The 144,179-nt window shown below is 37.9% G+C and overlaps 7 protein-coding genes, 1 long non-coding RNA gene and 1 other non-coding gene across 11 annotated transcripts in view; 4 read left to right on the forward strand and 5 right to left on the reverse strand.

The window, feature by feature from the left end:
• The first annotated feature begins 886 nt into the window (after nucleotides 1-886).
• On the forward strand, nucleotides 887-5,875 carry timm44 (translocase of inner mitochondrial membrane 44 homolog (yeast)). The gene is made up of 13 exons (XM_055218392.2): nucleotides 887-1,025; nucleotides 1,851-1,958; nucleotides 2,071-2,244; nucleotides 2,346-2,426; nucleotides 2,875-3,024; nucleotides 3,103-3,239; nucleotides 3,332-3,417; nucleotides 3,543-3,635; nucleotides 3,705-3,829; nucleotides 3,913-3,963; nucleotides 4,047-4,136; nucleotides 4,212-4,322; nucleotides 5,004-5,875. Exons 1-13 carry the CDS (start codon nucleotides 996-998, stop codon nucleotides 5,121-5,123), a joined length of 1,356 nt encoding a protein of 451 aa, XP_055074367.1. The 5' UTR covers nucleotides 887-995; the 3' UTR covers nucleotides 5,124-5,875.
• Nucleotides 5,876-18,818: 12,943 nt separating this feature from the next.
• On the forward strand, nucleotides 18,819-32,411 carry LOC129452836 (cortexin-1). The gene is made up of 2 exons (XM_055216878.2): nucleotides 18,819-18,964; nucleotides 30,401-32,411. The coding sequence occupies exon 2, from the start codon at nucleotides 31,285-31,287 to the stop codon at nucleotides 31,546-31,548; it is 264 nt and encodes an 87-aa protein (XP_055072853.1). The 5' UTR covers nucleotides 18,819-18,964; nucleotides 30,401-31,284; the 3' UTR covers nucleotides 31,549-32,411.
• Nucleotides 32,412-33,473: 1,062 nt separating this feature from the next.
• fbn2b (fibrillin 2b) lies at nucleotides 33,474-92,080 on the reverse strand. The gene is made up of 65 exons (XM_055216872.2): nucleotides 91,939-92,080; nucleotides 90,073-90,370; nucleotides 85,534-85,616; nucleotides 84,101-84,199; nucleotides 80,892-80,987; nucleotides 80,553-80,648; nucleotides 75,059-75,256; nucleotides 73,387-73,512; nucleotides 70,329-70,454; nucleotides 66,792-66,944; nucleotides 64,987-65,226; nucleotides 64,768-64,908; nucleotides 64,166-64,285; nucleotides 63,894-64,019; nucleotides 63,677-63,799; nucleotides 63,319-63,594; nucleotides 61,234-61,287; nucleotides 61,024-61,149; nucleotides 60,804-60,929; nucleotides 60,567-60,686; nucleotides 59,937-60,074; nucleotides 58,420-58,470; nucleotides 58,199-58,324; nucleotides 57,812-58,039; nucleotides 57,608-57,733; nucleotides 57,392-57,520; nucleotides 57,179-57,304; nucleotides 54,448-54,573; nucleotides 54,233-54,355; nucleotides 54,025-54,150; nucleotides 53,818-53,943; nucleotides 53,474-53,596; nucleotides 53,265-53,387; nucleotides 52,570-52,695; nucleotides 52,369-52,491; nucleotides 50,662-50,784; nucleotides 50,379-50,540; nucleotides 50,139-50,207; nucleotides 49,914-50,039; nucleotides 49,449-49,574; nucleotides 49,215-49,364; nucleotides 49,051-49,122; nucleotides 48,843-48,968; nucleotides 48,611-48,736; nucleotides 46,498-46,623; nucleotides 45,967-46,083; nucleotides 45,753-45,881; nucleotides 44,892-45,011; nucleotides 44,591-44,716; nucleotides 43,189-43,341; nucleotides 43,036-43,101; nucleotides 42,831-42,956; nucleotides 42,585-42,704; nucleotides 42,382-42,504; nucleotides 42,166-42,297; nucleotides 41,822-41,947; nucleotides 41,318-41,524; nucleotides 39,495-39,620; nucleotides 39,257-39,379; nucleotides 39,028-39,144; nucleotides 38,804-38,932; nucleotides 37,306-37,425; nucleotides 36,994-37,225; nucleotides 36,733-36,892; nucleotides 33,474-35,767 (listed from the first exon to the last, which is right to left on the reverse strand). The coding sequence occupies exons 2-65, from the start codon at nucleotides 90,246-90,248 to the stop codon at nucleotides 35,393-35,395; spliced, it is 8,658 nt and encodes a 2,885-aa protein (XP_055072847.2). The 5' UTR covers nucleotides 90,249-90,370; nucleotides 91,939-92,080; the 3' UTR covers nucleotides 33,474-35,392.
• Nucleotides 92,081-98,880: 6,800 nt separating this feature from the next.
• On the forward strand, nucleotides 98,881-126,363 carry cers4a (ceramide synthase 4a). 2 transcript variants are annotated; one of them, XM_073862226.1, is made up of 12 exons: nucleotides 98,881-99,105; nucleotides 104,713-104,933; nucleotides 118,873-119,052; nucleotides 119,847-119,964; nucleotides 120,044-120,162; nucleotides 120,236-120,293; nucleotides 121,498-121,548; nucleotides 122,059-122,151; nucleotides 122,296-122,424; nucleotides 124,497-124,603; nucleotides 124,704-124,860; nucleotides 124,937-126,363. In XM_073862226.1, the coding sequence occupies exons 1-12, from the start codon at nucleotides 99,097-99,099 to the stop codon at nucleotides 125,126-125,128; spliced, it is 1,434 nt and encodes a 477-aa protein (XP_073718327.1). In that variant the 5' UTR covers nucleotides 98,881-99,096; the 3' UTR covers nucleotides 125,129-126,363. The 2 variants fall into 2 exon arrangements, with proteins under 2 accessions (XP_073718327.1, XP_055072850.1); XM_055216875.2 differs by lacking the exons at nucleotides 98,881-99,105; nucleotides 104,713-104,933 and adding an exon at nucleotides 116,098-116,532 and having other exon boundaries at nucleotides 124,937-126,119.
• Nucleotides 126,364-126,640: 277 nt separating this feature from the next.
• Nucleotides 126,641-129,886, reverse strand: LOC129452833 (kelch-like protein 23). Its single transcript, XM_055216873.2, has 3 exons — nucleotides 128,950-129,886; nucleotides 127,088-127,496; nucleotides 126,641-127,014 (listed from the first exon to the last, which is right to left on the reverse strand). Exons 1-3 carry the CDS (start codon nucleotides 129,884-129,886, stop codon nucleotides 126,708-126,710), a joined length of 1,653 nt encoding a protein of 550 aa, XP_055072848.2. The 3' UTR covers nucleotides 126,641-126,707.
• Nucleotides 129,887-130,829: 943 nt separating this feature from the next.
• On the reverse strand, nucleotides 130,830-130,901 carry trnad-guc (transfer RNA aspartic acid (anticodon GUC)). The gene has a single exon. It is a non-coding gene; the product is annotated as a tRNA-Asp (tRNA).
• Nucleotides 130,902-132,459: 1,558 nt separating this feature from the next.
• rad23ab (RAD23 homolog A, nucleotide excision repair protein b) lies at nucleotides 132,460-140,845 on the reverse strand. 2 transcript variants are annotated; one of them, XR_008647276.2, is made up of 11 exons: nucleotides 140,628-140,845; nucleotides 139,225-139,306; nucleotides 138,985-139,064; nucleotides 137,700-138,022; nucleotides 137,029-137,075; nucleotides 136,802-136,929; nucleotides 136,563-136,710; nucleotides 135,812-135,969; nucleotides 135,592-135,729; nucleotides 134,183-135,063; nucleotides 132,460-133,649 (listed from the first exon to the last, which is right to left on the reverse strand). XR_008647276.2 is itself a non-coding variant. In XM_055216877.2 (10 exons), the coding sequence occupies exons 1-10, from the start codon at nucleotides 140,694-140,696 to the stop codon at nucleotides 134,950-134,952; spliced, it is 1,287 nt and encodes a 428-aa protein (XP_055072852.2). In that variant the 5' UTR covers nucleotides 140,697-140,845; the 3' UTR covers nucleotides 132,460-134,949. The 2 variants fall into 2 exon arrangements, 1 of the variants encoding a protein (XP_055072852.2); XM_055216877.2 differs by having other exon boundaries at nucleotides 132,460-135,063.
• LOC141359564 (uncharacterized) overlaps nucleotides 140,795-144,179 on the forward strand; it is a 7,138-nt gene continuing 3,753 nt past the window's right edge. Inside the window, exon 1 of the long non-coding RNA XR_012366076.1 lies at nucleotides 140,795-140,933. This is a non-coding gene — a long non-coding RNA (uncharacterized lncRNA). The remainder of the gene's footprint in view (nucleotides 140,934-144,179) is intronic.
• calr3a (calreticulin 3a) overlaps nucleotides 142,010-144,179 on the reverse strand; it is a 4,587-nt gene continuing 2,417 nt past the window's right edge. Inside the window, exons 7-9 of the mRNA XM_055216879.2 lie at nucleotides 143,135-143,278; nucleotides 142,636-142,728; nucleotides 142,010-142,518 (exon numbers count right to left, since the gene is read on the reverse strand). Of these exons, the coding sequence (XP_055072854.2) occupies nucleotides 142,312-142,518; nucleotides 142,636-142,728; nucleotides 143,135-143,278 (444 nt within the window). The 3' untranslated portion in view covers nucleotides 142,010-142,311. The remainder of the gene's footprint in view (nucleotides 142,519-142,635; nucleotides 142,729-143,134; nucleotides 143,279-144,179) is intronic.

The following is a 144,179-nucleotide window of genomic DNA, read 5'->3' on the forward strand; positions in this document are numbered from 1 at the left end:
TATTTTTCTGAGATGCTAAGGCAAAATAAATAGATATAGATTTATGTATTTGGCAAACACTTTAATTAATTCTATGCGTATTATAAAACGTGCAAAAGATACATTTTATACATTTCGCCCAATCTCAAATTTAGAATTTAAATTAAAACATTGGCCCTATTTTAAGTTTTAATTACAAAGAATTTATGATAAACTCATGTATTTTATAAAAACTGGGACCCCTGGCACCATCTCTCTTTTTTCCCCACATTTTTTTATTTATTTAACAATTTTAAGACAACAATGAACAGATAACGGGGGTAGACAGACATCACAATTTACAAAAACATACAATACAATCAAATATACTATACAACAGAATTAAGTATATTAAAAGTTTTTTGAGCTTTTGAATTTAAAGTCTTTGTCATACTGTCAAAAGTTTTGAAAAGGGACTTAATGTCTGTGGAAAACATCCTAAAATTAGGTTTAGAATGAATGGATCTGGCTTTATGAATATGAAATTTTCCTAGAAGAGAAATCAGAAAAATTGTGTTATCAAGATTAATGTCCTTAGAAAAATAACAGTCTCTGAAAATTCAATAATTTTTTTACATCATAGAAAAATAGATTAATCTTCTATATTACAAAATTAACATAAAGAAGATACATTTTTTAAAATTTACTCAAGAGTAAATTGCAAGGGTAATATCGGTGTACAATCTTGAAACCTGGAACCATCTCATGCCCCCCATTTTTAGAAACCACTCAGCAACAGGAACATATTAGAAAAATGTGACGCAATAAATTTTTATCTAAGACTTCTGCAAAGTACTCCATATACACATAATTATTTTAAAAAAGTATTTAAAAAAAGTTTAATTAAAAAGAGCCTGCAAGTTGCACACGTAGAGACAGAACAGCTGTTAGTTCATTGGCCGTTCCCGTCATCGCTCCTCCCCCGGAAGTGCGTCGCAAGGTCACCAGCCAAACAGGTCACTCGCATCGCTACCAAGATGGCGGCCTCCTTGTGTCAGTGTTACCAGGTGAGTTTGTCATTTAAACTGTTTTTCAATTAAATTTAACAGCGCCATTAACAATATGATTATGATCGTAATATTTGCGATTAAATCAACAACATCGCGTGTTTGATTCATCACATCTTTGCGTGTTTCATAAAGGAAACGTGATTGATTCATCAGTCATGCTCATGAAACATGTTGATGGCCTTGATGGAAGATAAACTATGAAATGTTATACTATGTTTATACTATGTTTACTATGTTACGTTTTTTATCAAACAACAAAGGATGTCGGAACAGTCTCTTGCAAAGAAATAAAATACCATGGTAATACCATGGTTTTATACAGACATGTGTCATGATTATCAACGCGATTTATGTATGTATGTACGTATATAATGTCGTGATAACTGTGATGTAAATCCTATTGTATAGAAATATAGTATATAGTCTGTTTTATATGTACCATGGTATTACCTCCTGATGTCATCATAACTGTAGTATTACCCCCTGATGTCATCATACCGTAACTATAGTATAACCACCTGATGTCATTATAACTATAGTAGTACAACCTGATTCCATAAATGTACCATGGTACCAGTGTTTAGGGACATGTTAGTCCTCTAACATAAAGTTTTCTGTGCTGTCACTGGTTGCAGTACCTTAACCACTATCACAAAGTTACCATGGTAATACCATGCTTTTGCATATATAGTGTTATGTATGTCTCGTATATAAAGACTTTTGTTGTATGTAAGTACCATGATGTTGTCATCTGATGTCATAACTGTATCGTGGTACAAGCAGTGTATTTTTACTTACAGATTTGTAATGTTTTCTTCGCAGGTGTGTCTCAGACGAGGTTGTGTCCTGTTATCCCCTCGTCACTATGTGTCATTATATGACAGAGCGAGTGTGTACAGGATATGTGGACCTGCCGTCACTACAGCACAGGTAAGTGTTAGTTGGGAATTAAATATTGGGGATGTATACTAACTACGTTTTTTTCTATGCTTACTACATAGTCTAAAAGTTGCAGTCTGAGTGTTAGAGGTTTGATTTGCAGACGAGGTTTATGTCTGGTGGTGGAGGTAGAAAAGGCTTCTTGGGAGAGTTTCTGGACAACTTGAAGCAAGAATTGAACAAGAACAAAGAAATGAAGGATAACATCAAGAAGTTTCGCGAAGAGGCCAGAAAGTTGGAGGAATCGGATGCCCTCAAGCAAGCCAGAAGGAAATACGTACGTCTATTGGTCACAGATGGGCCGCAGTATGATATTTAAATGATCGTATTGTGATAGTACACAGCTAAAGGGTGATGCTGTTTGTTGATTTTTTTTAGCAAACCATCGAGTCAGAAACAGTCAAAACCTCTGAAGTGTTAAAGAAAACGCTCGGTTCAATATCAGATACAGTAAAGGAGGTGAGTCACTTTTATTACTCATGTTTGAACATATGCAAATTATTCACAGTATTTCGTAGCATTTTGTTCTTTTTTATGTATTTTTAATATATGACCTATAACAAAAAGTAACAAAAACAACACAAGTTAGCCTATAACATATATATATTTTATATTTTAACATATATATATATATATATAATAGGTAAAATGAAAAAATAAATAAGAGCTAAATATAGAGGTAAAAGTTTGGCCTGCATCATATTTACATCTGCATTACAGTATTTTGATTTCCAACTTGATTTTTTTCCATATTTGATTTTTGTTCCTCGTATTTTAATGTATTTTAATTTGCATATGCCAAATTTTGCATTTCTGTGATTGATAGTAACTGCAAAGTACTACGCTGCTAGATATGCATTATTAATTATACTTGAATAGGTGTTAAAGTAAAAAAAAATTCCCACAGGGTCTGGAAGAGGTGGGTCGCACGGACATCGGGAAAAAAATTAAAGAAGGAATGGAGGAAGCTGCCAAAACGGCGAAACATTCTGCGGAGACCGTGTCCAAAAGCGGGGAGAAAATCGGAAAGACGGGAGCTTTTCGGGCAATCTCACAGGTAAGAGTCTGCAATGTTACAGAAAGGTTCAATGTAAGTTTGGTCTTAAAAATCATACCATAATCTGAATCTCTGAAGGGCGTTGAGAGCGTCAAGAAGGAGATCGGTGACTTCAGTCAGAGCGGCCCGTACCGACCGCCCAGCAGGCTGAGGAAGAGGAGTGACTTCTCATCAAAGGCGGGCAGCGGCGAAGACAAAGTCTTCGAAGCAAACGAGTGTGTAGCAATATGATCTTCAATGTCTAGTTGGACCTACAAATTATTTCACATTCGCTTCTTAACTACATTGTGTATTTCATTTTGTAAAGGGAGGCGATGGGTGTCGTGCTACACAAGGATTCAAAGTGGTATCAGCAATGGAAAGACTTCAAAGACAACAATGTGGTTTTTAACAGTGAGTATCTGATCAATAGATGGCGCTACACACCACGTTTCTTGTTATGTTTTAGATAGAGAAGGCATATCAGATTGGTATGTTTATTATTTAAGGAACTTTTATTATGTGGTTCCCTCCATCAGGATTCTTTGAGATGAAGATGAAATACGACGAGAGTGACAACGCTTTAATCCGGGCGTCCCGCGCCGTCACCGACAAAATGACAGACATCATCGGTAAAGCCATACACAAGCACCCGACACCAGCTAGTTTTGCTTTATTTATATGCATGTTTGATATTTAAGGTGGGCTGTTCTCTAAAACGGAGATGTCCGAGGTCCTGACTGAGATTTTGAAGGTGGATCCGAATTTCGACAAGGACTCTTTCCTGCAGCAATGCGAGAAGGACATCATTCCCAATGTCTTAGAGGTGAGACGCGACATCCCATTCGTTTGAAATATGAAGAGACGTCCGCAGAAATGCCAACGACTGAACTTTTGCTTTGTTTGTAGGCCATGATCCAAGGAGAACTGGATGTCCTGAAAGATTGGTGCTATGAGGCCGTAAGTGAATCTGAGGCTGTCAGATGTGTGAAACATTCACAGACTTTAGTGTTGAATGGCGAATGTGATTTTTTTTTTTTTAGACGTACAGTCAGCTCGCTCATCCCATCCAGCAGGCCAAAGCCATGGGTCTCCAGTTTCACTCCAAGATTCTGGACATTGATAATATCGATGTAAGTATGAGGGAATAAATATTTTAAACATGTTACTACTTTACAGACGAACCAATCTTGTCGTTTTTAATCTAGTTGGCGATGGGTAAGATGATGGAACAAGGTCCCGTTCTCATCATCACGTTCCAGGCTCAACTAGTGATGGTCATCCGCAACGTGAAGGGTGAGGTCGTGGAGGGAGATCCGGTAAGTAATCGATAACCATTGACATCTGGTTATGAATCAGTAGTGTGATTCACCTCTCCTCGCCCCTCGTATGAGATCACCCGAAACCCAGCCGGGCCCGGAGCCGCAGTGACTGGACAGCTTATATAACAGACTGGTTATAAATTTATTAAAAGGCCAAGTGTAATGACACACCGGGGATTATTTTTTGCTAGGTCATTGTGGTTCGACGCTTCATTCTGTGAGTTCGAAATTAAAAACGTGCTTTTATTTCATACGGCGCTGTGTGTTTGATTAAATGTCAGTTTGCTCGGACTGCATAGAGATTAAAATATAAAAGAAAAACAGAAAAGTAAAGCACATTTTAGGACCTAAACGATTAAATTTTTTTCAAAAAAATGTATTAAACGTAACAATAAAAGTGATATATATGCATGAACTATTTAAAGGTTTTATATTGATTTACACTGATTTAAAAAAATTTTCTCCATTATAAATGATAATTTCAACAAAGTATATTTATGCGTTTGTCTATACATGTCCTGTTATCACTGTGTTACTTGTTGTTCAAACCATTGCAAACCCCATCAGTTTAACTACAGGAACACGAAGTAACAATGCAATACAGACTGCTAAAATATCTTTCATTTGAATTATTAACATAAAAATGATATATCGCCCGTATTTGTGTGCCTTTCACAGGAGAAGGTTCTCAGGATGATGTACGTTTGGGCGTTGTGTCGAGATCAGGATGAGTTAAACCCTTACGCTGCCTGGAGACTATTAGACATCTCTGCTTCCAGCACAGAGCAGATCCTTTGAGAAAAGGCAATAGAGACCCCGGGACATGAGGGAGGGAGGGGTTGAGGGCGTGACTCTGCTAATGGGCGTGGTCACACATCATCTTGTTTTGCATCACCCGGCCCCTTGCAGGAACCTTGACTGGACCTCAGTGTGGTTCAGGGGGAGACACACCGGGCGACGTTTAGGACGACGTGGTGACGTGGCCGCAGGGTCGGGTGCTCACCATTGGACCCCTTCAGTCACGCTAAGAGACTTAGAGACTCATTTTTGTTTGTGTTTCGTCTGTCTAACTGTTCAGAATGAACTATGTAATGTCAATTGGATATCAGGTGTCAGTTGAATAGTTGCAAAACCCAAAAGTACTTAATTTGTATTGAATTTAATCCCTCCCTGTGCATCTCATATCTTATGTTTTTCAGTTCAACATCTTTGAATGGCATATACAATGTCTTTATTTATATACATCACATGTACGCAGAGATTTGGCTTTGTTTGCCATGTGGTGCCGTTTCATCAATTGCAGATCGTGCGTCTCAACAGTTTTTTGGAGTCTTTAAATATGAAGTCATCGTTTTTTTATAGTTCAGCCCCAATTCTATGGGGCTAAATGTTGGGGATTCACTTCAAAATGTCCAAATTCTTCTGACATGTATGTACAGGTATAATATCGTACTGTATCATTCCCTTTGTAATTATTATCTGGATTATGCGGTTTGCCTGATATATAAAAATGAAATGCAAATTAAAACTATTCCACGCTTACTCCAAAATTGTGTTATGATACTGGATTTGTTATCATTTAACAAATACGTTTAAGAAGCTGATGTGTGTCATTTTACTTAAATGATATCCTAGCTTATTATCCAAAGTCTACTGGAAGCAAAACGTTTTGCGTGTAAATCATAAACATTGTAATTATTATGGTTGTTTATGTGGTACGACAAGTCAACTAATGTTTATTATTTTTCGCAAATTCTGCTTGTAGAATCATGCTGACCTGTAGTTTAGCTAGACGGTATCATAAAATTATTCAAAAGTGGTTAACTTTTTCAACATTCGAACTTTTGTCTAATTTCTAAAAAATATTTTTTCTGCCAATTTTAAATTAATTAATTAAATGATAATTAAAACCAGATTTTTCATTTGATTATAAAAACGTAACTTAATTTTAAGTTTTTTTATTTAATAGTTTGTTTTAATTTTTAAAGTCAACTTATATGTAAATTCTATGTTAATTAGTGGGTGGGGTTTACTTGCTCGTATAACGTAGTGTGTCTAAGGCAGTGTTGCCAAGTTAGCAACTTTATTGCTAGATTTAGCAACTTTTAGACCCCTTTAACGATGTTTTTACAAAAAGTGACTCATGACTTAAGCTTCACATATGCACACATTTTGTGTCGCCTCTACCGGCTTGCTTTCCTTGTAAAATGCGCATCTCAAGTGTCACCCTTGTACCGAGCCCCTAAGGTGAAATTGGGGTAAAAAAAATCTAAAGTTTAGTTTTATGTGCTCACGCGAAACCTTCATGTGCAGATTTTTTTTTAAAAAAAGTTTAGTTTCTGTGAGCTGTGCAAACTGTGCCCCCTTAAAAAAAGGGGACATGGAGCAAAGTTTTTTTTAAAGTTTAGTTTCACGTGCGCACGTGAAACTATCACGTGTGCACGTGAAACTATTGCGTTAACTACTGCCAGGGTCGTCAAGCACCAATTTTTTTTTAAGGGGGCACAGTTTGCACAGCTCACAGAAATTTGTGCATACACAGACTTTAAAAGAAATAGAGCGTTCAATAGGTCTTTTACATTATACTTCCACTTACATTTCTCACCATCTGAGCTTCCCTGCCTTGATAAATAAAATAAATCTGTTGACTTTCTTTTATATCAAATACTTATACTATATCTTAATACTATATAAATTATTTCAATAAAAATAATGACGTATTGACATATAATAATGACATAATGCAGCAGCAAGGAGCCTGCAACACCTGCCACCTGAATAAAGTAGCATGTAACACAATCAAAAATCTCTGAAAAGTGACAAGAATTGATCATATTGTGCATATTAAACAGATAAAAAGACAAGTAACAGATTAATGGATGCTATTGCAATATATTTTTTACATTTGCCTTTTAATTTTAATATTGAACACTTAGATTGTAGTGAAAATTAACAGCAAATTATTTTAGTTTTCAATATGACAGGAAAGATGGATTATTTTTTAATTTTGGCACATACTTTGTGTACAATTTTCTATAATAAAATGGTAAATCTGGGTTTAATTTTGATCATCAATTTTATTTTAAATTGGCAGAAAAACCTTCCATAAATTTCCCTTGTGGCCCTTAAGAACACATAGATTTGTCGTAAAACATGCACTTCAGAAGCTAAGCCACACAATTTAGGTGGTTTATCTACACATTGGTTGAGAAGATGCGTTATGAAACCGATTTAGTGAATAATTTTGTGTACTGTGGGTAGATGCTGGCCAACATCTAATGCTCATCCACGCATATGTGGACCCAATGAATTTGACGTGGTCCCATTTATACTTGGGTTCTGAACAAATGATTTGATAAAGCCTTCCTATTGTTTCCAAGCATTCATGTGATTGTCAAGCCCGCCAGTTTCGTGATGAATCTCAGCTTTAAAAAAAGCGCTGAGTCGGCTGCTGGCTTCTTGGACTTTTCCAGCATTTGTCACGGTTTGTTCAGGACCTCCGGTTCTGTAAAACACTTGGAATAAAAAATAGTCAAATGCAGCCTTTGGAAATATGCTTTAATCTTATGCTAAATTATACGAAAGTGTATCTCTGAGTGCCTTCAGCTGAAGCCATGACAGGCCTGTAGGCAGTACACAGCGTTTAACATGCAGCATTCTGCAAGATATTAGATTTTTATGCATGCATGCATTTGGTAGATGGAAGTTTCTTTTCTAGACGCAGTTATTAAGTTTGAGGTTTGATATCTCATATGTGATCTGGTTGCAATGTGATCAAAGTATGCTGTGCAGTTTGGCAAATGCGGGTGATCATGCATACACTTCCCCTGCACACTATACATGCTGATACTGTTCACCTAGTATCTGATATCTCCTCACAGACCTGTCGGATGAACACAAACACATTTACATATGCAAATTAGATGCAATTAGTAGCTTTAAATGAGAAACCCCTGCATTTATTGGCTAGGCCTTTAGGGTAAGGCTGCATATTGCAAAAAGAAAATACTTGTCAAGAACACAGCAGGGTCATATTTAACCCCAGATCATTAAGATTTGAATATTAGAAAACCATCATGGTCGTAGTTTTGTGCTCCCTTTAAAAAGTCATTGTATTATAATAATGAGAGAGCCTAATGAGAATGACTTCTTTCGTATGAAATAAAAGTTAAAATGAAAGTCATAGACCAGAAACTCATAATGCATTTTAATTTATTTTTTTAAGCAAAATATCATTACTGCTGCTCAAATACCGTAAGATAAGTTACAAAATGACAAAAAAGTGGTTAGCATCAATGAACAATACTACAGTATAATTGTAGTTAATACATTTTTTACTAATACTAATACAACTAATATTCATCAACCTACCCAGTCTCATGTAGATGCGTATACACACAAAGTGTAAAAATCGTGAAATACAAACGCCAATTTCCAATTTGGCGTGCATATGATACGCCAGTCCTTCCCATTCACTTAAAAGGCGCATCTTTTTGTCATTTTATTTATTGGTTTCTCAATTTTGTCTGTTTTTTTAAACAATTTTCGCTTGTTTTTAGCGTTACATTTTAAATTTGCTTAAGGAGGTTATTTAATATAAAGGTTTCTCCATGTTTTTGTCTATTTTTAAGCCATGGTCGCTTGGAGTTGGGGTTAGAATTGGGGTTTGGGTTAAGATGTCATTTTTATGTAACAAAAAGTTGTTCTAACCCTAAACCCAAATGTAAATGGTTTAAAAAACAGAAAAGATTGGGAAATAAAATGACAAAAAAGATGCGCCGTTTAAGTGAATAGGAAGGACTGGCGCATGCCAAATTGGAAATTGGCGTGTATTGCACGATTTTCACACTTTGTGCTATTTATACACAACTACTTGAGACATGTTTAATTAAAATCAAAAGTTGTAAAACTTGCGCTAACACTTTACAATAAGGTTGTATTTGTTTACATTAGTAAATGCATTAGCTAACATGATCTAACAATAAACAATACCATTTTTATGTGCAGTGAACTAACATAAACAATTATATTAAAGGGGACATATCATGAAAATCTTACTTTTTCCATGTTTAAATGCTATAATTGGCTCCTCAGTACTTCTATCAAGCTAGAAAATGTGAAAAAGATCAAATTAGTAGCTTAGTTTTGGTAAACCATTCTTTGCAAGCATGTGAAAAAATGGGTAATCAAAATTTGGCTCCCCTTGTGATGTCACAAGGGGATAATACCGCCCCTTAATCTGCACTATCCAACCACGACACTGCCATTTACTGCAGAGATCAGCTCATTTGCATTCTAAAGGATACACCCAAAAACAGCAAATTTTTGCCACTGTAAAAAAATCGTAAAAAAACGGTCAAAAGACTGACAGCTACGGCTGCCAAACAAAAAACGTAAAATTAAAGTAAAATTTCTTAATTCCAATAAAGTAAAAAAATGTATACATTTCAACCCAATATCACGCAAATACGTGACTATTTCACGTATGGACCAACGTGAAAATGTCACGTTTTGCCGGGTTTGAACGTGAGCATGTCACGTTTTCTGTTTGTGTCACTTTCACGTTTTGGTTACTCAACTTTTTTGTCCTAATTTCTTACCATTGTGGCTTCGGTTTAGGGTTAGATTTACATAAAATGACATCCTTACCTAAACAAACTCTAACCCCAACGTCAGGCGACAATTGGTTAAAGTTTAGAAAATATACAAGAATTAGTCTTGTATCTTTTTTTTTGTATAAACCAATACTTAAAGTGACAAATACTTAAAGTGACATATAACACATGCACCAAATCTAACCCTAAACCGAAGCGACAATGGTTTGAAAATAGGACAAAAAAGTTGAGTAACCAATACGTGACAGTGACACAAACAGAAAACCTGACATGCTCACGTTCAAACCCGGCAAAACGTGACATTTTCACGTTGGTCCATATGTGAAATAGTCACGTATTTGCGTGATATAGGGTTGTAAATTTACAGATTTGTTCATTAAAAGTTTTAGGGGAAAAAACACTGTTATTTTACAGTTTTTTACTGGTTTGAATTAGTCATTTGACATCTTAAAAAAATCTTGTGAAATGTCCCCTTTGAAACTATATTATAACTGTAACGTTTTAACAAATGCAACCTTATTGTAAAGGGTTGTGCCCATACTTGTTTTTTTTAGTATATTACGTTGGTTTATATTAACATATCCTTGATCGAAATGAATTGACGATTCTTCGCTATAGACACGAGCGTTCGCCCCGCCCACATCTGTATGCACAGCCTTTATGAGAAATTGTGTCTGAGGATGAAAACAATGGCAAATACGCTTTCTATTGATCAGCACGTCTTCTGCCTGCGCTTTCCCTGTTAAAAGCTATTTGTCACCAGGTTTAAAGCAGAGGAGGACATGTTTGTGTCAGGACTGCGAGCATATCGGCTGTGGGCTGAACTTGATCCTGTTGTAAATTTAAACTATAGACTGCAAAGAGCTTAACATCAGGACGCTTTCTCTTGAGGATTGTAATAGGCGTCATACTTGTCCTTCTTGTACGTGTCGTAAATTTAAATTTGAAGGGTTCTGTTTTTGTAGTTTGGTTGGTTAAGCATTGTGAAGTGCGTTCGCATGGTTCGGCCAAGTGCATAAATGTAATTTCTTCTTAACGGTTATGGGTCTTTAACAATGATGTTTTCAATCCTGCACATATTTACGCTAAGCTAAGCTTCCTTCATTTTTGTACTTTCGTAAAACTCAACTATTAGTTTATCGATGATGTCATCTTATATAAGGTCAACCAGGCCGTTGTTGCATCTGGTTCAGTGTGTTCTTGAAAAACATCCCTCTGGAACTGCGTGATTGGATTGAAAGCTCTCCGAATCCGACTCTGATGCCGGAAACAGACAAGAAGCAGGAAATTATGCTTGAGATTCTGGAAAACAAGTCTAATGGGGTGGCAAACCTTGTGGGAAATGGGCGAGCGCGATTCGACTCCATATATCCTCAATGTCCAGCCATGACTAATGCCCCCAACATTTACCCTCGGGGTAGTTGCTTACACCTTCTCAAGCATTTGTTTGCTTTGCGGAGGTGACAGCTAATCCATAGGTGTAAATCAGAGAGGTGCTGGTTGGGAACGCTGTAACACAATAGTCTGTCTCTTTGCTTGGCTTTAGTTTGTTTTATAAATGCATTAAATCAGGAACCGCAAGGTTCATTTCAGGTATTTTATTGGTGTATATGGGAACACTGTGTGAACGTATAAAATGGCAATAAAATCGAGAGGTTTTCATTGCAATAATCTTACTTATGCCGCGGCCTGAAGTTTTCAGTGTGATGGGTAATTATTCGAATGGAAACAGTTCGGTGGGGACGCTGGGGAACTTGTGGACATAAACCCATGAATTCCTCTGGTGTGATAAATGTGTGCTTACTCATATTTTAATAATTCGCATAAGCAATACGGCGCTTTAATTAAAGTCGTTAAACTGCTAAATAACGTCTGGACATTTGGCCCCCGGTGACTAACGCTTGAAACAGGGCAATCCTTTACAAAAGTTTACCATGTTCTTTAATGGGTAATGTAATTTCCATCAACATTGGCTTAGTTATGACCTGCTTATTGCTTCAATACCGACAACAGCTCTATGAAGAAGGTTACTGTGAGTTTAATGGTTTTACTGGCATGCCTTCTTTTTGGAAATAAAAATAAATCAAGGGCACTGAAACTAGAAACATGCAAGAATATCTCCATAATGTACTAACTTCCATAACTTACTCTTAAACTTAAAGTGTACAAATCCATTAGAACTGTGCGTCTCTTAAAGGGCAGATGTAATATGAGTCTGTGATGTCCAAATGCTCCTATTTTTGTTGGAGCAAAAACACGCTGTTTTCGTGTCTGTACCTTTAAATGAAACTGTGGTAATGCAGGGCTGTCAGTCAGTGGGTGTGGGCGGGGCTTTATTAGTGTGATCTCACATTGATAAGAGAAACAAAGCGGACTGCTTTCGTTTCATGGGGATACGAAAAAAGAATGAGTGGAGGGTTGTTGTGTTCACACACTGCCAAAACACATTTATGTCCAAGTGCCCTGTAAAAGTAGATTTTGCATAATAAATATACTCAAAAGTGTTTTTCGCAGGGATGCCAAAGACCATTTTTCGTTTCCTTTGACAACCATTTTTTTTTACCTTTTCATAGGCTATAAAACTCTATTTAATACAAACCTTTAGGCATACGTATACACTTAAAGTCCAATCGCATGACAGAAAACAAAAAGGGAAGGAGGAATGGGATATACATCCTTAAAAATGAAGGTGCTTAAAAGGTTCTTCACAGCGATAGTATAGAAGAACCATTTTTGGTTCCTCAAAGAACCATTCAATAGTGCTGGGCAAAGATTAATCGCGATTCATCGCATACAAAATAAAAGTTGACAAATTTTTGGCATAATATATAAGTGTGTGCTGTGTGTAATTATTATGTATAAGTACACACACATTCATATATGTATTTAAGAAACATTTACATTTGTATATATATTTATTTATATTTTTATATATTCTCTATTATATATAAATTAAATATATATAAAAATAAAAAAAATCTGAAATTAATATATGTATGTGTGTGTGGTTAAATATACATAATAAGTACACACAGGACACACACATATATTATGCAAAAAATCACTTTTATTTTGCATGCGATTAATCGAGATTAATCTTTGCCAAGCACTAAATATTTTAAATAACATTTTCACTTCAAAGGTTCTTCTGATGTAAAAGGGACCATAAAGCCAAAAATGGTTCTTCTTTGGCAGGGGTGTCAAGCTCAAGGCCTGCGGGCCACATAAAATAAGGGTGCGGGCCGGATTTGGCCCTAACAAATTATTTCATCTTTGTGGCCCCCCAGAGCTTACAAATTATTTTGTTGCTATTATAAGTATTATTTTTGCAGGGTTTTTCCTGCATTTAATTTTTTTTTGCGGTCGTCAAAACGAAATGTTGTCCCACCAAAGTGGGATTTGATAATTTAATGTGATTTATAATTGATTATTTAAATTTTTTTTAATTTATAATTTATTTATTTTATTATTGAAATAATCTGTAAAATAGTTGCACACTTAAATATATTTTGTCATTATTTGTCCTGGGCTTCTACTTTCAAAGCTACACTATTAAAAAATTGGTGCTAAATAGCACTAAAAGCTTATAATCATAGTCCTATAGCACCCATAAAGCACCTATGAAGAACCATCCGGGGGTGATATATAGCACAATATGGTTCTACACAGGTGCTACACAGGTACTACATAGATGCTATATAGCACTTAAAACGGTTCCCCTATATGATTACGAGCAAGTGAACCACTTTTAGTGCTATTTAGCACCGTTTGTTTTTAGAGTGTAGGTATTAATTGAGTTAAAACCATATGTAAAAAATATACATTCGTATAGTCTTACAAATACAACTGGCCCTTTGAGAGCAACCGTAATGCTGCCTGGGACGAAATTGAGTTTGACACCCTTGTTCTCTGGCATCGTTCTTAAGAGTATGGCTTAGGAGAGTGTATAGGAAGTCCGGATAAAATATGAAACAAGAGGAAATTAAATCTCAGAAAAAAATATCAAAATCAACTCCTCCTCTTTTTAAATGACTGATGATCTAATTTTAATATTTAATGCTTTGTCTCCAGGTTGGTGCTAAATAAAGCTCCTAAAATCACTTAATTTTGTTACTCCATCTTTCATTGGGAGATCCCAATGTGTTCTTTAAAACCGAGAGATCCCGGGGTCACGTCGTTCTGAGGAAGTCAATGAATCTTCTTATGTAATCAAATTAGACTCGATCAATAAAGCCATAGCTGCATTCGCACGAAATCCTCTTGGCTGCGTGTAATTACACGGCCCTTGCAAGCTTCGCCTTTATGCATTATTGATAGTGTTCTCAAACTGATGGTAATTACCAAGAAAATGTCAATTTAATTATTTCACTGCAAGTATAATATAATAAATTGCCCTCAGCCAGTTTTAATCAGGCCCGGACACAGTCCATACTGTGTTTAGGGACACTTTAAACATCGCAAGTCTGTTTAAACCAATTTTTTTGAGTACCAAAACTAAAAATCAACATATGGGAAACTCAAGAGCTAAGCACAATGTATTAGCCGCCTAGCTGACAACCTGTATGGCAGCCAATTAATGCACCCAATATGATTTCATTATGCTATTCGTTTATTAATATGATCAATGACTGTAAACGTTTCCAGAATGAACCTGCTGGTTATGCTAATGAATGGGGCCGTTTTAGATTGGGTGCCATTATTCACTGAGAGAGCCGTCAACGATAATTTTCGTCTAATGTTAGCATACACGCACACAAGAAAAATACGGAAAACATTACCATGCATGCTATCTTGTCTCGTTTCCAATTATTTTGCCTTGCTAAACAGTTTTTGTGGAAATAGTGTTAAAAACAATTTCCACAAAACGAACTGATAAACAAATTTATTTTCTACATGTTACACTTAGTTGACTTAATTGACTTTTTACATCCATTTAAGCATTAATGCACTATTAACATCTTATGCATATTCAATGTATTTGGGCGGCTCTATGCCGACAGCCTTTCGTTTACGGTTTGGCTTTAGAAAACGCATAAATCCTCCAAACTCGATTCCCAAGGCCATTTAGAGACCAAATGAGTTTATCGCCCGTATTTTTCGCTCATAATAAAACCATTCCCATTGGAATATTGGGATTGATGAATGCCTATGGGATATTGATCAATACATGCTGGCCTTTGGCGAAAGGAAACGAGTGACCATTAGTACAACTCAATTCATGGAGCTCAGAGCCATTCGCTTTCAGAGCTCAGTGAGGATTGTTTACGTTCGACATCTGCAAAGATATCGAAGGGATGTCATTCGCCATATTGCTATTCAATTGTTGATGAACTTCATTTCAAACTTAAGAAACCAAGCTGCCCAGAGCCAACGTGACGGAGTATCTCCATGAAAAGGACAATTTGCTGATAACCGTAAAGGTTAATGAGGTGTGTTTTGCACTCGGCGAAGACAACGCTCTTTACGGAAGACGAGGCATGGGTGGCCGGAGGGGGTGGCGATAATGACGCCCCACGGATCTCATTATAAAGGTTATTGATTCGATCGGGCCACCTGCTTCCACCCTGACAGCCCTTCCAGTTTCTTGTTTCGATGGGCTGAAGGTGCCAGAACTGCCTCTGAGGGACAGCCCATCTAGCCGTGTCTCTTTTGACCCTCACACGTATTATTCATTGGAGTATTGTTTGCTAGAAAGTAGCTGCTTATATGGGAGGTCGACAGTAGGTCAAGTTTTGGGGTAGTGGAGAAGCTATGCACATGAACTCTAGCCGTCTCATGTTACTCTTACAGAAAAATACATCTATGGTGCTATCAGAATGGTATCAGATGATATACAACCATATAGAGCGTTTCATCGGACGCACGTGCTGTGACGCGATAAGCGTCTGGTCTGAAATTTACTTCCGGTTTCTATTTGTTTAAGGTCTGACTAGTTGCTGAAACTGAACTCTTGAACAAATACCTCAGCGAAAATAACAAATGTTTTGGTTTCCTAGGTAATCTACATGTTGTTGTTTTTTGCTTGTCATATAAATAAACTACTTTTAAATGACTTTGTTGTTATTTATTCTTAACGAAGTTTACCGGAAGTTACGTGTTGACCACGAAAGACGCTTTATGTTGTTACTGCTGAAACCGTCTATACTTCCTCTTGATACCGAAATTCATATGATGACCACATATGTATGATTTTTGTACACAATTTGCTTTCCCCTGTGATGTTGGATTTTAGGGGTGGGGTTTAATTATAGTTTTTTATAATAATCGTACATATTTGTACAATTCACTACTAAAAATGTATACGAATAAGCTGCATGCACACTGCCAGCGATTAGCAATGCAGAGCAATCTTATTCATTTCAAAGGAAGCTTGCCGATTTCCGGCGACACAAGTGATAGTAGCTAAGTTTCCATTACAGATTTGCGCAAAATGTATGCGATATTTTCTAAATGTCGAAAAGAAAAACTTTTGTGAAATGACAGCGTTTCGACGAAACAATAATATGCAACTAAAACATAGTTTTTAATCACGCAAAATTTCATTCCAAATATTACGTCACCGGAAGTTAGTTATTTTAAGCCATTATTTTAACCAAAGAAGATGAAGGACATTATTTGCAAGGAAAGCTCCCTTATACTTGGCAGCGGCAACATTTTTGTGTTTTTGGGAGGTTTTAGTACAAACCACGTCATCTTCAAATATTGATTATGTTATTTACATACATCGGTTGACCTGAAAACGCAGCTTTGCGAAATTAACATCTTCCGAAGTTTTTTTGCAATATATGGGAGTTTTTGCAAATTGACGTGTTTCCATTGGTCGTATTTTAATTTCGCAATTTCAATTTGCGCAATTTGAAGGGTAATGAAAATGCAGTTAGTGACAGGAAATGGGTGTGTCCAGCTGCGCGACAAAGTTGAGAATAGGGGGACGATCAAATTTAAACTGGTGTGCTACGATTTCCGGGTTGAACGACATGTTTCCTGGAAATGGTGTGCACTGGTGTGCAACGGAGTTTGAGATATGTTTCTATTGTTTGGTGGGTGTGTCAGAACTGCAGTCCAATCAGCAGCAATATGTAAATACCAAGCTGTACTAAAGAGACAGCTCGCACAATGGGCCCAAGATGGAATGTTGTCTTTCATTCTGGACGGCAAGGGCAGTGACTGTAACACTGAGCATATTTTACAGTATTAAAGACGTATTTATAATGATTTCATCAAAAATTGGCCTTCTCAGCTACCGTAGTTGGAACTCTTGCGTCATCAGTACAGGCTGTTTAATGCATCACTGTTTCTGTTTAAAAATACTTTGTGCAACGTTTTGTCAGGGCTGAACGCAGCCCAGTTCAGCTTTATGCAAATGACGAGTGACAACCAATGAGAGTTCACGTAATTCGTTTTCGACATTTAGAAATAAAAAATTAAAAGACTTATTTATCAAAAATGATTTAAGAATATTAGTTTTGATATAAGTTTTGCAGATTAGTTGAGATCTTCACAAGACAATCTGGAGATTACACGCAAGAATAATCGTGATGTTGGTGGACACTGTGGTCTGGCATCAACAGGCTTGGCATGATGTGGGCAGAATGTGGTGTGGATGGCAGCAGGAGGAACAGATTGTCAAGTCGTCTCCTTTAGTTGGATGATACTCTGTGCGGAGACAAAGTCCTAGAGGTTAAGAGTAGTCAAATTGGGAACCTTAGATATAAGATAAAACCACAATTCTGTATGCTATACACCACAGTAAATATATATATATATATATATTATTATATGATTCTTTGCTGCTTTACTATACTAAGCCTCCTTTTTTTTAACGTCCACTCTTAAATTGTTTTGTCTGTTTATTTAAATTAAGTATGATCATTGTTATGTAATTGGGTGGAGTCGGATACACGTTATTATTGTTGGCAACAGATTGCCTAAGCTGCCATGAACAGATGGACTGATCACAGAGGGGCATGTAATATTTTAAATCCTGAGCAGTGAAAACATAATTTTTATGACAGTTCACATGATACGGGTGCGTCTATGCTTCATGGCAGATTTATATGACTACATCAGTGCTTAATTGATAGAAATTAGGTTTAATGTGGGTTTAATTAATGTCCTTTCAACCCTTAAATCGTAAAAATGTCAGTAGGGCTGTATAACGATTAATCGCAACTAATCGTTTGCAGAATAAAAGTTTTTGTTTACATGATAAATGTGTGTGTACTATAATTATTTATACATAAATCACACACATGCATGTATAATTTTAAGAAAAAAATATAGGTATATATTAAGTATTTATATTAATATATAATATAAATTATATAAAAATATAAAAATGTATATACATATAAACTTTTATTCTGCAAACGATTAGTACGATTAATTAATTGTTATGCAGCCCTAAATTCCATATATACTGTAGTTTCTGAACTGAAGGATTGTGTTGTAATAGTCTTGGATTCGATCCCAGGGAACACATATACTAATCCAATGTAGCTTAAATGCACTACGTCTCCTTCAATAAAAGCCAAATGCGTAAATGTAAAGTCATCTTTATAATATAACATTTAGGTAAACAATTGAAGACAATAAAACTATACTGACGTGCATACATCTAGGCATAACTGCTTTAATGCTTTATCAGTTTAATAAACCTACACTAAAATATTTACTGACATAAAAAGTGTGACAACTAACCCTGGTCTCGCTGTTAGCCAGTTAAACAGTCACCTGTTAACCCCATACAGATGTTATCTTACTAGCCTGTTCAGGACCCAAAACAAACATCTGTAAATCCAGTGACATTTGTTTACAATATTACAAAAGTATTTAAAAGTCTGCTGTGATTGGTCGCTGTGCTGTTTACGGGCTCTTTAAGAGCAGTGAGTGCGCGTGCTCGCTCCCAGGAGAGGTTATAGCCGCTTGGCAGCGGGAGCGCGCGCTACCGAAACGCGCCCAACTTTGTAGGCGTCTGCCATACAGGAATGAGTGTGCACGCAGATGAAACAAAACACCAGAAATGTGAGTTTTTACAGATTATATTTAATATTCATGAATATTATTTAACTCGTAAAAGTGTTGTAGATCTATGCAGGGCGTTTTGGAGTACATTAATGAGCAAAAGCGAAATATCAGTTATTTTTAAAACGAGAAACGAACTTGGAAATAAGACGAAGTGTACTTTATAAGTATACTTCTTTAATTAATTGCGCTTACGTTTAAGTTTCGGTGTCGTTTTTACCTCAAGATATTCAAATTTGATATTTATTACGCAATGATGAGGAGGCTGCAGGCGCGAGCGATCGGCACTGACAGAAAAGTCCATCAAAAGTGCGCGGCATCATCATCATACTAATAATTATCCAAAATCATTGTATATATCAAAGCACCAAGGTTTTAACATATGGCACCATCACTGTACCATGATATATAGCCGTATCATAGTTTTTGTACCATTTGTGGAAGTAGTCGTCGTCACATCACATCCCAACAAGAAAAAATACTGTAGCTAGTATGTACTACAGTAAACGGTAGTACTTTGTAGTATACTGTGGCATAATAATAATTACTACCCTTTGTTAATGTATGCTAATATATTCTGTAGTACGCTTTATATTTACTAGTGAATGATAAACTGTAGTAAAATATTGTACTTTACTACAGTAAGCTGTAGTAAATGGTAGTATACTGCAGTAAATTATTGTAATAACAATATTTTGTCAATCTATACTGTATTCTGCATAGTGAATTGATAAAGTGTAGTAAATACTGTATTATAATTATAATATTTACTATGGTAAAGTTCAAAAACACCTAGAAATTTTACTGAAGTATACTATGGTATTTTCATGTGGACAGTTAAGTACTACCATGATGTTTTTTAAGCATTTGTAAATCTTAGATATGGAAATCATCCAGTGTCATGAAATATGTATGAATGTCGCTTACATGACAGAAGTGTCTGCAGTCTATATTTGATCATTTACCATTTCTGTTCCTTTATATGCTCATATGAAGTACATTACTACTGATATTACTTACAATATTCACCATAATGTCAGTATAAACTCTGATGTTGGGGTTATTTTTCATTTTCAGGGCATCTAGACCTAGTGTAGGGATAATATACTTCATTAAATATTCATCCGTCATCTCTCACAATACACATTATCCATTTATATTCAAATCTGTATACTTTGTAATTCAAACTACCCTCTTTTATTAAACCAATCTGTACCGAACCTCCATAATTGAGTATCATGAATTTTATATGGGTTAAAACCAAGTAAAACCAATAATTTATATGTAACCACTTATGAGGGTTACAATAATCACGATTAGTTTGGTAAAAATCATAATCGTGATTAATTTTTCCTCCTTGGCTTTGAAAACATGCATTTATTTACATTTTTTATTACATAAGTTTTACAATAGGCTACACGTGTCAAAGCAGAGGTGCCTTACAAAGTGCCGAAGTGCCGTACAAACACATTGGTCCAGCAGAACGCAATTTACGTTTTAATCGCACAATAATTGTTTTGCATCGATTATCCTGTTTTTGTAATTGTTTAAATCAATAAATTGAAAATCAAAAACGATTAATTGCACAGCCCTACCTACGCAGTTATATGTAACTAGTAATATCTATGAGACAAATCAGACTTTAAACTAATCTAAAACCAGATTTCTTCATCTGAGCTGTGATTGCAATTAATGAAAAGTAAATTTAAAAGGTGATTCCAGATCATAATGACTTGACATGAGAATTGACAAAAGCAAGTGTGCTGTAAAGTGAATTAATCTGAGTCATCAATTATGTGACAAAAACAATTCATGATGTTTTCTATGCCAAAAATAGTACCGTCAGTCACTTTTAATTACACCACCAGGCAATTACACTTAAATATGATCTAGATGTGACGTTTGAAGCGTATCCATCTGCATATTTCTGCAGGCTTGATCAAACTAGCAACTTGAATATAATTACATTTGAATTTCAGAACCTGACTATTTTTTGCAAGATGTCAACTCATGTGTGCAGTTTATTTATTAATTAATGCCCTTATATTTGCATTTGCAAAAATACATCTCCCGTTTTATACATTAAACAAATCTAATACATGATCACAGTAATATGAAGTTTTTTGGTCAGGATTACAGAGCTGGTCTTAGTTGGTTATCTCTGGAAGTTGTCTTATATTAAACTTAGTCATCTAGTAGTCCTCTCTCAGACATGGGTTTTAACTCATGAGATCTGGTGATCGTCATCTTGAACTGACATTCTCACCGGAAGTAAGCTATCAATTTAGTGAGAAATCACTTTATTTTAACCTCACCCTCGAGTACTGCTACCTGTTAAGTGATTTCTTTTGTTCACTGCTGAACAGTGACTTTAAGGTTTTAGGGCAGGATTTGGATGTTACCAAAGTAACTGTTGTGTGTCTGGAATCAGCCTTTATATTTCGCACCATTTTGATTTAATAATACGTAATTGCTCTCTATTATGTTTGCATGGGATTCTGACATAGGTTAAAGATATACCAAATACGAAAATTCATAATTTGTAAATCCCAGATGTATATACATGAACATAGATTTCGATATTCGCAGATCGGTTTCAGTTTTCATTCATATGTGGAAATGTCTGAAATGAATCGGATATATGCATTCGTATATGCATTTGTATCCGCAATGTAAGCAGACAGATTGGATATTCTCATATTAAGACGTGACGTAGTAAATGACTAACTTAGGTGGACATCATAGTGGACACCACTCATGATCACATGACTTTTTTAAGCAGCGCAATGGAAGATGACTGAAGTTTCATGTCTTGTTACATAAATAAAGCTGTATAATCTTGTATTTAAACAATGTAAAAAATTTTGTCTGTGTCCATTAGATTTCGCAACATTTACTTTGGTTTAAGCTGTTCCGGGTCAGTATGTCTACCTTGACTATGTCTACGTGTTTAGTGTAAATGCTTTTATTGGATAAGTCGCTTGATGATGTAAGCGGGTCATTAAAAAGAGAAAATCGGATACAGTCAACAAATCTGAATTGGGCATCAAGATCTGCAGTGTTAGCTTAAATTGAAGGATTACTGTTTTGAACTTATTTAGAGAACAATTATATTGTGTATCAGTGTAAACAAACAAATCTGAGCGCTAAATTCAAACACGAAAGCATGTTGAAAACATCAGACCTCATCTTGAGATGCGCAAAGGTCAGTGAGGTTTTACGTTATCGAAATGCCTCCATATTTTGAATTTAGTTGGTTTACATTGATATATGACATTGTTTGCTAAATAAGCTCAAACGTCTTGGATGGCATGAGGTTGAATAAATTATTAGACAATTATGATATTTGGGTTTACTGTTCATTTAAATCCTTTTCTCCATTTGCCAATAACAAACTAGTATTGTCTATTTAAAACCAGCTTGGACTCAATTAGTTTAACGATTTAGGAGTCGCCTCTTCCTGTCCTGGCTAACACCCCACAGTTATATTTACTCATTCAGACACATTGTTCTGCTGAGGCCGGTCCGCTAAGGACCAGTGCTGTCCAACTCGCTTATTCTCTGCCACTTATCCTGTCAATCAAACCCTTTCATGGCTTAATAATTCATGTTTTGATTTGGGATGTGAATTTAAGACGTCAGGAGTGCTGACAGATTGCTTCCTTGGTTTTGGGAAGCAACTCCCAAACTTACCAGTAAAAAACATTCACAAAGACTTTTCATTTTGAAATGAATCTTGTTTTAAGAATCTAAAGTACAGCGTAAGAAAATAATTGCAGTATAAGCAATAGTATTATTGATTTTTGCTTTACACTCTTTTTTCCACCATTATGCAGACAAAATGTTCTCCAAATAGATTATTTTCATTTAAATAAGCAATTATTATGAGGACCATATCTGCTTTTCTTGTATTCTTGGCACTTGAAAGCATTTGTGAGAGGAGAGACATTTGTCTTTGACAGGAAAAGTGGTAGGGCCCATAATCAGCACGCGGTCTTAATACAGGACCGTGGGGTTCCCCTCTCTGACAGATACTGTTGACATGGGCACTTAAGGGAAAATTGCACAGCCATTTTCATGAGCAGCCCGCTGGGTCTAAAATATCCGTCTCGTTACATCCTGCCGTTCAGAATCGTGCATTGCTGCGGTTATTGCTGCGTTGAATTATAGGGATAATCTATCTATGTTTAAGACCAAACCTTGCACAATCTAACATGAATAGTACTTAATAGTCCTTTAGTGCACTTAGTGTTTTATGAGATCAATTTTTTTAGATCTAATATTCCATGTGGGAATTCCTTTAGGGTTGGTTTCAAATTATGATAGATTTTTTTGACTATCACCACTTCGGACATAAATAACCTTGTCCTAAAAGACGGATTGTGCCCTCTGGACAAGCACCGTGTATCAGAATAATGCAGAGACATATGAGAGTCAGAAAGTTGACATACAATTTCTAAATGTTAATAGGCACTTTTTCTTTCGCCTGCAAACCCTCTCTGTCCCATTTTTCAAGTGTATGCCGTGCAAACAAGCCTATGGTACATTTCTACACCTGAGCGGGCAAATGACAGGAGCGTGAATATGAAACAAGCGTAACGTTTTCCCAGAGGTCAGCAGTTTGAAGATGTCTCGCATGTCGACAGTAGTTGCACGCTCAGCAAATGCACAGGCTGAGATTTTTGGAAGGGAGAGAATTTGTTGAGATGACAGCACATGAAATTAAAGAACCAAAACAAGAACAAAGTGTAATAAATTAAACGATTTCCAGCACTATGCTATTAGTTTGCATCAGTGATTCAGTCATTTGCCCTTTTTTTTTCATTTAGGGCGAATCCTCTTGTGACAAAGACTCTCATGAGCTTTGAAAAAGAATGGTCTAAGAAACACCAATGACATTTAGGTTGTCCTCAGCTCAAGGTGACCCGGATGTTAAACCTGCAGCTGTGGTGACAGTAATATGACGAATGTACCGATACGATTGGACATATAATGCAAGAAAAATCTAAGCATGTCATCAATAACTGCTATGATGGATTGCATCATATTCTGGGATCTTTCGAGGGTGCCCTACAATGTCCACGTTCGGAGGCATTTGTTTTGATCAAATTTAATGAGATCCATTTCGTCTAGTTGGCAGGGGTTATAACCAAATTTTAAGAGTTTCGTCCTCAAACTCTGTGATGTTAACCACCTGAATTTGTTATTCGATTGTGGTCCTAATTGGTTTTGGAGAGGGTTCTCGGACAAATAATGACAAATTCGGCCATTTAGCAGGTTACCATTTCGGCGTGGTCAGTGAATAATGGGATTTGCTTGGTCATTTTCGTATTTGGAGTTCCCAGAGGCCCTAATAAAAAAAGACCTGACGTTTCCTCCGGTGACTGTAGGCTGGCTGTCCCTCGAGGATCCTGTTAATAAAATTTTGCTTCTTCCTCTTTGCTGTCAGTGGCCATCCTAATGCAAGTAAATGAGGACCCAAAGGGTCTCGGGTGGATGGTGGATTTATTATAAATCATTAGAATGAGAAAACAGGAGGAATAGCGAAATTAAGCCGATGACTAAGGGCTGAGGAAAGCAAAGGCAGAATATTGCTGATTGACTTTTATTGCACAAAACACACACCAACTTACTACACAGCAAATTTGGAGTTAAAATTATGGTGATAATGGAAATATAAAGAGTTCAGAGTTCATTTAAAGAAATATTTCACTTTCATTAAAATCATCTGATAAATGATTTACCCCCATGTCATCAAAGATGTTTGTCGTTCTTTATTCAGTCAAAATAAAATTAAGTTTTTTGAGGAAAACATTACGGGGTGGTTGCCCGGAAAGGGATTATCTTAAACCTGGACTAGACCTTAGTTTAACTGAGAAATATAACTAGTTTGAACAAACATGCCGTACTAAAAACATTACTTGTGTGCATTTTAAGGCAAAACAAAGGACACTGATGTATTTTAAGATATGTCAGTGCAACTTGTTTTCAGTTTGTACAGCTCTTACATTTATTTTAGTTTAGGACTAGTCTAATCCCTGTCTGGGAAATCGTCCCTACAGGATTATTCTCCATATGGTGGACTTTAGTGGACCTCAACGGTTTGCAGTTTCAATGCAGCTTTAAAGGGCTCTAAATGATCCCAACATAAGGGTTCTTGAAATGATCATCATTTTTGCCAACAAATAAATACTTTTTAACTAAAACTTCTCGTGTTGCACTAGCCATGTGATGCGCAGCGTGACCTTACGTATTATTACATTATCATGTCGAAAGGTCACGCATGACGTATGCGAAACTACCGCTCCAGTGTTTACAAGTGTGGAGAAAAAGGATCCTTCCGACATTGTTGTATGTGGAATGATACCGTATTTTCCAGACTATAAACCGCACCGGAATATAAGCCACATCAATCAAAAATGAGTCATGAAGATGAAAAAACATATAAGTCGCAGTGGACTATACGTCGCATTTATTTCACAAAAGCCAAGCCGAAGAACAGATATTTAATCTGGAAAGGCAAGTTATTCAACAAAACAATAGCAGACAGTGCAGCTGGCTGAATAGATATCTGTACGTTAAAGTAATATTATCAGTTATTTAAATGATAAACCATAGCATACAGAACTTAACCTGGAAGGTTAAATAGTCTAAATTAACCGAACAAGCCAACTAACGTGAAATTCTTGTCATTCCGCATCACTGTATCCATTGAATTACATAAATACAGGAGCAGCATATGGCGGACTCTTGGGGTTGTAGACGGTAATGTTGTCTCTTGCCTCATAAATGTCAAAATTAATTTATACTGACTTACAAGGCGCACCTGACTATAAGACGCAGCACCAGCCAAGTTATGAAAAAAACGCAGCTTATAGTCCAAAAAATACGGTACTAATTAATGTTTATTGTCTAAAATGGTCCGCAAGTGTGCGTTTCACATATGTAACGTGTGACCTTTCGCCGTGATTACGTAATATGTAAGGTCGAGTTAGTGCGTCATAAGGCTTTAGCGCAAGACGAGAAGTTAGATATAAATGTAGTCTTATAGGTTTCTCCTAAAATCGCTGCGAGAAATGACCACAAACTGGACAATTGTTGACAAACAGTTTGTAGCTATACAATAAATGTAGAAATCATAGCTTATGTAATATTTCTTTTGTAATATGTTATATTTGATGAGAGCTATTTGAAATCATATTGAGACCTCAGACTTTTGCATACTGACAGTGAATCGTAGGACAATAATCATGTTTTGCAATCTTATCGAAAAGACATGATGTATTCACCGTGAATTCGTAGCATCCTTAAATAAGCATAGATTAAATGGACATTTTATGTAAGCAATACATGTTAATTAATCTTCTTGATGTCACTGAGGAGGATTTAGAAGGCTGAGGATGTGGCAACCGGCCATATAAGTGGCCTTGTTATTAGATCAAGGCTGTTAATTCTGCACTGATTAATATTAAAGTTGAAGTTGCCATTGTTTTCGTCTGTCAATTGCACGAAGGCTGTCAGGGCGAACTAGTGTGTGTGTCGATTTGTTAAACTTTAGTCCCTGAATGAGTTCAGTCATAGTGAAGGATTAATAGATCTGCTCTTTAAGGATTGTTAGCCCTCAGATGCTGTTGGATGTTATATTTGCTGTGGATTATTTGGACATATTTCTTTTATAATTTTATGAATTTATAATTTTTGCTGGTTTATGATCAGTTTGATACAAAACGATGATGTTTGTAGTATGTGTTATTTATCAGACACTTAGTTTTAAGTGCTACATTGGAATATATGCATTATTTGGTGGCATCTTTTTATGTAAATCATTCTTTAGATTATATCTCTGGCACTTTCATGTGCAATTAACGTTAGGAAATGATTAAGATTAAATCCTTCTCACATGTGACCTGTGAGTTTTTGAGCTCCTGCTGGGACGCCATCTGCCTTAAGCTATGGACCGCAACCCGGTGACTTTCTGACTGGCTGATATGACCCGAAAGCTAAATCCATCTTCAGCTCCTCATTTCTTTGGTTTTTCTCATTTTAGGTTAGGATAGCAAAAAATGATTTGAGTTTAGAGAAATTGTACCATTTACGCTTATAAAAGTCAATTTTTTTGCAATTCTATTTAGTATAGAAGCAATTTATAAAACAAAAATGCTAAAAAAAACCCAGCTTCTATGTCTTTTCTAAATGAGCCATTTTATATACATCACATGCATCTGGTGAAGGTTTTTTCTGATGTTAGCATAATCTTAAGGAAGACCTGATTGACTAAGTTCCCTTGATAAAGTGGCGTCGCTGGCAGCGAGCAGTTCAGGACGGAGAGAGATTGCCTGCACGCTATGTGCGAGATTGTTTGTCAGTGTCCTCGCGCCTGGCTTGAGCTCAACGTACCACACAGATCCTCACATCATATTCACATCTATCATGCCGCTGAGATCCATCCATTCTGCGCCTGCCATCCATCTTCACCCCGCGCTTTTCTACAATCACTTTAATTGCGTTGTGGCTGTCACGAGTTTAAGTTAATCGCCTGGTGACATTTCGTACTCTGTGATCCCAGACCGGCGGGACGCGGGATGTGTATTATTCACCAAAAGTTATTTGGCTCCCTCCAGCAGTCGGCTAATGATTCGTTAAAACAGCGCGACATTTGCAACATCGTGTACTGCTGGTATCTTATAATCGTAATCGTCTTCGAAACTTCGTCATTACGCAGAATGTCAGGGTAATTATTTGAGCTCTGCTTGGATTAATGGAAACAGTGTTTCGAATATTGACTCAAGAGAAGCAGAACTTTCACTTGATGCAGTTTTACATAGACATGTGAAAGGTGTGCTTTTAAAGACTTTATATTTCAAGCTGTCAAAAAAAGACATATTTAATATTAGGGATTCACCGAAATAAGGACTTGTATAAGCACTTGAAAATATTAAAATGGTAATACCCATTTAATCTCCTTATGTTTACATACGTTTTTTCCTCCTAGGACTTTTTTCCCTCCTGGCTATAAAGGTCAGGAGGTTTTTCTCCTAGGGGGTTTTTCAACCCGGGGAGTCAGCTGACATTGACTTAACTTAGCAACCTCTTATATACATTACATTATTAATACGCTTGCTTGTAAAGTTTATTCATAGGCGCTGTATTTTGCTACTTATGTTGTCTGCTGATTTTTTTGTGTTTTCCCCTGCTTCTATTAATGTAAAGCTACTTTGAAACAATTACCAATTGTGAAAAGCGCTATATAAATAAAATTAAATTGAAAAAATTTAATTGAATTAAATACACTTTTTTATTTCCTTTAAAATATCTTAAGGGTCGTTTACATTATAACTATAACGTTAACTATAGCGATAACTATATTGTCCTCCACACCGCCAGACGATAACGATAACTTTATTGTTACCACTTGCCTTGGCATTATCTAATATTGCATATTTCTTAATATTTCATATTTTTGCATTTAACCAGATGTCCTCAACACGCTGCATAATCTTCTATCTTACCTTTTAGCGAAGTCAATGTGGTAGGAAAAAAGAATTACGTAGTGAATTTCACAGCAACTGCATCAGTGCTGGATACCTGTGGTCATTTTATGTTATAGACCTCAGCAATGAGCTTCTCCACTGTCATTTTAAGTGTGCGTGCACTTCAAATATGAAATTTAATGGTTTATCGTTCACCAGGTGGGAAAAAATCGCCCAGAAAGTGATCCCAACGATATTGTTCATTGTTTGTTCTCTTTAATATAATTTTTTATTTATTTTATAAAATGTGAACGACCCTTTATTCTGGTACTTTACTTTAAACATGGTAACTATTTCAACTACATTTTTTCAAGCATGTGTTTCATAGCAAAGAAAAGACATTTCTTAAAATTTTATATAAACTTTTTATTGTAACATTTCAGTTTCAAAAGAGATGCACCGATATATCTGGCAATAATCGGTATTGTCGATTAAAGCAATTTTTCTTACTATGGGCTATTGGCAGATAGTTTAAAAACAGCCGATAATCATGGCTGATATATCATCTTAATCAACAAACAGTGAAGAATTTGAGCTCTGTGTATAGAAAATGTAAAGAAATATCACAAGGTTAGTGTTCAGTATTAAAGGTGCAGTGTGTAAATTTTAGCGGCATCTAGTGGTGGGGTTGCGAATTGCAACCAACGGCTCAGTCCACTGCTCACCCATCGCTTTTGAAACGCATAGAAAAGCTACGATAGCCGCCACCATAAAAATGTCATCTTCGGAGACAACTTAGTAAAAAAAGTTTATCGTTCACCAGGTGGGAAAAAATCGCCAGAAAGTGATCCCAACGATATTGTTCATTGTCTGTTCTCTTTAATATAATTTTTTATTTATTTTATAAAATGTGAACGACCCTTTATTCTGGTACTTTACTTTAAACATGGTAACTATTTCAACTAATTTTTTTCAAGCATGTGTTTCATAGCAAAGAAAAGACATTTCTTAAAATTATATATGAACTTTTTATTGTAACATTTCAGTTTCAAAAGAGATGCACCGATATATCTGGCAATAATCGGTATTGTCGATTAAAGCAATTTTTCTTACTATGGGCTATTGGCAGATAGTTTAAAAACAGCCGATAATCATGGCCGATATATCACCTTAATCAACAAAACAGGAAAATGTAATGAATTTGAGCTCTGTGTATAGAAAATGTAAAGAAATATCACAAGTTTAGTGTTCAATATTAAAGGTGCAGTGTGTAAATTTTAGCGGCATCTAGTGGTGAGGTTGTGAATTGCAACCAACGGCTCAGTCCACTGCTCACCCATCGCTTTTGAAACGCATAAAAAAGCTACGATAGCCACCAACTTAGTAAAAAAAGTTTAAGTTAAGGGCTTCTGTAGAAACATGGCGGCACAAAATGGCGACTTCTACGTAAGGGAAGTGTATGTAGATAAAAACGTCTCATTCTAAGGCAATACAAACTTAACGGTTCATTGTAAAAAAGTCTTTATCCACCTCTGAAAATATAGCTTTGTATATTATTTTGCATTTCTGTCAAGAGATCCTTTTAAAAATTACAAATTGCACCTTTAATGGTCATTATATGAATGTATAACATTTAGAAAATATAATCTTCAGAATTTATATCATGCACGTTAATATAACCACCAAATATTGGTACACTATAATATAAAAGTAATACGCTGGATTTACTTGAAATTTTAAGCAATTGCATAAATTGTTTAAAATACCATGTAATATTTACTTAAAAATACAGTGCATTATTTTTGCATCCATTTTTTAAGTAAATCCAGCCTTTATTTTTGTAGTGCATTTGCAAATATTAGTCTGTCGGTACCGGTGGAAAATATAATATTGGTGCATTTCTAGTTACTGATCATGCCACTAAACCAAATTAAATGTGGAATCTGGGTGTGCTTTGTGTTTACAGGGTAAGATGACCAGAGGCCGTCAACATTTCTAAAGTCGGTGAAACCCAAACCAAGATTTCTTTGACTCAACGCTGTCCGCCCACATCTTCTCCCGGGCCCTGAATCCACACTTTAGTCCCACTCGATCGATAGTACCAATCTTACGAGACATTTTCTCAACATTTCTGTCTGTGAAAACACATACGGAGCCAAGCAGAAAGAGCACATCTGACTCATCAAACTAATGTACAACTACTACCAGAGAAAAAGTCGCCCAGTAATTAAACTGCAGTTTTTTTTCTCTTGGATTATTTAACACTCATAGTGGCCAGTTTCACATATTGATCCATTGCTCTTCTGGTATGATTAGCCATTTCTCTTCTTTACTTCCTACGTACATGTTCTGCCACTAGCCAGAAATAGAAAAATGTGCCGTCAGGTCATTCGCGGCTTGAAGTTTGCTTTAGTGTGAAGTGATATCCAGCATGGACAGCAACAGTAAACTACTGTATATCCCATCTGGAGCCAATTAGCCACATCCCTACAGCATAGAGCAAGCAAAGCCATTGTGTGACTCGAGTCCCTGCACACATCGGCTGTTTTTATTCGCTAGGGCAGCCTGTTGTGTCATGTTCAATCTCCTCACGCCTTGTCGGTTGAGGACCGGATAAGATGTGACAGGTCTAAAATAAACAGGCCCATCATTTCAACCCCTCTAGGAGCAGCGAGACCCCGGCTGTGTCCGGATTGCTCCACTTGTGTCAATTTGCATCCAGGTGCGCGTCCGTCACGCGGTCGAGGGTTGCGACTTTGACCTTGAGGTCGCCGTCCCAATCTGGCCAATCTTTCCGTACACCCCACCCTCCAGACAGCCTGCAAGTTCTGTCGTCGCCATCCCTGGAGGATGAGCGATGTTTCCACGTTGGACTATGAGCTGTTTTCACCGGGGCCGTCTTTCTCAGGGGTCACCAGCGGCCCATCTCTTGGCGGAGATTCCGAACAGAGGACTGCTTTTGCTTTTGTCGGCCTCCTGATGTTGTTTTTGATTTTCCTGTTGGTGCGATGCTTTCGGATTTTGTTGGACCCTTACAGCCGCATGCCCGCTTCGTCTTGGACGGACCACAAGGATGGATTCGAGAGGGGCCAGTTTGACTACGCCCTGGTTTAGCATTGTGACCTAAAGTCATCTCAACGCTGCCTTAACCCAAACTGTGCCCTGTAGCTTAACTGGCTTTGTGGAAGCCACTTTCTCACCACATAAAAGGGTCGTACGCTGGTTCCTCAGGGCACAAAACCACCATCCAGATTATAGATTAGTAATTCAGAGGTCTATAAATTTAGGCTGCCCTGCATGAAACTCACTGTGAACTATACCTAGAGTTCTCAATGTAGATGTATTATCATTATGTATCCAGGATATTAAATCTCAGACAAAACGTAATCAGGGTCGAAGGCATATTTAATCTTTCGTTGTGTAACGTTTCGTCTGATTTCGAATACGTCTTTAAGAAAACCTTCAGCATTGTTGGATTTCTGCCATACGTCTGACATCTGCTGCCTTCCACAGACAATTTCTGAACTCTGTGATTTATATTCTTGAAGACGTCCCTGATTTGCGCTCTCAAGGTTGTTTACAGGAAAGAAATACCCTTTAATACTTTATTATAACGAAGTGTCGGTCCTTGTCTTGAATTACATGTATACATGCCATATGTTTTCTTGAAATTGTCACTGTTGTAGGATATTTGCTTTTCTGCCAACTAAGCTCTGTAAAACGTACAGTAAAAGCAACAGAAATGCTTTATTTTTGTATTCTGACTCGGGAGTTCCCTTTTGGTAACGTGCCGTCTCAGATTTGTAGCTCTGGTATTGAACGGATGTACAAAATGTGCTATATGTGATGTGCCAAGAATCTTGTACATCACGGAAATGAACGAATCTGCATTGCTTTGTAAGTAGATTGGATATTTTCCTAATTCGTTTTTGTTAAATTGGTGCAATTCTGCAAAATAAATTACTTGAGATTTCTGATATCCTCAAAGACACAGTGTACTGGGGTGGGGGCGTTCCTGTCCCTTACAATCAATAAACCTTTGCATCTTCAATAAAAGCCATTTAGTTTTCTTAAAGGGATATTTTTCCCCTCAAAAATTAAAATTTACCCCATGATTTTCTGATCCAATGTGTATATAATTATCTTTTTAGAAAATGTCCTGGGTGTTACAAGCTTTATAATGCTAGTAAAAAGTGCTTGTGATTTGAAGCAAAAACAGAAATAATCCACATGGCTTCAGGGGGTTAATAAGATGTAGCGTACGAGACGACATTGGTCGACTTAAATGCTTTTTTGCATAGTTGTGTTTGACACATGAAAATGTCTCGGGTTACGTATGTAACTGTTGTTTCCTGAGAAGGGAACGAGAAGCTGCGTCTCCTTGCCATACTTCCTGCGTCCCTGTTATGCCATCTTTGGCAATATTTCAGATAGCGATATACTTCCTGGCTCCCGCATCACCCTGTCTTTGTCGTTAAGCCTCACCATTGGTTGAATTTTTTATATACACATTCAGACGTACTTACCCCTGGAGGCGTCCCCAAAGTGTCACCGCAGTGACGCAGCGCTAGTTCCCTCGAAAGGGAACTGTAACAATATATCTTAAAAGGTAAAACGATGTAACCTTGCTCTCACTGGAAAAGTGTCCCCACATTTAGTCCTTTAATTTGAGGGTATTGGACCTGGAAAGTCCTTGAAAGGTCCTTAAAGTTAACTAAGGTGTGGGAACCCTGTAGTTTGTAAGGTTTTGATATTTTCTTCCAAAATCACACCGAGAAGGTCTTTGTGGACTCCCTGAAGCCATGTGGATTATTCTTTGAAGGATGGATGGAGTTTTTTGGGCTTCAAATCTAAGGCACAATTTACTACCATTATAAAGCTTGGAACAGTCAGGACATTTTCTAACACTGTGTTCCTCTGAAAAAAGATAATCATATACATCAAGGATAGTTTGAGGGTGAGTTAATCATGGGCGAGTTAATCTATGCCTTTTACACAGTAAAAATCGCATCTGAATTTAAAGAATGGAAACACAAATGTTTAAAAATATAACCCATGTTGTTTTATTGCCATTGTTGCTTCTTACAGATGTTTACAAAAACGGTGTGGCTCACTCGGTTCGGACGTGAACGCATTTTTACAAACTGGTATTGTTTGCGTTTCTCATAACAAAATGAATGCATTCGAAATTATTTGGTAACAAGGATGCTCAAGGACGTCTCGGTCATGGATCTTTATGGCTCGAAAAGATCCACGCGGACACCTTGTCAAGGCACATTTATCATTTCTCAGAAGTGACAACGCTATCCTAAACACCCAGAGTACAGTTGCTTTGGTATGAGAGTAATATTTCAAGTTTGTTGCTCGTTTTTGACAAAACAGTACAGTTACACACACATTTGTTTGTTTACATGTAGTGGCATCAACAAAAAATATGAAAGTATACAAAGATCTCATGTTAGACAAATGGTTATGCATAAATACAGTTCAGGCTGTTGTACAGTGCAGTTATGTTGATGTTCAAGAAGCAGTTTCGTCATTGTAGCACCACACATAAAACACGATAATGTGCCGCAATTTACTTGTTTAAAACAAAAGCCCTGAAGATTGAATTCAGGACACAGCTTTGGAAGACAGTCTGACGTTGTTGTCGTTGCAAAATGCAACATCTAAAAAAGCTCATGTAAACAGTGGCATGTTGTGCTTGTCGACAAACGCTTTTCTTTTAAGTAAAAAACCTAACAAACGACTTTTCGAGGATAATTATTTAAAGTTTACATGTATATATTTGGTTTGGTCTTGATGCTCAAGAATAAAAAAACAAAAACAAATGAACGAACAAAATCTACATATCACTTAAAATATACAATTTAGATTTCAACAAGCATTTTGATTGATATTGATTTTTCAGCATTGAGACAGAACACACAAACAAAATAAAACAAAAAAACGTCACGTTGTCAATCCACAAATCAAGCATTTTCGTTGTACAGCGTAAGTTGGAATTTTAGCACCTTGGTTTGTTGTTCTCATATTGAGGTTAAACGTGTGGTTTTGTGAAATGTATTTTGTAATACGGCTTGCCAAACAATCTTTATGTACCATCGGGTCTGCATGCAATCAGAAATGGCGTCCTGTTCTTCATTTCTATGTGCTATGTTTGCGCAACGCTACTTTGTCGAACGCGCTTCTAGCACAGAAGAAACTTGCCATGTATTTTTTTTGTTTATGCTAAGTTGCATGCATATGCTAAAACCCTTAGCGTCATTTTTGGAATGAAAATTCCCTGATTGAATACGCAGAGTAGTTCCAGTAAAAAAACTAAGCATTTAGCACCACTCCTATCTCAACTGATGCATGTTTATGTGTGTATATGAGTAGGCGTGTAAAATGAGGTAACACGTGTGGCAAACTCCAAAAGCGCCCGAAATATCGTTTCGAGGTTCGTAAGCTATCTTCCAACAAGAGTTTTCCAACACTCGACTGTTTAAACCTGAACATTTTGTGCTAGTTGATGTAGTCCTTATGTGATTTTCTTCAAAAATACTGGAATGACACAAATACAAATACTGAATGGAATACCCTTTGACCCCAGATATAACAGTGTGGCGAGTGAAATTTCATATTGTGTTTTTTCAATGCGACATTTTTATGTGCACTAAAGACTCGAATGATAAGCATTATTATTAATTAATGAAAAATATGACAGTTTTCAACTGTACAAAAAAAATATTTCTGATTGTCCCTCTAGTGAACGTGGGTGCTAATGCTAACGAATAATGCTAACACACGCCTGCCAGTTCAAAGCAGACTGTGTGTACGTTTCCACCCAATCTACTTTGATATATCGGTGGAATTAGTGGGGAAAAGAAAAAATGGCGGTAAAATGAACACAGTCTCTCAGAGCTAATGCCCTACGATGAAGGGCATGGGGTCAAGGGTTAGGGATCAAGCAGTCTCAGTGCAGGTGGATGTGCAGCTTGATACGCAGCGCATCACCGATCTCGCCCAGTAGGTAGTCGCTGTCGTGCTCGTCCTCCAGTTCTTGGAGTTTGCGCGGTCCGAACAGAGGCAAGCTGGCGATCTCCAGGCGGTACGATCCTGGAACCACTGGCCTGCGCCCCAAGCGCAGCACGGTCTTGCCGTCGCGGCGCTCAAGCAAGCGGAAATGCTCGCCGTGGTTTCCGTGCGTTATGATGTAACGCACGTGGTGTTCAAGTGGCTCCAAAGCAGGAAGCAACTCGAGAAGGGGTTCTTTGTTCTGCAGTTGTGATAGACTCAGATTCATGGGGATGGAATTCTGAACGTCCATGCTGGCCATGCTCACCGTCTCCTAGGAAAGTGTTAAACGGGAATATGAGTTAGGAATTTTATAAAACAACTTAAAGGTATTGTGGAGGATTTTCTTTTTCCGGGTGGATCATCAAGACTATTAGTCCTCCTAGTTGTCAATCAGGAGTGTTGCGCAATTGCATTTTTTTAAAAGTGGAAAAGGTGGTTCCTTTCTAAAATTCGAGAAAATCCTCCGCTATACCTTTAAGTCAGGTATTGTATGAGGAGTAGAGGTCTTCTTGGGTCCAAAAAGTGTATCCCATACGAAATTACCTGACTCACTTTTTACCCGAACCTGATATGCATAAATAATAAAAAAAAAGAATTTGAACCAAGTCCAAGTGGCAATTTTTTAACCCAACTGGACCCAAATGTAAATGGCACCGACTTGTGTGCAATCTACAGCCCTGCACGCACCAGTCAGAAACCCCAATGGCTTTGCAACCAATTTGGCAAATTTTATTTTCATTTGTTATCTGACAACAACACCATGGTAACAGCTAAAATGTGCATACAAAAATGATGGACAGGTCTTGCTCAACCAAAATGAACCTACCGCTTGCAACACAGTGTCGTTAGCGTTTTGTCAAATGGGGGGACGGGGTGGAAAAGGACTCGATGCACACATGCGAGATAGTTTGGGTCTTCCCAGGTCCATTCGGCAAGAACACATTCATTTTTAAATTACCCGAGGTCACTAATATTATACCTGACCTGTGTCTAAGACACACATGAAACTTTTTGACCTGAACCCTGCTCAAGTTGGACCTTGGGTTTTCGGATCTAAGGGGACTCATGAAGACCTCTTATGAGACGCTCAGATGCAAAAGCCGCCAAACGCCACCTCGTCAAAAATGAGATATGAACCAAACGTCTATATTATATGCCCTTAAAATTCGGCAATGTGTATATGGCCATAATGACAGTAACGTAACCCAAGCAGGAGAGACATGACACCAAAAGTACCTTGAGTTCATTGTCGCCAGCATTACGCCTGTGACGTCCTTTCTTTCCAAGGTCACCATTAATCTTGCATTCATAGCAGGCCTCTGGCGAGAGGGCGTCCTCGTCTTCCTCACCTTCTGAGCCAAACTGACCCTGGAAGCCCACTCCTGTGATGCAGTGACTACAAAAGAAATACCGAAATGTTATGATGTTACCTATTAAAAGGAACACTGTTAAACGGTTGTGTTTTATAAGCAGTGTTGGTCTAGAGCGGATACCCACCCTTGTCCTGCTCGGTAGAAGCCCCCGGGGCATCCACACAAGTACCCGCCATCTGTGTTAGAACAGCCGTAACTACAGGGGTTATTGCCCTGGCCACATTCATTAACATCCTGGCAACCACCGGCCATGGGTTCAAAGTCGAACCCTGACGGACAAACGCACTTAAAGCTGCCTAATGTGTTGTAGCAAGATGCAGAGCCGCAGACTTGATTCCCGGCGCATTCGTTCTCATCTAGAAGGAAGAGGAGAATTGAATTGAATATAATCTCCCATACACTTTCCCAGCTGAATCAAGCATGGACAGGCACTCACCCACACACTGGTTCCATTGGTAATGCTGAACGTAGCCTTGCGGGCAGCCACAGCGGAAACCACCCATCATGTTCTGGCAGCCGTGCTGACAGCGATGGTTTCCTCCACATTCATCGACATCTGTAGGAAAGCCAGGAAAACTAAACTTTAACAAACTGACCTTAACTCTTTCCCTGCCAGCATTTTTTAGGATTTTCACAAAAGTTAGTGTTTTATAAGTTGAGTAAGATCGCCCTTAGTGGATAAAGGGATAGTTCGGCCAAAAACGATATTAAACCCATGATTTACTCACCCCCAAGCTGTCCGAGTTGCATATGTCCATCGTTTTTCAGACAAACACATTTTCGGATATTTTAGAAAATATTTTAGATATTTCTGTTCATTAAATGTTATGTTACGGGGTCCAGCAATAGTCCACGACCTTCAAGTCCAAAAAAGTGCGTCCATCCTTCACAAATTAAATCCAAACGGCTCCAGGATGATAAACAAAGGTCTTCTGTGGGTAATCCGTGCGGTGTTTTTGTAGAAATATCCATATTTAAAATGTTATTAACTTTATAAACTAGCTTCCGGTAGTGCCGCCATCTTAGACTCAGGAGAGAGGATTAGCGTAGTGTACGCACTTTTCTTAGTGACGTATGACAAATTCGGAGGGCGGGGGCACCGAGCAGCAGCAGAGAAACTCTGTACGCTGCGTAAGCTCTCATCCTGAATGCGCATCACTCCAAAATGGCGGCGCTACCGGAAGCTAGTTTATAAAGTTAATAACCTTTTAAATATGGATATTTCTACAAAAACACCGCACGGATTACCCACAGAAGACCTTTGTTTATCATCCTGGAGCCGTTTGGATTTGATTTGTGGGGGATGGACGCACTTTTTTGGACTTGAAGGTCGTGGACTATTGCTGGACCCCGTAACATAACATTTAATGAACAGAAATATCTAAAATATTTTCTAAAATATCCGAAAATGTGTTTGTCTGAAAAACGATGGACATATGCAACTCGGACAGCTTGGGGGTGGGTGGATCATGGGTTTAATATCGTTTTTGGCCGAACTATCCCTATAATAGCAAAATATAGTTTGCCCTAAAAACTCGTCAATGGCAGGGAAGCGTTTTCTATTAATTGACGAGATAACTCGTCAGTGGCGGGGAAAGAGTTAAGTCGGCATGTGATTCTAATGTAATGTACTTTATATAAGATATATTATTTGGGCGGAGCTAAAAAAAATGGCTCGATGGCATCGTTTGAAAGCAGAGAATCCTACCTGCTTTCCCAAGATTTTGATAACTTAATTACCTGCAGTTTTTTTAATCATTCAAATTTGGTTGGGTGGCTAATAAATAAGTTCCTGTTTCTTTATGGTTGTGTTGTGGAAAAATGTTAAACGATCTATAAACGTTATAATTTTCGTTATTCTCCTTTGTGTGAATAGGGCTTTATGCCCTCTAGTGAATTAGATCTGGCTCAGAATGGTTATAATAGACACTGACCCTCGCAGTTAGCCCCCGTGGTGTCCAATGAGAAGCCCTTCTGACATTCGCAGCTGAAGCTGCCGGGCGTGTTGAGGCAGGAGGCTCGGGAACCGCACACATCCGACTTTCCGCTGCATTCGTTGTTGTCTATAAGATGAAGCCCAGGGGCAATTTTAGGACCAAATGACTTCTCAATTATTTAGACTCTGTGCCCAGTATGTTAGCGGACTCGCATCACTCACCTATGCATGCGGTCTGGTGCTGTGTGAAGCCTGTTGGGCATTTACAGGTGAAGCCTCCGATGGTGTTGACACAGAGGAACTGACAGTTGTGCTGTTTGGTTGAGCATTCGTCCAAATCTTTGCACAAAGACAAGTTAGTAAATGCATTCATGGGGGATTTAAAATAAAGCAACTAAATTAATTCAATAAGCAAAATGCAAAAAACATGATGAATTGACATCAGTCTGACCTTTGCAGGTCTTTCCATCAGGCTGAAGGATGTATCCTCTTGGACAGGAACATAGATAGCTGCCTTCTGTGTTTTTACACAGGAAGTTACAAGGTTTGGGCGACTGAGAGCATTCGTCCAGATCTAAACAAAAAATATCAATGAGATGGTCAAGACTTGGAGTAAGGTATTGCAATGATTTAAAAAAAAAAAGTAGATCAAACTTTGATGTCATAGAAGTTAAATGAGGAGAACGTACCGACACAAGAGGTGCCAGAGAAGTCATTGGTGTAGCCCACATTACAGTGACAACGGAAAGAACCGATGCTGTTGATACACTGGCCATTCTTACAAAGGTTGGGCATGACCTCGCATTCATTGATATCTGAAATACAGAAATTAACATGGTCAGTTTAACATGATAAATGAATACAGCCATTCACATAACATGAAATTACATTTAGTATTAGTAAGCTTATCATTTAAAGAATCTATAAAGATTAATAAAATATATAACATCAATATCAAATATCCATATCGTAATCTACCATGGTATTTAATATAATAACATTACTATATATATTGTGTGTATAAAATACACGTACATCATACATATTGATGCAATATACAATAATACAGTAATAAATACATTACAATTTTTAAGTAAACACAACTATAGATGTAGAAATAGGAGTAAAAGTACATGCAATTTGTCAAAATAATAACATAATAATAATATAATGTTACTATAAATATTGTGTATATAAAATACGCGTACATCATATATATTTACATAAACTACAATAGTAATAAATACATATTTTTTTTTAACTAAACAAATATATATGTAGAAATATTGGTAAAAGTAAATGCAATTTGTCAAAATAATAACGTAATAATAATAATGCTACTATATATATTGTGGATTTAAAATACACGTATGTCATACATATTTACGTAAACTACAATAATAATAAATACATAAAAAATTTTAACTAAACACAACTGTATATATGAAAATATGAGGAAAGGTAAATGCAATTTGTAAAAATAATAACGTTATAATAATAACGTTACTATTGTGTATATAAAATACACGCATGTCGTACATATTCACGTAAACTACAATAGTAATAAATACATAAAATTTTTTAACTAAACTGTATATTTTAAAATATGAGAAAAGGTAAATGCAATTTGTGAAAATAGTAATTGAATAATAATTACAACGTAATAATAATAATTTTACTATAAATATGGTTTATATACACATATTTCGTACATATTAATGTAATCTACAATGGTAATATGTAACAATTTTTAACTTAACATAACTGTATAGACGGTTTCATCGGACGCACAAGATACACGCCTGGATCCGAACTTTACTTCCGGTTTCGTTTTTTTAATGGTCTGACTAGTTGCTAAACTGATCTCTTGAACAAATGCCTCGTCGAAAATAACAAAAGTTTTGGTTTCCTATGTAATCTATGTGTTTTTTTTTGCTTGTTATATAAATAAACTATGTTAAAAGAACTTTGTTGTTATTTATTCTTAGCGGAGTTTACCAGAAGTTAAGTGCTGAACCGCGACAACCGCTTGTTTATGTTGTTACTGCTGAAATGGTCTATATGTTAAAATAATGAAGAAAGGTAACGTTACTTTAAATATAGTGTAAATAAAATACAGGTACGTCATACATATTTACAAAATCTATAATTGTATTAAATATTAACATTTTTAACTAAGCACAACTGTATATGTTAAAATATAAGTAAAAGTAAATGCGATTTGTAAAAAAAATTCTAAATAATAATAATAACGTAAATTAAAATATTGTGTATATAACATACACGTACGCCATGCATATTCATGCAGTCTACAATGGTAATAAATATATAACATTTTTTAACTAAACACAACTGTATATGTTAAAATATAAGTAAAAGTAAATGCAATTTGTGAAAATAATAATGTAATAATAATAAACCATGTATAAAAAAATGCATTTTGTATAACTGACCAAATTTGTCTTTAAAACAACTGCTCTATAAAATCAATATTCAATGTTAAATGCATCACCTCTGCCATCAGTGGTGTATCCGGGTCCGAGCGGGCACATCTTCTTATACTGTACGGTGCCTGGCAAAGGACAAAGCTCACACAGCGGGCCCCAGCCGCGTCCTGTGTTACAACAACACTCCGACTTGGTGACGGTGTTGCGATTGGTGGAGGACTGCTGACACATCGTCTGCAGGACCTCAGTGAAACAGAAGCCTTTCCTTATATCTATAAACAAAGATGAAGTTACAAGTTAATGACGGATGACATTACTGATAAGATGCTGTCAGATTGAAACAGTTTTATAGTTTCCGTCTTTCACATTTTATGCATACTGCATAGAGACAAGATGACTGCCGAGTGAACAGGACATAAAGGGACATGTTTGCATTAAAACGTGCATTTTAGTAATATGCAATTAAATTGTTATGTTTATATAAGGATGTTTGTGTTTTATATCAGTTTATAACTGAATATGAATGTGACACATCACGGTCCGTGCTCTGATTGGCTAATTGGTCTTACCCATGCATTCGGTCCCAGTGGAGATTGGTTCGAAACCCTCGTTACATTCACATTGGTAACTGCCAACAGTGTTGATACAGCGACCGTTCTTACAGATCCCAGGCTTAGCGCGACACTCATTAAGATCTGTGAAAAAAATATGAATCTAGGTCATTTTTCACCCAGAAAACCAAATGGAACATTCTTTGCATGCATCATTACATTTAAAAATGTTTATTTCAGTACTTTATACTCTTATTATCCCTCATCGAATGATGCACAGACGCTTTCTTCTATCTTTAGACCATCTCACAATTTCACACCTACACACAAATGCGCACACACACTTAAGATGTTTTTCTCACCCATACAGCCATCTCCATCAGGGCGACGGGTCATGCCGGGCGGGCAGAGGCACATAAAAGTGCCGATTTGGTTTTTGCAGAACATACCCCTGGACGCACAGTCATCGAGACCTTCAGTACACTCATCCTGGTCTAAAGAGAGATTAAATTACATGTAAAACATGTAAAGTTAAACGTTTATATGAAGGGATGGTCGTAGCAGAAAGATATTTTTACCTCGACACATTCTGTTGTCGTCGCGAAGCACGTATCCAGTCGGGCACATGCACTCGTACGAGCCGAAGGTGTTAACGCAACGGAAGGCGCAGAGCAGAGGATTTATGGAGCATTCGTTGATATCTAATAAAAAAAAGATGGATTAGATGCAAATTATTATTGTGAAAAGTCGCAAAAATACCGCATATGGATTTTAAACTCACCTTCACAGGTCATCATGGGCCCCGGTTCGAAACCTTCCTGACAGGAACACTCGAACCCACCCGGAACGTTCGTGCAAGTACCGTTTCCACAAGGGTTTCCAATGGAGCATTCGTCCGTATCTGCGACAAGAAATTGTACGAACGAAACGAAGAGCGATGCTTGTTACTTAATACGTAAGGTACCTTCTACGTATATGTGCAGATATTTACCGATTTACATTATAAAGTGTTTTAAGTTGCACTCACCGACGCAGTTGATGCCCGTGTAGTCCAGGTTGTAGCCGAATGGACACTCGCAGCGGAACGACCCGTCGGTGTTGATGCACAATCCGTTGCCGCATATACCCGGGTTTTCAATGCACTCGTTCATGTCTGTGCAGACAGAAAGCTTGTTAGTATCAGGACTGCTGGGGCGTATAACACAGATGAGCATATCCAAAATATTTCTCACCCTCACGGCCTTCTCCAGGTCTTAGTACAGCTTCATGACCGTAAGGACACAGGGTTTGAAATGCAGCTGTGGGTGAAGAGAGAAAAAACTTTTAGATGTATTCTTATTGTGTGTATGTTGAAACAAACGTTTAAATGTTTGCACTTGACTGACCTTCATTGACTCGTGGGCAAAGTTCACACGGGTCGCCCCATCCCTCGCCCGGATGCAGATTACAGCAGCATTTGGCTTTGGTGGTGTTGAGGGGTTTGGGCACCGAGCATTTACCAGCTTCAAATCGTGTAAAACAGAAGCTCTCGCGGGTATCTGAGGCCAAACATATCATTTATTAATGTAAACTGCTAATACAGATTTTACAAATGTACCTCTCACAGCGGTGCTTGTATTGATTTTAACGTTATACTGTACGTGTGTGAGGTCATATTTAATACAATTATCCACTTGGATCGTTCAATCATGTGGCAGACTTCATTGAAAGGAAATCAAAATCTTTCAGTGTGTTATTAAGGCGGTAGTTTCAGTATAATAATTTTACTATGGTAGGCAGCAAGGCAGCAATACAATAAACTGTAAACACACTTTAGTTAGGCATGAAATATATTGTAATACTTTGCCAAGTGTTTTATTAACGGTATGTTGTTTACAGTCACCATTAATATAGTGTTTAACAACTCTCTCTCATTGCAATTCGTACAGATACTAAGATACAAATTAGTACTAGTATTATACTAATCAGTGTTGGGGAAAGTTACTTTTAAAAGTAATGCATTACAATATTAAGTTACTCCCCCAAAAATTACGTTACTAATTACATTACTTAGTTACTTTTCATGGAAAGTAATGCTTACGTTACTTTTTAGTTACTTTTGCGTTATTTTTCTTGGCTGATGGTGCATTCACAACAACCGCGGTAGAGGCCGCAAAACATTTGAGTTTACTCGCTTCATTCGTGCGTGAAAGCCGCACATGAAATTCTAGTCATTCGAGACATTCATGTGGAAATTCGCATCATGTGAGGGGCTTCTGCGTCTCCACTGAGACTCTGCTCGCTTCCTGTAATCACGTCACTACTAAAGCAAGGTCCTGATTGGTTAACACGGCCCGGAAATCCATCGAAGTTCAGATTTTTGGATCTTGCGTGTTTCCCGTGGCTTGATCTCTTTCAGGCTTTTTTTTAAAGTAACTAAAATATTAATGTGTACATTTATAAAGTAATGCGTTACTACTCGTTACTTCAGAAAAGTAATATTATTACGTAACGCGCGTTACTTGTAATGCGTTACCCCCAACACTGATACCAATATAAAAATAATAAAAATATACTATTGGCACTAAAATATATCGAATCCTAATTCGTATGAATTCATATGACCACATTTGTACGATTTGCTTCTGCCCCCGTTTTTAATGATAATCGTATGTTTTTGTACAGTTCACTTTGTACGAAATCATACAAATTAGCCAACTCGTAAAATACGTACAAATTCTTGGCTGATGTGTGATCACAGATGTATGTATATCAGAAAATCCAAACTGGATTATTTAAGTGTCTTACCAAAGCAGCGTCGGCCATTATCGGACAGCACAAAACCAGGCTGGCAGATGCACTGGAAACTGCCCGGCGTGTTTTTACACGTGCCAAACTGACATATGTTGGGCTCCACGTTACACTCGTTGATGTCTGTGGAGAAAAAACAAAAGTGCTGTAGAAATATCAGTGGACGTAACCTGATTACGCCCACAGGACCCGGGTGACAGATGGACATGTTTTTGTAAACACAAATTCAATCCTGCTGTTGTATCGAATCTGACCATAAACCACTGAAATTGCTTCTGGGTAAAGCTTGAAATCTTACCGACGCATTTGTCGTTCTGAACTTCGTATCCGGGCGGACAGATGCAGCGGAAAGAGCCGTCCAAGTTCTGACAGGTTCCCGGTTGGCAAGCGCCAGGAATAGTTACACATTCATTGACATCTAAAGGGTTGGAAACATGGATATTATACAATATTAATCATATTATTACATATAGTATTGTGTTTGGAGAGGTTTAAAGTCATGTTTTATTTATATAGAAAAAGCATATATGTATACATAAATTATATTTATTACGTAAACATTTAAAGTAATAAAAAATGTGTATTTTAATTAGGGCTGCATAACAACTAATCGCAACTAATCATTTACAGAATCAAAGTTTTTGTTTACATCATATGTGTATTGTGTATAATAATTATGTATATATAAATACACACAGATGCAATTCTATATTTAAGAAATATTTTTGTGTGTATATACATTTTCATATTTATATAAACAAAAAAATTCTTAAAATTATAAAGTTATTATACACAATACAGACATTTATATGATGTAAACCAAAACTTTTATTCTGCAATCAATTAGTTGCGATTAGTTGTTAAAAACGTTGTTAGTAGCGTTGTTAAAAACAAAATCACATGGACCTGATGTTTACAAAATCTCTGGAGATCTCCGGAGGACATTGCTGATCAATTGTATGGACGTTTAGGTGTATAAATAAACACAGTTAGTGTGAATGCATAAAAGCGGGCTTTCTAGACAAATTAGGAAGGCTTGCTGATCGATGTAAAGGTTTAGGGATGTTTAAGTGTTTAAGAAAGTTAAGTGTGCGACTGTAAAAATCGATAGCATCGGTCAGCGTGTTTATTAGCACGGCTAATGACTCTTAAATCTTACCGACGCAGTTCTTTCCATCCGGCGTGAGGTTATATCCATCTGTACACAGACAATTGAAGGAACCCATGCTGTTGATACACTGCCCGTTTCTACAGACCTGACCGGAATGCACGATGCACTCGTCAATATCTGCGAAAAAACAGAAATGGTCAGATAAATGGTTTTAGGGTATATATATAAAAAAAGAAATCGCTCTGATTTCTTGTAAACTTACCCATGCAGTCATTATTATGAGTGAGCTCGAACCCGGGGAAACACAGACAGTTGTAGGAACCCACTGTGTTTTTACAGGTGCCGTTTCCACACGGCTGTCTGTCACACTCGTCGATATCTGCATCAATAGATTAAAATTTATAAGATCACTGCGAAAGCATATTTGTGACCCTGGACCACAAAATCAGTCATAAGAAATTTAAATTTATTCATCATCTGAAAGCTGAATAAATAAGCTTTGATGTATGGTTTCTTAGGATTGGACAATATTTGGCTGAGATACAACTGTTTAAAAATCTGGAATCTAAGGGTGCCAAAAATTGAAATATTGAGAAAAGTCCTTAGAAACGCGAAATAAATTTGTATATATTTATACAAATAAAAAACTATAATTTTGACCCATGCAATGTATTGTAGGCTATTGCTACAAATATACCCATGCAACTTATAACTGGTGTTGTGGTCTAGAGTCACATATGTTTAATTTTAAGGACTGAAAATTTGTGTTGTGTTGTTAGCGACAGATACTCACCCATGCACATGGTCAGGTCCGCCGTCGCCTTGAAGCCGTTGTGACACAGACAGCGATAGCTGCCTAGAGTATCAATACACTCACCATGGCTGCAAACGTTCGGGATCTCTAGACACTCGTTACGATCTGAGGAATTAAGACGAAATAATTAATTTTGTCTATTAAATAGAAAAGGCTATTTTTTAACTATCAGACATCAGGTGATTGATTAAAAACAGCTGATGATCAGGGCAGATTATACCCTGGCGATTACAAGAGGTCAGATATGAAGACGCAGATTTTTTGACCTGACGGGAGAGGTTGTAGTTGACCAATCACAGCGGTTATGATCCACGTAAAATGGATGCGTTGCTAAAATTTTGGCAAGTTGCAATCCAGGCTACGCACAGCCTACAGCGTAGAACCTAGGCCTACGCCTGACTATAGATTACACTTAAGACATATCAATATAAATTAAACTAGTGCTGGGTAAAGATTAATCGCGATTAATCGCATACAAAATAAAAGTGATTTTTGGCATAATATATGAGTGTGTGCTGTGTGTAATAATTATGTATATATAAATACATACACATTCATGTATGTATTTAAGAAACATTTACATGTGTATATATATTTCTTTTAGAGCTGGGCAAAGATTAATCGCATAAAAAAATAAAAGTGATTTTTGGTATAATATATGGGTGTGTGCTATGTGTAATTATTATGCATATATAAATACACACACATTAATGTATGTATTTAAGAAACATTTACATGCGTATATATATATATATATATATATTTATTTTTGAGCTGGGCAAAGATTAATCGCGATTAATCGTATAAAAAGAAAAGTGATTTTTGGTATAATATATGGGTGTGTGCTATGTGTAATTATTATGTATATATAAATACACACACATTCATGTAAGTATTTAAGAAACATTTACATGCGTATATATATTTATTTTTGAGCTGGGCAAAGATTAATCGCATACAAAATAAAAGTTATTTTTGCGTAATATATGTGTGTGTGTAATTATTGTGTATATTCAAAAACACACACACACACACACACACACACACACACACATACATAAACATTTAAATTTTTTATTTATATATAATTTTTTATTTATATATATATATATATATATATATATATATATATATATATATATATATATATATATATATATATATATATATATATATATATATATATATATATATATATACACACATACACACACACACACATGTTCTAGATTAATCTTTGTGCAACACTATTTTTTAAATACATACATGAATGAATGGGTGTACATATATACATAATAATTACGCACAGCACACACTTGTATATTAATCACTTTTATTTTGAATGTGATTGAATCTAGATTAATCTTTGTGCAACACTATTTTTTTAAAATAAAAAATTATATATAAATAAAACATTTCTGAAATGAATATATGTATGTGTGTGTGGTTATATATACATAAATTACACACAGTACACACACTTATATTATGCAAAAAATCACTTTTACTTTGTATGAGATTAATCGCGATTAATCTTGCCCAGCACTAAATTAAACTATTAAAGTAATGCCACAAACACCTGTAAAATCTGATCACGGATTACATAGTGACGTTGGAAATTTCACGCTTGGTGTAGGCAGAAGTACATGCAAAGATGAATAAATATAAAAGGTTAAAACGACAATGTCGTATGATTTTTACGATTCCAGTAAACAGTTCCGCCTACGCCAATCGAGACTTTTCCAACGTCACTGCGTAATAAATAAAATCGTGCATGCGCATAGCAAAGCCAGTGAAAGACGGATATTTGTGGTTAAAAATTATATATATATATATATATTTTATAAAATGGCCGACCGTTTCGCTAGATAAGACCATTATTCCTTTGAAAAGAAAACATTTGGACCGTTCAACAGTTATATCCCATTGAAGTGCACTAAATCCTGGAATGTTTTCCTCAAGAACCTTAATTTTTGTTTTTGACTGAGGAAAGTAAGACATGAACATCTTGGATGACGTGGGGGTGATCACGAAATTTAGTTAGAAAAAATAAACAACTCCTTTAAGCTTGGACATCAGGTGACGGACTTACCCAAACAAGCGCCGCTAGGTGACAGCTTGAACCCAGCCGAACATTCGCAGCGGTAGCTCCCGGGGATGTTGATGCATTTGGCATTACGCTGACACAGGTTGTCACCGCTGTTACACTCATCGATGTCTGAAAACAAACATCGGTTAAGCCAAGAATCAATAGACGTCCCTTGTAAACACAACATTTCAAGTATGCTGGTTAGAGACCTGTATGTGCACATGTGTGTGTGTACCTTCGCATATAAATAGGATGTTGTTGTAGCTAAAGCCCATGGGACATTCGCAGCGGAAACTTCCGATCTGATTGATGCACACTCCGTTAGCGCAGATGCCGGGTATTTCCCGACACTCGTCGATATCTGAGAGGACACACAGAGCAATCTTAATGTATATGAAACTGCTTATTTAATCGCTTTAATAAAATGTGTTACGTCTGCTCACCGATGGGTTTTCCAGTGTGAATGTCGATGATGAAGCCGGGAGCCTGGTTTCCACACAAGAGCTGGTAATCGGCTGAAGAGATCATGATGGAAATGCATAAAAAGATGTTTAGAAAGTGAACATTTTAGTAACGTAGATCATTATGCAAGTTAACAAAAACTCACAGGTAGCTGGGATTGGACACGCCTCACATGGTCGATTCCAGGCTTTACCGACATTATACGCACAACAACAGACTTTCTTCGTCATGTTAAAGGAGAGCTCGTTCTCGCACGTGTCGTTGTAGTTACGATAACACACGCTCTTTCTCATGTCTGCAAAACACAAATGGATTCACCCAATGAGACGTACCGTAGATGACCATAGTAAAATAGGTGGAAGGGTTATGAAAGTCTTACCCATGCAGTTATTTCCTCCATTGACTTGCATGTACTCTGGCGGACAGACGCATGTGTAGTTTCCAAGAGTGTTGTAACAGGTTCCCGGTCCGCAGATGCCGATATGAGCTGTGCATTCGTCGATATCTGTGTGCAAGAACAAAGTCAGTGAGCGGATGTGGGCGGGGCTTTGTTTTTGTGATGTCACATTAATAAGAAAATCAATCAGCATGTCTAATGAGACTGATTGATCAGACTGAGATTTTTCTTTGTAGGCCAAGACACATGTATGTCCAAAAGTGGATTTTGCATAATATGGGCCCTTTAATAGATTAAATAAAATCTTGCAATTAAGTAAAAGATGATATGAGTCTTTTCGAACCAACTCATCGGACATGGAAGAGAGTCCCAGCCATAAATATTTGCCTCATGTGCTTCAAAGCTAATTAAAATCGTATTAGTCACAGTATCTCGGTTGGCTCTGACCTTCACAGATGCGGGTCTCTTCGTTGAGGTAGTAGCCGTCTGGACATTCGCACTGGAAGCTGCCAAATGTATTGACACAGTTGCCACCTTGGCACAGACCCGGAAGCTCCTGGCATTCGTCGATGTCTGTGTGTCAGAGATAGAGCGAGACGATCATACCCCGTCCTTAAACTCGGGGGTGGGTCGGGCAACACGCACACAAACACACATGCTTTTCGTCCTTACCCTCTAGGATGACGGTGATGGGATTCGGCCGGAAGCCCTCTCCTCCGGGACAGAGAGTTTTGTATTCGGCTGAAAATAGACAAAATCGGAGCATCAGGAGAGTGCGACTCTAACCAATGACTTTGGGAGACACCCTAGAGTCCAAAGATTGTCTTTCACGGTGAAATGACTTTTCGTTTGGGTTTACTTAAGGCTGATAGTCTAGAGAGCATTTAGGAAGTTTCTAAAGAGGTTTCTTACTCGAGTTAACGGGAGGACAAAGTTCACATGGGTTGCCCCAGGCTCCGCCCAGCGAGCAGCAGCAGGACGCTCGGGTCACGCCCACACCGATCTCAGCGCTGCAAGAAATGCCCCCATCTCCACGGTCCAGTGTGTCCAGGAAACAGTTCCCGACACGTGTGTCTGCCGGACAATGCAAGACAAATTACAACCATCTGATTTAATATGACGCACACTGACACCTTCGCCACAATATGCAACAAATGTCGTTTAGTTCATGAAATCTTATTTTTAGCGTACGTACCGACGCAGCCCACTCCAGTGGGGTTGAGCTCAAAGTCTGTTGGGCAGTTACACAGGTAGCTACCAGGTAGATTGACACACAGCCCGTTGATGCAGTTTACTGGGTCGAAACACTCGTTGATGTCTGTGAGTGAAACAATGAGACAAAAGTGAAATGTAGACATTACTGTGCACATTTTCATACAGACTGGAGGCATAAATGGAACAGTTTTTTGCTCCCTAAAGCCCGAAGTGTAGTTTGTAGAAAACGTATGCGCATGGTCGCACGCAAAGCCTTGCAAAGTTAATTATAGTTAATTGCATAGTTAATTTGACTCGTACAGAGGCGTTCGACGTATACACATTGCGACAAAATGCAATGCATCTACTGGGCTACATACTACATTCTCCTAAACGCGCATACGTGTACAAAGTACACGCGGTTACAAATATTTGTCGGTGCACATACTATTCTAATAACGAAATTTTGCGACATGCGCACTATACGCGAACCCTTGCGTAAAACAGGACTCAATCCCCGCTATTGACCAGTTGTGTCGTCAATTAAGAGAAAACATTTGCATTAAAAAACGTGTTCCTGATGAGTTTTTATTCTGTAATACACGTCTTAACAAATTTTTTTAAAACTGAAAGAAAAAAATATTTATTAATTTTACACTCCATGTAAAAAACTCTTAAATATCTATATTTAAGAGTTTATGAACAGAGAAAAAAATTAAGATAGGATGAAACGTGTTTATATATTTATAGAAGAAAATTTTCCTGGAAGGCATTTTGTGAAACTTGTAAAAATGCTGGTGGGCAACTTTAAAAAAAAAGGCTGGCGGGGAATGAGTTAAACAACAACAAAAAAAATCGTTATCGGAATCGGACCATTTGCTTGCTTAGAATTGGCTTTGAAAAATCACAATTGGCACATCACTAGGTAAGCCATAAAAACCACGAAACATTATTGAGGAACAGAATTTCCACATTTTAGAAATATTTTTTAAATAAACCCTGCACATATTTTAAGTTTAGCTTCAGTGCCCAAAGTATAAACATATACACAGTGAAACAAGAACAAAATAGGTCAGTGGCTGTGGGCGGGGCTTTGTTTTTGGGATGTCACATTAATAAAAGAATCAAGAGGAACACCCACTGCAAAAATGATTTTTTAAGTAAAAATGTTCTTAGTATTTTTGTCTTGTTTTCAGTAAAAGTATCAAAAAATTCTTAAATTAAGATGCTTTTTCTTGATGAGCAAAACGACCCAAGAAAATAAAGTCTAGTTTTTAGACCAAAAATATCAAATTTAAGTGATTTTGTGCATAAAAAAAGCAAAAAAATCTTGAAAATTTTTCTTAAACACTAAATTCAAGAATTTTTTTTTAGAAAAATTAGCTTACCCCATTGCCAGATTTTTTTGCTTGTTTTATGCACAAAATCACTTAAATTAGATATTTTTTGTCTATAAACTAGACTTATTTATTTAGGTCATTTGCTCATCAAGAAAATACATCTTGATTTAAGAATTTTTTGAGATATTTCTACTGAAAACAAGACAGAAATACTAAGTAAGAAAGTAATTTTTTGCAGTACAGAATTCTCAAAGTTTAAAAATATTTTTTTAATAAAGACTGCAAATATTTGAAGTTTAGCTTCAGTGCCGAACGTTTATGTGACATGTAGTAAAAACATATACACAATGACAAAAGTGTGTACTCACCTGTGCAGTTTCCTCCGCTGCGGTCCAGCTCGTATCCGTAGTCGCACACGCAGCGGAACATTCCCGGCAAGTTCTGACACGATCCGAACACGCAGATGTTCTGGAAGTTGCACTCGTCGATGTCTGATGAATGACAGAGTGATGTCAGCGTGTGTGAGAGAAAATCTGTGTGTTTGTATTCGTGTGTCTGTGTGTCGTTACCTTGACAAGCTTTGCTGTCCTCAGTTGGCGTGAAGCCCATCTCACATTCACAACGGTATCCGCCGGGAGCGTTGAGACATTGACCGTTCTCACATAGATTCACATTGTCAGCGCACTCATCCATATCTGGAGACAAAATATATATGAAAAATCTCTTTAATATGTCATTTATATGTTTCCACACTGCAAAAAAAGATTTTCAAGAAAAAAATTCTTAGTCTTTTGTCTTTTTAGTAAAAATATCTAAAAATTCTTAGATTAACGACCCATGAAAATAAGTCTAGTTTTTAGACCAAAAATATCAAATTTTTGTTATTTTGTGCATAAAACAAGCAAAAAAATCTGTCAATGGGGTAAGCAAAAAATCTTAAAAATTTTCTTAAACACTAAATTCAAGAAAAAAGTGCTTACCCCATTGGTCGTTTTTTGCTTGTTTTATGCACAAAATCACTTAAATGTGATATTTTTGGTCTACAACTAGACTTATTTTCTTGGGTCGTTTTGCTCATCAAGAAAAAGCATCTTAATTTAAGAATTTTTAGATATTTTTACTGAAAACAAGACAAAAACAATAAAAACTTTTTTTCATGAAAATGTTTTTTTGCAGTGTATAGCTCAACAAAGTTGATACTTTAATGAAATATACTCAAGAACGTCTTTAAATCAATATTAATAAACGAAAACGATTTTCTCACCAGAGCAGGTAAATCCATCTCCGTTGAAGCCCTCCTTACACGAGCAGCGATACGACCCAGGCGTGTTCATGCACTCGGCGTTGGGGTTACAGTTGTGCTCCTCGGTGAGGCATTCATCAACATCTGATGTGACCGAAAAAACGAAACAATTAACAAATGCACCGCAGAATGAATCAAACTACAAGTTACGTTTACGATTTTTCACTTACCTACGCATTTGATTCCATCACCTTCCCATCCGTCACGGCAGCGACACTTGAAGCTGCCGGGAACATTGACGCAAGCGGCATGCATGTCGCAGTTATGGGCGCCAACCTCACATTCGTCAATATCTTTAAAAAAAATGGTTTAAATTTTTTTTTTTTGGTTTTTAAAAGGTAGCTGGTATGGTAGATGGTTTAACATTGTGTCCAGCTTGTCCAAACTTGGTTGCTTCTGCAGACGATCTCGGACCAGCAACAAATCAGTTACTATGTTCCAAACTTATTTTATTACAACATGTGAATTTTAGGTTGTTTCATAGATAAACGCACATATACATTCAAAGACTTACCTGTACAGCCCGTTGAGCCTTTCTTGACGAAATATCCCAGCTGACAGTGGCAAATGAAAGAACCCTTGGTGTTCTCACAGTCTCCATGTAGGCAGATGTTGGGGTTCAGGTCGCATTCGTTGACGTCTGGTCAAAAACAAACGTGTTAGTTCATTGCATATGAACGAATTTGATTTAGTACATATAAATTCGCTTTCAATTTCTTACCGATACACGTGCGCATATCCATGGAAGCCATAAACCCATCGTAGCAGAGGCAGCGATATTCTCCAGGGATGTTCGTGCATTGGCCGCCATCGCAGATGTCCGGTGTGTCTTCACACTCGTCGATGTCTATGAAGAGATACGAGCCGGATGGTGAGGAGATACTCGAGATGTATTGTGTTTAAGTTTAGTTTGTGCTCGTGTCTCTTACCGGCGCAGGTCCTCAGGTCAGGCATGAGAGCGTAACCTTCACTACAGCTGCATTCATAACTGCCCTCCGAGTTCGTACAGTGAGTGTCGCAACCTCCGTTCATGATAGTGCACTCGTCGATATCTGCGATACAAGAAAATATGTAGTCAAGAGAGTACATTATGATTTAAATGTTTATGCATTTAATGAATCTCTGTATATGGATGTTTTCTTACCAACGCAGCCCTGTCTGTCGGGTGTGACCTGGTAACCCGTGTCACAGGAACACTGGTACGTGCCCACCATGTTAACACACTGACCGTGCTTACACAGGGTGCTGCTTAACTGACACTCATTCACATCTGTAACAGAGATCAAAAACAGGGTTAAAGAAAAATGTAAAGAAAATAATTTTATCAATAAAATGTGTAGGGTTCCCTATAATTTATAAAGTTATGCATAACATATCTTAACTCTATATAAGATAAATATATAATATGTTAAGATTTTATGGCAATTCAAATATCTGCTATTATCCACTAGGTGGCACTCTTACCCAGCTTACCAAACACTAAAGCATCCACTGATCCAAAAACAGTATTCAGTGTATGTTTTGATCATCGCTTTGAATCTGATCTTTAACAAAAGCCCTTTACAACAAAAAATATCAAAATTTGGTATTTTTGAAGAAACCTACGCATACTTAAGGGGATAAAAAACAAATAAATATAGGATGTTTTTTTTGTATACTTTTTTTTAAATATAGTATAAGTTTTTTGAGAGTCTGTTCTTTCATTTGATATATTGTATATATATATATATAAATATTTAAAAATTCTTTCATTAAGATGCTTTTTCTTGATAAGGCAAAACGACCCAAGAAAATAAGTCTAGTTTTTAGACCAAAAATATTAAATGTAAGTGATTTTGTGCATAAAACAAGCAAAAAAATCTGCCAATGGGGTAAGCAAATTTTTCCTGCATTTTGCATTTTTCTGGAATTTAGTGTTTAAGAAAAATTTTCAAGATTTTTTTGCTTACCCCATTGGCAGATTTTTACTTGTTTTGTGCACAAAATTACCTTAATTTGATATTTTTGGTCTAAAAACTAGACTTATTTTCTTGGGTCGTTTTGCTCATAAAAAAGCATCTTAATTTAAGAATTTTTCAGATATTTTTACTGAAAAAAGACAAAAATACTAAGTAAGAAAGTCATTTTTTTGCAGTGTAAATGCAAATATATTTGCCAATTTTTGAAAAGAATTATTAAAGGCACAATATGTAAGATTTTTGCATTAAAATATCGAAAAACTATAAGCACAGTATATATTTTCATCATTGTATGGTTTGTTAAGACAATATTTTGCTGAGATACAACTATTTGAAAATCTGCATTGCAAAAATATATTTTCAATAAAAAAATTCTTAGTATTTTTGTCTTGTTTTCAGTAAAAATATCTAAATATTCTTAAATGAAGATGCTTTTTCTTGATGAGCAAAATGACCCAAGAAAGTAAGTCCTTTTATTACATTTTCTAGGTTAATAGAAGCACGGGGGAGCTAATTATAGCACTTAAACATGGAAAAAGTAAAATTTTCGTAATGTGTCCCCTTTAAAACAAACATTAATCGCCATAATGGTGGTTTGTTGAAATTAAAACTCAATTGTCCTGCCGTTTTTTTTCTCTCTGCATTAAATGACGGTGCCGTGGTTGGATGGAGCAAATTAAGGGGTGATATTATTATAATAAGAAACTAAGTCTAGTTTTTAGACCAAAAATATCAAATTTAAGTGATTTTGTGCATAAATTGAATTTTTCTTGAATTTAGTGCTTAAGAGAAATGTTCAATATTTTTTTGCTTAACCCATTGGCAGATGTTTTATGCACAAAATCACTTAAATTTGATATTTTTGGTCTAAAAACTAGACTTATTTTCTTGGCCACAAAAAAAGCATCTTAATTTAAGAATTTTTTTTCTTGAAAATCATTTTTTGCAGTGTGGAATCTGGAAAGTATTGAGAAAATACCATTTAAAGTTCTCCAAATGAAGTCCTTAGCAACACATATTACTAGGGATGCACCGATAGGATTTTTTTGGGCCGATACCGATTCCGATTTAAACAGACAACTTCTGGCCGATACCGATGCCGATACCGATATTAAACACTTGTATACAATATTATACAGTTGGTCTATTAGCTAGTTTATTTCTGCATCAAATTATTTGTACTGAACATGGATTGGATCTAATTAACATTCAACTGACCAACATAATAAGAGAGGCACAAATTAAGCTAAAACAAATATAATAAGACAGCATGACAACCTTCAAAGGTGGTTTTTGCTATTCAGCATTTATTTTATTAACATCATTAACTCATTTTTTACATTTAATGGATTTCTTTATGCAGTTAATTAATAAACAATCGGTATCGGCTTTTCTCGTGCTATTGCCGATATGCCGATGGTTTCAAATTCATCAAAAATCGGCCGATAAATATCGGTGGCCGATACATCGGTGCATCACTACATATTACTAATGATAAATACAGTTTTGATACATTTTGCATTAGGAAAATTACAAAATATCTTCATCTTATTTAATATCCTAATGATTATTTATTCTTAGCGGAGTTTACCGGAAGTTACGTGTTGACCACGAAAGCCGCTTGTTTATGTTGTTACTGCTGAAACCGTCTATACCTGTTCTACTTATGACTGAGTTTGTGGTTCAGGGTCGCATTTGCGAGTCCTGTTGGATCGATTCCTAAGGTAAAAACTACAACTCCCAACATGCCATGCTCTTTCACAGCGTCATCAATCAACAGCCGTTGTTGTTTGGCGACCTCTAGTGTGAAAATTACAAAAATGTGTGTAGTTAAGTCTTCAGGGTTAAAGATACATGATTACTTTTGACAACTGGTAAAGGATTCAGTAAAGGTCAGTGAGTGTGTGAGCTCTTTACCTTCACAAACAGATCCCTCTACATTCAGCTGATGTCCCGGAGGGCAATCGCACTCATAACTACCCTCTGTGTTCAGACATGTACCCCCGCGACACAGCAGAGGGTCTCGCTCGCACTCATCAATGTCTGAAAAAGAGAAAGAGAGAAATAATTATGACTGCAATTCTGATGAAATATCAATGGGCAGAGTGTATATTTGTTCAGGCGTCTCACCCATGCAATTCTTCATCATCATAAACCCGCTCTCATACCCATCGAAACATTCACACTCGAAACTGCCGGGCGTGTTGACGCATGTGCCGTGACCGCACAGGTCAGGAGAAATGGTGCACTCATCGATATCTGCAAGAGAGAAAGACGCAACATGATGTATATGTGTAAATTACAATTTGCATTTGTGTTGCATACGTTCGCAGATGAGCCGCTCACCCGTGCAGTTCCTCTCCTCCATAGTGAGTGCGAAACCGCTGTTGCAGCGACACTTGAAGCTTCCGATGGTGTTTCGGCACGTCCCGTGAGTACACAGACCTCTGAAGACCTTACATTCATTCACATCTACAGATATATAACATCAGTTATACGCTCATAACCACAGAGATAGATTTCCATCTGAATTACACATAAAAACCGAACCTTTATATAAGGGTCTTCCGGTAACAATGTCCCCACGGTTGGCGATTCCGGGTCCTCGCGGGCAGATGGTTTTATATTCGGGTGTGCCGGGTTTGGGACACTCCTCACAGTCGACGCCCCACGCCGCCCCCACCGTACAACAGCACAGATCCGCACGGTACCGACCCGGTAAGGGTTCGACACACTCGTCTTCGTCCCATTTCATGTAACACTGCTCGCTACGAATGTCTATAAGAAACAAACACACATACACAAATCAGCTGGGTATCAGTTATGCATTATTAGTTTTTGATCGGTGATAAATTAATTTCATTTTAAAACATGGTCATGATGTATTGCGCTGTTGAGATTAATAATTCAGTGGAAATAAAACAACCCCACTCATACCGACACAAGTTCGTCCGGCTCCGTCCAGCGACAGTCCCTCCGCACACTCGCATCGGAACGAACCTTGCGTGTTCACACAGCGACCGTTTGTACAAACACCGGGGAAGACTTCACACTCATTGATGTCTAAAGATACAAGAGATAACATCGGTTCATGTCCAGCACTGTATTTTGACTCTGGTAAGTAAATGATGCAATGCATTATGGGTAGGAGGATGTACCTTCACATACGAGTCCTTTCATTCTAGCGAAACCTTTCGAGCAAGCTGTGTCTGTATGGAGAGAAAACAGGTCATGTAAATCGACAGAAATCAACTAAAACGATGTTTATTTTGTGTATTAGGTCATTTCTGTCCTATTTTGCCATATTGTGGGGACAAAATCGTGGAAATATGTCACCACACTGAAACAAATGACTTTCTTAGTACTTTTGTCAAGTTACACTGCAAAAAATGATTTTCAAGAAAAAAAATCTTAGTATTTGTCGTGTTTTCAGTGAAAATATTTAAAAATTCTTAAATTAAAATGCTTTTTCTTGATGAGCAATCTGACCCAAGAAAATAAGTCTAGTTTTTAGACCAAAAATAATAAATTTAAGTGATTTTGTGCATAAAACAAAAAAAAAATTCAGCCAATGGGGAAAGCACATTTTTCTTGAATTTTTCTCTTGAATTTAGTGTTTAAGAAAATTTCACAAGATTTTTTTGCTTACTCCATTGACAGATTTTGTTGCTTGTTTTATGCACAAACTAACTTAAATTTAATATTTTTGGTTTAAAAACTAGACTTATTTTGCTCATCAAGAAAAAGCATCTTAATTTAAGAATTTTTAGATATTTTTACTGAAATCAAGACAAAAATACTAAGAATTTATTTTCCTTGAAAATCATTTTTTGCAGTGTAGGACAAATTTCTAAAAATTAAAAATCAAAATGACCTTTGAAAATAAGTCTAGTTTTTAGACAAAAATATCATATTTAAGAGAATTTGTGCTTAAAACAAAGAAAAAAATGTGCCAATGAGGTAAGACAATTTTTCTTAAATTAAGTGTTTACTAGAAATTAAAAAAACCTTACCCCATTGGCTGATTTTTTTGTTTATTTTAAGCATAAATTTGGTTAAAGGCGGGGTGCATGTTCTCTGAACGCCAATGTTAATATTTGAAATTACCTAAACAAACACGCCCTACCACAATAGAATCTGGACCTTCTTTTGATAGACCCGCCCCACAAATACGCAACCCAGGCAACAATGTCGTTACTAGACACGCCCCTTACTGCTGATTGGCTACAAGTGTGTTTTGGTAGTCGGCCCGACTCCCTTTTCCAAAGTTTTTTTTTCAAAATCATGCACCCGCCTTTAAATATGATATTTTTGTCTAAAAAATATAATTATTTTCTAGTTTTCTAGAAAATGCATCTTGATTTACATTTTTTTAGATATTTGTACTGAAAAAGAAAAAAAAACTAAGTAAGAAAGTCATAAGCAAACTGGTACGTAAAGTTAATAACATATTTAAAAATTATAATCTTAATTAAAAAACACAAACATTATACTATAAAAATATTTATTTGTTTATATTATGTCATAAATAAAGTTGCACATCTGATAAAAAATCTCTTTTTTAAAATTAAATAATAATATTAAATCTCTTCTTTTAATAAATCTTCATATAATATGCTTTTTGTGTGAATGTTTAAGATAAAATGAGTGTGTGTATGCGTATAGCTGAACTAACCAATTTCACAGCGTTCACATGGGCTTCCCCAGGCCGCCCCCAGAGTCGAACAGCACTCTGATTTCAGCGTACCCCCATTGATATTCACCTCACAGCGGCCGTCCTGGATATTTAGCCAGCAGGTTCCTTTCATGCTGTCTGCATTGAGAAAAGGCACAAAAACACAGAGGCAGAATGAAAAAATTTGGATCGACTCCCCCGCAGTGAATCGATGCATTCCTGCAGATGCGAACCCAACTGGGGACACCATCACAGCGGGCATTTATGCCGAACGCGTAAACGCCTGACCTATTGCCTTCACGGCCCATTAATTTCAATCAGATGGAGTTCAGCTTTAGACAAATGAAACACGCCTCCCTGGTCGGGCAACAAATAAGAGCAGCATGTAGGGGAAATAAACACGGAGATGCGCTGTGTTGATGTTTGGTAATATTTCCTGGGTTTTTTCGCTGAGGTGAGAAGACCAAGGAAAGCTAATGAAGCGCAAGATTGGGCGTTCTGGAAGTAAAAATCTTATTCATTTTCTTTATAGAGAAAATGCATGAACTTTTCATAAACAAATCATAGATACTCTGTGTTCATAAAGGCTAACGTACAAGCGGTTTTACGTTAAAAATGGTAAAAACTTACCGACACAGACGGTGTTGGTAGAGTCCAGTTTACTACCGTGGGAACATTCGCAGTTGAAGGAACCGGCCACATTGCGACATATGCCGTTGATGCAGGGATTCGAGTCACATTCATTAATGTCTGATAGACAAAACAAAACGTTAGAGTTAAAGACACTTTCGGTATTAAAAAATGAAATGTAATATGTAAATAATTTTATAATAAATAAAAATGTTAGTTTTATAATAAATAAATCACCTTCACAGGTCTCTGAGTCGGCTTTGAAAGAAAATCCTTTAGGACACGAGCACGTGTAACTTCCCGGCGTGTTTCTGCACATGCCGTTATCGCACAACAAGCGATTCACCACACATTCGTTAATGTCTGAAACATACGCAAAACATTAACATTAACGCAAAATATAAACCACAACAACCATTACACCAGTCAATTTGCTCAAAATACAGCGAATACTCACCGACGCAATGTTTGCCGCTAGCGTCGGACTCGTAGCCGATGTTACAGATGCAACGGTAGCTGCCGCGCAGGTTCTCGCAGATCCCATTCTGACAGATATCAGGATCCAAAGCGCATTCGTTGATGTCTGCGACAAAATAAAAAATGTTAGCAGCTCGATTGCAGTTACACGTATTTGTGATACAATAATCACTAATAAACAGTCGCTCACCTCGCCCATCTGTGGTGATTCCAGGCCCGCTACTGCACACCGCCTGAAACTCAGCTGTGAACAAACAAACCATCTTATTTGATAACTGCTAGCATAGATAATCAATCCGCATCCAACTTGTTGTACAAAACAATGTTTGCATCAGATCTAAAGATCAGATTGATGCAATGCAAAAAAATGACTTTCTTAGTATTTTTGTCTTGTTTTCAGTAAAAATATCAAAAAATTCTTAAATTAAGATGTATTTTCTTGATGAGCAAAATTTGTGCTTAAAACAAGCAAAAAAATCTGCCAATGGAATAAGAAAAGTTTTCTTGAAATAAGTTTACTTTTTCATAAACACTTAATTCAAGACATTTTTTGTTATTCCATTGGCAGATTTTTTGCTTGTTTGAAGCACAAATTTACTTAAACTTTATATTTTTTGTATAAAAACTACACTGCAAAAAATGATTTTCAAGAAATACAATTTTTTGTCTTGTTTTCAGTAAAAATATCTAAAAATTCTTAAATTAAGATCATTTTTCTTGAGGAGCAAAATGACCTAAGAAAATAAGTCTAGTTTTTAGACCAAAAGTGTCACATTTGGGTGATTTTGTGCATAAAACAAGCACAAAAAAAGGTCTGACAATGGGGTAAGCAAAATTTTCTAGATTTTTTTTATTTAGTGTTTAAGAAAAAAATTTCAATCTTTTTTCTTATCCCATTGGCAGATTTTTTCCCCAAAAAATACTACACTGCAAAAAATGATTTTCAAGAAAAAAAATCTTAAATTAAGATGCTTTAATTTAAAAAATTTGTTACTCTATTGGCAGATTTTTTGCTTGTTTTATGCACAAATTCACTCAAATTTGATATATTTTTAAAAATACTAAGAAAATAAATACTTTATTCTTAAAAATCATTTTTTGCAGTGTACACAAAAATTTTTTACTTATTATTTTTGTCTTGTTTTCAGTAAAAACATCTAAAAATTCTTAAATTAAGATGTATTTTCTTCATAAGCAAAATTAGCAAAGAAATTAAGTTTAGTTTTTAGACAAAAAATATAAAATTTAAGCAAATTTGTGCTTAAAACAAGCAACAAAATCTGCCAATGGAATAAGAAAAAGTTTCTTCAAATAAGTTACTTCATACTTTTTTCATAAACACTTAATTCAAGAAAATTGTCTTATTCCATTGGCAGATTTTTTGCTTGTTTTAAGCACAAATTCGCTTAAATTTTATATTTTTTTGTATAAAAACTACACTACAAAAAAAGATTTTTACACTGCAAAAAATTATTTCAAGAAAACATTTTCTTAGTATTTTTGTTTTGTTTTCAAGAAAAATATCAAAAAATTCTTAAATTAAGATTTTTTTGATGAGCAAAATGACCCAAGTTCAAGATTTTGTGCATAAAACAAGCAAAAAATCTGCCAATAGGGTATAAAAAATTTCTTGAATTTAGTGTTTAAGAAAAATGTTCAAGATTTTTTTGCTTAACCCATTGGCAGATTTTTTTTTGCTTGTTTTATGCACAAAATCACTTAAATTTGATATTTTTGGTTTAAAAATAGACTTATTTTCTTGGGTTGTTTTGCTCATCAAGAAAAAGCATCTTTTTAGATATTTTTACTGAAAACAAGACAAAAATACTAAGCTTTTTAAATACAATTTTTTTTCTTGAAAATATTTTTTTGCAGTGTAAGAATTTATTTTCTTTTTATCTTGTTTTAAGTAAAAATATCTAAAAATTCTTAAATTAAGATGCTTTTTCTTGATGAGCAAAATGACCCAAGAAAATAAGTCTAGTTTTTAGACCAAAAATATCAAATTTAAAAAGTGATTTTGTGCATAAAACAAGCAAAAAAATCTGCCAATGGGGTAAGCAAAAAATCTTTTTACTTAAATACTAAATTCAAGAAAAATTCATGAAATTAATGACATTTTTGGTCTAAAAAAGACTTATTTTCTTGGGTCGTTTTGCTCATCAAGAAAAAGCATCTTAATTTAAGACTTTTAAGATATTTTTACTGAAAACAAGACAAAAATACTTTTCTTTTGGCAGTGTAAAGTTTTGATTAAAATACTGTCGTGGTTTACCCGAGTTAAACACCGGGCAGGGATGACAGGGCTCTCCAAACCCATGTTCAGGGTTGGCACAGCAGCACTCTGATTTCGTCACCGCCCCAGGGAGCGGGCGAGAGCAGGTGCCCATCTTTATGGCCCCGTAGCAGGTGGTGCGCATGTGGGTGTCCACGCACACGCGTCCGTCCACGTCGATGGCCAGACCGGGCGGGCACTCGCAGCGGAACGATCCCTCGTTGTTAACACAGCGGCCGTTCATACAGATGCCTGACGTCTGGCATTCATCGATGTCTGTTAAATTTAAAACACATTGTATGAGGATTGCTTGGGTTGTGTCAGAAGAGTAAATGATGAAAGTTTTGTAGATGCTCACCTGTGCAGTAACGTCCATTGGGCGCCAGAGCGAATCCAGGTTTGCAGATGCACTTGAAACTTCCGTCTTCGTTTATACACATGCCGTTGAGACACATGTTGGTAGTGGCACATTCATCGTGGTCTGTGGATAAAGAGCAAATGTGTCATTTAAATAAAGACAGATAGATTGAGAGAGAGAGAGAGAGAGAGAGATACATTGAGAGAGAGAGCCTTACCGATGCAGTTTTTCCCATCAGGTGTGACCTCAAAACCAGCATTACAGATGCACTGGAAACTTCCATCTGTGTTCACGCAGCGGCCGTTACGACACATCACCCCGTTTACGATACATTCATCAATATCAATGCAGCAACATGAACGTTAAAGTTACAACTGACCAGCAGAGGGCAGTGTGGCGTCATACTATTCTTTTATTCATGCGTATGTAAAAAAAACCCTGAAAATCTTTTTGGTTCTGGATCATAATAAAAGCAGCAATGGATCATACCAATGCAAGCTTGTTTGGTGGGTGTGCTCTGGTATCCCTCGTGGCATTTGCAGTGGTAAGATCCCTGAGTATTAACACAGTCTCCGTTCACACAAGGGTTACTGGTACACTCGTCCACGTCTGGCGAACACAAATTTATGTGTCAAAATAACAATCGAACGTTCATGTCTGTGGTCTGATCATCATGCAATACTATGAGTCACCTACAGATGGTAGCAGAGGTCAACTTTTTACAGCTATACAGACTACAATATACACGGCAGGGGTCATGGATTCGATTCCCAATAGGGCTGCACGATATTGCATAAATTATATGCAATATATATTTAAAAGCTGGAAATTATATAACAAACATACTTTCACATTATTCACACGTCAAAACACACAAGCACTCATTTTCATTTTGCTAAAACTTTCGCTATACAAAACCTTTTTAAAATTCAAATGAATGCTTTACGCAAACTATTGCGATATGCATTATGCATATTTGCCATTTTGATGACTTAAAAATATTGTGCAGCATTAATTCCTAGGGAATGCACATCATTGCAACATGCATTGCAAAATGCACAAAAAGTTAAAATGTAACGTATAATATTTACCAATGCATTCTCCTCGCACGTCCTGCCTGTACCCCATGTTGCATTCACACCTGTAGCTGGTCGGTGTGGGAATACAGCGGCCGTTGAGACAAAGGTTGGTGAAATGCTTGCACACGTCGATTGTGGTCTCGTTTAATTGGCCTGCGAAGAATACAAGATACAATTAAATTTTTTCCTCAGAATTAAAAGGTAAAACTGCAGATAATTTGTTCAACTTACTGATCGGCGTCTTTATGCCCCCGTTGCCGTTTACAGTCGGGTCACCGCCGACGCCACCGTTAATGTAGGGGCCTCCGTTTCCGTTCTGGTTTGGATGTTTGATGCCGTAACCTGTGAAACCACCACCGTTGAAATCACCGCCGTTATAAACGCCACCGCCGTTAATAGTTCCACCGTGGATGCCCCCGCCGTTACCGTTGCCGAACGGAAGCCTCTGGATGCAAAGGCGCCTGTATTCATCTGCAAACAAAAACATTTATTTATGCATTAAAACACTGCTGCCAGGATCTAAAAAAATTTCAACCCAAAATTTTGTCTGTACTTCATTGCGGTTTCAACAGCGTGAGAGGTCAAAGGAACGAATAGCACATGGGTGTGAAGGGGAGGCAATGAAAGAAAGCGTTTTAAGCCGAGGAAGATCTGAAGCTCAGGCTCTGTTGACTTGAACCATATTTCTCCTGTGAGGTATGTCTGAAATAACTTTTCCTAGAGAGCTACATAAAGGTCACGCTCTTGTAGGTCTAAGAAATTCCTTGTCTGGATGTTGTTTGTCTTGTAATACAGTATGAATGTAATACAGGACTACAGGAAAGTCTCGGTTTTTAGAAATAATATCAAAATATAAGTTACTATACTGAACTAGAACAAAGTTATTGGATATAACAAGATTGAGCACTGTTAATACTATGAATAGAGGACAATGCAACGCTCAATATGGCCGCTCTGGCAGCAGAAGTTAAAAGAACCAATCATCAATCGATAAAGACTGGGGGAGGGGCTCTGGACGAAGTCGCATGAGGTCAGTCCTTCCAGAAAAAAAACTTTTTTTTGTGATTGTTGCGGGCAAAAATCCTTCATCTTGCAGCACGTTTTCTTAAAAAATGCAATGGAATATGCGGGATATTTATGCAATTTTATGCGCAAAAATTGCGGGAACTTGCAAAAACTGTTTGCAGCTTTTGAATAGTGTTCACATTACATAATCACGTCACTTCATAATGTTCCCATGGCAACAGGGGACATGGCTGCGTTTGTGTGAAGTAAATGCAACATTTTTCAACTTTCTGCTAAGATATATGTGATTTTTCCTAGGAAAATGCGGAGATTATGAAATCATGCAAGCCCCGCATATTTTGCAATTTATGCTGCGAAAGTACGGCATATTTGAAAAAAATGCGGCCCTCGCATAAATATGCGTACTTTGACTGATTATGTGTTGAATCATGCGATCGCATAAATGCGTTTTTCTGGAAAAACTGTGAGGTGCTTGCCAACCTTTGAGCATGCACGGTAGCTTAAAAGTCGCCATGAAATCAAAATTTACAATTCTTATTTTTATACGTAATATTGTTTATTATAAATTATTTATCGGTGCGCTTTGTTATTTTAAAAAAAATCACGCGCTCTCATAATCTTTCATCAAAAACGTTAAGACTTCTCTTTACTTCCTGTCATGAGGGTGGAGCTTTCGAAAACGTTCTGCCCGGGAAAAGATCAAGTCCCACTTTTTTTCTCATTTTAGAAGCCGTTTCACTCAGATATACGTTACGACAAATTTTCTGCTTTTGTTTAGTAGCGACTTTAAAAAACCAAATTGATGGTACAGTTGATGTCAGGTTTAATTGTGGTTAAAAATATATTTTAGAGATACCTCATTCAAATCTTGTATGACTGAAATAACTGCCCAGCGGCATTGCAAACATGGCTGCCTAGTAGCGCGATTTTGACTACAGTCTACGTTCGCCCTCGCACAACTCATCATCCCCTTTAGCAAAATTGGTCAGGTGTCTGTGACACACACTTACCCGATCCTCTGACAGGACACATCTCAGGAAGGTGTCCAAGAGCCCAGCAGCGGCCCGTCTCACAACAGCATTGCGGCTTCGTGTACTGTCCCGCCAACTCGGATGCACATCGCCCACTCGTCACAGTCGAAAAGCAAGTACCAACCCTTTGATCTGTGACGGAGAGAAACGTCAAACATTACAAACATACTTCTCATGCTCACACAAACAATATTAAAGGGAGAGTAAGTAGGATTTTCCCCCATCTAGTGGTGAAATTGTATTTTGCATTCAAACGAATTGTGCTCTCTAGCGCCTCGCTTTTCCAAATGCGTGTTGCAACTACGGTAGCCGTTATTTACTCACTGATCTCCTTATCCGTTTCAGCTGGTTCACGTGTTCTGAATGAAAACGTGTTGTGGAAACGCGTTGGTAGGTTAGTGCTTTTTGTCCCTCTCTGCTATTATAGTTTATCAATACGGTGGAACGATATGGAAGCATCCTTGGACTTACCCGTTCAATGAAATTCTAAGCTTACAAAGAAAAGTTAGATCATTGACAGAGGTCATTTGACACCAACATGGATTTTAATTAATAACACACCTAAAACCCTACTTACTGTAACTTTAATTTAATGCAAGTAAAAAAAATGACCCCGTCTGTGAAAACCCAGCTAAAGTTTTTTTTTGTGATTTACTGGTTTCTACATAAAATCATCATCTTGTAATAAAGAAAATTGTCAAAAAATAAACTTGATATCTTTAATATTATATATATAATACAGAGTAACATCAAACTCTAATGCTCCAAATCCTATTTTTAGATAAGGAGGCGGAGACTCATTTGCATATTCATGAATCCACATATACTGGATAAAGCAGAGGTTTAGAGTTACATTCAAGCAAATTTAGGGCATGAAAATTATTTTTACAGTAAAACATGTTTAAATGTGTTTGTTTAAAGATGAGATGTTTATCAACTACAGGGGGCCTTTAACTAAATACCTTGTCCTGCAGACAGATGTCCAAACATAACAGACGTTTTCAAATACCATAAATACTTTCTCTTGAGTACAGTTGCAGTCACAGGAAGCCAGTAAGATAATTTATGACGTGGCAACTGGAAAGGTTAAGAGAGCCGCTCGATGGTGCTCCAAAAGCCCTCTGGAATATATCCCTTATTGAAAGTTTCACCCGGTCAAGGTCAACGACGGAGCGGAGAGGGTAAGCTTGTTGAGATAGGGTATTCATTTGGGGGTAGTGTTTGTGAAGTATGCAAGAGGGGGCGAGATGGGGTGCAAGTCGATTAACTCAGCTAATGAGCCATAAATCAAGTCCATGTGGAGTAATCTAGGCCAATTACATTGAACATAAGAGGGCATTCGCTTGCAGGTTCCAGGCGAACAGTCCAAATCGCACCAACCCCCCCGGGATGGACCCCGGCTGGGGGCAGGGTGGGTTTCGCAACAGTCCCGCTAGCTTCAATTGGAACCAGACTTTCGATTTGAATGTGAGTCTTCACATGGTTGTAGATATCTCAGGACTCTTACACAGCGACGGCACATTAGCGGTGATTAACATCACCTTCGGTAATTCCCAACGTCCCGGTTTTGAAAGATACAAAGCACCAGCCGAGAGGCAAACACACACAATACGTTCAATAACCTCCCAAAATCTCGCAACTGCCCGCCAAGAATGCATTTGAAGTCACGGCACTAACCCGTCTTGTAATACAACCATGCACCGCTTTTGAGGAATCTATTTAAAATGTCCGAAATGCTGTAAAGCAACTGTTCATGTAGTTGAATTGGTGGAGAATTGCACAAAGGTCATGGGTTTGAATCCCATTAAACACATAAAAATGTATTGCTTAGAGGATAAGTCAATTTTCTTAAAAAAAATCCTGATAATTTACTCACCACTATGTCATCCAAAATGTTGATGTTTTTCTTTGTTCAGTCGAGAAGAAATTATGTTTTTTGAGGAAAACATTCCAGGATTTTTCTAATTTTAATGGACTTTAATGGACCCCAACACTTAACAGTTTTAATGCAGTTTAAAATTGCAGTTTCAAAGGACTCTAAACTATCTCAAACGAGGCATAGGGGTCTTCTCGTCTATCTCCGGTCATGTGACATGGCAGTGCGACCTCACGCAATACGTCATCACGTCAAGAGGTCACGGATGACGTATGCGAAACTACGACCCAGTGTTTACAAGTGTGGAGAAAGAGGACCGTTCCGATGTTGTTGTATGTCGAATGATACTAATTCATGTCTTTGTGTCAGTTTATTGTTTAAAATGGTCCGCAAATGTGCGTTTCATATATGTAACACGTGGATTACGCAATTACGTGAGGTCGCGATGGCACGTCGTTGTGGTTTAAAAGTGCATATTTTTTATTTTTCTTGTCAAAAATGACAATCGTTTCGCTAGATAAGACCCGTATGCCTCGTTTGAGATCGTTTAGAGTCCTTTGAAACTGCAATTAAACTGCATTAAAACTGTTAAGTGTTGGGGTCCATTAAAGTCCATTAAAATGAGAAAAATCCTGGAATGTTTTCCTCAAAAAATTTAATTTCTTCTCGACTGAACAAAAAAAGACATTTTGGATGACATGATGGTGAGTAAATTACCTGGATTTTTTTTAAAGAAAATAAACTAATCCTATAAATGAAATAAAAACATTTTCCAAATACATAAATGTTAAAAATTTAAGATTTGTTTTTAATTTTTTTAATGCAAACAAGGTAAAATTAGATTTTGTGTCGACGCCATTGCATTTTAAGATGATCTGTCAGAAAGAAAAGAAAAACAAGCCCTGACTGTGACTCAATCCATATGTCCAGTAAGACGTCGCTGTAAATCCAGACAGGTTTCTGGGAATATATGAAGGCCACGTCAATGCCTCATAAGGGGCCAACATCTCACGTTTCTTTATTCGCACCCGGGGACGCGACAGATTATGAAAAACAGATGAAAAAATTCAAGATGACATGTATAACGTAGTACGACATACAGTATGTACAGTACAGTACTGTATACATGCACACATATACAGTATATGTACATTATGAAAAGCCTCTCTGCCTCGCTGTTCTGGAATGTTAGTGAGAGGAAATAGCAAAGAACTGACTCCATTTGTCACGCTGAAAGGAGACGAGACTGACCCAAGTCCAGCCAATGAAACCTGTTCTCAGATCAGCAGAAAGAAAATGCTTTTTCAGGGAAGTAAACTTCATAAGAAACACATGAAAACTTGTTTAGACAAGGGGTAAAATGATTAAGCGTCAAGACTATGATATTAAGTAATATTTCTTTCTCACTCAATTTTGAAAGTTTTTTGCGCTTTGAGCTTCAACATCGATTTCCTGTTTGCAGGCAAAAATTCAAACGTGTATAAACAGGCCAGCGCACATAAACACATTTGCCCGGGGTTTGAAGCGGCTGACCACAGACCGACTCATCCTGTGACTCATGCAGGCAACGCGGGCCAGATGTGTCTCATGAGAGTAAGGTCAAGTGTGCGGTTACATGAGCGCGTGCATGCGAGTCTCACCGACACATCTGGATCCATCTGTGCTGGTGACGTAACCACGCGGACAGGTGCAGACGTAGCTGCCGGCCGTGTTCGTACACTCTCCACCGTCGCACACTCCGGGTATAGTCGCGCATTCGTCGATATCTGAAACGAAACACAAACAGTGGGTTTATTTGTTAGAATCAATAAAAAAAGAAAATTAAAGGTGCCAAAGAATGCATTGTAATAATTTGTTAAATTGTTCTCTGATTGAATTGAATTGAAATGAAGTGCAAAAATTATCCAGAGACATGTCCATTTACAACCCTAGGATTTCTCCCCAGAATTATTACCTTATTTAAAAAGGTCATGAATAATAATGTGGAGCTCTGCTCTGATTGGCTGTTTCACAGAGCAGCTCCTTCAGTAGCTCTGTGTGTGTGTAAACAGATCCTATGTTTGAGTCTGTTTTGGACAAAAATACAGAATTTGAGAAATAATTGTTTGGAGATTGTTAATGGATATTTCTGAGTGGTAAGTTTGTGTTTTTTTCAGTGTGGATCTACAAAACGTAATAATAGCATTAACTAGCATATAGCGCTAACTCAGCAGTCATAACTTTGTTTTTAGCATTGTAACAACACTGTAAGTAATTTAATGTTGGGGCGTACATTGCGACTTTAACGTCACAGTCGGTGTAACCGTGGGTTCACACCAGCCACGTTTGAGGCATCAAAATCGCATCTACATCGCATTTGCCGCTTGAGTAGTTTGAGCGTACTCGTTTCATTCGCGCGTGAAAGCCACGCGTGAAATTCTAGTCATCGAGACTTTCACGCGGAAATTCGCGTCATGGGAGGGGCTTCTGTGACTCTGCTCGCTTTCTGTAATCACGTCACTACTAGAGCAAGCTCCTGATTGGTTAATGCGGCGCTAAACGCCTCATTCGCGTCAACGCATCTTCACATTGACTTAACATTGAAATTATTCGTACTTGACGCCTCTACCGTGGCTGGTGTAAATGCAGCATAATGTTAAGATTGTTCTGTTTTCCAGTTTTTTTTTTTGCATGTACGAGGTTCACATAAGGAGGAGGAAACAATTGTGTTTGAGGCTCACGATATGTCGTTACCATGTATAGTATTCATTTATGCCTACGTAAATACAGTTTTACATTCTACGGCACATTTAATCGTTAAAATAAAACACACACTGATATAAACAAAGCTAATATAGACCTAAGACACTATGTTAAATAAATGCTTTGTCATTTGTAAATCTCTTTGGATAATAGTATATACTAAATGAATAAACATGACATAAATGCATAAAATTTATCTTGACTGCACAGCTCTGAAAATTTGGTTTTGGAAGAGTTCATAAGTTTGCGAAATCTCACAGTCATTTTGCACCGACAGTCTATAACACAACTACGAGCACAAACTCAAATAACAGATGGCAAACCGTTTAGTTGCCTTTCATTGCGTGCCGCTCTTATATTTATACACACATGCAATTAGATTTATTATAGTAAAATTATACGTAGCCGCTGTGTGCGAGGATGTGGGCAAAACATGGCGACGTTTGTTGAGCACATGTATGTGCGACCCGGCTGATGTCATACATTTATAACCTCTTCGAATTAATCCAGCCCTTCAGCGAGGACCGAGAACAACAGCCAGACGTTACACGAGAGGAAGTGATGTCACACGCCGAGTGAAACGTCCGCCACCTGGATAAACGAGTGAGCAGTTTGTGTAGACGCCACAGGGATGATTGTAGCCAGAAAAATTTTGCATGTGCTTGATCACATGTGTGGTTAGCCATTGTACGATACAAGAGCGCTTTCTGTGGCTTTTGCTTTCCAGATGGAGTCGTTTTTGTGAATAAATGTCAACGTCTGGTAGGGTACGCCGCATGAGGTTTGCGTGTGTATATATAAAAGGAGGTACATTTTTTATTTGAAACTTATTGCCATATTATTGCGTCTCCACGCACATCATTTGGGTTCCTCGACTAGAAAATGTGACTGGACTAAAAGGTGTCTCAGCATTAAAAATAGATGTACCAAAACAGTTATGCAACAATCTACTGAGCTATAGGACAACCTTTACATTTATATGATGCCATTTGGAGAATCTTACATCAGTAATACATCAACATTGGATTCCTAATATATATCATGTCAATAATCTCTTCAACAGCTCAAAAATCCTTTAAGCCAAAACTGCCCTGTAAGCACCTAAAGTTATGCCCTACCCTTGTTGCCCGGGGCAAAACTTTTTCCAGTACACCACCCTTAACATTGTAATTACCCCCTCCCCATCTAACAGACCAACCACCTGGGTTTTTCCACCCTCAGCATGGCTTCAAAGAACAGAGAAGCAGTTTTTCTGCCAAAATCCAGCCGTTCAGACTCACAGTTCAGCATGTTTAACGCTCGGCAGGTACCGCCGACAAAACCCGAGTGTCTAATTACAAAATTCTTCAAGTTCTCCATCCGTTTCTGACCTCGAGTAAATGTCTGCTTTCGGTGAGCCTTCAGACAAAAGTCCTGTTTCTCCAAACATTGGTCATTTGGGTTAAAATGTCATTAGGAGTTCAACCAGAGGAAGTCAGATCATCTCTGGGTGACTGGACGCATATCTAATCCTACTGGTTAATTTCCTTAACAAAATACAAACCCACATATTTTCCTTAATAAAATATTTTGGCCTATGGTTGTTTTGTGCACAATAAAGCACACTGATATGCAGTTTAAGTGGTAGATAAAGAACAGCTTTTAAATGTACCCAAAGGGCAGGCCTGAATCCAAAAACCACGGACCCCCGACTTGACAACACGCCTGCTTGTTTTCACTCCGCATTTTTAAAATTCCTCTCAAGCGGCACGATCTGATGTTAAAGACGACCGAGATGAACCCAAGTAGGACGGGGGACAAAAAATTAGGGTTAAGGCTTAAACTAGTAACCCAAAATAAAGATTTCAGCTGCATACTTGAACATGACTGCGTAGATTACAAAGCTTAAAATGTCATCATTTTGTATTTTTGTTAATCTGCTCATGACAGTTTTGTGTCTTGTCGTCAACGACATACCTTCACACTTCTGGTTGGTCTCACTCTGTCGATGGCCTGCGGGACATTTGCACTCGTAGGATCCGACGGTGTTGATACAGTTACCTCCGGCGCACAGCCCGGGAACAGCCTGACATTCATCCACATCTTGACAACACACAATAACACATCACTTCAATGTCAACACAATTTATATGGGAAGTTTTGTGTGCACTGAATACCAGATCAAAACGTGCAAAAACATGCATCACCACAAATTTTCCTGTTTACACATTTCTGGCTTTGTTAGCACACAAGCTGGGTTTCATCACCCTGATTTTATGCACATTTTGAAGTATCGCATCAGAAACGCAAAATTTCGATTAAAAATAGTAACGCCTGAGGTGGGTTTTGACTTATGCAAATAATAGGAGATAAAAAAGCATTTTGTTGAATAAATTCAGACGTAGCGAAAATTAAACCCATGTGACTGATCGTCTAGCTGTATCCGCTTAAGTTGTCTTTTCCATATATGGGACTTGACGTCGTCTTAAAGTCCTTGCTGGGCAAAAAGTCAGCATTGCTTCTTCTGTGCACAGCATTCAGTTTGACAATTACAAGCTGCACTGCTAATAAATTTATTACTTGCCAAGTCGTAACTAAATGCAGTCCTCTCTCAATTTTCTAAGCGTGCCTTGTTTTATTTACTGTTGGTTACTAGGTTACTAATATCACCATCATTCGCTCGAACAACTTGATGGATTCGCTTCACATTTGGATGGAAACCCCACTACAGTCTGAGCATCTAGACTTCATATGAACTTATAGCCCTTACATAAAGCTTTTGGGACGGTCCAGATATTTGGACAGACGTCTGGACGGGTTTAGACAGCAGTTATGTGTCTGGCTAGCGCACAGACACTGCAGACATCAAACCAGGTCCTTCATCTAGTGCCCTGTCTGATTTATCTTTATTTTTTATTGATATGCACGCACTTAGTTGCCAAAGCGAAAGCTGCAGAACCTCATCCTGCATCCAGTCGTGCCAGATCACGGTTCTGTACTCAAATGTATTCCTAAAATAACTTTTATCAATATACGGCATTGAGCACAAGGAGCCTCAACATGCAGCATAGGAATCCTCCATCTTAGATGCGCACATGTGAGTGCTTTGTACTTTAGCCAGACGGACTTATGCGAAAGCTTTTCAGACTTTGGGTAAATCTAGGCCAGGCTTGTGTTGGGAATTGAATAGAGTTAAAGAATATTTAAGTTAAAAGGAGCCACTTAGATTTGGAACTGCGGGCCATTTTAAAGATAAGGATGGTATTTGGCTCACAAAATGTTCCCTACGGCAAAGCAATTTGACTTTGTGAGTCACTATTTATTAAACAATATATACATATATGTACACAAAACAAAGCCCCCATAATTGTATACAATGGCATGCCATTTACGCTCTTAATGGAAGTCATCTAAATATTTGACACGGCTAAGCAATACAACAGAGAAGCTTCTTTATACTTGGACATGGACTGGGGGAGTGGTATAGTTTAGCTTACATAATCAGGACCTATGTTGCACTTATCTGCCCCATCAGGCCGGTCATTAGGGCAAGAATTTAACAAACAACTGCACAAGAAATTTAGAGGAAGAAGACTAAGCTATCTGTTTAGACACTGGCTGGAATTTTGAATGTTGCATTTGGTCTTACCTTGACAGGCACCGGTCCGGATGTTGGGAATGAAACCTCTTCGGCAAGGATGGGGCTGGGAGGGGCACATCTCGCATGGGTGACCCCAAGCTCGCCCAATGGTGGCGCAGCAAAGCGTCTTGGTGCACACAATCCCGCTCAGCTGACCCTGGCACATTTGGTTGTTGACCTGAGTGAAGCAAGGTCCTGTCCTGTAGTCTGAACGTTTGAGAGGGAGAGGAATCATATATTTTAAACTGTGAAACATTTTGACATGACTGTAAAAATAAGTGATCTTATGACAGCTGGATGAAGATTACACTAAGAATGATGACAGATTTATCTTCTCCGGCACGCAGCTGGTTCTCATGCTGGTGGTCAGTCTGGGAATGTTCTGACAATGGATGTCTTTCACAGTCTTAATGAGATAACTAGGTAATGGCTAAGAAATTGCTGGATTGTATCAATCCTGGCAAATTCCATGAGAAGACGTCTTGTTTTTGGCTGAAGTTGAAATCGTGGAGCACACATCGAGATGTAGATGGTACTGGGGCTGTTTTGACTTTAAGAGATTTTACCGTGACGTTCCTTTTTGCTGATGGCCAATCGAGACAACTTAATCTTTTCAAGAATGTTTTGCGCAACGAGTAAACCAACTTGATGCTAAAATAAACTAAGCATTTGAATTTCTGGTCATTTGCATTCAATGAAACCCTGAGGCTGAAACTTCAACAGATGTGCTGCTGTGTTACATTCTTTCTTCAAGAGTTTGCTAGTGATGTTTAAAGCTACATTAGTCATTGATTGGATATGACTGCACAAAGCAATTCTTGTAAGATGTGGTCAATTCTTTCAGCGTCCTTGGGATTTCCTCATGTGCAAAGAAAGATGGATCATAAATTCTTACTCAAGAGGGACTGTCATTATAAAAGTAGGTCAGGAAAAGGCAAATAAGAGCGAAGTGTGGATATTTCCACCTCGTATGTCTTCAAATCCCTTTATTGTCCCCTCAATCCCGTATGTAACCCCAGTGACCTGATTGTTCTTCCTGGACAATTTGAGTCCAGGAATGCAGGTCCGTGACCCACAGTGAGAATCCCATGCACATCTGGGATTGATTCATTGTGCCTGGTTGGGACTACAGATAAGACAAGACCCAGATGCACCCATCCATATCCAGTACCCTATCAGACTCTGTAGATTCTCACTGCGAGCAAGGATACTCACAAGAGCCATGGGAATACTCTCTTAGGCCTTATGTAAAGCCAAGACTTTGCTGATTTGCAGACTCATTTTCTCATGTTGGAAGGAATGAAATAAGTGCTTGGAAAAATTAGCTGGGGTCTTAAAGTTAACGAGTTGACACATTGCCTGTGTGTCGAGTAGTCACATATCAAGTTTTCACTTAACTGTGTATAACAATAACCAAATGAATTCAGTTATTAGTGCTTTCACAAAATATGCAGCTTTAAAGATTCTTTGAAGACAACATTTTAGTACAAAAAAAATACATATAAGTATGCAATAATATAATGTAATATCCATCTACCCAGGGTGTACCCTGCCTGTGGCCCAATATGCTGGGAAAGGCTCCAGACCCAAGCATCCCTACAGAGGACAAGTGGGTTTGGAAAATGGATGACTAATATAATATATATTGGAATTACAAAAAATAAAATGAAACTGATCTGAATTAACAAAGCACTGCACGACATCTGAAATGAGTTAATTTAAGAACGTTTACATACAAGCCAATAATTTAGAGTACCTCTCCCAAAACTAATCTAGTGTTTCCCACAAGCTGACAGAAACTTTAAGTGAGTTTGACACGGTGCTCCCACTGTTCATGACAACGCAAGCATTACAAATCTGTCAACACAAAGATGCAAGCTTTCATTTCTAAACCCCAGCATCTCTGTTCGCTCTATTAACACAGCGCCGGAGTGACCAGAACAAACGAAGAAGACGTTGCATGGTGGGTGGCAGATCACTTACGTAGGTAAACGTCCACTTTTCTGGAAGACTAGTCAACTAGTCAACACCAGTTATCGTGCACTGCTGAGCAACCCATGATTTTGATATCCAACCACCTCAAGAACATCTCTGTGAGGTCTGTCTGTTGGTCCTTTGATCTGCATGGAAGCTGGAGCCCTGAAGTCTGAAAACTCTAGCCAACATTGTTCAGAAGTTGCCCTGTTTGAGCGAGCCAAGTTCAGCACTGCTCCATCTGTATGTGCACACGGCCAAAGAATAACATGGCGTAATGTGGTAGGACCAATCTAAAGATTGGAGCACTCACAGCTAATTTCAAGAGGTCTCAGGTTTGCAAGATCAGGCTGGCAAACCTGCCGGCAATGTGCAGACCCTGTTTCCCAGAAACAAGCACACTCATATACCAGAGAAGCTGAGAAGGGGGAAAGTGTTGATGATGCAGGCAACATTCTGTAGTAATTCTGCCTTGATTGCAGTTTGAGCGATTCGTCAGATTGAAACCATTCCCTTTTACTTTGTTCCCGCCAACTGCTCACTCGCCTCTTCTTTCCGTTTAGTCACTACGATATTGTCCTGCCAACTATAACTTTTTTTCTGAGAAAAAATACGAATCATGTGGTGAAACTACAGGGAAACGCAACGCCCCAAAAGCGGACTAATATGAGATGCTTGTGCAAGGATTGGGACAACATTGTGTTCGGCGTCATTCATTGGAAAGCGTTCCAGACGTCTTCACACTCCAATGACTTGGCCTGCTTTTTTCATCTCTAATGTTAATGGACTAAAAAAAGACGGCATTTCATGAAAGACCTTCTTAAAAATGAAAATCAGCCCGGGTCTGAAATATAAAGACTCAGGAGACCAGCTGCACAATCAATGGCAGAGGTGGAAACTTGACGTTCTACCAAAAACGTGCTGAGGAATCAATGACTTGGAATATGTATGACCTAATCTGGTGTAATCAGAGTACAGATCAAGATAAGAAAATCACTAAGAAATATGCTTTGCTTCATGGGAAAACCATAAGTTTATGCACACGAAAAACGTTGAGGAGAACGGAAACATTAGAAGCTCAGGCTCTCCTGCGCTTAGCTTTGATGTTTTCTGGACTGACCAACAAACACTTTTACTGCTCAGTGATTTACAGTATGACAAAGCAGAGTCCTTAGATCTCCCTTATCTCTTCTCCACACGTACAGCAATGATTTCAACGATTTTATGACTCACAAATAGTACTGCAAAGCTCAGGAATTTTGGAAATATTCCAAGTTTGGAAAGTTAAGGAATTAAAGGAAAATATTTGGAGATTTTAGGTAATTTACACAAACATTGGCTTCCTCAACATCTAAATCAACTTTATCCATGTGCCACAAATCCCATATATTCCCATGTTATTTCCATAAAAAGTTTCCCAACCCTACTCACAAATAAGTCTACAGTACGGCCACAGTACAGTTCTTTCATTCATACATGTGTGGTTACAGGACGCTTGCTAATGTCTTAATGCTCTGAAAATTGTTTTTCTCCGTATCTGTTTCTGTGGTAAAACAGTCAGCAATTAAAGGGTTTCTAAAAGACTAATGGCTTTCGACATGAGGTCAACCCCCGGCTGCAGCATACATACTAGCTATGTAAGTACACATGCTTCAGGGAAAATGAATGGGGCTGACATCATTTCTCACATTATTTTGTTCATCTCTCTCTATAAATTACATTCAGCTTGCATCGAGCACCTCCACACGACTGTCTTTCCAAAAAACAAGCCAAATTTTGTCCTGCTTCCCCTGATCTAATTTAATCCCATTTAAACGTTAACCTTGGTACCATTTAATTTTTAGAAAAAAAAGAGTTTGACTTTAAGCTTGAAATTGTTCGATTTTTACGCATACGTGACGGTCCGTGTACAGTGTGCGTGACGCAAATGTCGCACTCAGAATAGTACGTGTGCACTGTACTCGCAGCGCCAGATTTTTGTAACCGCACATATTTTGGATGCGTAGGTTGTGCATGCGCGTACAGAAACATTTTGGATGTAGCCCAGGAGATGCATTGCATTTTGTCGCAATGCGCAAACATCAAACGTAAGTCAAATAAACTATAATTGCAAGGCTGTGGATTCGACAGTGTGTCTACATTCGCGAACGTGTAAAAGTCGTACTATACTCTGGGCTTTAGGGATCAAACAGAAATAAAGAAATTTGCATAATTATTATGTATCATTACAATTATGCAAATATTATTAATTGCATAAATTATTATTATTATTCAAAATTATAATATATTTGCTAAATTGTGGTGTAATAATGCGATTTACACATAGATGTGTTTATACATTGTTTTTAAGCATATGCTAAATGGCTAAATATAAATGTGACTCGGATAGGATAAAACCAGATGGACTGATTTCTGCATTTACTTCACTTCTAGTCTAGCTTTCTAGTCCAAAAACAGAATTAAAATTCCATTTTTGTCCCCTTTCATTCACTTTAACACAAATGAGTACGCCAAAGCCTCACATAACTTTGCTCCTGCTAACAAATGAACACTTGGCCCACACTATTTGGAGTTCAGCCGACGAAATGGGCCGAGACAGCAGACCTGGTCTTCTCTCTCTCTCTCTTTCTTTCCTTCTATCTGATGTAACTAATGGTTTAGTGAGGTTTAACAGCCTTCTCCAGCCTCGAGGGTGCGTCTGGAGGTCTGTGAGAGATAGCTGAAGGCTCAGAGCCGAATGGATCGAGTGGCCCAGGTCCGAATCGCCGGGGGGCAGCTGGTGTCTGGTGGACGACACTCCCAGTGTGAAGAGCAGATTGTTTGTGCTAGTTGAAGCCGTTTTGTGTATACACAGCTGGGGTCTCCATTGCTCTAGTCCTAGTAAGAAAACGTCTACGGCTCCACGCAGAAATGTTCCCTTGTCATTTACGCCCCACTTTATCTTCTGCCAGATGTCTCCAAACGTTTCCACCCCCCTGAGTTGTGTTTTCAAAGGGAACCAGCTCGTGATTGCACAAGGGGCTTCGTGACGGGGTGGGGTAGGACAGGAAGGCAGATGGAGGAGGGTGGAGTAACCAAAGAGGGGTCAGGTATTCGGTCCTGTGTGCCTGGGGTGTTTCTCTCACACATTTCGAATGGCATTATGGAAACTTTACAGTCAAGTCGGTCTGTCATTTTCTCCAGCCTCTATATTGTCTTGGCAGGCGTAAGGGAGTTTGTCATCCTTTCACCTCGATTTAGTCATTGTTCGAGCTCTGGGAGAGGCTTGGCCACAATTTAAACTGTACCATTAATTTCACACTGGCTACAGTGAATGCACATTTTTAACTCAGCATCAAACCCGTAGTGAGCAACAGTGTTCTGCTTAGTGATTCTGGGTCACAGCGTCACATCAACGCCTTGTGTGGCATTTTCCACATTTTTAAACCAGCTGCGAGACAGTAAACAAACCTCAAATACTTTACAGACATCTTTAAAATGTGCCACAACACAATTTAAAAAATGAGAGGAAAGGACTGTGGTATCTTACCTCTCTCGCATTGCGGCCCGGTAAACCCATAGACACATGCACATCTGTTGGGGCCGATGCAGCGTCCGCCATTTTGACATCCATTCTCACACACAGCTGCAGGAAACAAAATTGGCAAAATGTGAGCTTTTTTGTTATTTTTGGCCCATATTTATTTAATAGACAGTATGTCGGGAGAAGACAGGGTGAAGATGGGTAGGGGATCAGCAAAGGACCTCGAGCCAGTATTCGAACTCGGGTTGCACTACACCATCAGCTCCGACAAAATGTTAGCATTATTTTATTTGGGTTATATGTTTTTTATTTTTATTAAATCTTTAAAAAATGAAGTACACTTACGTTGTCCACAGTGAGTTCCTGTATAGCCCTTCTGGCACGCGCAGGAGTCGTCATTACAAACTCCTCCGTTCATACATCTAACACTGCAGGACTGGACTGTACCAGAATAAAGTAAAGATGAATGAAAAAAGTTACGTTAATTCTGCAAACAATGAACCTTCATTCAGTCAAACTCATAGTGTTAATGTTCCTGTAGCTCAGTTGGTCGAGCATCGTTTTAGCACACACCAAATATTTGCCAACTAAAACTGTTCAGCCGAAAATAGCAAAGAAATCGGTATTCGGTCCAATAAGTAAAAAGATTGAATACATTTTCTCTTACAAAAACATTTTTTGATTAAAAGCTAACAAATAGCAACCAGTGTAGAGTGAGAGTCGCACACAATTTATTAATGCAGCAAACATGTCGGCAGTGTGGAAGAAATTTAGAGATTTGAGATTTTTGGCCAAATGCAGTGGCGGCCCGTGACTTCTTTTGTGATGGATGCAAATTCATGTGTTGTTCCATGATCGTCATGTCAAAATATGTGTTTGTTGCGTCATGTGAACCATGTGCATCATGCATAATTTCAAAATACGGGCCTGCTGCACACGCGTCAAAGGGTTTATGATAAAAGATACTCTCACGTTTACGAAATACTCGCAAGACTCTTAACTTAACAATGCACATAAGTTTACATGACACGCCGAACACATATTTTGACATGACGAGCCACACACATGATGGGCTAAATACAGATTGTGACGAGCTTCGCAAACTGTCAGATTTCTACATTGCAAAAAATATATTTTAATTAGAGACTTGTAAAGCACAAAAAATACTACAAAAGTTTGGAGGAATTTCCCAAAAACTTTCAAAAACTAGGATTTTATTGGCACAGACAAAATCACTTAGCAAAGATTTCTATTTTTGAAGAATCATTTAGCAAGAGTTTGTTGTAGATAAACACACTGTAACATTTCCTCAGGGATAATTTCCAAGATGACAGAACCACAATAAATCATCTTTAAAGCTGCGCTTGCACCACAACATTTCCAAAGATTGACGTTTCCCATTGGTTGCATCAAAGCGATACTCGCCAAACTCTTGTTCTGTCTAAACACAGGCGTCGTGCCATATAGTTTCAGCCCAAATTATAATTCAAACTACTATTCTTTCTAGACCAAAGAAAAAAGAAAATGTACATAACAGTTCATCCTTTATGGTTTTGTTTCGTACTTTCCATGATCTAATCCCTAAAAAAACCCAAACTGAAACATAGTGGGAGGGTTGTTGTTTTTATAAACATTTTGCCTAAAACATTGTCATTTGTCTGATTTTACATTAAATATACTGCTGGAGAGAGATCAAACATGACGAATTCTGTTTTTCGCTGATGGCATGCTTTCAACAGCAAGGCCTGTGAGCATTTGAGTAGGGTCGTGTTTTCCTAGAGAAAAGGAAATGACTTCATTGGCTAGACCTGCTGGCGGTCCCCAACAGGTGGGGGCTGGGGGCGCTGTAGCTTGCCGTCCCATGCGAAGAAAGCTGCACGTGCTGAGCAGCGCACCCACACCAAAATGGGGTTCCCTGAGGTTCCAGCCCCACAATGCACCTCTGTATGCAGCAGTCACATCTGTCCGTTTTTTTTCACAAGCTAAGCTGAAGGCATGAAACATGAGCAAAGACGAGGAACAGAGGCCCTTTATGGACGTCCGTCCTCGGCGTGGCCTGTCAACATCAAGCTCAGCGTAGAGACGTCGTGGGGCTTGAGAAGAAATCTGATGGCTTGCATTACAACATAATGCACCATAAGTGCTGAGTGTTAACTCTTGTGCTGTTTTTTAATAAAAACCACTCATATAAATCCATGGATTCAAGAACTGCTGATTTTGTGGCTGAAAATGAATATGCATAGAAGTGAATCATTACATTTACATGTATGCGTTTGGCAGATCCTTTTTAAGTTTTGCATTCCCAATGCAATTCTCGACTTAGTGAACAACAAAATATCCATCAAAAAAACGCACTAATAAACAGAAAGCACCGAAGATCTTGTTAGAAACAGGACATGTGGCCACCTGCTAAACCAGCTAAAACCAGCTTGGACAGGGTAGAAGACTAGTTAACCACATGAGGATGGTTTAAGCAGTTTATTCCTAGCAGGGTTAAGAGCTCATTATAGGTCTGCGTAGGTCCTACGATGTAGCCTCGACCTCACCGTAGGGTTCACGTCTTTGCGTAAGCCGTACAATCGATGTGTTAGCATTATCTTCATTACAGTTGCATCATTTTGACGCTAACAGCTACGCTAACATCCATGTGCCGGGTTCTTATTTATGTAGTATTTGCAGATTCATGTCCGACTCATAAATGTGGCCACTCCCAACCTCTGCAGACGGCACGCGGTCTAGTGGGAGTAATGACAGTAATGCCAATCTCACAAATCCTTTAGTGTTTGCTTTCATACAGTCTGGCAACACGATTAGATGGTCAATTTCCCATCGCAGGATAAATTGACTTTTGGTTTATAGCTTACGAGACCAAACCCTATAGTTAGGTTTTTTTTTGGTTTATTGGTCTATGACCGCATGCATATTCCTGGCATTTGCTGTGATTCAGCGGGACACTGCTGGCAGAGAGCAGGTGTGGAAACAGAAAGCTGCATTAATGTTTATCCATGAATCATCAACGGTCATTACTTTTACCCCAGCTAGACAAAATCAATCAAAGCTTTTTCAATTTCTGTCAATTAAAAATGATGATTCCTAGGTGGCCAGATTTAACAAGAGTAGTCCATGATTCAAAGAAAGCAACACTATACACTGTTGGAGAAATTTCCTTGCAGTACCTCTGCTCAATTTACATTTAACTCAATAAATCTTTCAAAATATTCATGAATTGTTTAAATACATGACTAAGCCCTTAAACCAATTCAAAAACAGGCACATTTTATGCATTTGGCAGACGCTTTTATACAAAGTGACATACAGTGCATTACAAGGTATACATTTCATTAGTATGTGCCCCCTGAAGATCAAACCTATGAACATTTTGCCACTAATGCAGTGCTCTACTAATTGAACTACAAAGCTAATGTTGTAGCCATGGTGCTTAGCGACCCCATTAAAGTGAATCTACTTTCAAACTGATTACTGCAAATGTGGGAACACTATTGGATGATTGCAAGCGTCATGAGATCTAGGACGGCTAAAATGACTGAACTCACCTGCGGCCGCTCCACAGTTTGGGGAAAGATGACCACTGGAGCAGGTGCACATGTTGGGCCTTGAGCAGAAGCCATCCCCACATGTATTTCTACAGATTGCTGAAAAAAGAAAAATATTCATGAGAAGTGTTCGACAAAGGTGACACATGCAGTACACATCATGTCAACATGGACCAATAGCCTTGACCAAATACACTAGCTGCGTTTCCATTGCAGATCTGCGCAAAACTTTTGTGTTATTTTCTAAATGTCGACAAAAGACTATTGCAATATGACTGCGTTTCCATTAATCGGTGATATGCGACTGAAATGTAGATCATTCCCAACATCACGACGACTGATGTTGGTAGGTTTACTAATATCACATAAAACCGCAATAGACATTATTTTTAACTGAAGGAGACTTAAAAGTATTATCCACACATTAATGCCAAGGAAAGCCCCTTATACTTAGGAGCAGCAACGTATAGGTGTTTCTTGGAGGTAATAGCAGTGGCGGCTCGTGACTGCTCTTCCGAGTGGCGCAAATTCAAAATCATGTGTGTTGCTTGTGTTTTCAAAATATGTGTTTGTTGAGTCATGTGAACCATGTGCATCACATGTTTTGTCAAAATATTTGCCTGCTGCATACGCGTCAAAACCGTTTATGATAAAAGAGACACAAAATACACGCAAGACACTCCCTTAACAGTAAACTCTGATTACGCATGAGATTATGCTGGTAATACGTATCTGGCAAATGCAAGCTTCTCTTTTATCATAAACCCTTTAGACGTGTCTGCAGCAGGCACTTATTTTGACAAGACACGTGATTCACACAGGATCACTCAACGCGCAGAACACATATTTTGAAATTACGAACCACTCACATGGCGGGCTACATACATGTTGTGACGAACTTCGCATCGAGTGCACTCGAAAAAAGAAGTTACCGGCCGCACTGTGTAATAGTAATTTTTTTTTAAATCAAGAGAGATGTAGGAGAACGTTGTTGGCAGGGAAAGGTTCTTATACTTGGGGGCAGACTCGTATTGAGGTGTTTCTTGGAGGTTTTAGTACATACCGCATCATCTTCAAATAATAATTGTGATTTACTTGCATCAGGTGACGTGAAAATGGGAACTGTTTTCATTGTAGTTTTGCGAAATACACCGCATTGCCTAAACAAACCACCTCACGCGAGCGTAAATCCTTTTTTTTAATGGGAGTTTTTGTGAAATTGACGTGTTACCATTGGCCGTGTTTTCAATTCGCAATGTAATGTAATGGGTAATGGAAACGCAGTGTTTGTACTAAGGTTCATTTCCCCCGGAACCCATTGTACTTTAGGAGCACAGTTTGTCCCCCAACTTGAATGTAAGATACGCATATATACAATAAAATGTCAGCCCTGACTTTCAAAACAAAAACATCCTGATGGTGCAGATACTTACGAACGATACACTGGTTCCCTGCAGGAAGCGTTTTCCATCCTGGACAACAATAGGAGTGAAAGCGAGAACCACATACATTGGGCCTGAAACAGAGAAAACATGTTTCCCATGAAAGAAATGTCTATAGTCTCAAAAACCTTTTGACCTTTTATAAACGCAGCTCATTGAGTGACCCGAATGACTTTATACGTCTTTCCAGGAAACAACATGAAAATAGGCAGTTTGTTTTGAGCAGGATCCTAACCAAACATCCTGAGACAGAAATATTTACTAGCGCTTCTCTTAAGTTTCCAGATTTACTAACGCATGAGCGTTTTTTTGGCACAGACCTGACTTTCTTACAGTAATGGCCAGTCTAGGGAAATGAAGCCGATGTATGCAAGATTAATTACAAGGGCAAGTCCAAAGTTAAATTTCTCACAGCCCTGTACCACATTTTAGGAGGCCCGCGTTCAGGGTATGCAATCCAAGCATTAAGGATTGATTCCCAGACTGTAATGCACGCCTTCGGTTAATCTTTGCTGTTCTTTTCCATCAAACTCAGAGGAACTCCCTCAAACCTGGACCCTTGTTGCGAACAAGCTTTATTTCTATCAGCACCAAGTTAAGTCTGCCATAAACGGAGCTTTAAAAACACAAAGGTACATCTGTCTTTTTACATACACACAAATTCCTTTGCTCTACAAGGCAAGATGTTTACTGCTGTCAGTCATCTGGAGACGACCAGCTGACTCTTTTGATGGAGTTTAAACTGCAATACCAGACGACACGACTCCTTACAGCAGAGACGGAGACCTGAAGGGAGTCGGGGCAGATAGAGCACTAGATGTTGGAAAATGGAAACGGAAAATGCTGGTAAAAGGGCAAGAACCAGTGGGAGGTAAAGAAAACAAGTAGATTTTGGGGGGTTGGAAGGGTGGGATGTTGAAAACAAAAGCAGCAGCGGAAATTAAACCAGAAAATGACGGAGTATCACCAGTATGGAAGCAAAGAGTCGTATTTCTTAAAATCAAGGATTTGAGAGAGTTGATGACACCAAGATGAATCCCCCCAACTGCTTATGTTGCGTTTGGTGGTCGTCACTTTCATCGCTTTTAGTAATCCAAATGTGGAAGTATTCCTTATAAAATAGTTTTTGAGAAGAATCCTAGATATATAAAGCCGAAGAATAGAGCACAGACAAATGCAGTTCAAAAACGCAATCCATATGCAAAGAAATAAATGTATTAGTTGCAGCACTGTGTGTTTATCGCTCCTAAATGAAAAACATTTACCAACCCAGCGTCTCAAAGAGAAATATTAATGTGCAAAGGATTCTCAGCTACAAGAAAATGCCATGTGACTCCTCAACTGGAACCAATTTTTTCTTTTTTTCCCAAACTCCTACCTTCCCACAGGCAAAAATTTAAATCAATGCCAATGATTTCAGGATAATACAGGTTAACGTTACAATTCTTGAAGGGGGGACCCCTTATAAGCTGAATTCCAGCAAGGCAAAAGGTCAACAAGGCATCTGAGATAGGAAATCAGTACAAGCTTTGATGGCCTCTGGCCAACTTTCGGTAAGGTCACAAGAACTGAACAGCAGCTCTCGTAAGGGCTTGTCGGTTATCTTGGGAAGGTCACAAACAATGATAGCACAATTCTGACCCACAGGGTACCACTCCTAAAGAGGTTAAAGGTCAATTCAATGGCATTTTGTCCCAGCCCCCAGGACTGCTGGAAGTCCAGCTCAGAGCTAATGAGCTCACAGAACGTTATAAAGATCCCATGCTGGATGTCTGAGGCATATTTGTGTCCAACTTGGCCTGTTTCGAGCCCCTGACCCTGATGAACCCGAATCACGTTGCTGTCTAGACTACACAAACTTTTAAAGGGGTGGGGGGGTTTTACATATGATTTCATGCGATTGCATACACGCCTGTGGGAATGAGGCATTTTTGAATGGATTGTTTCATGAGTTTTCAAAGTTATTTGCATTGGACAACAGAAAGCAATTAGACGTAATGTGTTTTCTTGTGTGGAACAATACGACAATGAGTCCATTTGATAAGTTGATGAGAATTTCTGGGCACGGTATTGTGGACACATAAGGATACACTTATGAGACCTACATCCTCCTTTTCTTCGCCAAGATGTCAGAGTGAAAGTTGCAATAAGTTTTTCGCTTTTTAGTGGGGTCCGTCAAGTTAGCCCCATATCCGTGGATTTTTGTCTTGTAAGTTTTACACTGCACACCCTTGTCGGTTTTACACTCCCCATAAACTTGCGCATTTGACAGTCTTGAAAGTTTCACTCAATGCTTTTAATAATTACATGCTGCGGGGAAATGTGCATATACCAAACATACCATTGCAGAGCATTGCTTTTCTTTTCTTGAATCTAATGATGTATTTCCATGATGCACAAATTCAAAAAATGTTGCTGGCTTGTAAACTCTTTGATATTTGAGAACGCTTGTTTTCCTCAAGACTGACATGTGTTTTCAACTGTTAAAGGAACTGCATATACAAGACAAAGCTCATTCTCTCCGGGGACGCGAACATCAAGTGTTCTGCAATAACCAAAGCCCATCTTAGTCTAATCGAACTGACATTGCCTTTGAGACATGTTGAATGAATGAATACATTTTTATGCTTTGAGAAGCCTGACCAAGCCGGCCAAACATCTAATCTGAGTGATCTGCTGGCTTTGCTCTCTGCAGAACTTGTCAGGGTCTGCTTGGCATCAACAGCAGATCACTGCAATCTTCGATTTTACCTTTATTTAATGGGCCCCAAGATGCAATATAATTATGTGACGAAAAAATTATACTTAGCTCTGAGAGCCAATAAGCTTCAAATCACTCATTGTCGTTTTCTAAACCATGTGACAGTGGATCAAATGTTCTCATGTTGGTGATTACAATCAATGTCTTACTGATAAAGCATGGGGTCGTGTAAAGCGTAAAACAGTTTTATTTTATCGGGGAAAGCCCATAAATGGTGTAAGCAAAAATCGATCGGCACAGGTTGTTTTTTGCTCATTACCTCAATTTCACGTTGCATGTAAACACCTTAACCGGCTTTCTTGCAGTTTTGTTCATGTGCACATGTGAAGTAAGCGCAAAATAACACCTAAAAGTCTGCGCTTGACTCAAGCAGTTAGCAGAGAAACTGAAAATAAAAGCTTGTGTTACATTTACAGGTTTTGCAGACGTGAGAAGAGATACAACAGTATAGCTTAAGATTTCCTGTCGGCATTTTGAACGACTATACATACTATCGGTGGTGATGCCACTGCCTGCAAGAAACCTGACAGATCTCCAAATTCCATGTTAACGCACTCAATGTTCATATAGTAGATCTGTACTATAAAAATTCTGGTAGGATTACGAACAGCAATTGGTAGTTAAAGCACACAATAAAATCCTTCTTTAAGACACAATAGCTACAACATTTGTCAAAGGGGTTGTTAAGTTCATGGTCTTGCCTTGATGAAGAAATAATCTGGAATCAAGTCTTGAATCCCCCTAGGCAAGTTTTTGTTGGAGAAGTGGGCACTATGGCACACATCAGAGTTGAAATTCTGCCATGGTTTGGCTCCAATGACCGCATCACAAACCCGACTTCACAAAACACCAAATTAACTTACATCTCTGTGTAATGCAGGTCAACTATGACCGCTTCTACTTCTGGTGCCCAGTGTAGTGGTAAAGAATAGTCCTGTTGTTTCTGAAGAGACGTACCACTAACTACAGTGCTAATCCAAGTGTTTGTTTGACCTTGCTGGATTTGTTTCAGAATTTGTTTGGAGATACGTCTGCTTCTCACCTGCACCTTGGAAACAAATGTGCCTTGTTGGAGCCCCTGAGTAATCAGAATACCTCATTTCCTGATGTAGTTTGCAGGGGAGTTACATATAAGCAAGCGCAGATGAGAGGAATAACCGATTCAAACATACGAGCACGGCTCAGCACAAAACTGCCATTGTTTAAACAAAAATGAAATACACACTTCTGGCTTTCTGAACAAAAAAGCCCACCCTGAGTTTGAGAGGCACTGGAAGGTTTGGAAAGTATATCCATCATCCAATTTTTCTGTGTTCTCTTACAATGTGTTGACCTCAACCAAAACTTCACAGCTAAAAATATCATGCACTCTTCTCTACAGTAAAATTTATAATAATCAACCTGTAATGTTGTTCAACATGGACGCTCTTCTTGTGATTGCATTTGAGTACTTCAAATTCCTTCACAGCACACATTTGACAAACATTATCACAGCTGGCTCCACCACACATATTGCCTTTTTGAGGAACAGTGGCAGAAGTTTGGCTCCAGCCCAAACATCACAGCAGGTAACAGAAATCCACAGCAACGCATTTCGATTGCAGTAACCTCGATGTATAAAGAAGCTAATGCTAGCTTTTAATTGCGACTAGTCTTCAAATGAGTATACTGTACTTCTAAAATTTGAGTTCAAACCTCCTTAAGTCTCTTATGGTAACTTCATTAGTGAAGCTTACAGATACAGTGGCAAGACCATACAAAAGTCTTACCCCCTGAGGGTCTCCTGGCCTCTTCGACGGACCCTGAGTTGCGCCTCCCCCTCTGGTTTTCCAGAAAATCGGCTAGCCTGGATGTCTCCGTCACCTTGTGCCTGCACCGAATACGCTGCGGCCCACCAGACCGCGACCCATCCGAGCACCACCTTGGCCAACTTCCAAGCTCCCATTGGCCCCTGCTGAGCGACTCCTTAAACCTCCTGTAAACGTGCGTCACCCGTAATAAAACTCTTCTCTTTCGATGAGCTCCTCAGATGCGTCTTTCAAGTGTGTGAGGTAAGAGCACTCCAGGCTGAGATCGTTAACACAGACGAAAGACAGAATATTAATAATGTGCTTTCCATTTTTATCAATTTTTGTCAATTGTGCAATGCATTTACAGTATACAACTAACATTAGAACAAATGGGTTGCCTCATAAATTTAGCCATTTAATAACCCACAGTCGATGATGGATTTTTTATAAAGTGTAGTTTTATTCCATGCGAACACTATGGCTATTAATACGCCGCCCTACAATATTTTACAAGCTCACTTGGACTGCCATAGTGTGGAGAAATAGCCAACTGTTGGCAAAGACCAAACTTCTGGTTCTGTCTTCAACTGGCTCATTAAAAATAAGTTTTAGGGTAAATAATGGCTCTCATAAGATTTTGAACCATGGCAGAAATTGGTTTTGACTTCAGGAGGGTGGCAAAACAACACAGCTTAGCATACCGCATATCAAAAACAGCCACAAAGATGGCATGACGACTTTTACCCCTCAGGAAAATACAAGATTTTGTGGTTTTATTATAGTTCCAATGCTTTTTGGTGGATTAATTACCATTTGTATTAGTTTTCCAAATATCATTGCTAAACTATGATTACTGTGTTAAAACCATGGTTAATGTTCGTTAGGGTAGGACATTCTATAAAAAAGATATAACTATACCTGAAGATTATAATTGTACTTATACATATATAAATTTACTTGTAAGTAAATATTAAAGTATAATATAGTTTTTATAACAATCACTATAGTTAATACTACAATTTACTGTTTTAAATCCAAATTTGTTTATGTGGATTTCATACATTATTTTATGCATTTGCATATATTTACACATACCAAACATGTAAAAAAACTACGTTATGGTTAGTTAAGTCCGTTATTTTAAATGACAGCTCTGTTAAGGGAGGGAAAGTTTGAGGCGTGTCCAAGTGGGCGGGTCTAATAGCGGCGCGAACAATGAGAAGAAAAAAACATCAATGAGCGACATCATCTATCGAGTGTATCATCATGAATGACTTCCTCCGCTAAATGACGTCAGACACCGTGTCACTACTTAACTTCTTGAACGTTAAATAGTATGAAGTTGAAAAATGACGGCACGTGAGCGTTTCTTTCGTGAGAAGGAAAAAAAGCTGCGAGAGAAAAGTTTCCTGAGGTAAAAGTGTTCACGAGCGAGCACTTCACGACAGATTTTGCTATTAAAAGCCACTGCTTCCAATTTATAACCAAGGTATTTTAGTCTGTTTTTACGAACGTAAAAGTAATACATATGCAACACCTGATATATATAGCCTACACTGCAAAAAAGACATCTCATCAAACGTTACATTTTAAACGAGGTCTTTCAGTTTTTAAAACTTAATCTTTTCAGTCGTGCACCATAATTACAGTTCATTACAGTTTGCCGGTTAACCTGAAGCAAATAAACGCCGAATGACTTTTTTCCTCAGATTAACTTTTGCAATGTTTCCAACATCGTACTTGACGCAAATTACATATTTTTATATACAAACGCGTGTCAGCGACGCGTTGAAAGCTATGCAAATAAATGAAGCCCAAATAAGGAGGATATTGAATTCGAAATACCTCAGATGTGTCGGAATGCCTGAAGGAGTCCGTTATTGTCACGGGATATGATCCACTGAATGGAAAACTGCACTGTTGCCCCTGTGAGGGGGGAGAAACGTGAGTGAATTACCCTGATAGGACGAGGGGAGGTGCTTGCTTTGAAATGGGAGGTGGTTTGCACCTCCTCACTGTCCCTCAAACCCCTGCTGCAAATCTGCCATCATTTACAGTAAACCAGAGTCTATGAAAAAGTGTAGTGTATGTGACAAATATATGAGGTATAGTTTATTAAACTCTTTATTGAGTATGTTTACCTGACATAAATAACAGTAATAATTGTAAGTATTGTTCTATAACTACCTACCTATCTATCTGATTAATCAAGATGACAAGTTTGTTTTCTCACTTTGAATCTTTACTGCTCACAGTCTACCCCTAATATTAATTGGCTGTTAGGAGAGAGGCGCTAACTGGGTGGTCAGACAGCTGAGTGAGACCCAAATGCTACTTAACTACCCAACTGAGTCAGCAAGTTTAAAAAACATAGATGCCTTTGTTGTCTGAGTAATTCAGGAACACCCCATCATTCTTGATTGTATTGATTATGCTTATTTTATCCTTCAAAATTGAGGAGTTTTTGCGGTTTTGTAAATTGGTGTTTAAGTGTGTCTGTTACATTATGTATAGTCCCCAAAGTCATAAACTAAATTGAACAATACATGTCATATGAGTTCATTCTCTATGCCATGTAAAATATGGTTGAGGAATCTTCTGTCTTGCACGGTCGTAGAAATGATTTGCTGCGTTTCCAACCCCACCTCTCGTCCTTGAAGTGAACGCAGCGAAATTCAATGTAAGCCGAGTCCGCCTCCAAAGACCCACTCCTCACCCTTAAACAGAACCATATTGTCCGTTGAGCACAGGAAAATGCTTTCCCTTTCCTTTTGACTCCTCCTCAACATCTGACCGGTCATGTTAAACAGTATGCAGGCTTTCCAGACGAATGGCAAAAATTAGAAATTTTTATGACTTATCTCATCAGAGCTAGATAATATGTTTAAAGACTGTTAATGTTTGATGAGAACAAACACTGCCTCCTTTAGATAAATAAAATACTTTTCTTTTTAGTTAGTGGTGTTACTACATTTACTATTGCTCATACTTACGGGTACTTCAGGAAATCCTTTACCGTATGTATTTAACAAATCATGTTCATAGCACAACCTGTCTTGTGTTACATGATACCGTGAAGCCCTTGAATCATGTGGCTTGTTGACTGCACATGTGCTATCATTTTTCTTTTTAGGTTAGTTTTGGGTCATTTTTGCCTTTATTTGACAGTATGTGAGGAAATCTGCTCAAACGTGTGTTATAATTTTTCCAAAAAAGTATTGGACAAAAATGTGTCACCCACCTACAGCATTGTTGTGTCAGTGAAATATAAATCTAGTTTGTTTGTATTTGTCAACTACTTATAAAAGCTTTTCTGTGATAAAATTTGTTTGCTTGAAATTAGTCAGGGATGAGATATAATCACGAACATTTGAGATGTGACAAGCTTTTTCTGGAGATACTTCAGGGTCCGACATAAACCAGATGAAGATTCATTTGTTTTGAATATGACTCTGATGTCACTATAGTCTCGGTTTCACCCCTTCGTAAGTTGTGTGAATGCCGATTTTATCTTCTGCTTTGGAAAATCAACACCATGGTTGGTTGAGATTCACAAACCAAAAAATGTTTCATGAATCAAGTTATGTCTCTATAATTTCTCAATTGTTTCTTATAGACAAATGGGGAACCAACTAAGACTTTCGCTTAACCAGGTTCTTCTCTAATAGCCGAAAAGCCTTGATGTCTCAGGTATGTTTCTTTGTAACGTTGATTTTGTCTCGCATGTTGCTCCTTTTGAGAATCAAAACATGCAGGAATGAGGCAATTGTTGGCATGTAGTAAAAACAATGTGAAGAGCAAAATTCACATAAATCTGTTTCCAGTTAGCATGTATTTGATGAGACATATTTAAAGGTCACGTTCTTTCTGATCCCATTTTTTTAAACCCTAGTTAGTATGTATATGTTGCTATAATAGCATAAATAATACCTGTTAAATGATAAAGCTCAAAATTCACTACCAGGCGATATATTTTCTCTAACAGAATTCGTCTTTCAAAGCCTACAGCGAACGACCGGTTTAGACTACAGCCCTCTACTTCCTGTTTTAATGATGTCAGTAGAGTTTTTGACTAAACTCCGCCCACAGGAATACGTCAGTCGCCAGCTAAGCTAACGGCAAGCTAAGCTGCTATCGAATCACAACACACTAAACCAACTACACAATCAGAACTCGTTACGTATTTCTGAAGAAGGGACTTCGTAGAAAAAGGAAGACATCAGCTTGTTTTTAGGACAGTGAAAACAGCGCTATATATATATAAAAATAATGCGTTTTTTACACGTGAAACATGAACACATGTTATATTGCACACTGTAAACACAATAAAAGCTTCAAAAACATAGTAAGAACGGGACCTTTACAAGCTTTAACCTTGGCGACTTATTTAAAACTTTAACGCAGGCACACGTGAGCAAAAAAGCAAACGACATGATAATTTCTTAAGAGAAAGAATTGGAATTTTGAAAGGTATTTCATTTGTAATTGTTCTATAATATTTTTTCATGATATTGTCAAGTCAATTTTTATTTATATAGCGCTTTTCACAATTGTTTCAAAGCAGCTTTACATAAATAAAAGCAGGAGAAAACACAAAAAATTGGTGTTACAATGGTACAGTTGCTAAGATAAATCGTTCTAGCAAGCGTAGAAATAATTTAATGTACCAATAGACCAATAATCTCACATGCAACCCTTAGGATATCAACAGTGTTCATTTTTATTTTGTTTTACTTTGATTTTTGAGTCACTCGACCATCACTAAGAAAGAAAGTGATAAAGTATCAAAGAGAAACCTCTGAGCAATAAAATGGTTCCTCTGGATACAGATGGTTTATCTTTTTATCCGGTCAGGACACAGCAGGAAAATAAACTTTAATCTAAATCCATGCTTATATAGATGCTCTATCACTGTCGCATAGGAACAAGAATGTTTGATGTGGTTTTTGGCATGTTGTGAGCTTTAGATATCAAATAACTGCATGAACCTCCTTGAGCAAAAAGGGGTTCCTTCAATCCAGATACTTTCTCGTAATACACTTGTGTCGAATTCATAGCTGAAATCTGTTATCAGTGTTTGACTCCAAAGCAAAGAGTCCCTGTTATTTATCTTAAAAGAAGAAAAACATTTGATTCCAGACACATGGATAAGGTTATATACATTAGTTCTGCGGAAAAGCATGCACACATGTTTGGATTCTTGTTGACAGACGCTATATACTATATAGTATATGAATACTCGGACATACAACATCCGCCATGTTGATACATTACGAGACAACAAGTTAGTTGTTACCTAAATGACGTTAAACAAGTGCAATTTAACCACAAGGGATAATATATATATTTGCATTTGAATAGAGCCACGTTACGACTTTTGGGCATTTTTGAATAAAAAAACGCCCCTCCGTCTACTGAGGGATCAAGGGATAGCAAATTGTCCATTGAATGAACACTTTGGGATCTTGCCAGAAGCAGTATAGGTCATCCGGGTACTTTTCGCCTACTGTTTTTTGAATGCTATGAATTCGGACATACTACTCGCCTCGCCTACTGATTTTCGCCTACTACATAGTACTGTATGAAAGTAGGCGGTTTCAGACGCAACCAAAGAGTTTCTTTTTGGCTGTCATGTGTTAAAAAAGCATAAACATTCTTTATCTTTCGAGTAATGAAATCCTTGAAATTTAATTATAACTCTGACGCATAGAACAGATGAGCAATATTCCTGGTCTGGGGAGAGCGTTAGTAAAGTTGTAATGCATTAAGTCAGAATTTGGACTGAATTCAGATTAGGGTTTGTGGTGTTGACCGTAGGATGCGGTCGGACTGATCAAGGCCTTCGAAGAACAAATCCAATCTTGTACTCGTGAAGAACACATCTCATGTCATTTAGAAGTTATATGAGAACTTTGTGTGAGAAACAGATTGAAAGAGAGTATTCATTAGTATCTTGCACCTTTCAGGTATCTGTTTGGTCACAACTTTTAGGAAGATTATGTATAAATACCAAGTAATGTGGCTTTAAAAAACTTGGAAAACGTTCCCAGTACATTTGTAGTGCTTTTGAAGTCATCCTGGTAATTGTATTCTGATGTATAAAGCTGTTACAAAAAGTTTTGTGTGATTTCAGATCAAAATAAATTCACATGAGGGTGAGCAAAGACGCAGGAATTTTCATTTTTGTGTGAACAACTCCTTTAGTAAACTTTACCCCATCTGTACGAAGCCTGTGCTGTGAAAAACAGAAGAACTTTGTGGTCGTCTGTTAAAATTATCCGTCATTAATTCTCCCATAAAATCCGTTGGAACAGACCTCTTTTATTTTCTTTTATTTCGTCCATTTCCCTAAACATCAAAAAGCACGGAAAGATATTTTGGGAAGGAGCTCTTACATCATTTATTTCTGCCCTTTTGTCTCACAAGCTCTTTGTTCAGAAGTCAAAAACCTTTTGTTCTCCCATTTTTTATCATTTGGAGTCTGTATTGCCAACCTCACCTTCCTGCAAGGCAGATGTAGACCTCCAGTGATGTAGTGAGGGAAGAATGCGCGACTTCAAAGGCGACAGTAGGACAAACTCAAGATGTTTATATTTTACCAGACAGTGTCATTCCATTAAAAACAGAAAATAAAAACAATCGCCCTTAGCGTGTTCCATGAGTTCAGAATGAGAAAAGTACAGCATGTGCTTTAATATGACTAGTCATATGTGATCTGCGAGGTTTGCTTTATTGGGATCTGAAACACCAAGGGAAGATGAGTGACGGTGAGATAATGAACCTAGTGTGAGACGACAACGAGTGTTTGTGGAATTTCGAAATTAGTGGGACATGCAGAGAGTTTCCAGAAGGTAACTTGAGGAATTCAATGGGGTTCCTAACTAAAAAAAAGACAGAGATGTTGGGTTTAGGAAGAATTGGCAATGAGGTGGAATTCCAATTGAGCTGCAAGCATGGTCCGCTTTCAAACTGCACCCCGTACTAATGGATTTCAGATGTATTGTGTCTTTGAATCGCAAACATGCATAACACATTCTGTCGTATGGAAATCTAAGAATTTGCAGGAATGTTACGGCACATCGTTGTACCAAGCACCAAAAACTGCACACAAAACAGTTTTTAAAGAAATTAAGTATAGTTCATTTGTTGCGTGTACGTGAGGTTCCACGTAGGGTGCGATGGACACAATTTTCGTCATTAGAAGAGTGACCGCATACTGTACACGCACTGCCCAATTTTTTAAAATTTGCGTACATGCGCGTATGTCGCGCATGCACCTAAAGGTGAATGTAGTATGTAGCCTAGGAGATGCGTTGCATTTTGTCGCGGTGTGCGTGCGTTGGGCGTCTGTGTACACGTACGAGTCAAACTATGCTTTGAAAGGTTTGACCGTGCGGACAGACTATAAACAGAGTATGGTTTGTGTGTTTTACGTGTAGGCGAACGTATATGCACGGTCGAACGCTCAAGCCTTTCAAAGCATATTTTCGTGCGTGTACACAGACGTTGGACGCATGCGCATTGCGACGGGGTGCAGTGCATTACCTGGGCTACGTACTACATTCTTCTACGCATTTACGCAACCTATGCGTACAAAGTCGGTAAACTTTAAAGCTTTCGTCAGCATTTAGGAACCCGTCCACATTCTCAGCTTGCTCCGTATGCAATACGTGCAGTTACAAAAATCTGACAGTGCAAGTATAGTACACGGACCCTTACGTATGCGTAAAACTAAACTACACTTCTAGCTTACGTTTTTTTGCTTTAAATGCTTTTTTAAAAGTCTTTTCCGTGTGATGTGTGAAGCTCATTTGTGTTTCTCTTTGAATTGACATATGTGAAGTACACCTGAAGTTAAAGATTGATTTCCGAGATACCTCCAAAATCCGCTAAGCCGGCGGTTCAGCTGCCCCCTCTTTCTGACACTGTGTGGAAAGGTGGCGGTAAGGTTATTAAATTTCCGCTCTTGATTAGAAATCCTCTGCATGAGAAGATTTGCACAGACCATCTCATGTCCAAACGTATCCTTTATCATCCCACACGCCCCAAAACTATTCAACCTAAGGTATTTATTGCCATTTTTCCAGGGACTTAAAACAACTTTGACTCCATATTTAATTTGGTCATTAATCTTATAAAGATCATATGAAAACTTTCGTATTAAAACTTTGTCTGCAGTTAATTCTGTTAGTCTCTTAACGGCTTTGTATTGTTAATGCTAATATTTGCATATATGCCCTGTCCAAGACCATGCTTGCATAATAATTTGCTTTCCAGGGAACCAAAAATAAATGTAAGTGGCCTTTATACGCCCCAAATGCTTTTGCTTTCACCTGATTGTAAACTTGTCATATAAGTTTACTCCAGTCATAATTTTACAATTTTGTTTGAATATTTTTGTCTTTGAAGCACCAGGTTCCATTTGCGAAAGCATTTTGTCAGCATGCGTCCTGGTGTGGATTTCAGAAGTACCATTGGTGGTGTACATTCCCCAAAACCTGGCCAAAGTGGGTCAAGGGTGTATGCGAAAGTGGATATCAAGTTCCAGGTAAGGATTTGGAGATCCATTTTTAGTTTAAGTAGGAAAACAATGATATACATTTGACCTGTTTGACCACTTTTCCAAGCACTACAACCTGCTGTGAACTTAATCCTCACTCATTTCCTCTTCCAAGTCGGTGAACATAAAAGCTTTTGTCAGCATTTAGGAACCCACATTCTCACCTTGCACTGTATGCAGTAAATGTCCCAGAATTGCCCATCAATGATGTCTGCTTAACACTTTCTTGAAGTATAGAGGGAGGCGCTCAGACTTTCGAAGAGGAAGTAAGAAAGACAGAGCCAGACAGTCATACAGTCCAGCAATAGCAAACTTGGACCCGGACCAGATTTCTGATTATTTGCACAGCAGTTCCTCATCTCGCTCACTCCAGTGCCTGTTGTTTACATTGAAACTGACCCAGAAAAGATGGCTCAGCCAATGCTTCGCCACCAGACCTCCTTATGACAGAGGTGAGAATGCCATCACAATTTAGGCAAAGGTCCTTTAAAAGCAAACAGTGAGATGTTTCTTGAAATATTAAAGTAAGGCTTTTAAAATAAATACTTTTAGTAAATACAAAGCGGTGAAATCTGCAAACTAGTACAAGCTAAGTGGGTTGTATATGCCACCAGAGAAATCTTTGGAACAGTGAAAGTGTCTAGAAAAGATAATCATACGGTTTCTTTGATTTCTTAGTTGAACTTAAATGAAGCGTTTAAGATTGAGACTTGATTAATTATCCTGCTTCCCTTAGAAAAAATACACTCAGATTTGTCTCCTTTTCAGATTTCAAAAGATCTCAGCAGTGTTTCGAAACTGTGCCAAGATTCCCAAAAACTATCAAGTTCCTTATCAACATTAACATTTTTCAAGATGAAATTATTTTAGCTGTTATTCACATTAACTGTATTGATATGTTCAATGCTTTTTGTGTCTGGCTACTTTCACATGACAAACAACAGAGGCTGCGTTCGAAAGCTTTAGAAAATATTAATAATTTTTTATAACTCTTTATTCCAAAGCATGAAGGCATCAAGGCCCAAATCCAATGTTTGGTTTACTTCCAGTCTCCTGAGATATCTGCATTGGCCCTGTCCCAAATGGCGCACTTCATATGGATTTTCGGTCTCGTGGCCTTAAATTGCGCGTACACGCTTAGTCTACGAGTCCGTAGGGTGTCCCATCTGTCATTTTTACACTCCAAATTGGGCTCATTAGTGCCCCCTTTGCACCCTTGATGTGGTCTTCGGCGAACGCGCACCAGCCAACCCAGAAGTCTTTGCGAAAGAGCAATCAGATGACGGATTGGAGGAGTTCACACTGATGGGCAACTTTTCTTCCTATTTCCGGCATGACGCTCGAGTCTGTCCCAAAATACGACTCTGATGCGCCCGCGAGGACTCGCGTCAAGAGTCCCTAAGGTCTGCACTTCATGATGTCATCAAAGTGTGGACTCTGAGGAGGTCCACAAGCCCTGAGTGTTTGCACAATTTTATGCGTGGCTGTGCTTGGTGATTGGTCAAACCTGACCAAGTTCGAAAAATAAAATGGCGGCCAAAATGCACAAATGTAGTGTAAATTAAGTTATATTTTCACTTTTTACACCTTTAAATTGCATTTCTAGCGAGAAATGACTGCATTTATGCCTCTGAAGTCATTGCCTTATGAGGCAACGAGACAAAAAGTCAACTGCCTAAAGCGTTGTTTATACTCGATGCGTCCGCATGAGCGTGCTTGTACGTGCGTCAAAAATGACTTCAACGCGTCGCCCCCTGTCGTTTCCAAAAATAGTGCAACAGTGAGTGCGTCAACTATAAACGCCTAGTTCGTTTGTTGAGATGCGCACGATCAGCAGAGGCTCGCTTTACGGACCAAAGTGCGTGTATAAACAAAACTTAAGCTTTCGGACGCCGCCATAGTAAAAAACAGAAATTTTGAAAGAAAATTTTATTAGCATTTTTGAAAATCTTACGCAACAACACTTTAAAAAAGATACGCGTTTATATTGATCCGCAATAATGACTAAATCAATGGAAACACCGCAATTTTGCATAAACTACCATATACTGTATTGCAAAACAGTTTTTACACTCTGGTATGGTGTTTTTTTCTGGCAATTCGAAAAAGAAATAGATCCCAAAATTGCAATGGAAATGTTTTTTTACTCGCATTTACAGGTCACCATACATGCGTTAAAGTCGATAAATCTTTAAATATGGTATGTTTGGTTGGAGGACAAGACAGAAGAGGTTTGTTCAACTTCATGTGACGTCATAAGAACCGACTAGCGTGTGACATCAAAATACCTTGAGTCGACTGCTCTGTATGCTTTCGAGTGACTCACATGGAAAATACATGGTTTTTGGAATGACTTGCGAGACCACAAAATTAAGTTTTAGTCACCTAACATCGGTTTCGCAAATGTTTTTTTTTTTTTTGTCGACATTCAGAAAATAGCGCTACAGTTTTGGGCGTAAATCTTAAATGGAAGCTAGTGTTGCATAAATGGCCTGTAAGGAGAAAATGATTCTCTCCAAACAAAAGAGCCATATGAATAAAACCACAAGATCTGATGTATGTCCCAGGCTTTCTCTGGGTTGATGTCTCCCCGTGAGCTCGCTTTTGTTTGACGTACGCGTGTTTACAGAAGGGTGTTAGTGGGTTTGATGCACTCTATTTCCTCAAAAGCTGTCAGACAGAGGCAAACACAGCTGGCCACCTGATTGACTTCAGCTCAGACTGACCCCCTACAAAATGGCGTCAAACGTGACCACACAAGCGTACTCAGGAGGATGACCCGCTGAGCCCACTTTGACTCCTTAAGTGATACACAAAAATACAGCTCCTTGGAGTATTTCAAAAGCAAACGTTCATGCAGTCAATTCAACATCAAAACCAGATTTTAAAGGACAAGGGGTGAATGAATAAAAAAGCCTTGAGCACACCCAATCGCTGATATTTGTGTGCTACGTAATGCTTTTGTATTTACAACAGCAACAGTAAAAGGCTTAAGACACTGAGGAAAGTGCATTTGTAATAAACTACCAAACATCTGTTGTTTCGGCTCATAATGATATTTCAGGCTATCCATCCATTTGTCCATGGTACACCTGCTTTACTTGATTTTCACACCCATAAAAGAGGCTGTTTGGTGCTTTAACACAGCGCGTTGTTAGCAAATGAAGACAACTTATCATCAAGGGCTGTTATTTATCAAGGGTGTTATTAGAAACCCATAAGTTCCAGGTTACGTTTCTGCCCTTTATTGAAACACGGTAGTTAAAGCAGACAAGCATTTCACAAAATAAACTCTGTGAACTTGGGAGAGACCCCTGAGGAGCATTTTTGCTGTATCATATCAGGACGCCCTTTCACTTTCAAGGCTTTGATGTTGACATCGCTGACTTCGGTAGACTCCCTTTTGCAATTCAATTAGATTGTATATTACATTTGAGATCTTTTTTAATTGTGTTTCTCACTTGGACTTGAGGACAGCATTCAAACTTTGGTTTACTTAGCATTAGCAAGTGTGATCCTGTCAGGCAGCGCTGTGAAGAAACGTCACCTCTGTAACTCCCAGGCAGGACCTTTGAAGTTTGATGTCTTTGGGTCGAGTACGAGGATGGGGGTGGGTGTGGTTCCTCTGCTGACGGGTGAAGACAACCAGCTGTTAGGTATGTTACCTCACATTTCATCCACTTCTATTGTGTGATCAGTCAACTCTTTCATTTTTCAATTACATAATGCTGGTTTGGCAGACACTGCCAAAGTGCCTTACACTGCTTTCAAGCTTTACTTCTTGGATCCAACCCAAGTCCTTTGCGTTACTAACACAATGCTCTACCTCGTGACCTCAATAAGAAGTATTTCTAATCAGGTTATCTTAAAAAAACACTATGAATACTTTCACTATAAGTCAACATTTGTTCATTCATGGATATCTGTGGTCCTGTTGCTCAACTGGCAAAGCATTGTGTTAGCAAAGCAAAGGTCATGGGTTTGATCCTGAATGAAAAAAACATTGATAAAGATTTAATTTGCTGTACGTCGCTTTGGAGAACAGGCAACAGGCGGCCCGAGGGCAAAAACTGGCCCACCAGCAATAATATCTAGCTTGCGCCCAAGCCTGAATATTTTTTTGGGCGGCTGGTTCTGAAATATAGATCTTTCACGACAGTAACAGTTCTTTACAAAAGTTGTGTTCAACTTTACGCGGCACTGCAACAACCAACAAGTGGATGACATTGATTTAAAATCAGACTCCTCCGAATGATGTCTCAAATAATACTCGTGGTACTTTGATGTCCTCCGCCTGACGCTTTATGCTGTGCTGCGTGAAGTCGAACACACCTAATCACTTTTAGTGAACGCATTTAGTGATTTAGCCTTCAAAATAAAAGTACGAAAACATTTATTTTGATGAATTGAGAGCTTTTAAATTGAGAAGTTCTGAAAGGCATTCAAAAGATACTGTGGATCGGTAGACACACTTCTATAATAGCCGTCATAAAATATGTGGTATAAAAAACTAACAGTGACCAATTCAAATGTTTGCTTATAATGCGGGCTATAATATATATAGTAACGCATTTTCTCTCACAAGCTAGCTTAAATGTTAGCATCACACTGCACATGGGTTAGGGTTCATTTCTATGTTGTGACCCACCATTTTTGGCTCGAGGCCAAACTTACTTGCCGATCCCTGACCTATGGATCAGAAAATAGTTTGGAAAGATGAGAAATTCAAAAATATTTTCAAAAAACTTGCTTTAAAAGCATGCATCATGTTTATTTCAATGCACAAAGTGTATTTATGTTGATTATATGCAATAAAAATTACATTTGCACCATTTTTACGAAAGTTAAGACTGAATGGACCTGAAAATGTCAAATGGTGTAACCACCAATTGCGCCAAAAAATGAGAAATATTAAGAATGAGAAATATTTAATATTTTATCCACCTTGATTACATTAAATCGTCAAAAAACGAAAAGAAAATCATTTTAAAATATAATTTTATAAGTTATTTCTAAATGTAAATTTTTATGCGTTTTTGTAATATTTATTCTGACATATGCTGAAAACAGCTCTGTTTTCTAAATAATCTTTGACAAATAATATAAAAAGGTATGCAAAAAAATCATATTACACTAAACTAGATGATTATATTTCATTCCACATTTTTTATGAATATATTAATATTTTCATTAAAAAAAAATACTAGTTACACCAACTGACAAAGACCGGTTACACCACATTGACATTTTTGCAATTATCCACCAAGTATTCTTTAAAAATTAAATAAAACCAGAAATTTTACACTTGGTCCTCAAAAAAGAGAATGTATGCAAGTAATCTGCAATTTCTTTTTAAATTGTATCCCCTTTACATTTAATTGAACCATACGGACACAAAATATTTAATCTCACACCATTGATCCCTACGCCAAATGCGTAAATATATTATGTCTGTTTTCGACATGTCTATTTCTCAATTTAGGAGAAAAATATTAAGCAAATATTAATGAATATAATTTTTAAAGGGATAGTTCACCTAAAACTGAAAATTCTGTCGTCATTTCCTCATCTTTATGTTATTTTAAACCTGTATGAATTTCTTATTTCTGATGAACACAAAAGAAGATATTTTGATAAATGATGGTAAGCACACAGTTGATGTTACCCATCAAATTCTTTCGCATTTGTTTTCCTACTATGGAAGTCAACGGTTACTATTAGCTGTGTGCTTACCATCGTTTGTCGAGGTGTTTTCTTTTGTGTTCATCAGAAAACTATCTATTTTAGGTGAACTATCCCTTTAAGAGAGCTTAAAATGTTAAATGCTCTTTCGTTTCTACTGTAAGTCACTTTTGATAAAAGCGTCTGCTAGATTCATGCACATACAATAAATATTGTGTCAAATTGGTAATTGTGTGACTTTATTCACAGCGATTTCTTAACTTCACCAAGTGCTTAAGGTCTTCTGCGCTAAAAACAAACAACTTCTAAAAGATGGGACATCACATGTTCACTGCATTTATAATTACTTATTCTTGAACGATTTGTCATTGTTTCAGAAGGTGTGTGGTCCCAAAGGGGAAATCACATTCAAACATACTCTCGGCCATCTGGTGGTTGTAGAAGTTTGGCTTTTGACTGCGACCCCAGTGCATCATGGGATACATTCAGCAGAGCACGGACACTTACGATGGGATTGGAATGCACTCTTCCTTAGCAGAACATGCTCTCAGCCGGCACGCAGAGGTCATTTTTCACACAGATCAGACTCCGAGATTTTGTGAGTTTAAGTGCTGCTTGCATTCACATGACTGAATTCTGAAGTGTGGTAGCCATTGAGGTTCACATGATAAATGCATTATGCTATCCTATAGCAATTTAACATTCTGACCATTTTGGTCAATGTCAGAAATGGGGAATTATGGGAAATTAAGCGCTGAAGCATTAAAGAGACACTCTTTTATCTTTGCTTTAGGCGTTTAGACCATAATTACACTATTAGCCTAACAGTATTATGTTAATATTCAGTAACATGCATTACGTAATAATATAAAATTTCTAAAGTAACGAGTAAAGTAAAGCATTACTTTTTAAATGTACACATTAATATTTAAGTTACTTTTTAAAAAAAGTAATGCAAGGTACTTTTCAGTTTAATTCATTTCGAAAACAAACATTTATTAAGAAAAGAATGTACTCAATTAAACTGAATGTAGTCATGTTTGAGGAACAGTTTAAGTGAGAAAACGGAGAAGGCAGGCCAGAGCTTGACATTTCTGTGATAGAAATATGCAATTTCTGAATGCAGAACTTCTAAGTCATAAAACTGAAAGAGATGTAAGAAAAAGTAATGCAAAAGTAACTTAAAAGTAACTTTTCATAAAAAGTAATTTAGTAACTTTCCTAAACGCCGTTAATATTAGAAATATTATTCTAATCTCATTGTTCATTTAATTTAATTATTTAGTTTGTACATTTGGCAAATGGTTTTATCCAGCCTGATCTTACTTGAATTCGTAAATATTGTACGAGTTGGAAAATTCGCATAAATTCGTATGAAGTTAATCGTGCAAAAACGTACGATTATCATAAAAACAATAACAAAAACCCGCCCCTAACCCCAACCTCACAGAGGTCAAGGCAATCCGTGCAAAAATGTACGAATGTGATCGTAGGAATTATTATTAATTAGCCACCTCGTAAAATATGTATGAATTTCAATGAGATAGCATTGTTTTATCCAACGTGACTTAACATGGATTTACCATCCAAAAATAAATTTTTATCAGTATGTGTTTTAATATTAGAAAATAAATAAATTATTAAGACAAATAATATACAATATAAAAATACTGATCCATTAAATATCTCAAATGTAGTTAGCTTTACCTCGATAGTTGTTTGTGAAGTAGTTAAAGGTATTGCAGGGGATTTTCTTTTTCCGGGTGGATCATCAAGACTATTGGTCCTCCTAGTTGTCAATCAGGAGTGTTGCGCAATTGCATTTTTTAAGTGGAGAAGGCGTTTTTTTCTAAAATTCGAGAAAATCCTCCATTACACCTTTAACTATGAAAACTGGTTACACTGAAAAAAATTATTCATCCAATTTACTCAATTTTTTTAAGGTAAGTGGTCGCAACAAATTTTGTTTTTTGTTTTGTTTTTTAATTGTTTTGTTTAAATGTAGCTTAAATAAATTGATTGCGACCACTTACCAATTGATTAAATTAAATTAATATTTTTTTCAGTATATGATGGTGTGAAATGAAAGAGTAGTTATGTCATGGCTGGGTATCTGATTTCTTCCATTCTTTAAGATGTTGTTAAGATTCACAGTTCTTCTGCCGGTGAGATAAGTAAATTCCCAACCGTGATCCGGCACGCTCCAGAGATGAGCAGAACACTTAACAACTCTGCAGGAACTGCGGGGGATGTAGGGTAGATGATGGGGCAGGATATAGATGATCTGCCCCTCTGTAGTGATTTGGGTTTAATGTTTGCCTGTGAGGTTCTGGGTCTTTAGTTGCAGGGTAGCGTCTCAATAGTTTGTGTGACCACTAATGAGGATCTAATTTAATAGTAGGTGAAGTGAATCACCACCACCTTACTAGGACAATAATACACAACATCATCAATCCAAATATTTTACTTTTAATATTCTGTGTGGTTTCCATTGTGTCTTTCTCTATTTCCTTGTTTCAATTTTAGGGTGAAATATATGTGAAGTAGCCTAAAGATAAAATCTCTTCCAACAAAGCGTAATGATTCATCCTCAGCAATAGCAAATTTGTGTTAAATGTGTCTCCCCACACATGGCTGCTATTATCACACACGGCCTTGCGTGTTGCATCCTAAATGATGCAGTCGGAACAGAATTAATAGTCTCTTGATAATAACAATCATTCATAAAATGACAGCTGCCGCTGATCTCACACAGAAACCCTGAGCTCACCTCGGGACGATGAAAGAGTTGGGAAACTACATGCTGTAATTGGAAGCGTCCGCCGCAGAAGGTGACTTTTGTTGTCTTATTGATGGTAACATGCGATGAACTAAGCAATTAACATTTACGACACAGAACAAACCTCGGATGACATCTGGGTCGGGTAGTTTATGTCTGAACTGTGTGTCGCAGGTGTGATTTGCTTTGTGGGAAAATATGAAGGGCTACAGAGCAATACGTTTAAAATCTAAATTGAAACGTTTTTACCTTAATCATAATGAATTAAATAAAATATTCAATAACTTACAATTCTTGCAGGTTTGTGGCCATATTAAATATTTTGTAATATTTTGGATTTTTAAATTTTAAAGAAAATTTGAGGAATGCTTTTAGTATAAAAGTTATAAAATGATGTTTAACTGTTGTATAGTAAAAATTTTTACATGTACGCAAGGATCTGCGTACAGTGCGCATGACGCAATTTTCGTTATTGAAAGAGTGCGTGCGTAATATATGCGCACCACCAAATTTTTTGTCAGTAGCTGGGTTTCCATCACTCAGAAAATCAGTGTGATGGAAACCTAGCTACTGACAAAAAAAATTTGCGGTGCGCATATATTACACACGCACTCTTCCAATGATGAAAATTACGCCATGCACGTTGATAGCCGACCAGTACATACACATAAAAAATGAACTATACTTCAGTTAAACATCAACGTTAAACGCAAAACTTTGAATAAAAATCCCTTAATTCGCAAAAAGTTTTTTGCTCGCTAAAGGTGATTTTTAACTTATGTGAAAAAAAGTAAATGCGAATAATGGGAGATGGAAATGCATTTGCTAAATAAATTCCGACATAGCAAACATGCTAACATAGCAAAATCCATGTAACTGATCTTCTAGCTTTTTCCGCTGTCGTTGTCTTGCCCATATATGGGGCTCGAAGTCTTCGCAATGCCCTTGCTGCTAGTGCCTGCATCAAAAATGTTTATTTACAAATTTTGATTATAATTTCGCAATTACAAGCTACACTGCTAGTATATTAATAAAATCATAAAAATCGTAACTAAATGCAGTCCTGTCTCCATTTTCTAATCGTGCCTTGTTTTATTTACTGTTGGTTACTAGTTTACTAATACCACCATCATTCGCTTTAACAACGTAATGGAAATGCACCTAATTTGCATTTGTTTTTTTTTTTTTGCGAATTTTAAAAAGATTTACTTTACGTTTCAAAGAAAGTTGCGTATGCGTGTACATGTCTATGTAGTTTGTATTTCAGTTTGCTGCAATGCGCATGCGTTGACGTTATTGCACGTGTATGAGTCAAATGAACAATGCTTTGCAAGGCTGTGCGTTCGACTGTGTAAGTATGCGTAAAAAACGGACTATACCCAGGCCATTACTGTATTACATCTGTACAAATTACTGTAGTTGTTCAGGGGATCAGCAAGATGGCCGTTGATTGACCCAGCTTTACGTTACCGTGTGGTAAATAGTTGTCTATTGTCTGTGAGGATTTCAAAGCACGTTGAATAAGACAGTATTTGTTATTAGAGAGAATTACGACCATTCCTTGTAAATGAGAAACAGGGGCTTCTAAACATTAGCCGAGTGAAAACTACATTCAGATGTTTGACCCCCAGAACGTTTATAATGCCTCGACGGTGAATATGACGCAATTGGATTTGAGGTAACGTTTGTCTGTTAATTGAACCCATGAATGGATATGTGAAAGAGACCCTTTAGGCTGAAGGCTTGTTGTCTAATAAACACAGGGACAGCTTTAGGGATGCCCCATCCAATTGTATATCTTGAGATCAAGTAGTGTTAAGAGCATGACGTATATTTAAAATTGGACTCATATATTTACATACCTCTTGCATAATGTCCAAATTGCAATTTGGTTTTAATTTAGTACTGACCTGAATAAGCTATTTCACATATTGGATGTTTACATATGTGACCCTGGACCACAAAACCAATCATTAGGGTACGTTTTTTTTAAATTAATAAGCTTCCAATTGATGTAGGGTTTGTTAGGATAGGATAATATTTGGCCGAGATGCAAAAATCGCCTTTAAAGGGGACATTTCACGAGACTTTTTTAAAATCTCAAATAAATCTTTGGTGTCTCCAGAGTACGTATGTGAAGTTTTAGCTCAAAATACCATATAGATAATTTATTATAACATGTTAAAGGTGTAGGGGAGGATTTTCTCGAATTTTAGAAAATAACTGCCTTCTCCACGTTTTAAAAAAATGCAATTGCGCAACACTCCTGATTGACAACAAGGAGGACCAATAGTCTTGATGATCCACCCGGAAAAAGAAAATCCTCCGCAATACCTTTAAAATTGCCACTTTGTAGGTGTGACAAAAAGTGCCATTTTTGGGCGTGTCCTTTTAAATGCAAATGAGCTGATCTATGCACTAAATGGCAGTGCTGTGGTTGGATAGTGCAGATTAAGGGGCGTTATTATCCCCTTCTGACATCACAGGGGGGGCCAAATTTCAATTACCTATTTTTTCACATGCTTGCAGAGAATGGTTTACCAAAACTAAGTTACTGGGTTGATCTTTTTCACATTTTCTAGGTTGATATAAGCACTAGGGACCCAATTATAACACTTAAACATGGAAAAAGTCAGATTGTCATGATATGTCCCCTTTAAAGTCCAAATGAAGTCTTTCGCAACACATATAACTAATGATAAATATTTTTTATATATTTATGTAAAGAAATTAATACATTTTGACCCATTCAATGTATTGTTTTCTATTGCTACAAATATACCCGTACAACTTAAAAATGCATTGTGTAATTTTTAGAAGGATCTCTTGACAGAAATGCAAAATAATATACAAAACTATATGATTAGAGGTGTATAAAGACCTTTCATAAAGAACCGTTATGTTTTTATTTCCTTAGAATGAGACATTTTTTATCTACATACACCGAGGGTCCCCTTACATGGAAGTCGCCATTTTGTGCCGCCATTTTGTTTCTACAGAAGCTCTTAACGGACAAACTTTTTTATTAAGTTGTCTCCAACAGTGACATGTTTGTCCTGTGTCGGCTACCGTAGCTTCTCTATGCATTTCAAAAGCAAGGGGTGAGCTGTGAACTGAGCTGTTGGTTGCAATTTGCAACCTCACCACTAGATGTCGCTAAAATTTACACACTGCACCTTTAAGACTGGTTTTGTGGTCCAGGGTTACATATAGTCTACAACACAGACAAAATAGTGACTACATTTACAAAAATAACTTGGTTCAAAAGTATTCACACCCTTGATACTATGATGTTACCTGGATGATTTGTGTCTTTTTTACATTTTATGTTTTTGAAACAGTGACTGAGATTCATCTTTTCACACTGAGGAAAGTTGAGAGACTTGTACACAACTATTACAAAATATACAATCATTCATTGATGCTAACAAGGCAACACAAGGCATTGAAAGCCAGGGGTATGTAAACTTTTGAACAAGAGACAGTGATTGATGGAAATTGTTATTATTTTATTTAGCAATGCTCTTCAGATGACAAAATAATTACAGTTGACAAAATTGTTTTGTAAGTAAAGCTGACACTTTTCATTTCTCACTTAATTTACACTGAACATTACGTCGAACAGTTTGTTTTTTAATGTTGTGGGACGGCGGCGCATGAACTTCTGTCTCTGTTTTGCTTCAACACCTCCACAAATAAGAGGATAAGACATGGAAATGAAGTCACGTTATGGGTGGACCTGAATCCCCCTGAGAAGCCACGGGGAATAACATTTAGTCAAGACGCGCAGAAAAAAGCCAGTTCAATTGTCTAAATCCATTATGACTTTGAAGAAAGATCTTCACCCATGCAGAAAAGAGCAAAACCTGACATTGATTGTGACTTTTTGGTCTCCGGGTTTGTTTTGTCGATAAAACGCTTACAGATGTTAATACACAGAATACATTTTTAAAATCAGGGACAACGCTTTGGCAGAACAATACAGAAACTTGAATGTTTGTTTTTGTGTAACGCATCTCCTAAAAGAAAACATTTGAAACAACAGGCTCTTTATAAACCACTCACAGTGTGTTTGCATTTAATAGAGAGCCAAAATGTCACTGTAACAAATGTGACATTGCACCCTCTGCTGGAAAGAAAAGAGGTGTGCAGACCACAAATTATGATCATACTGCCATACCTATACAAGTATGCTTACTCATGTTCATTTACATAGTGAGCAAATTAACTGCAAACATGAAATTAGAAAAATGAAGTAATATTTGGATGCAAAAACCTCTAAGTGAATGTGACATGTTTCTTGTAAATGAGCATTTTTAGCAGGTATTACTGAATGGCATGAGGCCAGGATTAAGTGGATTTGAAGTGAAAGTATTTGATGAACGTTTAATACGTGCCGAGAGCATTCGGTTAATATCATCATCTCATTTTTGACGGAGGTGGCGTTTAGCGGTTATTGCATCTTATACAAGGCCGCTTTACAGAGTCAAAATTTCGTCATTGCTAAGAAATGTTTAAGTGTGATTATCTCTGTGGGCTGTAATTTACCCAGCAGTGGGTTAAATGAATAAGTTTCTCTCTTGCTGAGAAAAAGAATAGGACCGTTGTGTTGGAGGTTGGAGGAACCTGGCAGTAGATTGTGAAATGATGCCGTATGAGGGATGTTTAACTCTGAGCATGTTTCATTCAACAAACAGAAACGTAGGCTGGGAACTTTTATCCATTAGGAATTGACCGGATTGCGAAAAGTGTGTGTTACATATCAGAACGGAGCCAGGTGGATGATGGAATGGGCCTGAAAAGAGATTTGTGATGATAAAAAATAAAGGTCCTTGAAGGGTTCTTCGCCGTGATGCCATATAGAAAAAAATTGTGTTCCTTTTTATAGTATTTTTTTCCCACTACAAATAACCTTTTGTGAATCAGAAATGTTTTTAGGATGTCCAAGTTTCCCTGTATAACCGTACAGCATAAATGTTTCTTTTATGGCATTGTAAAGTGTATAAAGTCCAACCTTTTGTGCAACAGAAAGGTTTTGTTTATCTTAAAGGTTCTTTATAGAGCCATATGGCCTGTCGAAGACTAATTTTGTAGATGACAAATTTTATTTCATTTTTTTATAATTAATTAAATTACCTTTTTCAATTCACAAACAGAAAAATCAACAAAGTAGCAAAGGACACCTGCTTAGATTAAACCATACTAGTGAGCCAAGTAATAATGTAATGTATTTGTAATGTAACATAATATTACGTAGTACTTAGAAAAACTCCTAGGAGAAAACGTCCTTGAGAGAAAAAAAACCTTGAAAGAGAGCCAGACATAGCTGATCCTATAGAAGATATACCATATATTGAGTACTATATTAAAAAAGTTCATGTGAAGTAAATGTTTTTATAATAAGAAGTGGTTAGTTGTCACTGGGCAGACTTGGGTGATCCAGTAGGGGGAAAAAATATGATACACTATTAGATTTGTTAAGAATTGAAACAAATAAAAAAGAAAGGCAAGTGGTTGGTGGTCCCTGGTCAGACATCGGCTGGGCGTCACGACAGAGGAAAGCTGTCGGCGAACGCCGGTTTGACATAGGCTGGGGATCAGGACAGAGAAAAGCCGTCATGATCGCTGGTCAGACATCGGCTGGGCTTCACAACAGAGGAAAGCGGTCATGATCGACGATTACACATCGGCTGGGCTTCACAACAGAGGAAAGCGGTCGGCGATTGATGGTCAGACATCGGTTGGGCATCACGACAGAGAAAAGCGGTCATGATTGCCGGTCAGACATCGGCTGGGCATCACGACAGAGGAAAGCGTTCACCGATTGACGGTTAGACATTGGCTGGGCATCACGACAGAGGAAAGCGATCGGCGATTGCTGGTCAGACATCGGCTGGGCATCATGACAGAGAAAAGCGTTCGCCGATTGACGGTCAGACATCGGCTGGGCATCACGACAGAGGAAAGCTGTCTGCGAATGCCGGTTAGACATAGGCTGGAGATCACGACAGAGAAAAGCGTTCGGTGCTGGTCAGACATTGGCTGGGCATCACGACAGAGGAAAGTGTTCAGCGATCGCCGGTCAGACATCGGCTGGGCATTGCGACAGGAAAGCATTTGCTGATCGACGATTACACATCGGCTGGGCATCGCGACAGAGAAAAGCGCTCGCCGATTGACGGTCAGACATCGGCTGGGCATCACGACAGAGGAAAGCGTTCGCTGATGGACGGTCAGACATCGGCTGGGCATCACGACAGAGGAAAGCTGTCGGCGAACGCCGGTTAGACATAGGCTGGGGATCACGACAGAGAAAAGCGGTCATGATCGCTGGTCAGACATCGGCTGGGCCTCACGATAGAGGAAAGCGTTTGCCGATTGGCGGTTAGACATCGGCTGGGCATCACGACAGAGAAAAGTGGTCGCTGATCGCTGGTTAAACATCGGCTGGGCTTCACAACAGAGAAAAGCGGTCGGCAATTGATGGTCAGACATCGGCTGGGCATCACAACAGAGAAAAGCGTTCGGTGCCGGTCAGACATTGGCTGGGCATCACGACAGAGGAAAGTGTTCAGCGATCGCCGGTCAGACATCGGATGGGCATCACGACAGAGGAAAGCAACTGGTGATCGCTGGTCAGACATCGGCTGGGCATCGCGACAGAGGAAAGCGTTTGCTGATCGACGATTACACATCGGCTGGGCATCATGACAGAGAAAAGTGTTCGCCGATTGACGGTCAGACATCGGCTGGGCATCACGACCGAGGAAAGTGTTTGGTGATCGCCGGTCAGACATTGGCTGGGCATCACAATGATGGGAGGTTAGTCTCAGAGTCCTCAGGTTTAAGAGCAAGACGGAGAGAAAAATAAATTCCTATTAGCGTAGGGGCCAAATCACAAATAATGCAAGTATCATACAGTATTACAGATAAATGCCTGCTCGGTTCTGGACAAGCTTACTATTGCAGCATACAAGTCCAAAGTTTTTTTCCTGAAACGGTACGCACTGATAAATTCACATACGATTTCAATTAATATCGATTTCAAATTTGTGGTAACTTCAAAACTGGATGCCGTGGGAAATTTTTTGGAATTTTATGTTGGGAACGTTGGCAGTCTGCTGTGGTTCTCCGCACTGTGAAATATGTTTCCCTATTGACATTCCTGACCTCCCTGGTGCTGTTTTTGTTGGCCTTCAGAGGCCACATCATGAGCCAGACCACAACCAAGCAGTTTGGACACTGTGGTTTACTCACAAAGACAGCGTGGTACCTGGCCAGTTCCTTATCCTGAACAACTTGTGACTTCCTTTACAATTCTTTGTCTCCTCTTTTTTTAATCCTCGAGTATAACTGAAGGTAAAAGCGGCACGGATGCCCTTTAGTTTTGTGTGATTAAATGGAATCAAGACTGAATGGTTATTTTTGTAACCTTGCGAGGATATCAACACAGAGCTTTACCCCACGGCTGTGATATAAACAATAAATAATTAAACATTCAAAGCCTGTTTTGTGTCAGGAAGCAGGTCAACGCAGTCCATTAGCACAATCCGTCTCTTTCCAGCAGTGTAGTTTTATGTGTAACTTTGGGAGTGGCAATGAAGTCAATTTCCCTCTATGGGAAACTTTATGTTGTGTTTATGGTTGTATATCTACTCCGGGGAAACAGTATTTTTTTGAGCATTTATTAACGTGTCATTGGAATGCATTTAACCCTTACAGTCTAGAAAGTGATATGAACTTTTGTTGACATCATATAAAGCATCATTATGGCTATTTAACATGCAATACTTCTCCATACTCAAGCAGATATTAAATGTTGTGCGCCATACCACAATTCATATACAGATTTGAATTCAGTGTACAGCACTTTAAATAAATCCGTCTGTCAAATATGTAAATAAAACAACTGTACTAAGGTGTTTAAGTGAATATATTTTCTGATATTGTCCACATTGGAAAAACTCAAAATGATTGACAGCATGCTGACAGATGATATACTTTAAACTACATTCTTGTCCATTATCTCTACATAAAACATCCATTGAATATGGAGGGTGTGTTTAAATCATCAGCCAATCAATAAATCAATAATTTAATTTGTTTAGAATATCGTATCCCAGAAAGCCTGAGACCAAAGGACTTATTTAATGACACAAAATAAGGCTCGAATCATGGAAAAATACACACACCATACATTATAAATAACATAAGGGCGGTTCTATTGCATTTGAATTCAATGCCTTGGGAAAATCTTGCTGAAGGCCAAGAAAAACACGGCGATGCATATGAGAAATGTCATTAGATTTGACGTAGCCATGAAACAATGAACCGTGCTATTGCAAAACCATTGCAATTATTATTACTATCAAATTCAAAAGATATCCAGCAATTTAAACTAAAAACTGCATTGTTATGGCTTTTGTTTATTTAGTTAAAATCACAGACGTAAGATTCATAAGAAGCCAGAAAAACTGGCTACTGGCTACATTCCTATCTTAAGTTAAATAGGCTAAACACATTCATTGTTATTGTCAAACAAAGTATTTACATGTTGTGCAAGTTTCATTTTGTATGTGTGTATAATGTAAATGTATATAGAATTGTATATATTTAATAATTATATTTATTTAGACAGATTTAGAAGTACTTTTACAAACATCTACAACATTTTTTCAACATGCCGACTATTTTATTTATTTATTCAGTTTGTTTATCTACAATATATAGGCCGTTTCCAAATCCGAAGCCTGCGGAGGTCGCATATGCAGGTTGCATACGTCATCAAGCTTGGTTTATTTTAGTTAACTGAACATTACATTCGCAAATCATAAGCATATTAAAACAATTTACGATTAACTAAGAATAACAGTCAACTTTATAATTGTTAATATTATGAAATAAGACCGTATTGATGACGTATGCAGCCTGGGGGTGCGACCTCCGGAGGCTGCAGCCTCTGACTGACGGTTGAGCGGTGGCTGTTGCTGTGATGGCCGGCAGGGGGAGTTCAGTATCTCCGGTCATGAGAAAAGCAAAGCACCTTACAGTTTCCTAATGGAGGAAAGAGTCGATGGAGATGCTGCTGCTAAAATCCTTCTTTTCTGCTTTTAAATCCTTAATTTCTCCTGCTTGCTTTCGGTTTAGTGATCGTTTGATGACGGTATGATCGTTTTAGCTGTCGTTACGGAGTAAACACACAGATTGCGCTGAATGTTGATGTGGAGATCTGAGGAGATCCGCGCGCATTCCTTCAAATATTCAACCGAAATAAATCGTACATCGTCAGTTTTTAATGTAATTTTTATCGATCATGATGCTGGATCTTGTTTATATTTCGTGAGGGAATAATCCGAAACAGATCCTCGTGAAACAGGCCCGATCCCGCATTGCTTCTCCATCATTAAAGCATGGACAGGTAATTACTACAATTTACCTGTTTTTTTAAAATACAGTTATTAATTTACTCTGAAGTATTTTTTTCAGTGATTAATACAAATGTGTGTTTTTTTAGGTGGGCGTGCCGTGTACTAATAACACTATTTATTTACGTTATAATAAGGCAGGGGGTACGTGATATGATTTGTTTATAATAATGATTTAATATTACTTTAATATTTTTAATATAAATATTTAATAATTTAATATAGTCTATTTTTTGTGTGAGTATTAACTTTTAAAAATGTACTAATATTAACAGTTTCCCAGCCAGGGTAAAATAAAATAAGCAATAATTGTGTCCTGTATTGCTACCGAGAAAAATATTTTGTTTATCAGTTGGTTTTGTAGTTTTTTTACTGGTTAGCCCCGCCCATTTTTTATTTCATTGGTCCGAAATCTATATTTATATGTGTACTGTTAGTAAACAGTATTAATAACTTAAATATAAATAGTATAATTATTGTATAATGCACAGAGGTTAGAAAAGATTTGATCATGCTCTGTAGTTTTATATTAACTAATATTCCTGTAGCTCAATATACCTGCTGCAACTCAATATTCCTCTTGCTCAATATTCCTGCAAGTCAAGAGACTTGTAGCTCCATATTCCTGTAAGTCAGTACTCTTGTAGCTAAATATACATGTAGCTCAATACGTGTAGCTAGCTCCATATTTCCTGTAGCTCAATATACATGTAGCTCAATGAGCTACAGGAAATGTGGGGCTAGAGGTATATTGAACTACAATAATATTCAGTCAATATACCCGTAGCTCAATAGTCCTGTAAGTCAATATTCTTGTAGGTCAATATTTCCTGTAGCTCGATATACGTGTAACTCCATATTTCATGTAGCTCAATATACATGTAACTCAATGAGCTATGTGAAGCTACAGGTTTATAGTGAACTACAATAATATTCAGTCAATATACCTGTAGCTCAATATTCCAGTAAGTCAATATTCTTGTAGGTCAATATTTCCGGTAGCTCAATATACGTATAACTCCATATTTCCTGTAGCTCAATATACATGTAACTCAATGAGCTATGTGAAGCTACAGGTTTATAGTGAACTACAATAATATTCAGTCAATGTACCTGTAGCTCAATATTCCAGTACGTCAATATTCTTGTAGGTCAATATTTCCTGTAGCTCAATATACGTATAGCTAGCTCCATATCATCTGTAGCTCAATATACATGTAGTTCAATGAGCTACAGGAAATGTGGAGCTACAGGTATATTGAACTACAATAATATTCAGTCAATATACCCGAGCTAAATTTTCCTGTCAATATTCTTGTAGGTCAATATTTCTTGTAGCTCAGTATACATGTACTGTAGCTCAATTTACCTGTAGCTCAATATTCCTGTAAGTTAATATTCTTGTAGCTCAATATTCCTGTAAGTCAATATTCTTGGATCTCAATATTTATGTAGCTCAATATACCTGTAGCTCAATATCCCTCTCAGCCAATTAACCTGTAGCTCAATATTTTTACAATTTTACATACGTTTAGCTCCATATTCTGTAAGTCAGTGTTCTTGTAGCTCAATATTCCTGTTAGACTATATACCTGTGGCTCAATGTTGCTGTAATCAGTATTCTTGTAAATCAATATACATTATTCCTGTAAATTATCAACATATATCTTTAGGTCAATATTCCTGTAAGTCAGTATATACATGTAGTATAAATGTATACATTATTGCTGTAAGTCAATATGCATATTGCTGTGTTTTTGATTTACTGTGAGAACAGCTACTGCTGACTGTGAATATAGTTTTAATACTTAAAGGGGACAGAGAATGAAAACCATTTTTACCTTGTCTTTGTTGAATAATGGTAGGCTACCCACATTCACAAACATACAAAAAGTGCTAGACATGCTAAACATCTCAGTCTCACATAAATTCCTCTTTTAGAAATGTCAGCCAGAAAACGGCCCAATCTGAAAAACTGATGCTTATGACATCACAGACATCTAACTAACTGCCCCTCCACTTTAAAATAATTGGCTACATTTTTTGAGTGGCAGCAAAGTCAGCCAATCAGTAATGAGATTGCAAGTTAAGCCAGTAGGGGGAACCAAATAGGTGCAAAACCACTTGTTTAAATTCCCCCTCCCTAATAGAGCTATCTGAGAGAGGTTTTTAGGAAGCTTCTAAGGCATTACAGACCCAAACAAAAACATTTTTGTCTACATGTCACATCACAGAACAAGGATAAATTCCCCGTTCAATCATTCTATGTCACCTTTAATATTAACCTATCTGCATTATCAGAAGTGGACAGTATGTCTTCTGTCTGTCTGTAGGGTAGAGGAACTGATAAACCAGTGGATCTGGCAGGAGGACTTCTGGCTTCCTCCCGGCATCACATGGAAGGACATCGCCGAAGGGACAACAGGTGGCAGTCGGCATCCCACACCCCGCGACCTGCTCATCTGTCTGCCCCTGGCCCTGAGTTTCATTGCCCTGCGTTTTGGTTTTGAAAGGTTAGGGCTTATTCAATACAGTCATTTAAAGGTATTTAGTCGACATTTAATTATAACACTTTCTTTTAGTTCATTGATATAGTTTTATGTGTGCATTCATATCAGAGCCAAGAGTGATGTTTTGTTTTGCCTGGAGATTTTTTTAAATATTATAATTTAATTAGAGTTTTCAATCTATCATATATCGCATTTTTAGCAAGTTATCACATCAGTATTGTGCATCCCTAATGAAATCTAATGTCGGCTGCGAGCTGAAGAATATTTGGTGCTTGATGGACAACAACACACAACTTTCCAAAGATAAAAAAGTTTGACACATCCGTTCTGAAATGGACTTTATAGGTGAATCTCATGAAGAAAATTTCCAGTTATTTTAATAGTTAAAGGTTTATATTCTTCATGTTTTGCATGCATAATACAAAATAAAGGCCAGACAGACTACTTGTCAGTTCATTTGTTGCTACGTCGGTGAGACAGGATGAGTAAGTCAAGTGTAGACATGCTGTTTTTAGAGTTAGGGTGAGATGCCCTCCGGGCGACAACAGCAGCTGTTTACTATGTCGCTCCTGAAACTCGACCCTGCCCGTTTGTTACCAAATGGCCCTCAACATCTTCCTTTTCACCACCTCTAGACTGAATTACAAACAGTATTGGGTGTCACATCAGCACATCAGAACCAGACTGTCACAACGTGAGGTGAAGTTGTCACGCCAATGTATAGCAAGTACCAGCGTCTAGATATGCATTCGATGTGTCGCTAGCACAATTAAAGATATTGTCTCTCTCTCTCGTAGGGTTGTGGCACAGCCACTTAGCCGACTGCTGGGAGTACGAGATAGGTTTAGGGTTCGAGTAACGCCCATCCCAAAGCTAGAGGCTTTTTACCGGAGGAAAAAGAACCAGCCCTTAGAGGTTAGTGTAACAAATACGACTGTTGTCTTACAGGTGAGCCATCCCTGATAATGTCAGATGTAATGTATTTTTTTATCAGAGTGAAATAGCACTTCTGGAGAAGCGTTCTGGGCTCACACAGCGACAGATCCAGGCCTGGTTTCACCATCGCCGGAACCAGGACAGACCCAGCAACACCAAGAAATTTTGCGAAGCTTCGTGAGTTTGTTTGTTGAAGTGCGTTAAGCGTTTAAAATTTCATTTATGGTCGATTAAGTCAATCTTTTTTCAGGTGGAGGTTTGTCTTTTATCTCGCTGTGTTCTCAGGTGGTCTCATCTCTTTGATTCATGTGAGTATCTCCACCATCCAGGCTTCACCCATCAGTATTGACACCTGAATGCGCACATGTGCCAGGAAATGGTTTAAATATTAGGTTGCTCTCAAAAAACTAATTTCCTTTCGCTTCATTGAAATTCTATTCGGACATTCACTTGGAAATTCGCGTCATGGGAGGGGCTTCTGTGACTCTGCTGAGACTCCGCCACTCCACTCACTTTCTATAATCACGTCACTACTACAGCAAGGTCCTGATTAGTTAACGCGGCGCGGAAATCCCCCGAAGTTCAGATTTTTCAACTTGCGCGTTTCCCGTGGTAACGCTCAATTCGCGTGGAAGTACCGCGCCTCAGAATGCCTAATCGCGTCTTTGCATTGACTTAACATGTAAATCACTCACGCTTGCCGCGTCTACCGCGTCTGGTGTAAACCCTGCATATGAGCGCCACCTAGTGGATAATGCGGAAATATGGATTGCCATAAAATGTCATCAGGGAAGCATTTTCTCTTAATTTACGAGATAACTCATCAATGGCGGGGAAAAGTTAAGTTAGCATTCGATAGTTTGATTCCCAGGGAACACACATTCTGATAAAAAAACATAAACCTAGTAATGCATTGTAAGTTGCTTTGAACGAAAGCGTTTGCGAAATGTATAGTTAGAAATAGAATTATATTTGTCCTGAGCTGTGACCGAATAAATTCTGCGATAAAAACAGGCTGCCTGTAAATTATTACGTTTATTACACCGCTTTTTATTGCATAAGTAAGGAACATTAAATATTGATTTGAAATATTTTATTTGCTCATTTTTAACGAATGCAGACCTTCCGCAAAGAAAACCAGTTTACTTTCGGTTTAAAGATAAGACAAGACAGGGGTGTATGTGTTCACTACTCACTGGGATGGGTTAAATGCAGGTCACATTTTTAGTATGCGTTGCATACTTGGCAAGCTTGTCACTTTCACTTTAAGAAACATAATGTCATATATGTTATTAAAAGACATATTTAGATTTAATTTTTTGGAAAAAATTTCATTTGTACCTATCAAAATAATCCGGGTTACCTTCCATTATTAGTTTCAGGCGGTTGTTATCATGGAAATAAATACCTGCAAATGTATAAAATGAATAAAATATCTGCCATGTAATGAACTTAGTATATAAAACATACATTTGTCATTTTATTTCACATTGCATTTATTTCTCCAATCAGACTCCTTGGTTTTGGGATCAGAGGGAATGCTGGCACGGATACCCCAGACAGGTCAGGGCAAAACACACATTCTCAAACATGCAAATACACACAAACAAACACTCTTCCTGTTAAACAATCTCAGGAACTGGATTCACTTGCTTGAGTTTGTTTGAGAAAGAAATCCTGCAGTCCTGAAGAGTTCTTGAGAGAAAGATTTACATTAAATTATCTGCATAACCTTCTGTAATAAATAATAACTGTTTTCCTTTATTCAAAGCTTTAGTTTATTGATCTTTTGTTGTCAAAAGGGACAAAAGCTGTCACTGGAGCAGTACCCTTACAAAAGTACAAAAAAAGGATGCATATTAATATCTCAAAGGATATCTCAATGCTACATTTCTGTACACAAATGTTGCATATTAGGACCTTTTTAAAGCTTTAGTACATTTTTCTGACAGTGCAGAATAGATCTGACAATGCAATTAGACAAGTCTGAATATCTTTTAACTAGTAATGAAGAAGTCCTTGTTTGTAGTTTATTTTCTGACTGTTAAACCGGTTCTTGTGTTTATTCTGCAGGCCGTGGCAGAAGCTCAGTATTGGTATTATGTTGTGGAGCTTTCCTTCTACCTCTCACTTCTGCTCTGCGTATCAGTGGACACCAAACGCAAGGTACGCTTGACTGCCGTCACTGCTCATATGTACTGTAAAGAAAACATTAAACATTATTGTAAGTTCAGTTCCTCTGTTACATAATCACAGCTAAAATAAACTGTGGTTCCTCACAAATGTTTATCATGTCTGTGTTGGGCGTAGGACTTCAAAGAGCAAATTGTTCACCACATCGCCACCATTTTCCTGATCGCGTTCTCGTACTGCGGAAACTACGTGCGCATCGGGACCCTGGTGATGCTCGTTCACGACTCCTCGGACTTCCTGATGGAGGTACGTCACGGTCACATTTTAACATCTTAACAGCACAACAGGTCATGGGTTCGAACCCAGGGAGCACATGATTAAAAAATTGATAAAAGTGTCTGCTAAATGCGTAAACAATGTTGGGGAAAGTTACTTTTCAAAGTAATGCATTACAATATTAAAGGATTAGTCCATTTTCTTAAAAAAACAGGTAATTTACTCACCACCATGTCATCCAAAATGTTGCTGTCTTTCTTTGTTCAGTCGAGAAGAAACTATGTCCCTAGAGGAAAACATTCCAGGATTTTTCTAATTTTAATGGACTTTAATGGACCCCAACACTCAACAGCTCCAATGCAGTCCAATTGCAGCTCCAAAGGACTCCAAACGATCCCAAACGAGGCACAAGGGTCTTATCTGGCGAAATTATTGTCATTTTTGACAAGAAAAATAAAAAATATGCACTTTTAAACCACAACTTATCGTTTATCTCCGGTCCTGTGACGCGACAACACGCAATACATCATCACGTCAAGAGATCACGGATGACGTATGCGAAACTACGCCCCAGTGTTTACAAGTGTGGAGAAAGAGGACCGTTCCGACGTTGTTGTATGTTGAATGATACTAATTCATGTCTTTGTGTCAGTTTATTGTTTAAAATGGTCCGCAAATGTGCGTTTCATATATGTAACACGTGAGCTTTCCACGGCATTACGCAAATACGTGAGGTCGCGTTGGCACGTCACAGGACCGGAGACGGACGAGAAGCCGTGGTCCAAAAGTGCATACCCTTTACCTTTCTTGTCAAAAATGACAACAGTTTCGCCAGACAAGACCCTTATGCCTCGTTTGGGATCATTTAGAGTCCTTTGAAACTCCAATGAAACTGCAACTTTAAACTGCATCAAAACTGCTACGTGCTGGGGTCCACCAAAATGAAAAAAAAAATTTCCATAAAAACACAATTTCTTTTCGACTGAACAAAGAAAGACATCAACACCCCGGATGACATGGTGGTGAGCAAATTGAAAATGGACTAATCCTTTAAGTAACTTTCCCCAAAAGTAACTAATTGCGTTACTTAGTTACTTTTCATAGAAAGTAATACTTGCGTTACTTTTGCGTTACTTTTTATAGCTTGGCTGAGGCTCGATCTTTCAGGTCTTGCATGTGTTTTTTATGACTGAGAAGTTCTGCATTCAGAAATTGCATATTTCCATCGCAAAAATGTCAAGCTCTGGTCTGCCATTTCCGTTTCTGACTCAAACTGTTCCCGCTCAGGTTTGCACACATAGAGTGCGTAATTCTATGTGACTACGTTCAGTTTAATTTAGTACATTATTCGTTTTTTTTTTTAAATAGAACTAATTAATTTGAAAAGTAACTCACATTAATTTGCATTACTTGTATTAATTTGTAATGTGTACATTTAAAAAGTAATGCGTTACTTTACTTGTTTCTTTAAAATAGTAATATTATTACGTAATGCACGTTACGGGTAATGCGTTACACCCAACACTTAATGTAAATCAAACAAATCTGATTGGCTGCTTTCTTATCTTAAGACTAAACAAAATTTTACGTGACGCTTGTGAGCTTCGCTGTGCAAGGTGTCTGAAAGAACATTTTTAATTAGCACTGCTAAAAATATCAAAATGAAAAAATCTCGATAAACCAGTCGACTCACTGGCTGGTCTGTTGTTGTCGGAGGGAAACAGAGTTCGTTACAGTTTCGAACACATATTTCGTCTGTGTGGCAAAGGGATTACTGTAAAAGCCATTTTGGTCTAGTCACATTTAGAGGTCGATTTTTTCGCTTTAGGGCTCGATGAATACAGAAGAACAGAACACAGATGGAGATGGCTGTCAAAACTAACACACAAGTGTTGACAGCAACAGAATGAAACGCAGACACGGCTTTGATTTCAGTCGGTTTCTCATAGGTTTATTATAAACATGACTTTATCACACACTATAGGTGTGTCCTCTCAGATTACATTACCATGATATCAGCTCATGTTTTTTTATAGATTCAGTCAAGCAAAACATTTATTTTTATATAAATAACCAAAGTGTTTTCATTTGTTGATTTACAGTCTGCTAAGATGTTCAATTATGCCGGTTGGAGGAAGACATGCGATACCCTGTTTGTCATATTTGCCGTGGTATTCCTCATAACACGCTTGGTGGTTTTCCCCTGCAGGTTAGATTACATCATAAACTTCCTGTTCCGATGCATTTATATAATAAACAATGATATGTTTAATCATAATTCACCTTTGTATTATTTGCATTGTTTTCAGAGTGGTTTACACGACTGCTGTGCACTGGTTAGAGTTTTTTCCTCCGTACCCCGGGTATTATTTCTTCAACGCCCTGCTGTTGGTTCTTCAGGCGTTGCACATCTTCTGGGCTTGGCTGATCCTTCGAATGGTTTACAAGTTTGTCTTTTCAGGCAAAGTAAGTTTCTCGGTGCATCACGTTTATGATCAAATTTCTATTTAAATATGTGCAAACTTTATTGTTTGTTTATAAGGTGGAACGAGACGAACGGAGCGACGAAGAGAGCGAGGTTGAGGAAGATGACGGTGGAGAAGAGGAACGCAGCTGGGAACAGAAACACGGGGCACTGAACTCAAAACTGGCTTCACTGGCCAATAACTGCGTGTTGAACAATTTAACCAATCAGAGACGAAAGATGAACAGCAGAACGCCGAAAGCCAGATAGCGATTTTATTAGAATTAATTAATTTATTGTAGCGTAGTTTTAAGATGCCGATGCGTCTTTCACCCTCATGAACTGTATGTTAAAAAAACGAAGTCCAACTTTAATGCGTTTTAATCGCATTAACACTTACAAAACAACACTGAAAAAAATAGGAAACACATAAAACGTCTTGTTTGCACCTTTAGAGTGTATTTTAAGTACATTCGGAGTTCATTGTTCAATTAATTTAATTAAATAAATTAGTTGCTTTTGATGCGTTGACTTAATAGCTGTATGCAAATTTAGTATGGTTTAGTTAACAATATTTTTTTACATTAAAAAAAGCAGTAATATTATAATATAAAACAACACTTTTGACGACACTTTTAAAATTAAACGTTAAATTTAGCCAAAAAATTAGTTTGCAATTACAAAGTAGAAATATTTATATTGAATTGTTTAAATTAAGTTAATCGTTTAGTTGTTTGTTATGGAGCAGTGATATATAAAAACATAAAAAAATAGTAAACAATTTACTTATGTTGATAAAAGACTACTTAGTTCCACTAAGTTACCTCGGCAAGATTGTATAAATATATCTAAATGAAGACACATTGTGTATGAATTTTTAAGACTGCTGTCGATTAAAATTTTTTGATTGTCCGTGTGGATAATAGAAAGTTTAACAGCGCCATCTAGTGGTGATTTTGCTTTAAGATGTACCATTTTAGATTGTTTTGTACATGTTTTGTGTTTTTTTTTTAAGAATGTCATTTTGTTGTGCAGCGTACATTGCCTTAATAATTTAGATTACCGAAGCATGTGCCTCTAAATCTAAAGCCTTGGTTTCTAGAATATTAAAACCTGCTTCGAGGGCTACACGCTAAGTTCGTGTTGATGTTTTAGATAAGGCTGTAAAGTTATTAAGCTATTTAAAATAGCCATATGGTTACTGAAGCATAAATTGTTTGTTTGCACAGAAAATAAACCCAAGCCTTTTATCTCAAAGCCATTGCTTAGTCCTATACTGTTCAATTTTTTTCGAAAATAAAATGATTTTTTGTATGGAGTACAATACGCAACTAATCGTTTGCAGAATAAAAGTTGTGTGTACTCTAATAGATCTGTGTATATATAAATACACAGACACACACATGCATGTATACGTTTAAGACATATTTACATTTTTAAATATAATTTATATTATATAAATTATATAAATATTTTTTAAATCTAACACAATGCATGATTGTAAATTTATTTTTACATAAATATTGCACACACACATATGATGCAAGTCAAATTTTTTATTTTGCAAACAATTAATCGCAATGCAGGCCTAGTATGAGGACTATGTTGTGAGGTAAAAACTTTCTTTGTCGTTACTGCAATAATATTGCATACTGACATTTATTTTCTGTGACCATTTTATTAACAATAAACATGTAATTGATATATTTAGCTTCATGTTCATGCTATAATGTTCATGCTCTTGTTTTATACTTTGAGTATAGGAAGTAGAGACAGGAAGAAAGAATAGAAAGTTTACTGCATGTAACATAAATGAAATATCGATACTGCCTGTGTTAACGTTGTGATTTTAGTAAGGATGCATGCGCATTGTGACGCAGCCTCTTATGGGTACTGGACATGGTATTGAACCATCGATTTCCAAGCATGTGTCAATATAAGGATCCATCAGAATCATGTTAGGGTAAGTTTTGTTTATCTTCCTCTCGCTCAGGATGTAAATCTGCCCGTTAACTGTCGTACATCCAGTGTAAAATTTGTTGTCTAGACATTCCTCCTGAAGAACGGTCCACTCATCGGTGTCGATATCGAAACGCAGAGCCTGACCTCCCAGCAGATAGAGGGCGCCATTGAGCTCAGTTGCAAGAAGATCATAACTGTAAAACAGGTATTAAAAGTTGTGTGGCCAAGTCTGTGTTCAGCGACAACCATTATACTTACTGTACTCACCGTGGGAATGGTGAATATGAGATCACGTCCCACTGGTCCACCTCAGGTCTGTATCTCTGAATCCCACTGTACACATCTCCATTCTCATCCAAACCACAGGCCACATAGATGCAAGATCCCAAAGTGACGACGGCCGCCCTCTCTACCGCGCACACCATTGGGCTGACGCTCTCCCATTCCTCTGCTCCAATCACCAGCCTCTCCACATCAGCCACGAGACCCTCGTCCATGCTTCCACCCAACACAAACAACTGGAGCTGGATTGCCGCTGAGCAGTGACTGTGCCTGGACTTCCTCATCGCAGGGCCGTCCATCCACCGCTCGGCACAGCACTGGTAAATGCTCACCCAGTCCACACTGTACCACAACACGTCCCGAAAGTAGCCTCCAGTCACTACTATGTTGTCCCCTTAATGCAAAGAAGTATGAGTTTAAATGAGTGTATTACTCATAGGGCAAGACAAGTAAAAAAATACAAGTAAAACCAAATAACTATGGTTATTTAAAATGTGCTGCGTGTAGATTTTAGCGGCCTCTAGCAGTGAGATTGTAAATTGCAACCAATGGCTTAGTCCACAACTCACTCCTTGGTTTCAGAACGCATAGAGAAGCTACGGTAGTCACTACAGGACAAACATGCTCAGCCCTCCCTTTCAAAACACGTAGAGAAGCTATGGTAGCCGCCACAAGGCAAACATGCTCACCCCTCCTTTTTGTTTCAAAACGCATAGAGAACCTACGGTAGCCGCCGCAAGACAAACATGCTCACCCCTCCTTTTTAAAACGCATGGAGAAGCTACGGAAGCCCCCATAGGACAAACATCCTCACCCCCTCGCTTTCAAAATGCATAGAGTAGATACGGTAGACACCACAGAACACACATGCTCACCCCCCTTTCAAAACGTATAGAGAAACTAGGGTAGCCACAGGACAAACATGCTCACCCCTCCCTTTCAAAACGCATAGAGAAACTATGGTAGCCACCACAGGACAAACATGCTCACCCCTCCTTTTCTCTTTCAAAACGCATGGATAAGCTACGGTAGCCGCCATAGGACAAACATGCTCACCCCCCTTTCCAAACGTATAGAGAAGCTACGGTAGCCACCACAGGACAAACATGCTCACCCCTCCCTTTCAAAACGCACAGATAAGCTACGGAAGCCGCCACAGAACAAACTTGCTCACCCCTCCATTTCAAAGCGTAGAGAAGCTATGGTAGCCGCCACAGGACAAACATGCTCACCCCTCCCAAGCTACGGAAGCCGTTACAGGACAAACATGCTCACCCCTCTGTTTCAAAATGCATAGAGAAGCTACGGTAGCCGCCATAGGACAAACATGCTCACCCCTACGTTTTAAAACGCATAGAGAAGCTACAGTAACGGCCACAGAACAAACATGCTCACCCCTCCCAAGCTACGGTAGCCACCACAGGACAAACATGCTCACCCCTCCCAAGCTACGGTAGCTGCCACAGGACAAACATGCTCACCCCTCCGTTTCAAAACGCATAGAGAAGCTAATGTAACGGCCACAGAACAAACATGCTCACCCCTACGTTTCAAAATGCATAGAGAAGCTACGGTAGCCCCCACAGGACAAACATGCTTACCCTCTCCTTCAAAACACATATAGAAGCTACGGTAGCCCCCACAGGACAAACATGCTCACCCCCCTTTCAAAACGCATAGAGAAGCTACGGTAGCTGCCACAGGACAAACATGCTCACCCCTCCGCTTCAAAACACATAGAGAAGCTACGGTAGCTGCCACAGGAGAAACAGTGTATGAAGGTCATCATGCTAACAAATAAAGGATTAATTTCATCGTAAAGTCAAATATGTTCGATAAACTGTTACCTACGGCGGCCACAGAGTACTGTGTAAGACATTTCTTCTGCAAAGGTGGATGGGATTTCCACCTTCCGCTATACGGGTGGAACTGATAAAGCAACTGCGTGTCCTGCTCATGTGATCCACCGAGAACAAACAGAGTTTCTCTCGAACGAGTTCTAGGTACAGATCTGCCCGCCGTCCAGCTGCTTGGGATGTTATTATTCAACCTGCAAACGAGCTTGGCACGTGGGTCTGAGCTGTTGATCTTAGACAGAAGATCAGTAATGTAAGGAAGACTTAAACACTCGGGTCTAACCAGACCCACTAGCTCCATAAAGTCCTCTTCTCGACTCGGATCAAATGTTGCCCAGCGAAGGGCAACGTCGAGCACCATGTCTTCTCTTGGAATGCTTAAGTTGTCACTAGCAAGGAGGTCAGCAATACTGTCTTTGGAAAGGAACATAAGGTCTTGCTCTGAAGCTATGGCGGGCAGATGGGTGAGGACGACTTCGCGTGCCGCGGCGTAAAGTTCGAGACAGCCGAGCTGCCAGGCGTAGGCCATCATGCCCAAGCAATTGCTCAGATGCAACTGTCTTTCCAAAAACTTGCAGCAGAGAAGTCGAGCTCTGTCTATTTGCAGGAAGTCGGCCGCCTCTAGAACATCAAGGACATTGTCGTTATCCAGGGACAGCTTGAAGGTCTTCATGAACTTCATCAGGATTTGAAACTGCTGCAGTCCAACCCCATGTATCTCGATGTGCTTCCTGGTGCTCTCCAGACCTCCACCAAAAAACAAGGCTCGAAAGTACGGACTCAGAAAAGCCAGACGTTGGCGGTTCACAAAAAACGACTCTCCCTTCACCTGAAGCACCACGTCAGGAACTCCATCATCCTCCTCCTTTTCCTCAACAAGAGTTTTTTGGTTTAGATCATAGCCTACATTTTGTTTTGTTAAAGCCATGACTGTGCACCCGCCTCCCAACACTCTCCTCTGTATCTGTGTGACATTAATATCCTCGCCTGAAATACTCTGTATGGGAATGGGGTCAACTTGCACAAGAAAACAAGGGCTAAATATATCACTGGTGATGCGTTACAAAGACATAAAACATTTTTACCTTTATCTTATTTAAAGATGATTATATTTTAAGACGCTGACCAGATTAACATTATAGTACAAACTGTGAACTGTATAACTGCTTGTCATAAATTTGGAATCTCAATGCAAATGTATACATGCATTACTGCAGACAAACCAAAAGGGGTCAGTGTTGGACAACTACTAGATGTCTTTAAACCACCATTAGATAGATAAAATAGCATCTATACGTTTCTGACAAACTTTCTTACTTCATTTATCTCATGAAGAGTTAAAACTAGGCCTATACTTTGCATATCCCAAAATCATGTGCAATACACATTGCACTATATTTACACCATACTTATATTCACATGCACACAATTGCATCTTTATTTAATGTATACAATTGTATTTATTGTATAAATAATTATTTTGTCTATTCCCACTTGAAAATATACTGTAGTATACTTAAGTAATTACTTTATTAGTTACTCTACGTACTTTACTAGATACTCTACAGTGTTTATCGTAAATATTAAAGTAGGCTATACTATACTATTTACTGCACTTTATTATTTCTCTATAGTTAAAACTACTGAATATAACATTAACAAAGTGTTGTAATTGATTTAATACTACATATATGCTTAGTGTCCTACAAATTACAAGTTTACTGTAATAGGCCTACATACTAAAGTATACCAGTGTGCTTTTAATGTGGGTTGTGTTTTTACTTAATTTTTAATTAAAAATATAATATACTGTACTTCAAAATACTATTTAGTAGACACAAATAAACATTCCTTGGGGAAAAAGTTACAACCTCCCCGTCGGGGAATCGAACCCCGGTCTCCCGCGTGACAGGCGGGGATACTCACCACTATACTAACGAGGAAATCACGAAGCGCGCCCTTTACAGATGTCACTATGAAGCAAACTATCTTAAATTTTAGTAAAGCACTAGGGTATTTCCATCTGCTAACATCTATTAAAGTTTATGGTATGCCAGAAATGCCCTAAATTTTAATACAACCCCTGCTGACCCTAAATAAAACTAAATAAAACTCTATTGGTTTGCATTACAGTTATGAACTAAAATCTGTTTCACATTAAAACCATTACACAATTTATTTGTGGCGTGTTCAATGGACCCAAAACATTAATAGGTAGAGACCAGTATAGTTTCCTTTAAAGGGGACATATCATGAAAATCTGACTTTTTCCATTGCTTCGATCAACCTAGAAAATGTGAAAAAGATCAACCCAGTAACTTAGTTTTGGTAAACCAGTCTCTGCAAGCATGTGAAAAAATATGTAATTTGATATTTGGCTACCCTGGTGATGTCAGAAGGTGATAACGCCCCTTTATCTGCACTATCCAACCACGGCATTGTCATTAAGTGCCGAGATCAGCTCATTCGCATTTTAAAGGACACACCCAAAATGGCAAATTTTTACTCACACCTACAAAGTGGAAATTTTAACATGTAATAATAAATTATCTGTGGGGTATTTTCAGCTAAAACTTCACATACGTACTCTGGGAACACCAAATATTTATTTGGCATCTTAAAAAAGTCTTGTGAAATGTCCCCTTTAAAACCATTAAAATTCCCATTATAGAATGTCTGTAATGGTTTTGGTTGTATTTTGCAAACTAAATGGTGTGATTATGAATTTAAAGCAACACCCAAAGAGTTTTTTTTACCTTAAAATAACGTTTCCAAAAAAGTTTCAGTCGTTCATTCACTCGAAACAGGGTGAACGCACTTTCACATTCGCTTTGCAGCCCCTAAAGAAGTTTCCAACCGTCAGGTTGTGGTCCTGTAGTTCGAGGGAAAACTACACAAATTTTGCTTTACGGCAGACCCACAATCCAACCAGAGCCAGCTAGGCTGCAGTATTTACGACAGTGGTAATGGACAATTACACTTCTAACCTGTAGGGGGAGCAAAAAGCAAAAACTCTTTAGTGTTGCCTTAACTATGCACCTGATGCAGACACTCAAAAAGTCTGTGTAAAGTCCGACATTAAATGTGTTTTACGTTTTTCACACTATGGAAAAATTTGTTATGAACTACCCCAACAAACTTAAATGATTAAAATCTGGAAAGTAAATAAAAAAGTTACTAAAATCTCAAATGCTGGGGGGGCGTGTCTGCTGTTAGCACTGAAACCACGCCCACTTACGGGAAAACTCACAACTTGCAACAACCTGAATGTATACTCGCGATTGTGTTAGGGGCGGGGCCATGTTCGGTGGCTCAAGTGCGCCATTGAGCCACCGTTTTAGCCCCACCCGAATAATTCTGAACACAGAAATGTGGAAAACTATTTAACAATCTAACCCCACGATTCAGTACTACATAGTTCACACTCTTTGCAATGTGTTTTAATTTCTAACATTTATAAAGTGTTTATAAACAACTCTCTGAAATGACTTTACACAGGCCTTAAACTCAGCTTTGTAAAAGCGATTTATTTCACACGCCACTGAAACGATACATTCATAATCCAGCAAACCGTTTAATGCATTTTAAGACCAAACTCATTCATTTTAAATTCACACATCAAATCCCAACAGATGAGATGATCGTATAAAATGCTGAAATGAAAAGACTGTAAACAGGACGCCATCTTGCTTTCATGTTCTTCGGTGAACCTCCTAAACTTAAAACCAGCATAACCAGGATTTATCAGTTATATAAAAAATATATGCAGACTATTCTGTGTATATTTTAAGGATTGCACACTATGATGTCTAAAACAAACTCTTGTTTTTGCCCATTTTCCTGCTCCTGCAACTGAGTTTGGCACTTAATCTTGAGCAAAATAAAAGCCAAGTCTTTCTTCACGAATATGTAAATATATTCAAATCAGATCATTACTATGCATATTTCATGAGGTTTTCAAGACTGAAACACTCTACGGTTATTGCAGCATTTTGGGCTCCATTCATAATCATTAATCATTCAGTTACTACTGCATACTGAACTGGTTTATCCTCCACAACTTCACTCTCTTAGTAGGAACAAGAACTTAACAAAAGTGAAACAAAAATTTAAATAAATTTGGAAATAAAATGTAGGATTGTCACACTTTAAATTCTGTTTTGCATCAACTCTTCACTACATGGGTTATTTATGAATACCAGCCTGACCATGCCGGGCAGAACATCTACTAGTTTATTTTTATTGTTATTTAATATAACTTGGGGTGGTAGGTAGCTTGCAAAAAAACAGATGTTAGTTTTGTGTCATGCATGAATGTTAGAAACTGTATGACCATAATGGCCACGTGTGTAAAGAACGTGGCTTTTATAAACAGATGTACAGTTTGCTCAATGGGTTGTACTGTTGTGTACCTTAGTGTGGTTAAATTAATAAAAAACATAAATACAGTACAGACACATTGAACAGCCTGAACACCTATTCCCCAAGGCTTTTATATTAGTTTTATTGATGACAAATTAAATATGCTGTCTACTATGACTCTCATAATGTTCTCATAAAAAGCTAAAAACCCATAACTCGAGTGTGATATAAAGGTGAGAAATGGGTGATCACCCCCTGTAGTCAATAATTTAGTTAAAACGGTTAAAACTCATCTTTGAGCATTATAATATCATATATAAAAGTTTTACCTGTCAGTATTTTTCCCATGTTTTGAAACAGCTTGAATGTAAGTCTACGCCCTTGCCTTAATTTGTATACGTTGATCTATGAATATGCAAATTAGTACTCAATCACACCACCTCAGACCATAGATATATATGTAAATAGATGCTACATTTGGGAATTTCAGACACGAAACTGCTAAATTCAGTTTCACGCAATGCATACGTGAACTGCGCATTTGCAACGCTAATATTTTAGCGTTGATGCTAACAGGTGTGAGCATCACAGAAGCTGCATCCATACATAATATCTATAACTTTAACTACTTATCTATCGTTTAAGTGTGTTGATATGATTGGTTACATGTTTGTGACGTGGAAACCAATGGGACTGTCTCCAATTTTTAGAAGATAATACTAGCAATGGTTTTGAATGATGAATTAGCACATGGCTTAAAGTTTGAGATAAAGGTGAGAAATGGGTGATCACCCTGTCGTCAATAATTTTATCAGTTAAAACTCATCTTTGAGCATTATAATATCATATATAAAAGTTCTACCTCAGTATTTTCTTTAGGTTTTAAAACAGCTTGAATGTAAGTCTACACCCTTGCCTTAATTTGTATACGTGGATCTATGAATATGCAAATTAGTACTCAATTGCACCACCTCAGACCATAGATATATATGTAAATAGATGCTACATTCGACAAATTCAGAAACGAAACTGCTAAATTCAGTTTCACGCAATGCATACGTGAACTGCGCATTTGCAGGACTAATATTTTAGCGTTGATGCTAACAGGTGTGAGCATCACAGACAGAAGCAGCATCCATACATAATATCTATAACTTCAACTACTTATCTATCGTTTAAGTGTGTTGATATGATTGGTTACATGTTTGTGACGTGGAGACCAATGCGACTGTCTCCAATTTTTAGAAGATAATACTAGCAATGGTTTTGAATGATGAATTAGCACATGGCTTAAAGCATATTAAAAACAATACATAGACATATAAACAACAATAAAAACCTGATTTTTCCCACAGGGGGACTTTTGGCAGGCTTTTAACTTTGACATGTGAAAAACTCACTCGATACACAACAGCAGCAGATGCCTTGCTACTGAGGATGATCTATCAAAACAAAAAAGCTGTGCTTGCTCTCATAACTTCACGTCATGGCTTTGTTTGCGACTCCATGATTATCATCACGGAAGACCAGTCAGCTTTCTATACTTAACACACATTCACGCGCACACACACGCAGCATGCGGCCGAAACGCTTGCGCTCTCCAAGTGTCGTCGCGTCCAGTAGCACCGTTCATTCGTCGTCAAAGTTCTGTTGGAGCAGGAAGTTTGCAGCGAGGTTTTCGTTTTTCTCGCAGGCGAAATAGGCTTGAATGACGAGTCCCTCCGGAAAACCAAGGGCTTTTAACTGCAAAATAAAAAATGGTAACATAGCCGCTTAAACTACTCATATTGTATCCTTAAAGAGGAAGTGCATTATTACCAAGCCTCTAAGGTGACACTGGAGTAAAAAAAATCTGTTTAGTTCCATGTGCAGAATTTTTTTTTTAAAGTTTAGTTTCACGTGCTCACATGAAACTATCATGCGCGCACGTGAAACTATCGTAAAGTTTCGCTTTCACATGCGCAAAAGTTTCACGTGAGCATGCGATAGTTTCACGTGTGCACGCGGAACTAAACTCAATAGTTTCACGTGCGCACGCGAAAAACTTTATTTAATTTTGCTCCATGTCCCCTTAGGGGCTCTATAGTATTATATATGCAAAACATATTTGCGTATTTTTTTTACATTTTTTAAGAAAATTTGACAGGTGCTTGACCATGCAAAACTACACACTACGTTTGTTAAAATCACTAAACAAGTGTTGCATTGATAGATAGACATTTCTGTTTGATTGTAGTTAATAAAAAAAAATGCTAAGTAATGCTAGCACACCCTCTCGATCGCTTCCTTCTCCTGCGGCGTGACCTGGATGTAGTTCGTCTGTGGCACGCTTTGAGCTTCTGCAGCTCCCTCCTCGGCATGCGGTTCATTCAGCATTTGCACAAACCGCTCCTGGTGCTGCGTAATTTGCTGCAAAAATGAACAAACGTTACACCTGCGCCGTTGTCTAATCGCATGGACTTCCACTCGCGAAATGTTAAGCTCCACCCACCTGCAGGAGTTGCGGGTTGTCTCGACCCAACTGCTGCAGCAGGGCAGGTAAGAGGGCGGGGTTATCCTGGATGATCTGTCGCATCTGCTGGAACTGCGGCTGGTTCCTGAGGAACTCCAGGGGGTTTCCGGATGCCGGGGCGGATCTGGATTCTGCGCCTGTTCACAGTATAGAAAGGGCAGTACAGGAGTCTGGTCCAAGATAGCAGTGGACCAAATCAAGAAAAGGTTAACAAAAGCATTTTGTTCTATTTTACTGTCCGCAATAGTTTTACATTTTATGTTTATTCATTAATGCTGTGATATGAGACTTAAAGGGATAGGTTATCTTAAGCAATGTTGAATAGACAATGACATCCTTTTCATATAAAGTCAGCATTAAACGGAAGTTGCGATGGTGTTTTCTTCGAAAATGCGGAAAATGTGGAGCAGGACTTTCGGGAGTTGGAAGTCTGGCCATTAGACAGTTAATATAGCCCCACCGGCACATAAATGATACAAAACTAATGAACGGATACAAATATTTATAATAAACATTGGAATATTTCATTAAAAATAATATTTCTTTAACTTGATTTTGGGAATACCCGAATATCTGTGATTTCCGAAGTCAAACAATTTCTGTGAGACAGTTTTTAGAAAAAGGTCCCCACACCATGTTGCCAAAATCACATAATTAGAAGGAATGCATCAGCTGCTCGGTCAAACCATATGTCTTGTTTTTAAAAAGAAGGGAACAAATGTCTCCTCACCGGCTGCAGCAGGTGGCGGCTGAGGTCGCTGTGGTGCTGGAGGGGCGGGGTTAGACACAGGGGCGGGGTTAGAGACAGGAGTGGGGTTAGAGACAGGGGCGGGTCGCACCATTTCTTGGGGTGGCTGCTCAGCTACTATCGGTATACCCTTTAGAAACACACATCACCATTTAGTCATCAATATATCATGATTCAGTCATGGAAACCACTGATTACAAATTTAGCAAAGTTTAGTTTACCATAAGCAGATATTCAACTGCCCGGTCTGGATTGTTGTAACTGGCTTGTAAGGCGGCGATCACCTGTTCTCTCTCATAACCCATCGACATGATCTCTGTCACCAAATTCTCATACGCTTGACCTGTAACTAAAGGATAACGAGCAAAAGCAGAAAGAGTATTGGTCAAGTCATATTAACTACTATTTTTTTCTTACCTGGTTTAATAAAAAAAACTCCTAAACATACCTAGAATTGAAGCAGCTGCTTCTAGCAAACCCAATTCATCTGTAATACTGCAAAATACAAACCACAGATAAAAAAATAAACATTTTACTTGTTGCATTGCTAAATATATTGGTAATGTTTTGCATATATTAAAATATTATATTATATAATCATATATCAAAAATATTTTGATATTAAAGGTAATTTGTGACCTTACATATTAAATATAGAAAATATTTTTTTTACATTCATGCATTTTCCAGACACTTTTCTCCAAAGTGATTTAGGGGGCGTGCACACGTAGGCGTTTACGTCGGTGTATGTTTTAATTGTTTCCAATGGATGCGCCACGCTTTTCAAAAACGCTGAGCGTCGAGAGTTAAAAAAAGTTGCATTTTGGGTGAAACGCACACCTGGTCAATGTCGCTTCTAACTTGTACGTCCAATCACAGTGGTTGAGGGGCGGGACAAATATCACAACAACCAACTGGCGCATTGTGCAACGACAGAAGTATCATAGCCACCAAATCGCTTAGCTGAAAACAAGCTGGCAGTCTGTGTCCGCCCCTGAGTTTTCAGCCATGTTTGGTGTACACGCCCCTTTACAGCGAATTATTCCCTGGGGCTCGAACCTGTGACCTTTAGCGCTGCTAATTTAATGCTCATCAGTTGAAATATTTTTTAGGCTCTACCTGGCCACTGATTGGGCGATGGCCAGTTCGTCTTGGGCTGCCTGATTGGCTTCCTCAGATACAGGCGCCGGAGTCACACCGGCCGGCTCAGATGACTCGGAACCAACATCTGCGACCACAGGGGGCGCTGCGACGACCGGAGCAGGTGGCTCAATTGATGCCGCCGGTTCTACTGGATCAGGAGCAGGGGTGGATACAGGCACTGCGGAGGCTGCAGGTGGAGCTACGGGAGGTGATGGCAGAAGAACTGGGAGTTCTGGGAGAGGGATGCTAACTGCAACCGGGGGTGCAGGAGGAGCTTGTGGAGGTGATGTTGGTTTAGGCTGTAGAGACAGAAATACAACTGCACAAAGAACTATAGAAAACTAAATGAACTTCAGTGTTGACTTCATGAAAGACAGAATGACATGGTGAAGTGTAATGGTGCGTTCACCCCAGACGCGTTAAGCGCGAGTGATTTATATGTTAAGTCAATGCAAAGACGCGATAGATTCGTGCGAATGATGGGCGCAAATGACGCAAGTTGAAAAATAATGAACTTTTGCAGATATTCGTGTTAACCAATCAAGAGCTTGATCTAGTAGTGACGTAATTATGACGTAGCAAGCAAAGGTGGAAATACAAAACAACAAAATCATCGTTGACACCTGGAGCTGTACGACACATCTTCGTACTTTTATAGGAATAGGGATAAAAAGGATCTTGCTTGTAAGAAAGTGAGTGAGGAGGTCTGGAAAGTTGTAAAAATGCTCTTTATTACATTTGATACATTGTATTTATATATATATATGCTAAAGCCGCCAAATTGAGCATATTCGCATCTGAATTTCACGTGCGAATGTTGACTCAATATGTTCAAGCGTACAACTATGCACAAATAGCGTGATTTATTCACTTCATACGCGTCTGGTGTGAACGCACTTCAAGTATAACAAAAATATTTTTCCTGACTGTCGTGAATGACAGAAAGTACTTTACTTGAGACTCAAGGAATTAATAGTTTACAAAATTATAATGATCTTCTAAGAGCTAAAAGATACCAGCACAAACAAGTACACTTAGGTACCAAATTAGTATATTTAGTACAAAATTAGTGTGTGAAAATAGTATATTTAGTGTACTTAAATAAAGTTTATTTTAATACAAGTTTCCACCTGGGGATTAAAAATAAAAAAGCATTTAAAGAATTTAAATAAACTTTCAAAAAAAAAGTAATGGGATGTATTATGATGTTGAGGTAATGATCTTTTTTGTAAGTAAGTGATGAGAAATTAAACAGTCTTACCTTTGAAGCCATCACCACCACAAAGTTCTTCTCATCTATTTTGTATTCTTTTAGAGGTATATCATCATTTAATATTTTACCTAACAATGATAGGGAACAACAGGAAAACGATTTAAAAGGTTACAAAGATTTAACATAAAAATTACATTAGAAGTTTTCAACTGTACAAACAGACATAGTTATTTGAAAAATGTGATTTACATTTTTTACAAAGAGCAAAACTATTCAAAGATAACAAACCTGCATATATTAGTTTCTGACCAACAGCTGGAAATGAATCTTTACCCTTTTCTTCTTCTATCTTCTCTTTAAGAGCCTTTACCTACCAATACAACACACAACACCATTTCAGCATTAAATCATTTTCATTTAAATTGTTATACATATTGAATCCATCAGTGTCATATTTCTGAACAACACTATAAAACTAGGTTATACACAAGCAGCCTGCTTGTACTAACAACAAAATATTGTATTCTTGCTTTCCTATTCTTGTCACACTAAAACTTGAACTGAGAAGGAAAAGCATTTAAATCTTTGGAGTTTCTTTTAAGTTTGCCAGTGGGGTAAGAAAATGGTCTTATTTTACCTTTTGAACTATTTTTCATACCCCAATAACAAACACTAATTTACTATACTTTACATTACTATAAATTTCTATAAAATGTTTGACATGAAAACTTTTTTCACTTACTTATACTTGTTTTGAAGGTTATCAGAAAACAAGACAAAACACATTTTTGCAGTGCGTCACATACATTAGCTGGGTAATGTTTATGTATACGTGCTGGTTAAAATGTATTGTGTATTTGTGCAGCCTTCAGTTCAAATTTCACTGTATGATCAATAACGCATTTCAATCAAAACTTATAAAAGAAAAAAAATGTCACGTGGTTTCCAAACTTGCCACAGTAATAAAATACACACCCATGTAATGAATGATCTTGTGGCTTTATCAAAACATGATGGCACTGACATTTGTGAAGTATTAATGCATGATCAAACATGAAAAATATTTTAGTAGCCTATACTTTAATATTTACTTAATTGTAGTAGCAAGTTAGTGTTTTGTAACCATACTATAGTAAATATTTAAGTATACTACAGTATTTACTACAGTTTGTACAGTACTACAATAGTATACACGTGTAGTAATTGCTATAGTATGCTACAGTACACTACAATGAAGTGACGTGAGTTTACTACATACTAAAGAGTACTACAGCATTTACATGAGAGATGAATTGATCTGAAGTCATAAACTTGTTTGTCAAGTCATGTCGAAGTAGCACGTGTTTACCGACACCGCCCCTTTAAATACCCGAGGCACGCACTATAAATAAATGTATAGCATGTTCTATAGATACTTGATCATTCAGAAACACAGCGCAGTTGTTGTGAAATGCACAGTCATTGTTAAAAGCGCGAGAGTAAAAATACCGCGGTAAAATGCATAAAAACAGTCGATAGACCGAATAAACATGCAGCAGCGTGACGTCACCGTGTCACAATGTAACGTCACCGTTTCACGGTGTAATATGCCGCGATCACGGCGGGTTCCCTCAGCCACCGGCGGAGGCCGCGGTGTTTCCCGGGCCGCCGTGCCCGCGCACCGGCGTGTTTACTCGGCCGCGCGCGCTTACCGTCAGCTCCTCGTCTATCTGCACTTTAAACGTCTGCTGCTGCAGGGTTTTCAGCGTGACCGTGATCATCGTGTCCGTACGCGAGATCCGTGTAGTGAGCGTCCGCGATGAGAGCGCGTGGAGATGTGACTCAGCTGTCTTCTGCTGCCTGGATATGAGGAGGATGATGATGATGATGGTCCTTGCTGGAGATGTTGTTGTGGAAAGACGCCATCTACTTGTTAGGTTGGACAGCACACATTTCACGCTAGAAGTGTGTTGGGTTTAAAGTTAGTAAATGCAAAGCCAGTTGAAATCCCTATAACGGTAAGTTAGAGTTTTGCAATAAAAAACATGCACGCTGAAGAGAAAAGTAAAAAAAAATCTTTCAATTGTTGTAGTTTAACATGAACTTGTTTTTTCCTTAGAAATGCGTGCATTGGTGTTTTTATGTTTTGAAAAAATGCATAAAGTTTTAAGTCCACAAGGACCGTCAATTTTATGACGTAATTTTGTAATTCAACCTGTCAGGTAAACTAAACGCTACGGCCCTTTCTCAATCCGAAGGCTGCCGCCTCCGGAGGGCGCCGTTGTAGGCTGCCTACGTCATCCAGACAGTCTTATGTCAGAATATTAATAATTATAAAGATGACTATTAGTCTTAGTTAAGCGTAAATGGTTGTAATTTGCTCATGACTTGCGAATGTAATGCTCAGTTAACTTAAATAAACCAGTCTTGATGACGTATGCCACCTCAGGAGGCTGCAGCCTTCGATTGAGAAACGGCCGACCGTTGATTGTTTTAAAAGGGGGAGGAGTCACTCAATGCACTTCTGTAGATATCTAACCTTAGTTTTAGTTTATTTGACTGCAATATTGAAGTCAACCTTACTTTTCACCTTAACTAACATACATGTCATAAAAAAAGAAAAAAAATTAAGAGACATATCGACACACACAGTCATATGAGGGCCACGTGTTCTTCAGGTAAGTTTTTTAAAACCTGTTTATGGCAGGGACAATTATGGACAGCTTTTCTAACAAAAAAAAAAGATTTTTTATAAAGAAACATTTTAATTGGTTAGATAAATAGTAATTGTGATATTATAAAGACAGCAAATTGTTTACAAACTACATTGGCTACACAGAAGAATTTTGACAACTTCTCTCTTTACATTTTCTGGGGACCCCTTGGGATTCCCAGATCCCACTTTGAAAACCAGTCCTTTAGGTAATGTCATTTCCCGTTTTAAGTGTTTCTAATTTTATTGTAACTGAAAACAGATTAAACTTATCAAGTTGCTTTTGTTTATATTTTTCACATTGCATGCTTCTAAAAAAATATTTTAAATTTGTCAAGACAACATAAGACAAAGAAGAAAGAAATGACATTCAAACACTCGTTTAAAAATAAATCATTTATTTAAAAAAGTGCAAATCCAACAAACGACATGAGAATTTTCCCCTTTGGATGACAGAACAGAAAACCCAAACAGTTACTAGTCTAATGTTTCCCAGGTCGTATTATTGATGTGTGGAGCTTCTAGCAGCAAAACTAAAATAAAATCTTTTAAGTTATGGACACACACATAAACTAACATGTGACTGTAAGGGGCGGGGCCAAAAACACACCACATTAGAAAACAAAAATCAAACAAACAGATCATTAAGGAAGAGAATCTCATCAGGTCAAATAAAATCTGCTTCACAGCTCATCTTTAGTGGGCACATCCTCCTCACCATCCTCTTCCTCAGTGGGTTCTTCTGTATGTTCTTCCTCCTCTGGCTCATCTTCCTCCTCGTCGTCGTCATCTTCTTCTTCGTGATTATCATCTTTTTTGCTCTTTTCTTCTTCCTCCCTCTTTTTCCTCTCTTCCTCTTCCTGTTGGTCCTTCATTTTCTTTTCTGGTCCCTGCAACGTACAAATAAGTCCGGTAAAATGTACAGCTTATCTTAAAATGTTTGATTGATTAAAAGCCATGACATTAAAATGATCGCATGACACCGATGATGGATAAACTGCTGTTACCTTCGTAACTTCCCAGGTTTCTTTCCCAAATATCTCGGCCTCTTGAACATCGTCAGAGATCAGGAAGTTGTCGAATATAGTTCCAGATTTCACCTGCAAGAAGAATCAATACGTTTATATTTCCAATATAGAAACATAATAAAATCTCCTCAGAATCTACAATTGTGATGAATGAAACATTTAGACGTTATTCAGAGAAAGCTGTGTGTGCACGATTACGGTATGTAAATATCTGCAAAATTTGACATGAAATATATTTTTCGATAAGTTTGACAATATTGGGACATTACATAATTGTCGAACTACCGTCGTTTTTATTTTTTTTATTAATACGTTGTTGCATACAAACCTTTAATTGATAAAATCTTGGTTTTTATTTTCATCCAAGTCTAAATTAATCTTTCATAGAAAAATAACAATAAAAATATATGCGTGCAATAACTATACAAGATTTCTTTGAAAAAGTTCAAGTGTATCAGTATACACATCTGTGACGTACCTGCCAAAGATCCAGTCCAAGAACTCCAATTTTCTCGAATTTGTAAATGGCGTCGTCTGGGGTGTACTCAGGGTTGTCGATCTCTGGATGAACCCAAACGCCTTTGTAATTCGGGTTATCAATCTGCTTCGGTTTCCATTCGCCCTTCAGACACACAGGAAGTAGTTAGATATTTTAAGAAATACAACGAGCAGTGCCATTGATCATAAAATGCACTTAAACCGCAAAGAAATTCCAGCTAAGACATTTGTCAAAAAATGCTGAGCATAAATCCCTTACTGTCATTTCTAGATATTCTAAACTTGCTTAGTATTGAGCCCTAGCAGTTTCTGTTAAGCCGAGGTTCGCACGTACGATTTTCGTCAGTCCCAGACGAAAGATGAATGTGGAACATTCATGACGATTTCTATTATGATCGTAGCTCTTGAAAAAGCGATCCTTAAGCTGCGTTTAGACCAGCTGCGGTAGAGGCGTCAAGCGTGAGTGATTTCAATGTTAAGTCAATGTAAAGACGCCTTGACGCGCGTCTGGTGGTCTCGCGGTGCGAATGAGGCGTTAAGCGCAGCGCGGTAGACGCGAGCGATTCTGCCTTATTCGTTTTTTTTACTTTGCCGGAAAAACGCACCGCATTAACCAATCAGGAGTTTGCCCTTATAGTGACATGATTACAGGAAGCGAGTGGAGTTGCAGAAGCCCCTCCCATGACGCGAATTTCCGTGTGAATGTCTCAATGACTAGAATTTCACACGCGAATGAAGTGAGTAAACTTACACTGTTCAAGCGGCAAACTAGGCGCAGTAGACGTGAATTTGACGCCTCAAATGCAGCTGGTATGAACCCACGGTTAGTCGCACAGTGAGAGAGATTTAAAGACGCGTTGCGATCAAACATAGTCAATAAAAATGCAACATGAAATGACGCATGATCAACGTGACGTGTGGCTAAAATTTAAATGCGTTTTACTGCGTGTCCGAAATAGCTCCCTATACCCTTAAATTGTGCACTAAATGAGGGGACCGATATTTTGAAGCCATTTCCGATATTA

The sequence above is a fragment of the Misgurnus anguillicaudatus genome, chromosome 23 (assembly GCF_027580225.2).
Source record: "Misgurnus anguillicaudatus chromosome 23, ASM2758022v2, whole genome shotgun sequence".
NCBI classification, from domain to species: domain Eukaryota; kingdom Metazoa; phylum Chordata; class Actinopteri; order Cypriniformes; family Cobitidae; genus Misgurnus; species Misgurnus anguillicaudatus.

Coding starts and splice junctions, on each gene's coding strand:
- timm44 (XM_055218392.2), top strand. CDS start 996: ATGGCGGCCTCCTTGTGTCAGTGTTACCAG. Junction 3,025..3,102: donor CTTTTCGGGCAATCTCACAG/GTAAGAGTCTGC, acceptor GAATCTCTGAAG/GGCGTTGAGAGCGTCAAGAA. Junction 3,418..3,542: donor CAACAATGTGGTTTTTAACA/GTGAGTATCTGA, acceptor TCCCTCCATCAG/GATTCTTTGAGATGAAGATG.
- LOC129452836 (XM_055216878.2), top strand. CDS start 31,285: ATGAGCGATGTTTCCACGTTGGACTATGAGCTGTTTTCACCGGGGCCG.
- fbn2b (XM_055216872.2), bottom strand. CDS start 90,248: ATGGGAGCTTGGAAGTTGGCCAAGGTGGTGCTCGGATGGGTCGCGGTC. Junction 85,617..90,072: donor GGCCAGGAGACCCTCAGGGG/GTAAGACTTTTG, acceptor TCTCTGTTTCAG/GCCCAATGTATGTGGTTCTC. Junction 39,621..41,317: donor ATACACCACTGATGGCAGAG/GTGATGCATTTA, acceptor TCTGTATTTCAG/ATATCAATGAATGCGAGGTC.
- cers4a (XM_073862226.1), top strand. Junction 104,934..118,872: donor AGATCAGACTCCGAGATTTT/GTGAGTTTAAGT, acceptor GTCTGTCTGTAG/GGTAGAGGAACTGATAAACC. Junction 121,549..122,058: donor GGCACGGATACCCCAGACAG/GTCAGGGCAAAA, acceptor TTTATTCTGCAG/GCCGTGGCAGAAGCTCAGTA.
- LOC129452833 (XM_055216873.2), bottom strand. CDS start 129,886: ATGGCTTTAACAAAACAAAATGTAGGCTATGATCTAAACCAAAAAACT. Junction 127,497..128,949: donor GTACTCTGTGGCCGCCGTAG/GTAACAGTTTAT, acceptor CTTTGCATTAAG/GGGACAACATAGTAGTGACT. Junction 127,015..127,087: donor TCATATTCACCATTCCCACG/GTGAGTACAGTA, acceptor CCTGTTTTACAG/TTATGATCTTCTTGCAACTG.
- rad23ab (XM_055216877.2), bottom strand. CDS start 140,696: ATGATCACGGTCACGCTGAAAACCCTGCAGCAGCAGACGTTTAAAGTG. Junction 137,076..137,699: donor ATCGCCCAATCAGTGGCCAG/GTAGAGCCTAAA, acceptor TGTATTTTGCAG/TATTACAGATGAATTGGGTT. Junction 136,711..136,801: donor CAGTTGAATATCTGCTTATG/GTAAACTAAACT, acceptor GTGTTTCTAAAG/GGTATACCGATAGTAGCTGA.